This window comes from Ambystoma mexicanum, chromosome 7p (genome assembly GCF_040938575.1).
Source record: "Ambystoma mexicanum isolate Mex_15411 chromosome 7p, UKY_AmexF1_1, whole genome shotgun sequence".
Taxonomy (NCBI): domain Eukaryota; kingdom Metazoa; phylum Chordata; class Amphibia; order Caudata; family Ambystomatidae; genus Ambystoma; species Ambystoma mexicanum.
This window is the reverse complement of record NC_090939.1, coordinates 160,741,460-160,885,638: the sequence shown is the minus strand read 5'-3', so window position 1 is coordinate 160,885,638 and position 144,179 is coordinate 160,741,460.

Below are 144,179 nucleotides of genomic sequence, written 5' to 3'. Positions count from 1 at the left end.
GTTGGGTTTTGAATTATATCAGTTTGATACTGAATCTGATGCTTTGGAGTTTTTGAATTTTCAGATTCCAGTAACAGAGGACGGGACAAGCAAACCAGATAATGGTATTGACCAAGGCATGAATATTACGAATTTTCTGACTATGGCAGGATCTATTAAAGATTGGTCCTGGGTAGAGCCTCTGATAAAGACATTTACAGCTATGTGATCAGACTCCAAATCAACATAGCCGTATTTGAAAGGTAATTTATCTATATTTTCTTGTAATACGTGTGGTCACAAGAACCTGGTTTGCTCTTTTGGTCTCTGTTCTCCGGCAAAAAGACCAGAAATTGTCTTCTTTCAGGAGACCATGAAAATAATGGATTTTACTCTTGAGGGGTGTGATATTTATTGTGTGAATGCAAAACGAGGTCTTTTGGGTCGACCCTCCGGTGGGCTGGCAATTGGGATCGTGAATTCTTTGTCATGTAGCGCTAATCCGATTCTTTGCCTGGATCATGTGATGGTAATATTGGTGAGGTTTCACCAGATACCAGTATGGTCTGTTTTGTTGATAAACATATACTGGAATCCTGGTAAGGTTTCACAGGAAACTATCTTTGGTGATTCGGATGCAGTACTAGAAAAGGCCATTATTTTCCATCCTGAGTGTGAAATTGTAATAGGAGGGGATTTCAACTCTTGTTTCAATTCTAATTACACCGTTCGACCGGGGATGGCGTGTTCGACCTCTAACCATAATTCACGTGAGAGAGGTGATCGATGGGTCCGCTTTTTTAATAACTGGGATCTGGTATTGCAGCCATTTGTTAATGATGGTCTTTGACATACGTGGAAATGTGGTGACTTTACATCAAGGATTGATTTCTTTTGGGTATCAAAGTCCTGTCAGAACTTGGCATCAAATGTAAGAATCCATCCAATGGAAAATAGTGATCATGCTATTATTCAATTGAATATATCACATACTGTTTCCCAATTAGCAACAAATTATCAGCTAGGTCTGTTCAGGATGGACAGAGCGCATTTGTCTTTGCGTTGGAACAACACCATGTTTAGCAAAATTTCGAGAACCGTCTCAGAACGTTTTAATATGGATTGTGATTGCATTCAAGATTTACCTTCTCTGATTTATTATGAAGCTATGACCACATGTATGACATAACATACAATTAAGGGCTTCTATAAGAAACAGAAAAAAACTGAAGTTCTCCATCAGCTATTGTTTGACAGAAACATTAAAAGTCTAAAAAGTTGGAAAAACAGGGAGCTAAGACATTTGAAACAGGAGTTCAACATGCCATCTGTGTATTTGAAAAAAAAGAAAGGTATCCTCCGAGCCTATAAGAACTCCTTGAAATGGTATTGTATAGATGCTTATAATCAACAAAATATTAAAATGCTTAGGTTTATATGTGCCCAAAATTCCAGAGAAACGTGGAAGCTTCTAAAACAATCTGAAATCTAAAAGAACAGGGGTGACTCTTGTATATCTGCAACAGTCTGGGTGGAGTACTTTAAATCGAAATACAGTATGCCGACGAAGTTTAAAGATGTAATATACTATATTCCAGACTTTGCCTGCCTACCAGACCTACAATTTTCTATCACAGATATAATATGGGCTATAGGAAAACGTAACCCGTTCAGAGCTGCTGGTCGAGATGGTATTCCCCCTTGTGTTTTTAAAACTGATCCAGTCTTGTGGGCTAGGATATTGAAACTAAAATTTGATCTCATCCTAGCTACCAATTCTATTCTGGAATCTTGGGCTAACGCAATTATAGTACCTATTTTTAAAAAGGGTGATCCGATGCGACCAGAGAATTATCACCCTATTACATTAACTGATGCGGCAGCCAAAGTATTTTCAATTCTAATACTATTGTATTTGGAGAAATATATAATTGATAATGTCATACTTTCCAAATCACAGGTTGGATTCTGACGGGAAATGGGGACCTCCTTAAATGCAGCTATTATCTCACATTTATTTGCTAATACTAAAAATGCAGGCTCCTCTCTAATCTATATGGCCTCTATAGATTTAACAGCTGCTTTTGATACAGTGGTCAGAAATGTTCTTTGGTTGAAAATGGATAAATTGGGTTTTCCTAGAGAGCTAATAGGGTGGATCTTATAGCTCCACACTGGTACATCATATCAGGTAAGACTTACCAAAGAAGGGTCTATTACTGAGAATATTGCTATGTTTGTAGGTTTGAAACAAGGGTGAAGACACTTCGGGTATGCCCATTTGTATGTATCACTAATCATTAAATCATTAAATCATCACATACGATTCAAATATGTATCAAAAATATCAATTTATTATTTCTTTTATATAAAGCATGTCAATAAAAAGCATACACTTCTACTCTTGTATTGATTGTGTATACAAAATTCTAAAAAAACACATTACAATTTCAACGCATTCCTACTGCACATCAACAATATCATGTGGTACCTAAATTCATCGACTTATCTTAATTTCACTTAAATGAATTTTCAATAGGGATCTGTTGTAAAATACCCTCTCCAGTTGAGGGGGCACACCCCAGTCCATACAACTTTTTAGCTACCCGTGTTTACTTCACTCATTCCATCTTTCATATTACACTCATCACGCACCCTAAAATATTGGTCTGAGATTCTAAATGAAAAGGTGCGTTTGCTGCTGTCACAGATGGAGGTGATCTTTAAAAAATGTTGTAAATATTTTTTATTGCCTTTATTAGAATTTATGACAAAAAAAGTTGAACCTACTATCTTGTATGCCTCTGATATGTAACTGGGTGATATTCACACATGACTGAATACCATCCAAGGACGGGTGCTGAAAACGGCTTTATGTCTGACATTGTTGATACCGAATACAGTAATTCACCATGAATTTGGGCTAATTGGATTACCTACCTGGTTTAAATGGAGATCCCTATGCACTCATTCTAAAATTATTTCTCCAGTGAAAAACTCACTGTTTATGGATTTACAATCTGTGCTAGGTAATAATTCAAGCAAATCTCATAGGGCTTATTGCAACAGGATGACATGCATATTGACTGATTTATATGTCCTCCAAGAGGAACTATTGACTTGTCCTGCATATGTAAAAAAAAGACTATAAGAGAACGATTGGATTGCAACAATAGACTCATTGAAATAATATAAAACGTATGCGGAGTATGCTAAGTTTACAAGGAAACGCTCAGTTTATCAACCTTATATTATCTCCTTTCCGTGTAATGTTGTACGTGGTTTTTATTTAAGATTTAAATTGAACCATAGGCACACACGTGAACGGGTAAGGTATTGGACAAATGAACTGATAGGTACTTCTATGATGCATAGTCGATTCCCAGGGTGTGGTGAGGAAAAGGAATCATTGAAACATGTAGTACTGGAGTGCATCTATTTTAGAGGGTTACGTTCAGATATATTCTTAAAGTTTGTGAATCTACAATCTGAAGATCTCTGTTTTTGATCATTGTGTATATATGTTAGATGTGTAATTATTATGATATTTTATGTGAAATGAAAAGAAATTGATTGTAAAAGTTTTTATTAAGGTTTTAAACGTATTTCCCAAAACCAGGATGCAAGATCTACATCGGACACCTCTGTTTGCATTTAGGTTAGAGGCAAGGGCTGGATGGGTTAAATGTGTGGACACTGAATGGGGTGTTGGGGAGAGTTGAACATAAGTGACATCATGACATCTGTATTGTTTGTTGGGCTGATTCCGGGCCAGTGCCCTAATTGATCCAGTACTGGTAATCTGTGCGTGGTGTGGCCAATGCCACGGTCCTATGGGAAGAGGGGAAAAAAACACCTGCTGCAAGCCTTCTTCTGGGCTGGTTTAAGCAGAATAGCGACGGTCTAAGGTCACGGTGCATGTTTGAGTCTAATTATGTTTATTTTTCCCATTTCTTGTATACCACCTTTTTAGGCATAGCGCGTCCTTGCATTGTGCAACAGGTGCAGCAGCAAGGGCTCTTCATTTGCAATTGTCATGGGTGAGTACGAAGACAGGACCCTATATTATGATATGACCGCTCTGTGCGCATTTACGGTTGGATCACGTTATTTCCTGTGTGCAGTGGCACGGGTAGATTGTGGAAGTCGACCAGGTGGCTAGTGTTGAGACCGCAAGTCTATCTGAGTCCTTCCTGTAATGGGGTATTAAGGCCCTGGGATGGAAAGCGTGGGCAGTCATGCACAGAGAAGTGGAGGGCAGGTTGGTGACGACGGCAAGAAGAAGTGAGTTAGCGGGATAGTATGAAGGTGTGGAACTATGGAAGAGTGAGAGATGTCTAGAATAGGAAGGATATGGGGATTTCCTGAATCCTAGTCAGACATCAGTCGCAGGCTTTGGCATTTCACAGATGGGAAGCTAGCCAAGGGAATTGGCAACCATCCAATTGTTAAAGTTGGATTCAAAACAGAGACTGGGTCGGATGAGGCCTGTGAGAGGCAGTGGGGTCTTATCTCTCGTCTAAGTTTGATGGCGATTGGTGTGAATCCCACTTCAGATTTGATGAGGAGCCAGCCGGTGTTTGCAAGACCTGTTCCCTATTCCCACTGGTGTATCCGGCTACAAAAGGAGTTACTGTATTTGAGAGGGGATAAGTGCTGGCATGACAGCAGTGGCTGTTTCCTTGGGGAAGAGGGTGTAACACTATGCAGGAGCCTTTGTACCCCAAAGCTTAAGGGACAGTTCTGCTCTTTGATGTGTGGCTGGATGCATAGAACAGACGAATGTCAAAAGAGGTTAAGAGTCAAAGGCTACCCTTGTCATTTATGCAAGGGGAGGTCACCTTTGTGGTAACAGTGGAGCTAGACAGACATCTGCTAGCTCATAGAGATCACCAGGAGCAAAAATATTAATAATAATAGTTTTTGTCATCAAAGGGAAATTTTATTTTAATATAACAAAACACATATTTACACAGATTGACATGTGCCTAAGGTGGCATGTGGGGTATGCATAGTATGAAACACTGTAGTATGCATTAACGTGGGTTAGTAGATAAAACAAGTGACTGTTACTTCATGTATTACTAAATCAAGTAGCGAAACGCTAACATTGTCGACACACTGGGTGTTGTTGGTGTTTCTGGTTCGGTGAGTGGTGGAAGTAAGGCAGTGGCTGTGTAGCTGGAACAGCGCTGCTATGGACACCGAACTATCTTCAGGATATTGATTGTGGTAAAGATGATGTTGCCTGGGCGAGCACCTAGGTTACTGTAAAAGCGCCATGGCGGGATACTTAGTTGAAGTCCAGCTATATTGAGGTAGTTCAGGTGGGTGATGTTCGGTCTGCAACGTCAGACTCAACTTTCTGGAGGCTGATTCGTCATATCTGTGTAAATATGTTTTTTGTTATGTTAAAATGAAATCTCCCTAAACTATTATTATTAATATTGTTTGCTCCTGGTGATCTCTATGAGCTAGCAAATGTCTGTCTAGCTCCACTGCCACCATAAAGGTGACCTCCCCTTGCGTCAATGACACAATGACAAGGGTAGCCTTTGACTCTGATACTCTTTTGATATTCCTCTTCAACCCTCTAGAGCCAGCCCCCCTCACTAAAAAGAGGGTCTCGCCCCTATTTTTCTCATCGTGCATAGAACAGACTCAAAGAGGACTTTGGGATTTTACCTGAAGGATGATCGAGGGCACATGAGTGAAGAGTTTGCTTAGGCCAAATTTGGCTTAACTGACTCTCCTACTAATGAGTTCAGGTTCTGTATCCTTTCAGCATTGTCAAAAAAGGACTTGATTTTCAGGGACTGATTTGGCGTTGACTTAAAATGAATCTGGTTTCTTTCATTCCAGCAAAGCTTGTGTATCCAAAGGTGGCAGATCTCCAAGTAGCCTCCTGGATGACAGAAACCATGCATACGAATTAGCTCTGCAAGTGATGAACAGTAAATGTTTACTAATGTCAGTAAGAGGGCAGAGCCTTGGGGACCCCTCAGTTCCTCTGTCGGTTGTCTGAGTAAAGCCTCCCCTTATTACTCATTGGGTATAGTCTTGAAGGGAACAGGGGCATAAATGTGTTTGGGGCACCAATGAAAAAGTGTCCCACACTTGCAAATGGCAATTAATTTCTTTTGTGACATACTCTTTGAGTAGTACACAAGGGGGAGGTTTTTGTTAAAATGTGAGGCAAATTGGGCCACATGGGCCAAAACAGTGGGTCACTTTGACCAAAAAACAGGACCACACTAGCATTTTGTGTTTTTGGCTCGGGATTACCCTACAGGCCAGTCCGAGCCTGCCAGGAATAGCACTTTTCTGCAAACTCTAGTGCTTTAGTTTGCGAGTACTGAGACTACAGGCCCTGGTGTCTACACTCCCCTTGGCTGTTCTCTTGTGTAGCTGGGCTGGGCAGAGATGCAACAAGGATAACATTTCAGGTGGGGGGTTGGTAACGGTTCAAATGTTCAAGGAGGTGCTAACTTTAGAGACTTTAGGGGAGGTGCAAACCTACTTGTGTAGGGGCAGCTAACTTTTTTAACCACATAAGGGGTGCTGTGAGAATGAATGAGCTGTCTCATGAACCCTCTACCCTCCGCCAGACCCTTCAAATAACTCCCCTGACATGCAAGTACTAACACCCCATGGATGTGGTGGCATGGGTCACGTGATGTCAGCGACAGAGTGACGCAACTCTGTTGAGATGAATAAATGGGGTTTCCCGCGCATCCACACCAGAGTGCAGGCGGAGCCTGGATGGAACACACATGTGGCTGTTACTCTGTGGGGGCCCAGGGTCTACCATCCTGCAAGGCTGTGAGGTCTCACAACAATTGCGAAGACGAGGTCGCTTTCCTGGATCCGCTTGTTCAATCAGCTGTGCTGACGGAGGGGTTCGGAATGCTCGCTTCAATCACAGCTGTGCAGGCACACGAGGGGAAGGTGAGACAGGCCCCATAATGCCGTGTGGAAGGAGGTTGTGGCTTCCCAGCTAAGGAAGTGCACATACGCCTTCAGCACTATTTTTGGAGCACATGAGGGTGCATTTTTTTTTTTAAATAGATATTTTCTTTTCTCTTAGTGTAAGAGGAGTTTTGAGAGATTTTCTTCATCATCAATTTTCTTGACACTTTACCTGTGCACATCTTGTTTGACGTTCATGCTGTGTTGCGGCTCCTGATCAAAAGGGGGTGCATGTGTGCACAGCATAACATTACAGTGCTCAGTACTGCACCAGCATGGCAGATTACCTCGCAGATGAAGCTGTTTTGAGACCTTGAGACCGGCATATGGCTCCTATAACACTGGAAAGAACTCTCTGGGGGACCATTTCATCCCGTTGGTGAACTTGGATTATGAGAGGTTCGTGATGTGTGCGGCCAAGCAGAGGGACGACGAGTCACTAGACTCATTCCATGGCAGACTGAGACACCTAGCAAGCACATGTGCATGGACTAGTTAGGAAGAGATGGTGCGCAACCAGCTGATTCAAGGATGTGCCTCATGGAAACTGAGAAGACAAATCTTGAGGGCGCCAGGAGGCCTTGCATAAATGAGCATGTTTTCTCAGAGACGATACCCAAGGCTTGCCCAGGTGGACCAGGATGAGGATCAGCAGGTGTATGACCCAGACCCAAAGGATGAGGAGGAACACGTGTTTTTCATCTCAAGCCTCAGTGACTTGAGAAGTAAGAGGAAGAGACAGCCGAGATGTGCAGCATCAGTGGATGGGTGCGAGGTCCCACTTTTGATAGACACTGGCGCCTCTGTGAGCGTAATGGCTGTGGAACACTATGAAGGGCTACCAGGTCCATCGCCCCTAGCACAAGCGAGAGTAAGGATCTTCATGTTTGGCGGCAAACAACTGCTACCCCTCAAAGTGAGATTTTTTGTAACCGACATCAGCAAGAACACTCTGTTAAGTTGTGCTGCAGATGAGGACCTCAAGATTGTCCTCATCGCATATGGAGAGTACATGGAGGATACCCAAGAGTTGCTGCGAATATTTGAGGAAGTGTTTGTCAGTGTGGGTAAATTAAAAGGGGATCCCATCAAGCTGCACATTGATGAATCCATCTGCCCCATGGCGCTCAAACACAGGAGGGTCCCATTCAATCTCAGGGACCAAGTGGATAAGGAGATAGAACGTCTAGTGAATTGAACATCATTGGGATGGTAGAGGGGCCAACCACATGGGTGTCACCAATCGTAATGGCCGGAAGCCAAAACAACCGGATTCAGTCTGGATTTGCATGGACATCACATCATGTCCACCCTGGACGACATCATTGCGGAGTTAAAAGGGGCAATGTTCTTCTCTAAGTTGGACTTGAGAGCCCGCTATCATCAGGTGGTCCTGCACCCAAGTCAAAACCTTTATGACTCAAAGAGGCTTGTGTAGATACAAGAGACTTAGCTTTGGTGTATCATCGGCTGCAGAAGTATTCCAAAACATTGCGCAGGGGGTGCTGGCTGGCCTGCCTGCAGCGATTAACATCAGTGATGACATTTTGGTGTTTGCTGAATCAGAAACTGAGCACATGGAGAGACTAGAGAAAATGCTAGAGAGGATCCAGTTACTGGGACTGACTCCCCACAAGGAAAAATGTGAGTTTTTCAAGGAGACAATTGAGTTCTTTAGCTTTGTATTCCATCAAGGGAGAGTGTCACCGCACCCCAAGAAGATTAAGGACATCAAGGAAGCAATACCACCAGAATCAGTCACCAAGGTGAGAGGCTTCCTTGGTATGGTGACATACTGCGGGCGCTTCATCTGGAACCTAGCGACAGTATCAGAACCACTGCAAAACCTGACCAAGAAGGAATGCACATGGCAGTGCGGCCTGCTCGACAGAATGCATTCAAAGAGATCAAGGTGGCCCTGATGGCTGAGAGCACCATTGTCGAACGGGAAATCATATTATACCCTCTAGATCGTGTGTATATATTTATATATTGGCCTAGACAAAGTCGCTCTGCGAGGAAATCCACGTTGCAAGGTCCTGACCTTAGATCTGTGTTAGCCGCCATTTAAGGTTCATCTGCCGAAATTTAGATTCTCTCTCTAAAGTCACTGTGTGTTCTAATATGGTGGACAGTGTCGTTTTGAATGTAACATGGACGTCTTGACCTCTGTGCACAAGTTAATGTGTAAACTGCCTGCAGGCCAAATGTTAGGGTCATGTACTGAGAGCTTGTCCTTCGTTGACCTGTGTACAGAGGATTACCTGCACCAACGAGACTAATCTATGAACATATATCGTGCACAATACTGTTGGAGCATCTTATGTGAACACTTGTTTTGCTATATTGTATAAATATATGTGCAAAGGCTCAACGTGAAATCCGAAGACACACTGTTGCTATTGTAACTTGTTGGAGAACATGTTAAGGATAACCCCTAAATGTATAGCTGCATAAATTAGAAGTGAACTCGGCACGAACCCTAGATCCAAGATTCATTAACTCAGAAGTGGGTTGGACGTCATGTTTTGGAGTGTATAAAAGGTCCGACTGTTCTGATGTACAGCCCCACTCACTTCCCACACCAAACAGGCTGGTATTCACTGTGGTGAACTGAGGGCCTGGTAGCTATCCTATACTTTGTTTCTTTGAAAACTGTTCAGTTACTTCGAATAAAGATCTGTGTATCTTTATAACCCGCATTTGGTGTATTTCCTTTTGAAGGTACTCAGCCTCGATATCTTCGTTTGCTTTCACAGATGGCGCCCGAATAGGGACCCTCAAGATTGATGCCAGTTCATTTAAGGTTGACGCGGCTATCAGACCGGGATCGGACGGTGACAAAAGGGGCCCCTTTCTGAATGAGAAGCGACACCTCAGGAGCACTGCAGGGCCCGCACGCGGTCCGAGTCGGCATCTTGACGAGGGTCCACATATCGAGGCGGGCAGATTGGCCAAAATGACCAAACACAAGGTAATATTTGTTAGAAAAACTTTGAAATCCAATCGGACCTCCTTAGGCTTGATCAGGTGAGTCATGACCCGATTCTTAAGTATCCTGATCATTTGTTTTGGAGCATTGCACTCGCGAGTACAATTATTGGCCAGGTAACACCAGTATTCTGACATACCTGGGAAATTGTTTTTGCCACACTTTCTAATATGGATAATTTTCCTGAGAACATTTTTTTTCTGAGGGATTAGGGATCCATTTGTGTGTAATGTGGGACAGATTAAGCAATACAGATCTCCCACAAGGGTTGAGGGATCTGAATACCTTAGCTTTCTCTAGAGACACTGCGGAGAAGGTACAAGCACATGTTGAGAGGGTATTTGAGTATAGAAAGGAGTTGGAAAGGTTACAGAATGAGGATTAAGATGGAGATAGTATGTATGTGCAGAAACGGTTCCTTCCTTGTCGCAAATTGATATCTGAGGAAATGCGAATTTGCATGAAGGACGCGATTAGATGGATCTCAGACTCGTAAATAACTCCAGTTGAAGTATATGACATGCATAGTCAGTATACACCAGAAATGCAGAGGAAAGTGATACAGGTAATGGTAGAATACCTACAGGATGAGTGTGTAAAAAGGAAGATTAGTTGTCCCACAGAGTTTTTAAGTATTTACAAGAGAGCTTTTTCATTTGACACTACTTCGGCTGCTTTAGCGCTCGATTTGGCTCCGTTGCTTAGTAAGCGTTCGGTTTTGCCTGCTTCTCAGTTGCCTATGAGACAGGTTCCTCTGACATTTGTCCCAAAAGTTGAAATCCCTGCTAATGTTTCAGCGGGTACAACTGCTCAGGAAATACCTGCACATTATGTGTCTCAGTTTGTTCACGTCCCGTTCTCAACACAGGAAGTGAACACCATGAGGCAATCTATTCCCGACATTAGGAAAAATCCGACAGGGTTCTATAAAGAAATAGAGTTTGTTTTGCAATCCTCAGTATTCACTCTAAGTGATATTGATCTGTTATTTCCCGTACTCCTGCCCGTAGATTTGTGGAAACAGGTTAGGACTATAGATGACATACCAGGGCTAGGAGATACATGGGCTAACATAATTAGACTTGATGGAGAAAGGCCAGCTGGCGAAAGACTGCCTCAGGTGATATTAACTTTGCCTGACAGAATAGTTGCGAAATTGAAAACTATAATTCCTGAGAAGAGAATTATTTGGGACAAGCTTACTGCCTTTGTCCAAGGGAAGTCTGAAGGTGCTACCGAGTTCTTTAATCAGTTCGAACAGGTATTCTTGGATTTCAGTGGACAAGATTTAGGTACAGAGTCTGGGAAAAGATTATTTGTAGGCAAATTTGTGCGTGGATGCTGCCTAACATCAAGTAGCAAATTATGTCTTCCGAGAGCGCTTGGCAATCAGAAGTACTGCACATGGCTCAGTACTATGAGAATCATGTCAATAATGAAAAAGAAAGAGTCGAAAAGAGAAAAAGTGATTTAAAAACAAAGGTATTGTTACAGCAAATAGTTAGAGACCCTAGATGGGGAAATTCACAGTTTAGAGGTCAGTATGTTCCACAAGGAAGTGTGCCCTTGGGTCCTGTAAACATTAACCAGTGTGCCTATTGTAGACAAGAGGGTCGTTGGCGTGCACAATGCCCGATCCTCTGACAGAGGTCAAATAACACATTTGGGAATATGGGTAGACGCCCCAGAGCTGGCCTGGGTGTACGGGGCCCTAGTACAGGTCAGTTTTGACAAGATTCACAGCAACCTTTTTCACAGGATAATCAGGCACCAAGTGTGGATACTGGAAACATATTTGACCATCCTTCTGCTGCTTACCTCTCTGAAGAACTTCCTTTCAACGACATTCTGTTTCATTAGGATTGCCCGAAGCAGGGTTTGGAACCTACGCCTATTCCCGTTAATCAGAAAGGTCCCTACGTTAGTGGGAAATAGGAAACATCTATTCTTGATAAATACAGGGGCACAAAAGTGTTCCATTGATCATTCTGGGGTTCCAAACATTCCACTGTCAGGGCAAACCAATGTTTCTGTAGGGTTTTCTGGCACACCAGATGTCTGTCCGGTTTCTTCAGCAACACCTATTTCTTTGGGTCCATTTATGGACCATTGTCCATTCTTTTTGACTTCGAAATTTGGAGAGAATTTGCTGGGGGTGAATCTGTTGAAGGAATTAAATGCAGTAATTCATTGTTCCTCTGATGGAGTGCGTTTGACGATTTCACCACAGCAACTTTCTGTCTCTCAATTCTTGACTAGACCTTTGCCGCCGGAATTTAGTGATGTTCTGGAGTGTTTGTTGGCAGTTGACGACAATGATGTTGGTGTTTTGCAAATTGAGCCTCTTAAGATTGTTTTGAAATATGAAGTGAAGCTTCCACGCATTCCGCAGTATAAGATTTCAGTCGAAGGGGAGCAAGCTTTGAAATGCATCATCTCCGATTTTGTACATCGAGGGGTGATTGAGGAAATTGCAGGTAGTTTTTGCAATAGTCCGATTTTGCCCGTGTACAAAAAAAGGCGATAATGCAATTCCTTTCCGTTTCATAATTGATTTACTTGCCATCAGTAAGATCGTCGCTCCACAATTTCCAATTGTGCCGATGTGACGACAATATTAACTATGATCTTGGCTTCAGCTACTCACTTTAGTGTTGTGGATCTAAAGAATGCTTTCTTTAGTATTCCTATACACAAGGATAGTAGATACCTGTTTGTGTTCACCTTAGGGGGACGCTCCTTCACATTTACCCGTGCACCACAAGGTTACACGGAAAGTCCTAGCATCTATAGTAGGGCCCTGAAAGAACGACTTGATACCCTTGAACTGCCCTCTACTTGTACACTGCTTCAATATGTTGATGACTTGCTTTTAGATGCTGACTCAGAGAGCGCTTGTAAGAAGGGCACTGTTTTGTTGCTTATTCACTTGGCTAAACATGGACATAAAGCTTTGCTTAAAAAATTTCAATATTGTTGCCAGGAGGTCGCCTATTTAGGCTATCTCCTGTCAAAGGAGGGAAGAAGGTTGACGCCTGAACGAATAGAACTAATTTCTAGCATGTCTGTCCCAAATACACAGAAAGAAGTTAGAGCCTTGATAGGAATGGCTTCTTACTGTAGGCAGTGGATCCCCAACTTTTCGTTAACGATCAAGCTGATGTTGGCTCTGACGAAGAAGGGCATTTCTTCGCCATTGCCGTGGAACATGGAGCACCAGCGTGCATTTGATTTGCTCAAGACTGCATTGTGCTCGGCACCGGTTTTGGGCACACCAAATTATGAAAAGGCCTTTGTGTTGTTTGTGCATGAATGTGATGGATGTGCCTTGGCTGTATTAACGCAGGAACATGGAGGGAGGAATAGGCCGTGTGGCTACTTTTCTTCCGCCCTTGATCCTGTAGCATGCGCTTTGCCAAATGTTTGTGAGCTGTCGCTGCTGCTGCTGTGTCTGTAAAACAGAGTGAGGGAATGGCCCTAAGCCATGCTTTAACCCTGATGGTACCTCACTCTGTAGATGTTCTACTGAACAGAACTCAAATGCAACACCTCACTTCCGCAAGGTTGACAAGGTATGAATTGATCTTGTTTGCACCACACATTCAAATTAAGAGGTGTTGTGTTCTTAATCCGGCTGAACTCTTACCTTTTCCGCAAGGTACTGCTTGCAGTGACAAAGAGTCGCATGACTTTCTTTACACTACCGAACAAGAGACAAAGGGTAGAATTGATCTAAAAGATACTCCTATCAACAATCCAAAAAGGGGAACTGTTTTGCGATGGCTCCTGCTTCAAACTTCTGGATGGTGCATCCACAACTGCTTATGCAATCACTATATTGAGCACGGTCGTGGAAACCAAGAGAATTACGCATAACTCTGTGCAGGCTGCAGATATTATAGCATTGACCCGAGCTTGCAAACTTTCCGAAGGGCTTACCGTGAATATATACACTGACAGTCAGTATACCTTTGGGGTGTTTCACAACTTTGACGCAGTGCATCAAAAGATTGTAGATGATATAGGAAAAGGGAATGCTTTTGCTGACCAGATAGCTAAACAGACTGCCACTGATCTCTCTTCAGACATGTATACTTCAAGGGAAGCCACAAATGCATGTACTATGGATGAGGGTATTGATTCCGTGAGGGATATTCTGTAGTCAAGGATTTCATCCTTCAGTCCTACCGTCCGTTCTCCCACATCCTACCCCAGTTCCGGAGGTTGCTTCCTGGATTGAAACACTAATCAATGTGCTCAAAGAAACAAAGGAACACCTAGAAAAAGCACAAAGATATGTGAAACAATATGCAGATTCCAAAAGAAGGCCTGGGCCTTCCTATTCAATTGGCGATAAGGTCTAGTTATCCTCAAAACTACTTCCTCGGCACCTACCAACAAATAAATTCGCTCCCAGGTATTACAGACCCTTTTCTATAAAGCAAATTGTTAATCCAGTGGCTTTTCGACTCTGACTACCAGAGTCATGGAAAAGGATTCATCCAGTCTTCCACACTTCTTTGTTAAAACCTTATGTTCAGCCCTCTCGAACTACTCCAAGATCCACCCCAGTGATATTCAATGATGAACTTGAATATGAGGTCTCCAGAATTTGTGACTCGAGGTACCGACGAGGTCAACTACAGTATTTGGTTTAATGGAAAGGGTATCCTCCCAGTGAGCGCACCTGGGAACCCCTGTCAAATATGAATGCCCCCCGGCTGATACAAAGATACCATCTCATCCATCCAGGCAAACCCGGAGGAGCTGGGTTTTGGAGGAGGCATACTGTCATGAACCACCGTCTGCATCCATTCTGGACTTCGTGGTCCCTGACCCATAGAGGACTGAATTTCGTGATCCTTCTAACATGGCAGTTTGGTGTGGAACGCAGCTTGCCAGTCTTTACGTGCTACGTTCGACATTCTACAAAGCCGACATACCCCCGTGGCTCTGTGCATCTCAATGCTACCGCTCGGAGCAGTCTGACGTGTGATGCCGAAGTTCACGCGGAACTTCCATCCTAGTTCTGTTTCCCCAATTCCTTGAATCTACTTCCTTCTTTTCCTTTACTCGAAATTACCTTACACTTTTTCTGGGATCCTCGCCTGCGCTCGAGTCATGGCGTTTCGTGCCTGCGAGCTCAGACTTATTCTCCTTCCTGGTTCCTGGTACTGGACATCCGACCGCCTCCTGGAGTAGGACCGCTATCCCACGCTGGAACCAGACGACCAGCACACAAGTCTCTACAAATCCCAGACCGTGCGACAGAAATCTTCAAAGAAGGTCGCAAGCAAGGAAAGACAGGTGAGAAGGGGAGAGACTTGTGATACATACACCCTCCCTCCCTCCCTCTACCCCCACCTATCCTACCCCCACTCTCTCTACCCCCAACCACCCACCATACCCTCATTCTATCTACCCCCACCCATCCTGGCCCCACTCTCTACCCCCACCCATCATCTCCCACTCACTATCTCCACCCACTGTGAGAAACCTGAGGGCATCCTCACACCTACTGCCCTTGGATACTCTTTTCAGGTGGTCAGGGAAAGACCATCGCTTTTGGATCCTGACTCTAGGGGTAGAGATGCGAGGGAGGATCACCTGGATGAAGGGTCCTTGAGGATTGGGGAGAAGATGTCTGCAAGCGAGACATGGTACCCCCCTTTTCCCAGTCGGGCCTGGTAATTGCCCTTTCGCAGGTGCCATGCCCGGTACATCCCCTTTCCCATTGAGCCACAAGGCTCAATGGGAATGGGGACGTTGGATGCACCGACACCATTTACAATGGTGCCGGCGCATCTGACTTGCTGTGCTTGCGTGTGCCACACTGCCCGCCAGGTCAGACCTGGCGGGCTGACAGGCACCCGCGAGCACAGTTCGTAGTATGGCAGTACGGTAGCAATGGTGCCGGTAGCACTACCGGCACCGTCGTTGCCTTACCGCCATACTTATAATGAGGCCCTATGTCTCATCTTTAAATGTCTTTATAGTTATGAGCCTCCTAACATGTCTAGTCTTATTTCTTTCTTCTCTCCACCACGCGCTGTTTGCTCACAATCTCTCTTCCTTCTTGTCATTCCTCTTCCTCCCTGCGCTCCATCTCGTTTCCGCTCTTTCTCCCCTTTGGCGCCTATGCCCTGGAAGCTCTCCCTTTGCCCCTCGGATCTCTGTCTAATTTCTCTCTCTTTGAATCTAAACTGAAAGATCACATCCTTTCCTGGTGATTCTTTTAACTGAGCCACCCATTTCGTACCGATTATTGAATGTAAAGCGTTTCAGCGATAGGCATTATGTACATACAATAAATAAATAAATAAAATGCAAAGAACAGCCGTAAATGCCAAAAATATTGGCTTTGCCAATGCTTGTTCTTCACTGTTTTTGTTCTAAACTGTCTATTTTAACTTGTACTTTCTTCTCTTTTGCACTCTGTTCGTCAGTCATTATGTGTACTGCTGGTGTGCTATCCAAGGTGCACGTGTCTTCTGTCAGGCTGCCTGGTCCATGACTGGGCTGTTTTTCTTTTACCCTCCATGGTAACCTTTAACCTGTGTACACGCACCAGTGAAACTAAACATAATACAGACAGTACTTGAATTTCCAAGAGCACATGTTGCCTTTCTTCTGCAATTACCATATCCAAGTGCGATTGCCCCTGACAATTGGGGCTGCATTTGAAATAATATTTCCTGGTATCATCACACTTCGATTTACATGCATTCTGTAACTTGGGAGTCCTAATGAACTGACAAGACCAAACTGTGATACATGCAAAGGTTTAAATTATTAATTACCACTGCCAATTGCTCTCTGCAGCATTGCACTCCAACATTGAGCACTCAGTGCTAATGGAAGGTGGAAACCCCTATGAAGATCTGTTTGTGTCTAACTCTAAAAAGGCAGCCTGGATGGTGTTTAACCCACAACAGCAGACGGCAAGACTAAATTGTGATACATGGAAAGGTGTCAATTAATCATTACCACTGGCAATTGCTCTCCACGTCATTCAACTCCACTATTGAACCCACTATGCTATTGCAAGGTTAAGAATTATCTGCAGATCGTTTTTTAACCCGTGAGAGCAGATGGCAAGATGCATGGGAAGGTTGCAATTAATCGTTAACACTGGCAATTGCTCTTTGTGGCAATGTACTCCATTATTGAACCCATCGTGCTATTGGAAGGTGAAAAACAATATGCAAATCAGTTTTTTACTAACTTTACAAGGGCAGCACACATGTTTTTTTCAACCTAGCAGGGCAGATGCTAAAATAAACATGGAACAGGAGCTGACCTGAGTAATTGCCAGTGGTTATAAATAATTCACATCTTTCCATCCATTTGTTTTCTGTGATTCACAGTGAGTCCACTAAGTGAGAGCTGTCCATGTGTTTTCCCATTACTCTGTATGCTTAAGAATGAATCTGCTTTCCACTATTGATGGCAAACTAGGCATAAACGTGTTTGGGGCTGCTTGTGTTCCTATGCAGTGTAAACTTGGGTCTGGACTGCTCCATTCCAAGACTGATTTGCATGAGGTTGGCCTGCTCCTGAAAAAGCCCAGATGAGCATAAAAACGATTGAATGGATTCTACCTGAGAAACCGCCAATGGCTAATATTTCACACAAAAAACTTTTCTTTCCAGCAGGAAATTGTTTTTTTATTTAAACAAGGAGGAACAATGCTCTTTTGATCACAAAAGAATGTACAATAGATAAGAAACCAGATTTGATGGGAAACAGTGAGCTTCTTACAATGGGGTGAGTTTGAGTGACATTCTGACCAGGTTGTGTGGAAGGGGACTAAATAAAACATTCACCGGCGACGGAGTGAGCAGCGGGGGAGTGTTATGATGCTAATTCAATCTGCCCCACCCCCAGAGGGTCACAAAGTTGAATGGAGGTACACGCTGACAGGTGACCTGTAAACAGCCGGTGTAAACATTAGCAGTGATGCAACAGCCATGAAGAGTAGAATAGGTCATGTTATGCAAAGTAGGGTAAGGGTATAAAATAGAATGCACTCACGAGAGTCGACAAAGGCTCCAGAATAACACAGCTAAGGTTGCACAAGACTACATGAGCTGGGAACAGTGCATAATGGCATGCATATGCACCAGACAGAAAGAACATATACAACCAACACAAACTTCATTAACAGGGTGGCGGCATAACCAAAGTACCGCCATCTTTTACACAGAAATCTGCAAGACCATTATTCTAAAGTATTGAATACTAACACATGAACCCAGACACTAAAACTGCTCTGCACACAATTATGTGCTCCCACCATGTTCAGACAGTTCAGACACCAAGGTCAGAGCAATGGAAACTGCTCCAAATAACATTCGGCTGAAGCACACAGGATGCAACTATAAAATGAATTAGTTTCTATTGGTAACAGCAAAGAAGCAGATAGCTTTGATCTCCAGGTGCTAGTAGTTACCATGTCAAACAATCTCACAATGAATAAACATGTAGTTCTCAATAGGTTTTTAGCATACAGTACAATAAATAAGTGAAAATGAATTAGGAACATTGGTCCTCTACCACGAGATTGGGACAAGCGATCATTTACACCAAGCCCATTAGATAGTGCACCTGCAACTCCCTTAATGCATTCATACACAGGGGTGACATGTCAATGCCACAAACACGTTGGAAGGGAGTGTCTTCTTCAATATTGGATCAGGGCAGTCCGTCCATCTCTCCTTCCTCACCACACATCTTGGCATCACATTAAATTGCCACGTCTGAATGAGCAAAACACAGACCAATTAGATTGTGTCTGCAAGCTTGGCCACTGTATAGCAGTGCCAACCAATGGTATAACAGTATGAAATGTAACATTGTTTAGTAGAATAGAGTTAGGAGGAGCCATCAGTTATGGGGTATCCAATAGTAGTAGTTTCACCAATAGAATATATAGGGATTGTATCTTTTTTATCAATAGAAGAAGATAATAGAAGTGGTTGATTGTATCACTAGGTAAGACGTCATCTGTGACAAACAAGTACTTTAAAAACATGTGGTTTGTATTGTAATATCGAGAATGCTTGTTTGTATTCCCCCAGCCGTTCACATGTGATTAAAGATGGGTGTTTTCATGTTCTTGTATTTACTCCACTTTCTTGAGTTTTTCTTATTATTGATTATCGATTATCGATTGGGCCCACTTTAACAACTCAGACACAACTCCATCTTTCATTGCTTTGCTGTTTATTGAAGGCACTTGCCTTTCTTATTCTATAGCAAGCAGCCAAGATAGACTCCTCCACCACTCCTGATTCCACTGCGTGGCTTTTTGGCGAATGTGCTTGTCCTCCATACTCTTCAGCAAGCCACCCAGCTAGAGTCAGCCACTGCTTCATCTTCCAGTGCTTGGCTATTTGTGAATGCACTTGTCTACTTGACTCCGCACCAAGCCAACCAGCTAGACTCAAGCAACTCTCCATCTTCCACTGCTTGGCTGTTTGACGAATTCTCTTGTCTTCCCTATGCCTCAGCAATCCACCCAGACTCTGCCACCCCTCCCTCATCCACTGTGTGGCTGTTTGGGGAATATCCTTGTCTTCCTTACTCTTGAGGAAGTCAGCAAGGTAGACTCGGCCACTACTCCATCTTCCACTGCTTGGCTGTTTGGTGAATGTTGTTGTCTTCTTTATTCCTAAGGAAGCCACCAAGCTCGACTGAGCCACAAACCTCTCTTCTACTGCATGGCTCTTTGTGTGAATGCCCTTATCTTGCTTACTCTACAGATAGCCATACCTTGTCTCCCTTATTCCTCAGCAAGCTGCCAAGCTAGACTCTGCCACCCCTCCCTATTCCACTGCTTGGCTGCTTGGTGAATGCCTGTGTCTTCCTAACTCATCAGTAAGCCATCAAGCTAGACTTAGCCACCACTTTATCTTCCACTGCGTGGCTATTAAGGCTCTTGTTTTCCTTACTCCTCAGCAAACCATCCAGCTAAACTCGGCCACTGGTCCTTTTTCCAATGCTTGCCAATTTGTGAACACCATTGTCATCCTTACTCTTCAGCTAGCCACCTTGCTAGACTCAGCCTCCACTCCCTCTTCCAGTGCTTGACTGTTTGTTCAATGCCCTTGTCTTACTTACTCTTCACCAAGCCACCCAGCTAGACTCAGCAACCCCTCCATCTTCCACTGCTTGACTGTTTGTCGAATGCGCTTGTCCTCCTTATCTTCAGGAAGCCACACAGCTAGAGTCAGTCACTGCTCCATCTTCCAGTGCTTTGCTGTTTGTGAATGCTCTTGTCTTCCTTACTCTTCAGCTACCACCCTGGTAGACTGAGCCACTGCTCTCTCTTCCAGTGCTTGGTTGTTTGGTGAATGCCCTTACTTCCGTACTATTCAGCTGGCGTCCCAGTTTGACTCTGCCACTGATCCCTCTTCCGGTGCTTGGCTGTTTGATGATTGTCCTTCTCTACCTTACTCCTCAGCAAGCAGCCCAGCTAGACTTGTTCACACCCTTCATCTTTCACTGCTTGACTCTTTGGTGAATGTGCTTGGCTTCCTTACTCTTCAGCAAGCCAACTAACTGGAGTCGGCCACCACTCCCTCTTCCAGTACTGGCAATGCTCTTGGCTTTCTTATTTCTCAACAAACCACCCAGCTAGACTCAGCCACCCCTCCATCTGTCACTGCTTGGCTGTTTAGTGATATGATATGACATAATATGATATGATAAGTCATTTTTAATGCACCTGTACACAAGTGTTTCTAGGTGTGACAAGACAAGGGAGGAAAGACAGAGGGAGGACAAGACAAGCAATCTTACTCGGCCTTGTGTTATTCAGATCGTGCAAGTGCGAGAATGAGAAGTGGAAGGCGAAAGGGAGGGGGAAGGTCAAGGGGGAGGGTTTGGGAAAACAGGGCAGCAATGCTCTGAGTAAGTGCAGCCAGGGCAGCGTGGCTCTGGATAGTGCAAGGAGAACAAGGGACTGTAGGGTTACAGTTACACCCCCTAAGTGCGTGGTAGGCTGGGAGGCAGGGCAAGAGCGACTGATCAAGAAATAGCCTGGTACCCAGTAAGACTCTGAGGGTAGCCCAGAAACCAGCCTGTACAGCAGACAGGTAGGTCAGCAAGAGAGAGAGAGAGAAAGCGGAGGAGGAAAGGAAGGTCTTGAGCTGCTTCCAGAACTTCAGGTGATCCGGCTCAAGCTTGAGAGGGGCAGGGAGGCCATTCCGAGACGGAGGCACCTGCAGAGGAGAGAGATATACCCCCCACTCTCTGCCTGGGGAAGTGTCTAATCCTTAGAGAGTTGGAGGTAGCTGAGCGAAGGGCTCTAGAAGGAAGGCATTTTGGAAGAGAGCGTTGGATGTAGTATGGGCCTCAGCCCCAGAAAGCCTTGTGGACAATGCAAAGGGTCTTGAACTTGATCCTTGCAGCCACCGGGAGCCAGTGGAGAGATTTCAGGGCTGGAGAGATACAGTCCCTGGGCATGAGGCCAAGGATACATCTCGCAGTCCTATTCTGGGTCCTATTCTGGATTAGTTACAGAGGGCGGAGAGTAGAGGAAGGCAGATTGAGAAAGAGGCTTTTGCAGTAGTCCAGCCTAGATAGAACCAGGGCTCTGGAGACAGTGAGCTTCTGGGGCAAAGTGAGAAAGGAAGAGTCCCTTTGAGGAGGTGCAGCTGGTAGTGGGACTTCTTGCGACATCCGAGATGTAAGGAGAGAAAGAGAGAGTGGTGTCGAAGATGACACCAAGGTATCCTGCCTCGCAGGAAGGCGAAGGAAGAGGGCCCATGGTGGGTGGCCAGAGTGAGAGAGGGAAAACAGGGGCAGGGGTCCCAATGAGAAGTATCTCCCTCTAACTGGCATTAAGGAAGAGAAAGTTGGAGGTGCACCAATCCTGAATCGTGGATAGACATTCAGGAATGAGCAAGAGAGGAGAGGGGACAGCTGAGTGTCATTCGCATAACACTGAAAGTTAGAGGAGAAGGTAGAGATCAGGTGGGCCAAAGGGGCCAAGTAGAGGTTGAAAAAAGAGGGTGAGAGGATAGAGCCCTGGGGAATGCCACAGGTAGAGAGAGAGGTGGTGGAGAGAAAGGGACCAAGTTGGACCTGGGAGGGGCGGTCCAAGAGGAAGGAGGTCAGCCATTCCAGGGCCTGATCCTTGATCCCCAGGTTTTCACTGAGTCGATTGATCAGGATGCCGTGGTTGACCTTTTTGAAAGCAGAGGAAAGATCAAGGACGATTAGGACAGAAGGAATGCTGGAATCAAGGTTAGAGAGCAGATCTTCACGTGTGTTCAGGAGAGCAGTCTTCGTGCCTCTGGCAGCTCTGAAGCCAGTCTGATGGTCATGGAGATAACCAACAGATTCAGTGTGGAGAGTAAGCTGGGAGATGGCCAGCATTTCCATGCGATTTCCCATGAAAGGGGTGATGGAGATTGGGCGATAGCTTGCCATGCAGATACGATCGGCAGACGGCTTCTTGAGGAGTGGGTGCACAAAGGAGTGCTTGGAGAGGGGAAAGTTCCAATGGTGAAAAAGTGATTTTAGAAATGGGCCAAGGGTGAGCGAGGGTGTCAATATGGCCCTTGATGGTTCTGGAGGATCACAGGAGCACTTGTTTGGATGACACTTTCATAAATTGGACTAGACACCTCATTAGGTGTTTTCAGAGAGAAAGAGGACAAAGGAGGAGGAGAGGGAGAGATGTCAAAAGGTGGGCTGAGAGAGGAAAAGGGAGAGGAAGAGGAGATAGAGGAGAGGATGTCCTGAGTTTTAGAGAATTCCCTTTGTCTTCCTTGTTCCTCAGCAAGCTACACAGTGAGTTCTGTCATACCTCCCTCTTCCACTGATTGGCTGTCTGGTGAATACCGTTGTCTTCCTTCAGCAAACCACTAAGCTAGACTAGACCAACCCTCCATCTTCCAGTGCTTAGCTGTTTGTTGAATACCCTTGTCTTCCTTACTCTGCAGCACGCTGCCCAGCTGGACTCAGCTAACACTCCCTCTTTCACTGCTTGTCTGTTTGACAAATATGCTTGGCTTCCTTACTGTTCAGCAAGCCACCCGACTAGAGTCAGTCACCGCTCCGTTTTCCAGTACTTGGCTGTTTGGTGAATGCCCTTGTCTTCCTTACACTTCAGCAAATGACCCATCTAGACTTGGCCACCTCTCCGTCTTCCAGTACTTACCTTTTTGGTGAATGTTCTTCTCTTCTTATTCCTCAACAAGCCATCCAGCTTGGCTTGACCACCCCTCCATTTTCCAATGTGAGGGTGTTTAGTGAATGCCCTTGACTTCCTTACTCCTGAACAAGCCACCTATCTAGACTCTGCCAGCCCTCCCTCTTCCCGTGCTTAGCTGTTAGGTGAATGCCTGTGTCTTACTTTCTCTTCAGCAAGCTACCCAACGAAACTTGCCCACTGCTCTTTGATGAATGCTCTTGTCTTCTTTACTCCTCAGCAAGCCACCCAGTTTTACTGGGCCACCCATCCATCTTCCGCTGCTTGTCTGTTTAGTGAATGCCCTTGTGTTCCTTACTCCTCAATGAGCCGCTCACCTAGGCTCCGCCATGCCTACCACTTCCACTGCTCAGCTGTTTGTTGATTGCCCTTGTCTTCCTTACTCCTCAGTAAGCTACCCAACTCGACTCAGCCACTCCTCCATCTTCCAGTACTCGGGCTGTTTAGTGGATGTCCTTATCTTCCTTACTCCTCAGCAAGCCAACCAGCTAGACTCCAACACCCCACCCTCTTCCAGTGCTTAGCTGTTTGCTGAATTACCTTGTCTTCCTGACTCCTCGGCAAGCCACCCCGCTAGAATCCACCCCTTCTCCACCTTCCACTGATGGCTGTTTGATAAATGCCCTTGTCGTCCTTACTCCTCTGCAAGCCACCCAGCTAGACTGAGCCACCACCCACTCTTCCATTGCTGGCTGTTCTCTGAATGCCCTTGTATTCCTTACTCTGCAGCTAGCCAACCTGGCTCTGCCATTGCTCCCTCTTCAAGTGCTTGGCTGTTTGTGTAACGCTCACCTGATTCTCGCAGAGGCGCCGGTCTTGACTGGGCAACTACCGTATCTTCAAAGGTGATGTGTAGCACCCGGTTGGCTCTTTGGGCTGGACCTCTGTGCACTGTATGCCTGACTTCAAGAGTGAGATGTCTGCAGATAGAAAATATGGGATTAATGAACTGGGGTTATTGGGGTGTCCCTATCTCTTCCCTTTTTTGCTCTCCTGTAGACCCCAAAGGTTAACGCTCTCACCTTAGGTAAGTGAATGCCGAGCTCTCCATCTGCCTCGGGGCAGGGTGCTGTAACCAGTTTCTTCACTGGGTAGGTAGCGCAGGCCTCTTGACTTCAGAGGACTGCTGTCCGTCGTTTACTGCACGAACGGTAAGTTTCGAGTAATTCTATTGGCCCTCATTACGACCCTGGCGGAAAGCGAAAAACGATGGCGGAAATGCAATACCGCCATCGAATAGCGCTCGGTGCGACTATGACCCGTCACCGCAAAGTACGAAGCCATTAGCGACACCGTAGTGAACGCCAACGCTAACTGCACCAAGCACGCGCGCACGCGCCATGCCAAACCGCAAACACCACCATGGTGCAACGGTACGCCAATTCCGACCCTAGCGGACATGTACCTAACGCCATCAGGCATGGCGGAATGTACCATTCCGCCATGGCGAGAAGTACGGCATCGCGAATCAACCGTAAACGGCCCCACTGAGTGCCTGTACACCGCTCCCTGCCCACAAAGTACAACTCCCCGTAGGTGCAATGAAGCCACAATGCAACCATTGAAATGTACAAGTCACCCATGCATGCCAACGAACAAAAGAAACACAACAGGGGCCAATGGGAGCTGCAGGGCACAGATGGCACGAATACAGAAGCCATCCCAATGGACATGACCACAGTCCCCCACCAAGAAACGCACGCAAACACAGGCACCTGTGACCAGCAATATTCCGAAAACCACATCATTCAACCAGTCCACCTGGCTGACCGGCATCTGTTACACAAAACCCAATCCCCCGCCCCTGAGCATGACAACATTCAAACTGGCATATTGGCAGCCCCCATCCCTGACCTCACTGGGCTTCCTAGGCAAACGCGCACAGCACAGTACCACGCAACTAAACCCCGAAGCTGGAACCCAATGCAGATCTCCTCACAATACATCGCCCCCCAAATAGGCATATGCCACATCACTTGCAAAGAAAAACGCTACACGGGCCAAATCAGAATAGAAATTTATGCACATCAAAATCACCAAGCACATACAGCCATCAGGCCATGAAATCCAAAACACCAATCACCATTGTGGGCTGCTTCCGCAAGAAAAGACCAGCCACTACCTGTGTGTCGCCCTGTTCCCCCATGGTACACAGAGCCACATTCACGTACGAAAAGGCAACATGGAAGCGCACAGAACCGCAGGGCCGTCCCAATGGGGAGGCACTAGTCCAGCTGAAAGGCCGAAATGTTGCTCCGAGCCACCAGTACTGCGTAAGGGCATGTGGCCCATTGGCGATCGTCCCATAAGATCGTAATGCTGCTCCACTGATTAACACGAAGCAGCAGGTGTCGGGAGTAAAATCCATCTGCAGGAGTGGCATACAGATGGCAGTGGCAAAAGGGGAGGAGATACCTGTCAACCAAAAGAAAAGAAAAAGAACAGAATGGCCATCAGAACTACATACCAACAACTCACTTCAATGATCACACGAAATCCACAGCCATATGCATGCTAGCCCACTCCAAAGGAACATCACCACCCCAAAACCACTTGCGACTCATAACCATCTATATCGAGGTGCAAACACCATCACAAACGAGTGTCTGAGGGCGCCTCGAGACAGGGAGGGCTCAACAAGGCCAGATGGACGATGGTCCCACTATGGCAGCCCTGCATCACATAGCGTAGGGGAGGCGGATAGATCCCAAGAAGCCCTGTACATGGCAAACTCTGTATCAAATCACCTGCCCATGCATCCATCCATCATTCCCTCATCCCGGGATCAAAATGCCTGAATAATTACTCACATGACATTAGAAACATCCATTGAGTCTGTGCGTTATGCAGCCTGCTAAATCCACAGTGCCCCAGCCCGTAATTCCAGTGTTGTGAAGTAACATGTATTTGGGAACGGACGGCCTCATCGCCCACGTAGCTATTGCGCATCCCAAACTATTCATATCAATCATTGCTCCCTCGCCATGGGCCCTGTCTCAAGGACATAGAACAATAGAACGTTACATTTGCAGTCAGACCTGTGGGCATCTCCTCGCCGCTAGCTGGAAACCGAAAGCGCCGCCCTTCGAATTCCTCATTTGCAACATCACGCCGAAAAGGCATCTGTGGCCGTTTGAAATCACTAATTATCCCATCGAGTGCGGCTGTGTGTGAAAATGGCAACTGCCTTCACCCACGAATGGGACGCCCCGCCCGTCGTTGCAACTCGGTACAGTGATGCATGAGGGCCCACCGTTACTCGAGTACTACGTCCCACTGACCCCTCACAAGTCTGTTCGCGATTGCACAGATAGTATGTGAAACAATGGGACCACAGCAGAATGAACATATCAACCAATCTTACACGGCCATCGGGTACAAATACATGATTGCAATAGCAAGATACCATTCCCCGAATTGCAGCGTTGTGCGCGGGACGTGCTCGGCCAAAGGGGAGAGCAGTTTGCACAGGTGGAATCAATCACCACAGGTGGAGGCCATACAGCCTGAAAACACATAAATTGCACAGCCAGTCTCCTCCCACAACCACACCGAAATGCTCCCGGCAGGACTCGCGATGTTGGCCCTGGGGGACCTGATAGCACTGCAAGTGCTCCGACTCCAAGAAGTAGACGAACACCAACTACAACCAGCCGCACGGAGGAGACGCAGGAGGAGGAGGAGGCCAAGGCAGGGCCAGCAAGGCCCACCAGCACAGCCACTACCACCACGCAGGCAGCCCGCAATTCAACGCCTCCGAGCACATCCGTTCAACCTCACTGATGAGCAGATCCACACCCTCTACCGTCTGGACCGGGACACCATAGCCGCCATTGTGGACATGACACAGGCTGACCTTGTCAGCATGATAGATAGCCCAACCGCCATCCCACCCCTACTGAAGGTGGTGTCTGTACTCCACTTCCTGGCCACAGGCACCTACCAGCACACAGTCGGACAGTTGCATGGCATTTCTCAGCCACTGTTCTCACGGACACTATTGCAAGTGCTCGATGCCCTCCTGAAGCACGCAGACGACTACATCTCTCTACCACGCTCGGAGCAGGAAATTACCAACACAAAAGTGGGATTCCATGCACTTGCCGGCATACCGGGTTGCATTGGTGCCATCGACTGCACCCATGTTGAATTGGTCGTCCCACATGCCATGGAGGCCCAGTACCGCAACCGAAAACAATTTCATTCCCTGAATGTACAGATGGTGTGTGACTCCAACAGGATCATTACACATTGTTGTGCCCGATTCCCTGGATCAACCCATGATTCTATGGTCTTGAGGAACTCTACAATACCACGCTACATGGAACGACACGCAGGGAACAGATCCTGGCTACTCGGTGAGTCTCATTACATGCATGATGATGTGGGGTATGTGAATTGTCAATGACCTGCCAGGAAGGGGGGGGGGGTGTGCGTACGTATCAATGGCATTCCACATCATACGTTTCTCGTCCACATACAGGTGATGCTGGATATCCACTGAAGAGATGGCTCCTCACACCAGTCCGGAACCCACGGGACCAGCATGAGGAGGACTACAACCATGCCCACTCACGTACCCGTGTAGTCATAGAACAGGCATTCGGCCTACTGAAGACCCGTTTCCGCTGCCTCAGCAGGTCTGGCGGGGCACTCCTGTACCGCCATGAGAAGGTTGCAAAGATGGTCATGGCATGTGTCATGCTCCACAACATGTGCGTACGTAGAAATGTGCCCATGCCCCCTGACGCAGAACTGCAAGCACCTGATGATGGTCATGATGAGGGTGGGGATGTGGCAGCACCTCATGGAGTCTGCGAGGCACCGGAGGGCCGTGACATTCGTCAGCATCTCATTGATGTATGCTTCTAGCACTCACGCCTGGTGGCTGATACATGGACACGGGACTCGTGGCACTGCGTGTGTCTGGGACATGCACAATATGGACTGTACGCCTATGATGGCCTAGTACACAAAGATCAATGTCCACACTTCTCATTGGTTGATCGTGCACTTTTTATGGCATATGTGATATCATGTTGAACACCCTATCGACCCGCCACCCAAGTGAGCCCAACACACCCCCTCCACCCTCCTACCTCCCACCCGAACACCAGTGTCCAAAGATGCTCATTGTCAGTGGGCTGTCGCTATTGCATGCCCCCTCTGCGGGTATCAGGGGCACCCCTGCCTGTGGAGCGCAGGTTCCTTCCAGATCTACGTTGGGGGCTGCCCTGGACGGAACTTGCAACGGATGATGTGTCTGCCTGCTCACGTCCATGCATGTCCCTAAGGGTTTGCGAGAGCTCAGTGAGCACACGGCGCACTGCGGCAAGTTCGGCACATACGTCTTTGGACGTCGCATGCAGTTCCCCCCTCAGGCTCTCGGTGCTACTCTCAATTTGTGCCCTTAGCGTCTCTGTACCTCTCTCCATTTCTGCCCTAAGTGTCTCTGTTGATGTTTCTATGTCTGCCTTGGTGCCCCCACATTCATCGGCATGGCCCTTGAGGAGTGTGGCCATTTGCTGCTGTTGGACGATTAACTTGTCGAGGGACTGTTGCCTCTGCTGGGCCATGGCCATTTGCGGTGGTGTCACAGAGGGGCTGTTGTCCTCATGTTGCCTTGCCACAGGGCTTGTGGGGGATGGCCAGTCGTCGTCTTGTGGCTGCACCTGCGTGGTATCCTCATGTTGTACGGGATGGGACAGACAGGGGGATTGGGACAGGTCATGGATGGATCTGACCTCGACATCCCCGTCTTCTGTGTCCGAGCATGCTGCCATCAATGGGGTGTCACCTATGGTGCTGCTGCCACCAGAGGCAGTGCCTTCTGTGGCATCCATTGGGGGGACCTGTGGTGGTGGTGTTGTGGCCATGCTGGCTGCTGGGGTGCCTGTTGATGTTCCCTCCTCTGTGCTGCCACCTGATTTGTGCTGCTGCCGTGTCTTGATGCGTGCAGCTGAGGTGGAGGGTCTCTGGCCGTTGGTCTTGGCCCTCTTTGCAGGTGTGCTGGTAGGGGTGTCCTGTAGCTCGTCGTTTGGATCGGACCCTGTGGTGGAGTAAAGGAGGGCGAGGGTTATTGATGGGTCAGTGGGAATTGGAATGGCATTGTATCACATGCATTGGGGTGGTACCTGAGGGTGATTTGGGTCGGGGTCTTGGAGGTGCTTTGATTTGTGTGTGGAGTGAGGGTGCAGTTGTTTGGCAGCCTGCAGTTAGGGTGTGCCTGCTGCACGTGTAGTGCGTGTATTAGGGGTTTTTAATTATTTATGTATTTATTGTGGGTTTTGACGTGCGCTTTCAGGCCGATGTGTGTGGACGTTCTCCTGGACATGTGTTTCTGTTGCACTATGTGGACGCATGGTACTTCACATGGTTGGACTTTGTGGATTTGGCATTGTTTTATCTGGGCCACCTACCTGAATCTTCGGATGTCTGCACTCCTTTCTCCATCCCTCCGACTCCCTCTATGCTCTCCATTCCGATGGTGGAGGCACAGATTTCTTCCCAGGGGGTCAACTTGATGGGTGATTCAGGACCTCCCCCGGTGGCTGTGGCAATGTTGCGGTTGGCAGAGAGTATGCTGCGGACGCGTATCCGCAGGTCGTCCCATCGCTTGCGGCATTGCTGTGGGGTGCGGGGTGCGGTCCCCACCGCACTTACCCGCTGTGCCACCAGAGCCCATATGGCCTTCTTGTTTGCAAGTGCCGTCTTGGTCATTTGCGTGGAGAAGACGACGGCTGCATTCTCCTGGAGGGTCTCTGTTAGCACGGTGAGTTCCTCACGGGAGAAGTGGACCTGCCGCTTGCGGTCGCACGCTTTCTTCGCTACTTTTCCCATTTTTCGTGGTTTCGCTAGGGTGGTTGACGGGTTGGGGTGTGTTTCAGGGTAGTGATTTTAGTGGTTGTGTGGTTTTGGTGTTTTTATAGGTGTACGCCGGGATGTTTCCCGTTCCGGGCCCATGTTTTAACTTCCGTTTCCGTATATTTCCGGGCACCGTACTTTCCGGTAGGCGCACACTGCGGTGACCGCTAAGAGGGGTGGCGGTATTGCACCTAGGGCGCCGTACGGCGGCGGTGTGGGCCGTTTTGGGGTCATTTCCGCCATCGCGGACTTTGCACTTCCGCCGTGGCGTGGTGCTCGTGCCCGATGGGTCGGAATGGGCCGCACTTTGCTCCTTCGTACAATGGCGGAAACGCTATTTACGCTGTGGCGCTCCGGTCAGTCGCTTTCCGCAAGGGTCGTAATGAGGGCCATTGTCTTTAAAGTCTTTAGTAATGATGTCTCTTGTTTTGCAGGTTTCCGGCGATGGCGGATGACGGGCTGAAGTGAGTTGAAGATGGAGTCCGTGTGATGAATAAAAGCGCCTGGAAGCACGTAAGTAAGCGCTTGTTGCCTGCTTCACGATGCGCTCTAACTGTCTTTTTATTTTGCAGGTACGAGTTCGGAGCGGCTACAGGGTGCCGGAATACCCACTGGGTTAGATGTGGAAAGGAGTAATGGCACGTGAGTATTAAAGTTCCCCAATGTCTTTAAACGCACCTTGTTTTGTCTTTCAGATGCGGGATGCAGCGCCAAAGGCCTCCGGAGCGTGCGAAGAGTTGGTAAGCTTTTGTCTTTCAGATGCCGGAATGCAGTGTGAAGACCTCCGGAGCGCACGAAGAGTAGGTAAGCCTTTGTCTTTCAGATGCCGGAATGCTAACCTGTTCTTTCTTGTCTTTATAGGTGTTGCTGAAGACTGGATTCAGGATGGTAAGCCTTTTTCCCTTAGGCCCAGGATCCGATGCAGAAGACACGATGAGCGTTCTGCTGCAGAGGATGCAGAATAACGCAAAGCAAGATTCATCCACCGGGTGTGGTTTAAATAGCCTCCTGTAGTGCTTAGGTGTCTCCTTCCACAGCCACGCCTAGGTAAGAAAAGAGTTCCTGCTTTCCAGAAGAGTTCCAGTGTTCTGAATCTAGGGAGTGGCTCCTGCCCCACCCAACAGGAAAAGTAGTTCCAAACAGAAGAGGATCAGAGGCTCAACTGGCAGGCAAGTAAGCAGCATGGTCTGCTGCAGGTAAGTCCACCCAAGCATTATGAGCCTGGCGCTTCCAGCGCTGGGACTGGGGATATTTATGAGCCTGGTGCCACTGGCGCCAGGACTGGGTCCAAAAGGTCCCAATTGGGACTGGTTGGCACTCGGAACCTGGGTTATGGATCTGCTTCCAAGGGAGTTGGGAAAACCCTGACCTTTTGGAAGCAGAGATCATGACAGTACCCCCCCTCAAGGCCCCTCCCAAACCGGGCTTCTCCGGGGGTTTTGGCTTGTCAGGAAATGTTCGGTGAAATCTTTTGATTAGGCGAGGAGCGTGGACATATTCAGCAGGTTCCCAGGATCTCTCTTGGGGGCCGTAGCCTTTCCAGTCAATTAGGTAAAATAGTTTAGATTTGGAGATCTTGGAGTCCAGAATGCTTTTGACTTCAAACTCGAGTTCTCCATCAACTAGGATGGGTTTTGGAGATTTAGTTAGTCGGGTTTGAGGTTGCACGGGTTTTAATAGAGAGACGTGGAAGACCGGATGTATCTTCATGTGCGGGGGCAAGTCCAACTTGACCGCTACTGGGTTTACTATGGTAGTGATGGAATAGGGACCAAGGTATCTTGGGTTGAATGTGCGTGGCCCTTTTAGAGGTAGATATTTGGTGGATAACCAGACTTGGTCCCCTACTTGATATTGAGGGGCTTCCTTCCGATGTTGATCTGCTCCTTTCTTGTATTGTTCTTTAGCCCTTTGAAGGTGAGAAACAGCTTCCTTAAAGGCTTGGGTGATTGTAGAATGCAGGTAGTCTACTGCTGGTGTTTCAAGATCTTGGAAGGGATCCAACTCCGAGGTTCGAGGGTGACTTCCGTACAAAAGAAAAAACGGTGTTTTCCCAGTTCCCGAATGGACAGAGTTATTGTAGGCATATTCGGCTATCCAAAGGATGTCTTTCCAAGTTTTTTCAGTTTGTTGCAGCATGCAGCGTAAATACTGTTCCAGAGTTTGATTGGTCCTCTCGGTTTGTCCGTCGGTCTGAGGGTGGTGACTGGTCGATAGTCTCACATCAATTTGAGCCGACCGACAGCAACTTCGCCAAAAATGAGAAATAAATTGACTACCTCGATCCGAAATTAGAACCGAAGGAAAACCGTGTAGTCGGACGATGTTTTCGAGAAATTCTCGGGCCAGAGTTGCTGCTGTTGGCAAGCCTTTGAGCGGAATGAAATGCGCCATCTTGGAGAATAAGTCCACGATTACTAGAATCGTATTGTATCCGGAGCATGGAGGTAGATCGGTGATGAAGTCCATAGAAAGCGTATGCCAAGGGCGAGGTGGGATGTCAATAGGGCGTAAGAGGCCTGCTGGTCTTTCCTTTTGACTCTTGTTTTGGGCGCATACTCCACAGGACATTATAAAGTCTCTGATATCTTTTTTCCAAGACGGCCACCAGAAGTAGCGCTTGATCTTTTCTGAGGTCTTGGCCATACCGGGATGACCTTCCATTAAAGAATCGTGATAACAAGAGATTACTTTTTTCTGTAAATCTGTGCTGGGTAGGTATAATCGTTCTTGGAAATACAATAAGTTGTCCTTTACTGCAAAGTCCTTTCCCTGCAGATGCCAATTCTGTATGTCTGCTGGAGTTACAAGTTGCCTGGCTTTATCCTTAACTTCCTCTATGGATTCTGTGGCGATTACACCCAGAATTCTTTGTTCGGGAATGATTGGTACAGGTTTAGGGTTGATCAAGTGCTCTTCCACTCCCATCCGAGAAAGGGCATCAGCTTTACCGTTCTTTGTACCAGGTCGATAGGTAATTATGAAGTCAAACTCGGCAAAGAATAATGCCCAACGGAGTTGTCTAGAGGATTGGGCTTTTGCGGTTTTCAAATATTGCAGGTTTCGGTGATCCGTAATCACAGTAACGGTGTGTCGGGCCCCCAGCAGATAATGCCGCCAAGCCTTAAAGGCAGACTTGATAGCCAGAAGTTCCTTGTCAGTAATCGTGTAATTGAATTCAGGAGGCGAGAATTTGCGGGACCAAAATGCCACGGGATGCAACTGATTGGTTACCGGGTCCTTTTGTGATAGAACTGCCCCCATGGCAAGGCTTGAAGCATCAGTTTCCACGATGTAGGGGAGTTCGGGGCGAGGGTGTTTTAAGATTGGTGCAGAGATAAATTTAGTCTTCAAATCCTGGAAAGCTTGTTCCGCCTCGGTAGACCATTCAAAACGTTTGTTTTTCTTTAACAAGGCAGTGATGGGCTGGACTATTCGAGAGAATTCGGGGATAAACCTGCGGTAAAAGTTAGCGAAGCCTAACATGCTTTGCACACCTTTTACGGAGGATGGTGATGGCCATTTGAGAACTGCATCGACCTTCTTTGAATCCATACGTACTCCGCCAGGTGATAATATGAATCCCAAGAATTCAACTTCAGTCACGTTGAAAACACATTTTTCCAACTTAGCGAAAAGTTTGTGTTGACGCAATCTTTCGAGGACCATTTTCACGTGTTTCCGATGTTCAGATTCCGATGAAGAATAAACGAGGATGTCGTCAATGTAAACAACAACACACACATCTATGAGCTCTCTGAGGACATCGTTCATAAAATATTGAAAGGCGGCCGGGGCATTGCAAAGTCCGAAGGGCGTGACCTGATATTCAAATAGCCCATACTTGGTGCAGAAGGCCGTCTTCCATTCATCGCCCTCTTTTACTCGTACCAAGTGGTAAGCTCCTCTAAGATCCAGCTTTGTATATATGCATGCTTTTCTGACTTGGTCCAGGAGTTCAGGGATCAAAGGTAACGGATATCTATTCTTAACGGTGATCTGGTTCAGGGAGCGATAATCGATACAAGTTCTAAGGTCTCCTTCCTTTTTTGGAACGAAGAACAAAGCTGAAGAAGCAGGGGACTTGGAAGGACGAATAAACCCATTCGCCAGGTATTGATCCAGGTATTGTCGAAGGTGAAGGTTCTCAGGCTCGGTGAGGGCATAAATTCTACTACAAGGAGGAGTAGATCCAGGTATCAGGTCTATCTGGCAGTCATAAGACCTATGAGGAGGTAGAGAGTTAGCCTGATCCTTCCGGAAAACATCTTGGTATTCTAGGTATTCGGGAGGTAACTGGGGAGTCTCTGAAGAAATTGCTGCCAGTGCAACACCAGGTGGAGGGTGACAAGTAGAGACACATTCTGGAAACTGGACCGTTCTTGCTCGCCAATCGATCAGAGGATTGTGTTTCTCTAACCAAGGTATTCCTAGAATAATCTGAAACTGAGGGGCCTTGATCACATCGAACACGATCTTCTCATGGTGTCCATCTTGACTTACTAGCGTCACCTCTTGAGTGGTATGCGTTACTGGCCCGGAGGCTATCTCCGTACCATCCACTGTAGTAATGACGTCCTTTACAGCCTTGGGACAAAGAGTTAGATTCATCCTCAAAACCATTTCATGATCCACATAATTGCCGATGGCACCGCTGTCGACTTAAGCTTCAATTGCATGTAATCGATCCGGATTATCAGGGCTAATGAGGACCATAGGTATCACGAAATGCGAGGTCACGGAACTGGTTTTCACGCTCGGCAAGAGGACCTCTATTCTTGTCGGGCGAGGTCGTTTCCCTGCTCAGAGTTTGTAACTTTGGTAACTGCAGCTCCTACTGCCTTCTTGGCAGGTTTCACTGGACAGTCTCGAAGAAAGTGCCCTGAGTTTCCGCAATATAGGCATAATTGCAACTGTTTTCTCCTTTCCCGCTCCTTTTGTGTTAGAGGACCTTTCAGACCCCCTATTTGCATGGGTTCCCCGGAGTCTACTCCTTTGGAAGGAGTTGGCGACTTGGAAAATACTCGAGCATCAAACGTGGAACGGTCGGCCTTCCTGTTCTGCAGTCTATGATCTATTTGAACGACCAAGTCTATATAATCCGAACAGTCTTGTGGGGGATTCACTACTTGGGCTAAAACGTCTTTGAGCTCTCCACGTAGACCTCTATAAAACAGCGTAATCCTTTTGTCCTCAGGCCATTGAGTTTCCACTATTAGTCTATTGAAAGATGCAATATAAGCCAAAAGGTCTTGATTACCCTGTCGCAACGAAAGAAGCTCATTGTCCAAGGCCTGCCCCTGTGAATGTCTTGCGAACAGTTTTTCCATACTAAGCTGAAAGGCTTGAAAATCATGGAGAACCGGATCATCTTGATTAACTAGAGGGATCGACCAGTCTGCCGCATTGCCACTAAGGTACGAAAGTACAAAAGCTACTTTAGCTTGATCAGTTGGAAAGGCTGCTGGCCGGCATAAGAAGTGCAACCGGCACTGATTGATAAATACTGCAAACCTCTTTGGGTCACCAGAAAATCGTTCGGGCGGAGCCAGAGGTACATTCCCAGGTAGGTTGATCTGCACTGGATTCATAGAGGATGTTGAAGGAAGATTTGCCCCTGATGCGGGTAACGGGGTCTGTCCGGCTTGTGACTGTAGCAATTGTCTAGCAAGACCGTCTGTTCTCTCCTTGGAAATAATTAGTTCCCTTCTTAGAGCATTCGTTTCCTGACAAGCTGCATGCACTTCTGCCCTTAGTTCCCCAAGTAACCGGGCTAGGTGGTCAGTATCCGAGGTTTCCATAGCGCCTGGGCGAGAGTTTTGCGGTAGGCTTTGCGTTCTGTAACGCTCACCTGATTCTCGCAGAGGCGCCGGTCTTGACTGGGCAACTACCGTATCTTCAAAGGGGATGTGTAGCACCCGGTTGGCTCTTTGGGCTGGACCTCTGTGCACTGTATGCCTGACTTCAAGAGTGAGATGTCTGCAGATAGAAAATATGGGATTAATGAACTGGGGTTATTGGGGTGTCCCTATCTCTTCCCTTTTTTGCTCTCCTGTAGACCCCCAAAGGTTAACGCTCTCACCTTAGGTAAGTGAATGCCGAGCTCTCCATCTGCCTCGGGGCAGGGTGCTGTAACCAGTTTCTTCACTGGGTAGGTAGCGCAGGCCTCTTGACTTCAGAGGACTGCTGTCCGTCGTTTACTGCACGAACGGTAAGTTTCGAGTAATTCTATTGTCTTTAAAGTCTTTAGTAATGATGTCTCTTGTTTTGCAGGTTTCCGGCGATGGCGGATGACGGGCTGAAGTGAGTTGAAGATGGAGTCCGTGTGATGAATAAAAGCGCCTGGAAGCACGTAAGTAAGCGCTTGTTGCCTGCTTCACGATGCGCTCTAACTGTCTTTTTATTTTGCAGGTACGAGTTCGGAGCGGCTGCAGGGTGCCGGAATACCCACTGGGTTAGATGTGGAAAGGAGTAATGGCACGTGAGTATTAAAGTTCCCCAATGTCTTTAAACGCACCTTGTTTTGTCTTTCAGATGTGGGATGCAGCGCCAAAGGCCTCCGGAGCGTGCGAAGAGTTGGTAAGCTTTTGTCTTTCAGATGCCGGAATGCAGTGTGAAGACCTCCGGAGCGCACGAAGAGTAGGTAAGCCTTTGTCTTTCAGATGCCGGAATGCTAACCTGTTCTTTCTTGTCTTTATAGGTGTTGCTGAAGACTGGATTCAGTATGGTAAGCCTTTTTTCCTTAGGCCCAGGATCCGATGCAGAAGACACGATGAGCGTTCTGCTGCAGAGGATGCAGAATAACGCAAAGCAAGATTCATCCACCGGGTGTGGTTTAAATAGCCTCCTGTAGTGCTTAGGTGTCTCCTTCCACAGCCACGCCTAGGTAAGAAAAGAGTTCCTGCTTTCCAGAAGAGTTCCAGTGTTCTGAATCTAGGGAGTGGCTCCTGCCCCACCCAACAGGAAAAGTAGTTCCAAACAGAAGAGGATCAGAGGCTCAACTGGCAGGCAAGTAAGCAGCATGGTCTGCTGCAGGTAAGTCCACCCAAGCATTATGAGCCTGGCGCTTCCAGCGCTGGGACTGGGGATATTTATGAGCCTGGTGCCACTGGCGCCAGGACTGGGTCCAAAAGGTCCCAATTGGGACTGGTTGGCACTCGGAACCTGGGTTATGGATCTGCTTCCAAGGGAGTTGGGAAAACCCTGACCTTTTGGAAGCAGAGATCATGACAGTTTGGTGAATGTCCTTGTCTTCCCGATTCCTCAGCAAGTTACCCAATTAAACCTGAACACCCCTCCATCTTCAGTACCTGGCTTTTTAGTGAATGGCCTTGCCTTCCTTGCTCCTCAGCAAGCCACCCAGCTAAACCTGGCCACCCCTGCATCGTCCAATATTTGGCTGTTTGCTGAATGCCCATGTCTTACTTTCTCTTCAGCAAGCTACCCACCTAGACTTGCCCACTGCGTCTCTTCCAGTACTTGCCTGTTTGGTGAATGTTCTTGTCTGCTTTACTCCTCAGCAAGCCACAAGCTTTACTGGGCCACCCCTCCATCTTCCGCTGCTTGGTTGTTTAGTGAATGCCTTTGTCTTCCTTACCCCTCAGCAAGCTGCCCAGCTAGGCTCTGCCTCACACAGCTCTTCCACTGTTTAGTTATTTGGTGAATGCACTTGTCTTCCTTACTCCTCAGTAAGCCATCCAGCTAGACTCCGACACCCTACCCTCTTCCAGTGCTTAGCTGTTTGCTGTATGCCCTTGTCTTCCTTTCCCCTCGGCAAGCCTTCCGCTAGACTCGACCCCTCCTCCACCTTCCACTGATGGCTATTTGTGAATGCCCTTGTCTTCCTTACTCCTCAGCAAGCTGCCCAGCTACACTCCACCCTCTTCCGGTGCTTAGCTATTTGCTGAATGCGCTTGTCTTCCTTTCTCCACGGCAAGCTGTCCCGCTAGACTCGACCCCTCCTCCACCTTCCACTGATGGCTGTTTGTGAATGCCCTTGTCTTCCTTACTCCTCAGCAAGCTGCCCAGCTACACTCCGACACCCCACCCTCTTCCGGTGCTTGGCTGTTTGCTGAATACCTTTGTCTTCCTTTCTCCACGGCAAGCTGTCCCGCTAGACTCGACCCCTCCTCCACCTTCCACTGATGGCTGTTTGATGAATGCCCTTGTCGTCCTTATTCCTCAGCAAGCCACCCAGCTAGACTCTGACACCCCGCACTCTTTCAGTGTTTAGCTGTTTGCTGAATGCCCTTGTCTCCATTACTGCTTGCTCCCCAAATGAGCTTTGGAGCTGCTACAAATAGGTATGAGAGCTACTTTAAAGTACCTTATAAAAAGTGAAATTAAAATATGACCTTCAGTAGTAAATGTAATCATCAGGCAAATATTAACATCGTCGTCCACCCACTGATACGTGACATTAAAATGTCAAAACCGGAGTGGTCGCAGGTTTTCATCGATCAGATAACACTGCCTGTGCAGCAGTGAGCTGACACCAGGCCCAGTCCTGACTCATCCAAATGATGACGCCTGTGGCAAGGAATCCACTCCAGGCATCTCCTCTGATGCTCAGGTGTATGATGTCCTCGTTTCAGTTTCATTTCAGCATCTCCTGGAAAAGCCCCTTCTAAAAGCCGCATGGGATCCGGGTACAGCGCGCTGCCAAGCATTCACATCTTGCTTTCAGTTTAACGGTGGCCTGTCAAACATCATCAAAGCAGACAGGAAGCAAAAGCGCAGGCAGAGCTGGGATAGAAACATCCCTTTCTTTATCGAATAAAGAGAAACAGCAGCTTTGCAGAATTACATTTACGTGCATTTATGTTTGTATTTTGTTTAATATACTATACAGCGTGCAGCAGCCCAAGTCACTGAAGAGCGTATGATTACGAGGTCGTTATTGTACACAAAAAAAATGTATTTTTCTCTTGAGGTGTTCATTTAAACAAAGACGTTGGCATGCAATAGTGTTCAGAATGTAGTGCACAGCAATGAAGTTGGCAAACTGCTGAGAACCGCGCCTGCACTAACACACGTGCACTGTACAGGGATGTTGCTAGGTCTGGAAAAGATCCAGGGCTAAGCTAATGTCGGGACTGTCGGGACGCGGGGCTAGCTAGCCTTTTGGTTGTAGCTCCTGAGATTCTATCCGTGAGTACAACCAAAAGACCAGGGCCTATAGCCCCCACACCCCCCCAGCAACGCCTCTGCGTTCACATGACCAGACTTCTTATAGGTTGGTGGGCAGCACTGCACGAAGCGTGTGATATGCATTTTGGTCCATTTCTGTGGAATATTTCACAGGTGTTGCCTTGCAATAGGAATCACACTTAGATGTTGCGACTACTACATTAAATGGGCCGAATATGAGTATTAGGCTACCCTGTAGGAACTGCACAGTTTTTAGTGCCAGTTGTCACTCCAAAAGAATGGGCCTCATTACGAGGTTGACGGTAGCTATGCCGTTTATACCGGCATGGCTACCCCCAAACTCGGGTCTGGCTCTGTGTCTCTCGAAAGGGGAATTACCGGGCCAATCCGACCTTGACAGGCCCGGTAATTCCACTTGCGCGGCACCCGGAGCCGGTACGTCCCCATTCCCATTTGAGCCCCCAGAGGGCTCAATGGGAATGGGGAGGATGGTAGCAGCAGTGCCGTTCATAACGGTACCGTTGCTACCATCCAGTTCTGCTCGTGGGTGCCGCTCTGCACACCTGGTCTGACCAGGCGTGCAGAGCAACACCCGCGAGCAGACCTGGTAATGTGGTGGCATGGTAACAACGGCGCCGGTAGCACTACCGGTGCCGTCGTTGCCTTACCACCACTATTGTAATGAGGCCCATTCTCGTATTCAGTGTGCAGTTTGGCTTTTACAAACAAATGGGCCCCATTGCGAGTTCAGCGGTAAAGAAGATGCTAATTCTTCATTAGCACCAAATTACAAAGATGCGTGTGTGTGTCCCGACCATCAACCTGCGGCCCACAACACAAGCAGATACTGTGCTCTCTATCTCTCTGTATCCGCAGTGAAAAACTATGTCATCTCTCGCTCCTTTCCTGTTGGGGCACACTGGCCTTTACTGGCATTCAAGAGATTTCCCACTAAGCAAGTACTCCCAAGAGGTGAATATGGGTAGTGATATGTCTGCCACATTGACCGAAGAGACAGCTTGGGAGGCTTCCAATTTCCAAACACCCCTGACATACTTGCCAACCCTACCGATTTAGGTGGTAGGCTACTGCTTTTCATGCATTTCTACTGCCTACAGATTTTGTTGATAAAAACTACTGATTTATGGCTCTTACAGGCCTGTCTACTTGAGATCCAGCCAGCCCAGCGTGTGAGGGACGATCGGCATCCATTCATGTGCATTGGGAGGTGGGTGTGTTAAATGGCCCAATTATTTAATGGATGTGAATATGCTGCCTGGCCACAGACGACCTAGGTGAAACAGACAAACTCTCTGCCCTGGGCACGTGAGGATCAGGCAGGTATAAGGATCAGTGTGGTGCCACACACATCCCATGCCTCGATCAGAGCTGCCTGCCTGAGCTCATGTTGTGGCATAATTCACTGTTTTTTCAGAGCTCCAAGCAGGTGCCCTCAATGCAGAATATTTCTGAATTTCCCAGTGTCTCCTGTATGCACACAGCTCAGCTTCAACGTTTTCAATCAATTCTCTGAGGCAGGTATTTGAATTGTTGTGTGAAGGGTGGGCACGGCATCAGGACATTTCACCTGGAAGCCACAAACTTCAGGGGGCCCACATCAACTACCCCATGTTTCAATTCAGCAGTCATATAGCACAGCAACATATTTTGCTCTATATTACTTTCGTTCTGGAGCTTTAAATGTGCGCTTTGCTGTGCTCGCCGTACAAGCTGCATTTGCTGGAACCCTTGTGTCTGTCAGTTCCCTCGGGGTATCCAGAAGTGTTATCACCTTGTTGCCTTTTGACACTGGTTCCTCCACAGCAGGCACTTGCTGACAAAGAAGGATGCATAGCTTTTCAGTGGGTATTTTGTGTTTCAGCTGTCTGCTCGCTGTGTTTGCATCTATTGACCCCCAGCAGTACTTATTTATCTCCCTTATAATGTATGCCCACCACAGGTGCCTGTTTTCTTCTGTAATCCAAAGGGCACCCAACCATCATGCTGAGGTGGCACCCTGTACCTTTTCAGAGAAGCCTGGTCAAGGGCAGTGAGTCTCTGTGGCAAACTGAAAGTTGCCTGTGAGTTTGTCTTTTGTGAGAAATTGAAATTCTGCCCAGTTAATAGCCTGTTGTTCACTGCATACAAAAATAAATCCCTTTCAAACCTGAACAGTTAATATCTTGACATGGCTGCCATTGGTTGTATTTGAGTGCTTTAGTGGCACTTGGGCTCTTGGGAAACTGATAGAGTCTGTCAGAATACCTAAGGCGGAGGGATAAAGTCAACATATTTTAGACCAGAGAAATCTGAATAGGCCCTGAAGAGGCTGTAATGTCCATTGGCCTTGAGGGTCACACAGACCTGTCTCCTTACATAGCCCTGCACTCAGTTCACTTCTGCTTCTTATGTGAGAGCACTTACTACGTATAAGGGTACAATATCATTACCTCCATGTCACTCTTCCTCTTCACAGTACTTATTGAAGGCAATCCACCTGACTTCCAACATTACTCCTATTGCTAGTCTTCCTTGTAACAGTACTGGCACCAATTTTAAACACACTTTTTGCAACCTTTACAGGACTTAGTTCCCGGCGAATTACTGCTTGTTTGCTTATTTTTAGTATTGGGATTTATCAGATGTGGTATTGCATCTTAACCTAGGTTTCCAGAGGTAGAATTAAATCATTTCTCAAAATAAATACATCTCCACTTCCCATTGTACTTTAATTGTTATGGTAAGCGCCAAATAAATTTCCTTCACACCAGATTACTTTTTCAAAAGTTGAGTGTTTTTATTCCAAATTTAACTTCTTGTTATCGACTCTCAACCTCTTATTAATACTCTCTACACGTGTTTCACCCTTGTTTTTACAGGGGATCATCAGGAGAGATTTGACTTCTATTATAACAGAAAAAGAAAAAAGAAAACCATTCATACCTTTGTATTTGATTCAACAAAAGAATTATTTAAGCAGAAAACGCATTGCTCAGATGTTCTAACACATTTTTCAAGAATTAGTCATGTCAAAAAAATGTCAAAATGACGCTCACCAATAGTGTTATCTTTTGAGCTTGTTGTGCCACATTTAAATCCACTGACTTTTAAGTTTCCCTTGGGTGCTGTACCCTATTTTAACAAAAAAGAACATATATTTTAAATTGGAGGTTACAAAGTAGAACCTGGTTAGGATACATCCTAAATAAGCAAATAATTTGCTCAAAGTAGCTTTGGGGGAATCAAAGTTTCCTCAGTTTACCTTAATAGAATGATCCGCTTGTCACTCTCACGCTTATTTCCTAACGCGTTTAACAGTATCCCTTCGCGCATTTAAATACTCTTTTCGCGTGTGACGTCATCTCGCCCGCGCTCCCGCGTGCCCGATGACGTTATCACGTGATTACGTACGCCGCGGTGGCCATTTTGAGTGTCGCTATTACTTTTAAATATAAAGTTGGCATCGTGTCAGTTAAGTAATTTGACAGCATTATTTAGTGCTGCTCGAAATGGGTGAGCTTTCTATGATCTACATTCAGGTTTAACAACAATCTATTAATCTTTTGGTTATTATTGCAAACACGGAAAAATATATCTAATTAGACCAAAAGAAAAACTCTTTTTTGTGGGTAAAAGAAAAGTGTTCAGTGCTTGAGGATAACAAACAATTTCATGTAGCAACCAAATTAAAGTTTCTCAAAGCCAGTTGCAAAATTCATTTTCAGAGTTTAATCCAGTCTCACAAGTGTCCATAGTACAAATCCATCTGGATTCTCTTTGTTTTAGGATTCTTTCTTTATTCCCTCCTCGTGGCAAATCTTCAATTTTATCCAAGCCATAGATTTTTAAATGATCCACATTGAGTCCCTTGCGTTCCATAAGACAGTGCAATGCTATTGGATACTTTAAATCCTGGTTCCTTATGGCTCATAAATGTTCAAATATTCTTATTTTCAGGCTTCTTATTGTGCTTCCTATATATTTTTTAGTACAGATGCACTCAATTGCATAAACCACAAATTTACTGTATCAATTTATAAACTGTTTAATCTTGTATTCTTTTCCATTCGGTAACAAAATCTCTTTCTTTCCGTTATCCATTTGTGGACATAGTTTGCAGTTTCCACATTTGAATGAGCCATATATCGGTTTCTGATGGAGCATGCTTCTAATGTCTGGTTTTGCTGTAGATTTAAGATGACTGGGACTTAATATGTTTCTTCAGGTCGGAGCATTTCTGTAGCATATACCTGGATTTTCATCTATATGCTTAAGTAGAGTTTCATCAAATTTTAACATATTCCAATGTTTTGTTAAGGTTTGTCTTAAGATTGAAGCATCAGATCCATAGGTGGTAATACATTTTGTTTTAGATGGTTGCTCTTCTCTTCTTGGTTTATCTTGCAATAGGTACTCTCTTGAAATGTTTTCAGCTTTTTTGATTGATTCCTTTACTTTTTTAACTTTGTATCCTCTTTGTAAAAACTTGATGGTCATTTTCTCTGTATTTGATTCAAAGGCCTGTTTTGTACTGCAATTTCTCTTAATCCTTAATATTTCCCCATAAGGAATGTTCGATGTGATGTGTTTCGGATGATTACTTTGGGCATGTAACAAGCTGTTAGCTGCAGTTGGTTTGACATATAGATTGGTATGAATCTTGTCCTCTTCCACGTAAATTTGCATATCTAAGAACTGAATTCTATCTTGGCTGAAATTTGTTGTGAATTTTAGGTTAAACTCATTTTCATTTAGGTACTCCAAACATTCATCAAAGTATATTCGATCTCCTTCCCAGATCATGAGGATATCATCAATAAATCGATGCCAAAAAATGATGTTATTGGAGTCAGTAAAGGCTTTGTGCTTCCATGCATATTTCAGTTCAAAGTAGCCCATAAATAGATTTGCATACGACGGGGCTAATTTTGACCCCATCGAAGTGCCTTTTTTTCTGTCTGTAGATCTTATTATTAAAACAAAAGATGTTATTTTGTAGGGCAAAGTTCAACATTACCAAAAACATGTTATTCTCCTACTTAAATGAAATAGATCTTGTTTTTAAGAAATATTCAGATGCAATAATTCCTTGATTGTGGTTAATACTTGTATACAGTGATACAACGTCCAATGTTGCCAGATTATAATTACTTTGCCAGGGGATTGAGTCCAGCTGTTGAATGATATGTTTTGTATCTCTTATATAGGACGCCAATTGCATTGTTAGTGGTTGTAAGTGTATGTCAATAAATTGTGAGATTCTTTCTGTGATTGAACCAATTCCGTTGATTATGGGTCTGAAAGTTGGGTATCCTTTGTATTGTTTGTGTATTTTAGGGAGGAAGTAAATGGTAGACATTATTGGATGTTGGACATTCATATAACTACATTCCTCCTCAGTTAATAGATCAATTTCACGCCAATTTGCACTCATTTAATTCCAAGTTTGTGTTAATTGCTTCAATGGGCTGTGTTCCAATATTTCATAGTTTTCTTGCACATTTAGTTGTTTAGATACTTCCCTTATGTAGTCTTGTCTATTCATTAGAACCAATTTTCCTCCTTTATCAGCCATTTTTGTAATAACATCCTCATTTTTTGAGAGCCCTCTAATTGCGTTCCATTCTTTTTTTGTTAAATTGAAATTGGTTCTATTGTGCTGATTCTCTAAGTAGTTCTTCCTTAAATCAATTTTCACAGCTTTTTGAAACAGGTCAATCACATTTTCTGAGTTGAAATTTGGTGTAAATTTTGACGTTGGTTTTAATCGTGTTTTTTCTGATAGAAAGGTGTCTATTTCTTGTTCCTCTCTATATTTTTGTAGTTTATACTCTTCATCTCCGGCTAGATTTAGTACATCTACCGTCTGCTCTATGAGTTCTTCCGAGAGTACTGATGGAGTAGTTGTCATTTCTAACTGTGTTCTCTGTTTTGGATTCTCCTCAAAATATTTCTTCAGTTTCAACTTTCTACAAAATCTATACAGGTCTAATTGCATCTGAAAATAGTCCATTTTGTTGGAGGGGCTAAAGGAAAGGCCCTTATTCAACGCTGAGTTTAAATTAACATCTATCTTGTAGTTTGAAAGGTTAAGAACTAAGTCTACCTTTGATTCCCTCTCAGCTTCGATCTTGTTTGCATTCCTTGTTGATTTCTTTGTATGTTTTTGTCCTCCTCTTTTTCTTCTCTTCCGCTTGATACTATTGTCAAAGTATTTCGCTGGGACCTTAAATTGGTGTTTGTATTCATCACATTTATCCTTTGACTTTTTTTGTGTAAACGAAGCTCTTCCAAAAAAGGACACGCTTGGTCAATATCTGATGAAACTACTTCTTTCATATTTTCATAATCTGTTTAATTTCTAGACTCTCCTCTATGTTCAATATCACTGGCTGAGTCTAAGTCTGATGATAGCGATGAACTGTGTGGGCTCACATTTTTTATATCTCCCCGTTTTTGTCCTATTTTTGTTTTTGGTATTAATTTTTTATCATATTTCCTTTGGAAGGTATAGATTCTTTTTTGCAAATAATCATTTTCATCTCACATAAATTTCTTTTGTTTTTTCAATTTTAAGTCTTCCTCAAATTTTTGAAGATACTCGTCCATTATTTGATAGTTCTTATAGGTAACTTCCGGCAAATTTAATTTCTCTATTTTCTGTTTTATTTCTTCCATTTCTTTCGTAATTTTCTCATGGGTACCTGCTGCTTGATTTATTATCCAAATCATCATTTCCCTTGAAGTATTTTTTAGGAGATTTTCCCAGTCATTTAATGCTTGTTTATCGTCTTCCTCAAAGATGGGGAAAATGCATATTCGTAGACCCCTGGGTATTCTACCCACTTCCATATACATTTATAAAGTTTTTATTTCCCACCATTTAGATAGTTCTGTTTTACTTGCTCTCTCTAACTGTTCAAATACATTTCTTAAGGAGGTATTTGAAGGAGGACCTGTGTTCTGTGATTGTCTATGTCGAAGGAATAATTCCTCAGTTACTGCTTCCCGTTTCTCATATGCTTCATCCATTTTCCTTTTTGTTTTGATTATGTATATTTTTGAATGCTTCTTGAATTCAGCCAGAGATGTCCTTGGAACACACTTTAAATACACTTTTTTCAACCTTTACATGACTTAGTTCCCGGTGAATTACTGCTTGTTTGCTTATTTTTAGTATTGGGATTTATCAGCTGTGGTATTGCATCTTAACCTAGGTTGCCATAGGTAGAATTAAATCATTTCTCAAAATAAATACATCTCCACTTGCGATTTCCCATTGTACTTTAATTGTTATGGTAAGCGCCAAATACATTTCCTTCACACCAGATTACTTTTTCAAAAGTTGAGTTTTTTTATTCCAAATGTAACTTCTTGTTATCCACTCTCAACCTCTTATTAACACTCTCTACACGTGCTTCACCCTTGTTTTTACAGGGGATCATCAGGAGAGATTTGACTGCTATTATAACAGAAAAAGAAAAAAGAAAACCATTCATACCTTTGTATTTGATTAAACAAAAGAATAATTTAAGCAGAAAACGCATTGCTCACATGTTCTAACACATTTTTCAAGAATTAGTAATGTCAAAAAAAATTCAAAATGACGCTCACAAATAGTGTTATCTTTTGAGCTTGTTGTGCCACATTTAAATCCACTAACCTTTAAGTTTCCCTTGAGTGTTGTACGCTATTTTAACAAAAAAGAACATATATTTTAAATTGGAGGTTACAAAGTAGAACCTGGTTAGGATACATCCTAAATAAGCAAATAATTTGCTCAAAGTAGCTTGGGGGAATCAAAGTTTCCTCAGCTTACCTTAATAGAATTCTATATGCTTAAATAATTATTTTGTTGAATCAAATACAAAGGTATGAATGGTTTTCTTTTTTCTTTTTCTGTTATAATAGCAGTCAAATCTCCCCTGATGATCCCCTGTAAAAACAAGGGTGAAACACGTGTAGAGAGTGTTAATAAGAGGTTGAGAGTGGATAAAAAGAAGTTCAATTTGGAATAAAAACACTCAACTTTTGAAAAAGTAATTTGGTGTGAAGGAAATGTATTTGGCGCTTACCATAACAATTCAAGTACAATGGGAAATCGCAAGTGGAGATGTATTTATTTTGAGAAATGTACTGGCACCAATGTTTCCCGCCCCGGGGGCGTGATTGTTCCTTTTCCATTGGTATAGAGAAGCAGATTATTGGACATGTCAGGTACTTTACATCCCAGGCTGTGGCAATGAAAGAAAATATGGATAAGGATCTTGTAGGAAGTAATAAGGATAATAATAATAAAAATAATAATAATAATTACAAGGCAGTATAAAGTAGTAGTATAAGGTATAAGGACAAGAGGAGTTGGACTAGTAATTATGAAGATTAACAGCAAGTAATCAGAGCATTAAGGCAGGACTTGCAATAAAAGAGCAGGGTGCTAGAACTTAAAAAGGACTCCTGGGCAAACCACTGTATAATTTGGCATTTGAACTTTGCTAAAAGTGAAATATTCCCAATTCCTCCTATTCTAGATGCTCTTTTACCCCAGTTTACCCAGGCCTGCCACATGCCCCCAGCAGTGTATCTGTATCTTGTGCCGTCTGACTGACTGAGTGATATGTTATGTTAGCCTCGAATGCACCTTTAACAGGGCATTAGAGGTTAACATTGTGCACCTGTAGCTCTTCTCCATCACCTTTCTGAACATTGAACGCCCCAGAGACATCCACCACAGCCTCCGGCTCCTGCAAATACCTCTTGGTAAGCACTAGGCACTTTAAACAGTACAGCCCATCTCTTACCTCTAGTATCTAAAGGTGCACGCACCGTACCTCTGTATAGTGCTTTGTTTGTATAGTGAGTGATTGGGCCCCCTACCCCTCATGGCCACCTATGAAGCTATATGTGCCCCACATACATTGACTCTCTCTGACATGCTAACCTTTGTGCTCGGCCTCCTCACCGCAGGGGTAGGCACCCTGCACTTCCACAACGTTAGACATCTCTCTAACCTATAACTGTAAATGCATGTATGAGTAGCCACCCAGGAACATAAGAGCCTGCCCCCACCATTGCATATCTGTAGCCCTGCATTCATCGCTCCACCAATGTAATGAGTAAGTACTCTTAAAATGAATGAAGAAAGTATTCTTGCAATATAACTAAATACGCCTGTAACATAACCAAGTATTTGTGTAACACAACTATGTACTCCTGTAACCAAACTAAGTATTCTTGTAATGCAACTAAGTTCTCGTGTAATGTAACTAAGATCTTGCAATGTAACTAAGAAAGTATTCTTGTAACAGCGCCACTATGCCCGAGGGCTGCTGTGCGCTTTATAAATGCAAAAATAAAAATAAAATCAAATAAAATAAAGGGCGGCCCTGGTGCTAAATTGTCGGTGTGTGATGCTTCGACTTTATGTCCCTCCTCATATCCCCTCGCCTCATTCACACACTCTTCCCTCTGTTGATTCTGCCCAAGCTCACTGCATCTTCTTGCCCAGTCTGCAGTGACATCCTTTCCTGTGATGTCACCATTATGCTAATTGCTATTTTTGAAACTTTAATATTCCTACATATTTGTTGCAACAGAATGTAGGCATATATGCCCTGATGCCAATTTCACTAATGGAGTATACCTCTCAGACTATGTCCCATACTGAAAGAGTTCTCACACTTATCTCTTAGCCTTTTCCAGACTGGCCCACAAGCAAGTGGAGAGATTTCCCAACACGAAGTTCCTCTCAGAGGTCTCTTAATCAAGGGCATGTCAATCAGCCCGATGCATTAATCAAGCAATTACTTACTTAAAGAATCAAGACACTATGAGAAAAACAAGAAAGCAGGGGCCACATTCTCCATCCTCATAGCACAAATATGGAACTCAATCTGAAAGGAAATCGGGACAACAGAAGACCAACTAAATAGAAAAACAAAGAACATTCAATCTCAATCAAGGACACTGGTGGATCTACCAACACCTACTTAACATACGACACATCAAAACTAACAGAAAGACCAAAACACCCCTCTTAGGAACCAGCAAAACAAACCTACAGAATAAAGTAACATTGTTAAACAGAGCTAACCCTCTGAAACTATCCCACTCTTCATCCTTAACAACACACACCCATTATAAAATGCAAGTCTTAGCACGAAAAAGGAATATGCTAACAGAAACACCCTCAGATGGTACCTTATAATACATCAATGCCCAGCGGATCTGCCCGAATGATGGACCTGACTAACCAACTTAGACTTCAAATGCTTTAGTTATCACACACTCACCAACTTGCCGTCAAAAAAATATGGCATAACAAATACTTCAGCCCATCACAACTTATCAAAACTCTCCCCAGATTCCCCCGCATTCCCCAGATCGCCCATAGTGAAACATAGATCTGCAGGGAAAACATCACAAACCACCTAGAGAGCAAACCTGCACTGATGCCAGTTGCTCCTAGCTCTACTTGCACAAACAGTTGAGCACAATGGCCTCATTACGAGTATGATGCTAAGTTGTCAAATTGGCGGTAACTCTGCTAGGGACAATTTTACCACTGTGCCGAATTATAATGTTGGGCCTGGAGTGGAGGATTTACCTCCAGGGAAATCCTGGAGGTAAATTCTGCCACTCCCTGCCGAAATATCGGCAGAATCGGCAGAATGGGCTGAAATACCGCAGTGGAATTTCCACATTGGTAATTCTACCAATAAAGCCCCATTGAGTCTAATGTACTCAAAATTAATGGGCATTTACACTGCCACTTGTAAACTGGCGGTAATTCCGCTTAACCAAGTGGCAGTAACAGTGATTCAGTTGGGCGGTATTCCAGGGGATTTAGCACCAGTATACCGCCCAACTCGTAATGAGGCGCAAGCTTGTCTTTTCCTGCTAAATCCCTAACCAGCCCCCATCTCTTCTTTCTACAGATCCATGACAGCACCTGGAGACCACGAAAATGGCATCATTGCGTGGTACAAATCCAAATAACACAACATACATTACCTCCTCAGGCCTGCTGGTCTACAACTGTTGTGAATTCAAGTTTCATTCCATTCTCTTCTGTAACCTGTACTCCATATTTGCCTTTCATGAGCCAAATAGCACAAAAATATGTGGACGGAATAGAATCGCTTTTTTCAGCCAGAATTCGGGCAAATTTCCTCTAAGTCAAAGTTCTGTACACCCCTGGGTGAAATGCTTGTTTGATGAAAAGTAGGGTCTCAGGCACATAAACACGAAAATTGGCATCCACCAGCATTTGAAGGACAGTGCACAGGTCAACATTGGAGACTGGGTTTTCCAGAATCCTCACACTCGCTGCTTTCTGGAAGTTGTTATTCTCTAACAAAATTGCCACACTCGGTCGCTCACAGATATTCATAGGAACGGTTTACTCCGCTCCAATCAAAAATTCACAAGCTGTCACTGGTGGAAGGAGGAGCGTTGAAGCAAAGCCCACCATGGGAAAGGCCGTCAACAAAATTCACAAGCCGTCACTGGTGGAAGGAGGAGCGTTGAAGCAAAGCCCACCATGGGAAAGGCCGTCACCAAAATTCACAAGCCGTCACTGGTGGAAGGAGGAGCGTTGAAGCAAAGCCCACCATGGGAAAGGCCATCAACAAAATTCACAAGCCGTCACTGGTGGAAGGAGGAGCGTTGAAGGAAAGCCCATCATGGGAAAGGCCATAAACAAAATTCACAAGCCGTCACTGGTGGAAGGAGAAGAGTTGAAGCAAAGCCCACCGTGGGAAAGGCCATCAACAAAATTCACAAGCCGTCACTGGTGGAAGGAGGAGCGTTGAAGCAGAGCCCACCAGGGGAAAGAACATCACAGTCGTAGATATTGTAGTGCTGTTCTGTGTCTTCGTTGATCCCATCCACTTGCAAACCCAGTCAAAATTGGAAGGAAGAGCCCTTGTGACAAAGCCCAATGTGGCAAAAGACACTGCAGTTGTGGGGAAAATTAAGGACGTGCGGGTCCCTCCTACCGATCTTGATTTGGTGCCCCTGAGAAGCATATGAGGTGCGAGGAGCAGCTGCTCTACAATGAGGACAAAGTACCATTGGTCTTCGTATTGTGGTAATAGATCCAATATCTTTCCAGACAGGGACAATAGTTAAGGTTCTAGTCCCAAATCTTATTGAAATCACATTTGTGGATTGTTCTGCTCCCCGGCTTTATTGCATGGAATGATCTGGAAGATATGTGGCGGTGCCTGGAAGACCTTGCTTGGAAATGGCTGTAGCAGTTGCATGTATGCACTAATTTATTTATTTTATTTAATAACTTTTATGCCCCTGTCACATTTTGTCTTCTCCCTTTTCTAAATATCTATTACACAAGTCCCCTAAGGGGGCCTTTTAATTGTATCTGCTTATGTCTTTAATTATATCTGCTTATGTCTTGTAACGAGAGATCCAGACGCTTTCTTCCTCCTGGGCTTGGCATCATGTCAGGTTCGACTTGGTCACGTGAGGTGGGACCGTGTTTGAGGCATAATTCTGCACAATTAATATTGTTTTTTCCACTGTGTGCCTGGTTTAATTTGCAGGTGTGACTTTAACGTTGGTGTGCGGCGTGCGAGGTTGCAACATCGTGCCCTTGATGGTTTGCTCTCGGAATGTGGGTTTGCAACATTGCGACCTTGGCTTGTTGCTTCGCCGGGCTCATTCTGCAGGATCAGCAACCTGACTCTTGTTCTGTTAACGTCCATGGAAGCTCTTGCTTGCGGCCTACTTAGGCCTGGTGTATAAGTGGAGCCGTTTGGTGCACAGGCGCCTTAGGTTACAGTACCATATTGTCTTATGACCAGTATCGTGTCTTCATTATATTTCTCATTGTGGCAACTGGTTTTAGGAGAAGCGTAAGCAAGCTCTTTTAGATGAGTTCATGATGCGTCTTGCATTTCTGCATTTTGAAAGCCTATGTGGAAAATAATAAAGATGCCCGTCCGTGAGTATGTCTGTCGCCTACGTCATAGCACTGAGTATATTCTTCGTGTAGATTGGTGCGGGAGTGTCCAGTGTGTATATTTGTACAGGTGTGCTGACCGTTGGCTAGGTCGTCATGGCATCTCTAACGACGTGTAGGTTTTAGTCTAGTTGGTCCGTGCCACAGGTGTCGGCATGGCCAGTGCGGGCTGCTGGGCAGGCAGATGGACACATCCGTATGTTCCTGTACCAGGGTATTTGGTCGTCTGGTAGATGGGCAAACTCTTCTCGTGGCGGGTGTCTGGGTCGTGACCCTTTAGGCCAAGCGCGAGAGGTGAAGGACGGGAGCCTGGTCTTCCATTCTCCCACTTCAACACATGCTATTGTGACTCCTTTTGAGGTGCTTTTGGAGTATACCCCAGAGGTTCCCAGACATTTGGAAGCAGGGATATGATTATTGCAAGCTGTATGTGATAGCCAAGAATGACAGGAAGGCTGAATCAATATTAATTTGAGGGGGTTTTAAAGACTCCCACTGAGATTTAATCATATTCAATTATCTTTACATTGGAGGGTTGACAAGTCGACTATGGTGTCCTCGTAAGCCATCCAGGCTTTCCTCCAAGAGGGAGGTGGCCCAATAAAGGCAACAGATCATCAAGGTGGGAACATCGTATAACCACTGAATCTCTAATAGAATAAAATATTTGGCTGTGGTAGAGCTGAGGTTTAGTGGAGAAATGGGTACATTTTCTCCAAAACTGCTGAATAACAAAATGACTGAATTTACGGGCCTCAGCCATCTAGTTAATTAATTCAATTGAAGGATTATTTCAGTAACAACGGGGAACCTGGGCTGTACTGGTTGGTAATGGCCCAGGGCCCGAGTAAACAGACACAACCTAAGTGAAGGCCTTTAAAGAGGTCCTTGGGTCGTTACCTCCCAGTACAGCCCAGAGAACTGGTTCTTATGGCCATTAGTTCCCTGGGTTAGCATGCTTAGCATGCTGGGGTGTTAGTAGCAATGTAAATGGGTTATGTGCTTGCCACTGCTCATTGATGCAATCAAATACACATCTAATATTACCACCATGGAAATGGAAGGCGGGGCTCCCTGCAGAGGCCCCCTTCCATAGCCACTGGCCCAGGATGCAGAAGCGGTTTTCAGTGGTGCCCGCCGCAACCAAAAGCAGGTGAGTGGGAGTGTCGGGCGGGTGGATGTGAAGGTGGACAATGGCTAGAAGCCTGCGGTGGGGGGGAAGATGGCAGAGCAGGAGCGAGCAGCTGTTAGCTTGCTTGGAACGTGGGCTTGTTTCGTGAGATTCAGCCTGGGATCAGGCAACCTGGTTGGCTGCTGCGCCCACTCATGATGCTAACAAATGATATTAATCTTGTTATCAAGTCTGCTATAAGAGTGCCTGTTGTAGGTTTGAACCAGCCATTTTCAAATTTTCCTGGTGTAAAAGGCCATTTAATTCAGTCAAAATTCAATGTCAAGGGAACAATGCCAAATTCCCAAAGAGAAATCGAAAAGAATCAAATTAACATCAAGGGGGAAGAGTCCACTCTCCCTAGACTTGTTGGCACACCTCTAGCGACTCCTTCAAGCACACATGCCAAAGTTCATCCTCAACTTGATGTCTAGTGAACCCTCCTCTCCTTGCAATGCACACTGTATCAAATTCAAGATCTGCAAAGTGTCTTACGCGTCATCCCCTCTCTTCAACGCATCCTTCAAGATGGGCACTATCCCTATACCCGTTAAAGAGGCTTCCATTGTCCCACCTCAAAAAGCTCTATCCACCCTACTGTTAATATTCCACTCTTAGGCAAAACACTGGAAAAATACGTCTCTTTACATCTCTTGGAGTTCAGTGATTCGTCTGGCTTGCTGCATGATACCCAATCAGGACATCAGGATGCAAGACTTGCAGAAGTACAGAACCCACTCTCATTTGCATGAGAGAAGGGACCCTCCTTCTCTGCACTTATTCTACTGGAACTCTGAATAGCTTAGGATTTAAAACATCCTGCCCTTATGAACTGCCGTCGTGACTTAATATTCATCAAAGCAATGCCCTAAAAGGTATCTCAGCTTCTCTAGAAAATGGGTAAATAAAGATTGGATCCAGCCTTACTCAGACATGGTGTTCCGCAGTGTTTCTGTCTCCCTCTCTGGATGCATAGGGGGTACGTTGAGCCCTTGCAGTGGCATCTTTATGGGAGGTCAAACAGGACTTGTGCTCCAGACCCCCATCCTGGATGGAATCATTTGGAGGGAGACCCCACCACTTTAGAAGGGATTCGGGGCGGGCGGGAGAGGTAGTGTTAGTGTTTGTGTATTACCATCAATGAATGATCAATGCAGCCCGGGTGCCAGGGCAGATGTTCATGAGCAGAAGCCTAAGAGACCAGAGTGACACGTGCCTGTCTGCAGGCACAGACTCCACGACCAGCGATAAAAAAGAAGCTTCAATAATATAAGGTTGAGGCGGCGGCCAGTGCAAGAAGTGTGAAGATTCTGTCTGCTCCGTGCGCCGGGCTCCCCCTCCCCCTGTCATTTCAAGCCGAGCATATCAATCACAGTTTGTAATTAAAGGTCACATGATCACTCCGGTGCCAGTGTGTCTGAAGGAGCCTGGAAGTACAATTGACAAGAAAAAGGCTATTTTTATTGATGAGCCTCATTAGTATCAGTGCTTGGCTGCTATCACGTAATAATATCCCCTCAATTAAATTCGTTTTACAAAATATCGCAGTGAAAAATGCGCCTCACACAGTTGTACTCATCCTCTCAACGCATGTATTTAATACTTTCACACACGCGTGCATTCATTGATTATCGTAGTCTTTTTTCAATGCGTATTCAAAACGTTTGTTTATTTCCGGGCATTCAACAACTGTGACATGGGGACAAACCTCAATACCTAATCCCCCACACTATCGTGAGTGGGGGTTTAGATTCTATTAAAGACAAGGAGGCGAGTATTATGCCAACAATCTTTACTACTGACATAAATAGCAGCAAGAAATGTTTTTAGTTTAACAAGTAACTTTTTCATTAACAAAGAAAAAACACAAAGTTCATAGGAACACAGTGGAAAAACCCAGTCCAAGATGGGGCTAGCCCATACTCCAACATCCAATCAGGATGAACCCACACCCATAAATGTCCTTTACTCTAACAGCAACTCCTCTTCTGAAGCTGCAATGACGCTTGAACAGTAAAACCTAACACAACCAGGAACCAAAAGAAACAATCCAGATATCATCCAGGTGTGGACTCCGAAGACCCTCTGACGAAGAAATCTCCCCAGGTGATCAACCCGAGGCTGAAAAAGGAGACAGATATTAAAACTGGGTGGGTGGGAGGGATAATACTCACCTCCTTTTCTTTAATAGAATCTAAACCCCCACTCATGATAGTGCGGGGGATTAGGTATTCTATGGCTCGACAAGGAGGCTCATAATATGCAAGTTTAAAGCCCTTGCATCACATTGAAAACCACATGATCAATTTGTTTATGATAAAACGTCTTAAAAATAGATTCCCTGGACCAGTCAGCTGCTTTTAGGATTTGCTCCAACCCTCCCCCAAGGAGAGCGGCCTTAGAGGCCATGGCGCCCCTAACTGAATGAGCTCCAAAGGAAGAGATGTCAATACCAGACTCTTGCATCACCCATCTAACCCACCTAGCCAGGGTAGCCGAGGACAAAGCCTTATAAGGCCTACAATAAGAAATAAGCAGCTGAGAGGTACCTAGGGAACGCAAATCCACAGTTCTATCTTCAAAACATTTCAAACAATGGACCACACATAATTTATTATTTTTAGGGAATGCCGGTTATGAAACAGAAGAAATCATACATTTAGTTTTCCTAGTAATAAAAAAGGTTACTCCCTGTGGCGAGAAGATCTTATTGTCCACATCCAGCGCTCTAATATCAGATACTCTCTTAATGGAGACCAGGCATAAGAGCATTGTTAACTTTGAAAAAAGCTGTTGCAGAGATAATTCCTGATTATGAGGCCATGATACAAACAAATTCAAAACCTTACTAACATCCCACAAAACTGAATACCTACGTTGAGGGGGAACTTTAACCCTAATTGATTTAAGAGCCTTCCTGACCAGGAAATGTTTACCCACTGGTTCTCCTTTAACCAGAACATGGCCAGCCGATATCGCCGACCTAAACCCATTAATTGTTCCATAGGCTTTACCTTCCTTAAACAATTCCACCAGAAAGTTTACTATGCCTACTGGAGGAGCAAAATCGGTATTGAGGTGTCTAACCAAACACCAACTAACCCACCGGCTCCATGCTGATGAATATCCTGCCTTGGTGGAGGCTGCCCAGGAATCCTTGATGACACCAATAGAGTCCTGCGAAAGACCTCCGAAGCACCAGAAAGTGCTGAAATCTTCCAAACCATAAGGGAAAGATGTCCTAGAAGGACCAGGTTGTGAGGATGACCCAACGGGTCCATCAGGAGCTGGGGATGAGACGGCAAGAGGCAATGAAAGTCCACTGCCAGCTCTAGGAGATCGGGAAACCAAACCTGAGAAGGCCAGAACAGGGTCACTATTACCAAGGAAGTTTGCTGCCTGCGAAGCTGTACCAGAGCCCTGGCTATCATGGCAAAAGGAGGGAAAGCATAGGGAAGATGACCTGACCAATCTTGGAAAAAACGCATCGGTGGCCAGAGCCCGAGGGTCCGGTCTCCAACTGTAAAACCATGGAACTTGACAATTGAGACGGGAGGCAAAAAGGTCCATGTGAATGGGACCCCAAAGAGACTGAATCAATGCAAATACACTCCTGTCCAGCATCCAGTTGCTGCTGTCCTGAAGGTGACGGGAATTCCAATCTGCTACAGAATTGTTTATCCCCAGAAGGTACTCTGCTTGAAGCAAAAGGTTTCTGTCTAGACAATAATGCCAGAACTCCCTTGCCAAATCCGCTAGAGCCTTCGAGCGGGTCCCCCCCAGGTGGTTGATGTAATGAACCGCTGACACATTGTCCATCGAAGGAGGACACAGCAATTCCCTTGATCCTTGAGCAGGCTCTTGACTGCAAAGGATCCCTCTAGCAATTCTAGGCAGTTTATATGAAGCAGACTCTCCTGTTCTGACCATTTTCCCCTGTGGAAATCTGACCTATTCTGGCCCTCAATCGGATCTGCTGGCGTCTGACTCGAGAACCACGTCCGGAGAAGGCCCAAAAATCGCTCTGCAATTCCAGGCATTCATATGTTTGAGCCACCAAATTAGTTTCAATTTGGCCTCCGGATCCAGCCTCACCTTCTGAGCATAAGACAGGCTCCTGCGCAGGTGCCTTCCCTTGAGCCGTTGAAGAGCCCTGTAATGCAGGGGTGCTGGAAAAATAGCCTGAATAGAGGCTGACAACATCCCTACTACCCTTGCTATCTGTCAAAGGGAAACCACTCCCAGCCTGACGATGAGGCGGATTTCTTTCCAAATCTTCAAAAGCCTGGAGTCTGGGAGAAGAAGGATGCACCCTTTGGAATCGATATCGTAGCCCAGAAATTGGATACACTGAGTAGGACAAAATTTGGACTTTTTTGCATTTAGAACAAACCCTAGATCCTGCAACAGGGAAATTGTCAGATCCAAATGACTCTGTAGAACCCGGAGATCCTGAGCTAAGAGAAGAATGGCGTCCAGGTAAATTATACTCCTGACCCCCTTCGACCTGAGGAAAGCCATCACTGGTTTCATCAGTTTGGTGAAACACCACAGGGCTGATGACAGGCCAAATGGGAGAGAGGCGAATTGCCAAAGGCGACCCCCCCCCAATGGAACTGAAGGAACTCCTGGTGAGGGGGAAATGCAGCGACTACCAGATACGCATCTTTGAGATCAAACTTGACCATTAAATCCCCGGGAAGCAGTGTGTCTCTCAGAAGATGAACGCCCTCCATTTTGAAATGGTGATAAACCACAAATCCTTCCTCGGGCTTCGGGACCAGAAAAATCATGCTGAGGAACTGAGAAGCTCTGAAAGTGGCCGGGACCACCGCACCCTTGAAAACCAGATCTTGGATCTCCGCATCCACTAACTTCTGCTTCTCTTGACTGAACACCAGAGGTGGAGGGGGAAAGAGTTGACAGAGAGGGGAGTAAAACTCTATCTGAAAACCCCCGAACTGTCTGCAACACCCAAGGATCTGCTGTGAGATTTTCCCAATGATGAAGAAATCACACCAACCTGCCCCCCAAACCTCTGTGGGAAGAAACCCTTACGATACGAGACAATATCTGGAGCGGATCTCACTCTGCTTGAACCTCTGCCATTCCGACCTCTCCATTGATTTCCTCTCTGGGGATAAAAGGTCGTCTGTGCTCCTCGAACAGAGGAAGAATGATGGGCCCCTCTAGAGGCGTATTGCTGAGGTCTGGCAGAACCCCTGAAGGAGGAACGGCCAGAGGAGCAGGCTCTTCCTCGTCCAGCCTTATCAAAAATTCGGGGTGCAAAAATCTTTCTAATATTCATTTGGGCCTTGTCTAAGGCCGTAAATGTATGGACGTAAGCTGAAAGGTCCTTTATAAATTTATCTCCAAAAAGGTTCCCTTGAGCTTTGGGACCAGCCTCCCCCTCCGCCATATCCTGAAGTTTGGGATCAATGCGTCTTAGGAGTGCCTTGCACCTCTCCTTGGAAATACTGGAGTTAGCATTGCCGAGCAGGCAAATGGAGCGCTGCACCCAGCCTCTGAGTGCTTCCACATCAACTTGCGACTCATGCATAGCCGCCTCTTCTGCAATTTTGAGAATTTGGGTCAAAGGCCCCAATATGTCCAAAGGTTTATCCTGACAGATCTTAAGAGCCCCATTCACACCCTTCTTATGATACTTACCCCTTTGGGACAAAAAGGCCACCATGGACTGATCAATGCTGGGGGTCGCAGCCACCTTGTCTGGGATAACAGGACAGGAGCATTCTGAACGAAGCTTACTCCTATCCTCATTGGGGAGAGCCCTCCTAATCCAATGGTGAAGGAAAGCGGACACAGACTCAGAGGGATGCCACTCCGCAGACCTGGGGTGCTGAATGAGGGAAGGGTCAAAAAACGGGACCCCACCGTCATCTAACAATTGTTCTCCAACAGATTGTGCCATCCCCGTAGCAGATACCTTTCTTTTTCTCCTCTTAGGAGGGGAATCTGAATCCTTTGAGGACTCAGGGGAATATAACGGGGTAGAAGTCACCCTAATAGGGGCAGAAGCCTGGGACACCCCCTCAGAAAACTTACGTTTTAAGGTCCTAACCGGGGAATCCGGGGAATAGGGGGAACGTAACACTGGGCTGATTTGCCCTGCAAATGCTTCGTTTTTGACGTGCACTTTCTGGGGGCTATAGAAGGTCCCTGAATAGGACCCGGATGAAAATCCGAAATTTTATTAATTAGCCTGTCAACGGCTGAGGAAAGGGTAGAGTTCAAGTTCCCCAGAACCAAATCCATGGAATCCCTTATTGCCCTTGAGGCTGAAGGGGGTGGAATTACAGAAGCTTCCCCAAACCCCCTCATTACACCAACCTCGCTGGGCCTTTCTGTTTTCTGTGAAGCCACCCTAACCTGGGTACTGGCATCTACAGAAGGAAACACATCAGTCCCTTTATTAGATTGCATTATCAACTGAAAAACACACACACACCCCAAGTGCACTGTAACAAAAGGGAAGGCCAAGCAGGCCTGACAACAACAATTCCACCTAAATTATGTGGAAACCTTAGAATGTGTGCATACACATATAAACAACCAGCAGGTATGGGTGAAACCAGGTATAAGCAGGCAAAACACAGAGGGAATGAATATCCCTCACAATTCTGCGTGTGCAATGCGGGGCAGAGAATACATAAATATCAGAGGCAGAATATATATACAAGCGACGCCGAGCAGGCGAACGCTGCGCTCATAAACAGCCTCTCTCACACGAGGCGTAAGTGCGCCACTCCTTCAGAAAGCTTGGAAGCGAGCTGAAGTAGAGAAAACTTTAATATAAACACATGCGCCGAGCAGGCGCGAATAAATAATGCCGTGAGGAAAGCGTGAGCAGCGCAGTAGTGCCACACCCCTCGCCGAGTAGGCGAGGCTAAATAACAATTTCGGGAGGGGCAGGAGGCGGGCATGCTACAGAAAAGGGGGGCCGACTCAAGGCATGACTGAGGTGGAGTCGAACACCTCACGCCGAGCGGCCGCTACAAGAAACAGATAATGAACGTTCGAACAAGCGAACGCTAAAGTTAAAGTATTCTTAACAACAAAGTTAACCAAAGCAACAAAGTAACACTAAACACCCTTCACATGAGGAAAGGACAAGTGTGCAACAAAGGACTTATCTTGTGCGTCAGCAGCAAAGAAAGAGGAGTTGCTGTTAGAGTAAAGGACATTTATGGCTGTGGGTTCATCCTGATTAGATGTTGGACTATGGGCTAGCCCCATCTTGGACTGGGTTTTCCCACTGTGTTCCTATGAACTTTGTTTTTTCTTTGTTAATGAAAAAGTTACTTGTTAAACAAACATTTATTTCTTGCTGCTATTTATGTCAGTAGTAAAAAATGTTGGCATAATATGAGCCTCCTTGTCGTGCCATAGAATCGAATGTACGGCATTGCGATCACTGTACTTCTGAACTACGGTTTAAATGTATAGATGTATTTAGATATTTAGATTTATTGTAAAATAGAACTTTCAGAGGACTTTGAACGGGACTTTGAACTGCAAATCCCATTTTTCTTTTTTCCGTCTGACTTGCTGACTGAACTGCATTAGAAATTACATATGACAGGCTCACCTTTAATATGAAATAGCTTCTTGTTCTGAGCCAAGCTTGCTCCTTGTCAGTTTCTTCCCTTAAACACTTGCTGAGGTAATAAACTGAGACAGCAGCTATTTTCTTTCAGAGTCGGCAGCTCGCACTCTAATTATCAAGCTGCACCCTCACCAATTTACAATGACATATTATATACCTATTAACAATTAATTTTTACTGTGATTGATGTACAACGGTCATTTAAACATGTTCTTAGTTTATTTATACTGAACCACATTAGCACGGCCAAATCACGATGATATTTTATAATAGAGACATTTTCACAGGGATATTTTTACATGGAACCTGCTGGCTCTGCCCTTATAATACATCAACCAATCAGGAACCAAACACCTGTTGGCATGGCCCATGCAGCTTCTATCTGCTAATGGTATCAGCTTCTGACTCGTTCTGGGCTGGGTGTGTCTTTGAGCCTCTTCCTTCGAGACTGTGTGCAACCGAGTCAAGGTGCACGAGGTCCCACGTGCTCTCTAGGCCTTTCTCTCTCCTGACTCAAGTCAAGTTCAGCAGAACTATCTATTATCATACCCTCCCTGCTGCCTACCAATTACACTATCCAATATGAGTAACCACCTGCCACCACTCTGGGTCCTAGCAGCTAAAGTCCTGGAGTGGCTGTGGCATAGTTATTGGGCTCTGACTCTGTCTGGCCACGTGTCTCAGGCACTGTCTGCAACTGGCCGCTGGAGCTATCGGAACCGCTGCGTGTGCTGCCCAGCGAAGAGTCCCACAGCCATTTCTGAGGACAGGGGGCTTCAGGAGCCTTCGCATCCTGAGACCAACTGAACCAGCCCTTCTGGATGAGCTGCAGTGGTGCAGTCTCTGCGACCGTCACCCTGGCTAGTCTCTGACTTCCGACTGGAGGAGAGGTAAGTCAGTCCAGCCAGCAGTAGCAGTCCTGCAGAGTTGGCATAAGCAATATTTAAGGTGGGGGTAGCTGGTGGAGACGGGGGGCAAGGTCGGTGCTTTGTGGAGCCTGGGAAGTCGTTAGTCAGTGCTGAGAAGTATCACCCAGTATCCGCAAGACTTGAGCCCACATCCTGATTGATCTGTGCCTTTATGTGACCATGAATTATTTTTGAAAGAACAGAGAATGACTGGCAGGGGTCTGGTAAACGAGGTGAGCTTTTTTCACGGCTGCGAGCCTGCGTGGGCGTGATCTGGTTTATAATTGTAAAAGCAGTGTACCCTTGCCCTTGCCGGCATATTGCTGCTGTGTGAAAGCCTTGCACCGTGGTGGGCGGAGAGGCAAGTGGAATGCTCGGCAACTGACAGTGCCACGATCACGACGGGAAAAGAAAATGTGTGGTGTGGGGGTAAGGCTGTCTGGCGCTTGGTTTGATCAATCATAACCGAAATGTATAGGTATATTTTCAACTAATCTGTATTTAAAGTCCTGACACGAAATCCGACTGGCCTTGCAGCCAAAAAATCATGAAGTATAATTAATGCTAAAAAAAGACACGACCGCGGTGGGTGGTGAAGCAGGCGAGGACTGTATGAGAAGGTATTACGTGCTCATTATAGGGTTCGCTGCTGATAGTTTAGGAGGTTTTATTGATCAGTGAGTGACTATAAGCTTTGCTTCTTTTTGTACGCCTGGATAACACAGGTAAAGGGATACCAACAAAATGGTGGGAGGGGCCGTCTTGCGAAGTGGAAGATGCATGGTACGACCAGTAATTAATACCAGTGGTGGGGCTGTAACAGCTACTTATGATGGCATGTTATTAACTGAGCCTCCCTACCTTCCTCATGGTATGGAAAGGGAAGCTTCAATAATGGAACTATGTATGCATACCCATTGTTCTAGCAATTCTAAGTTCCTTAATAAAATCAGATGGTAATGCCAAGGGGTATGAGCCAGTGAATGGTTTGTGTATAACTGACCATGTTGCTGCAACCTGTGCACTCCCGCCAAATTCACAGGCATATACTTACTCACTCAAGGAAATACATTTTTTGGAACAATCCCTAGGGAATAAAATGGGTGGCAAAGATATGGTAACCGATACTACTTCTCCAAGACATAAAATGGATGTGCTCCACTCTAGTCATATTGATGACTGTTCCATTCTGGCAAAAGCAGTGGTGGAGGAACTAGATAAACGTGTCAGACTTTCGGTTGGTTTGTGTACCCCAAAGCAGGCCCCTCTTAAGGAGTTTGATGCAGTGGCTCTATTCTCTCGAGGAAACCCGTATGTAAAAAAACCTGGAACCTTAATGGCTCAAAAGATCTTTAGGAATTATGGTTATGACACACAGTCATCTCCTCCACCTACCACGGGGTTCATTTCGAATGAGATATTCCCTATGAATATTGGCAATAAGATGCTTTCCAATAATGATGACATACGTAATTCCTCCTTTTCCAATGCCGTAGGTAATGCCAACTTGGGGGTTGGTGATTTTGATAGAAATGAACTTCAAGGGGGCCTGTCGTCTTCCTCAATAGCGTTGATAGGTTCAGATTACTCATCTATACATGATCAGGAAGAGCATAATAACTTTCCAGTGATCATAGGAATACTGGATCGGCTTGACAAGGGACATGAGGTAACCCATTTGGAAATCAGGAACATCAAAAATTCGATCTCACTGATTTTAGCAAAGATGAGCCATCTAGAGGGTTTTCTGACGGCAAGGGAATCCTGCCGTCAGATGGATAATGAATTCCACGAGGATCTCAAAGGAAAAATCCTTGCGTGTGCTGCCACAAAATGTTCTAATATGAACCAACAAACTCAGACTGACTTAATGTGCACTCCTGAAGACATCTTACAGGTGGAATGTGATTGAGATACTATTAATATTCCTGTGGCAATTAATGATGGACGAAAAATCTGAAGAGATGCTATCCTTCATGGGCTTACTTACAGAGCTCTCACAGGAAATGAGAGAGAATATCCTGGACATGAAGGATATCAAAGCCCAGATACACTCTCACTTTGTGTAAGCTCAGTATAGTAAAGAGATTGATGGTGGTGCTTGCCAAGGTAATGGTAGCTCGGTCTTGGGCAATGTATCTCACCCTAATAGCCCTACAGCTCTCACTAATCTTATAGAAAGTGAAGAACTAGATAAGACACGATTAAAAGATGAAGGGAGGCCCCTATCACGCCGTCATAATCGTCTTCTGAGGAAGGCTGGGAAACAGAGGGCTATCAGAAAGAAATGTAAAGATACCCCAAAAACCCCAAAAACACATCTAGCTGATTTAACAAAGTTGGAACTGAATGATCAAAAGTTGAATGAGGAGGAAGTAATTGATTTAGCACAGTTAACTGAAGAAAGCAGACTGCATTTGGGACCAAAGGGACAAAAAGTACTATCTTTTGGAATAAAGGGCAGTCTAATGAGTTCTGATCCCATTACTAGTAATCTTGAAGTACCGACCAAAACAGGGTCAGGTTTGGTCAGTCAGAAGGTGATACGAGGGCCCGTTGCTCAACCACTTCTATCAAATTTCTATCTGAGCCATGATATTAAACATGTTGCCATGGGACATTTCAGTCCAGCGCTGCTCCCCCCACAAAGAGCCTCTTTTGACCTAGGTATACCAGCTCCGTCCAGTCAATCTGCTGCAAGATTGTATGCAGATGTGGCTGACGGTGCAAAGATGAGACCCGAGGTGAAAATCATTTAAGCTTTGGGGACTGTAACCTCTCGTCCTGAGGTTGGGGCCATGGTTGAAGTATTACAAAAATGTGCTGTTCCCACACTAAATAATGGTGTAATTACAGATAGGCAGGGTGTATATCCAAACAATAATTCTTCAAATGAAGACTTACGGGCTAATGCTTTAAGCCTGAGGCCACAACAATGTGATTCCCAACCTAATCCAAACTCAATGATATTGCCATCACTTAGGGAGGTGCTCCAAAATGGCTCCATTTCTGCTGAAGATATGATTTCAATTATCTCAATGCACGGTATAGGGGTGTTAAGAGGAACCTGTAAATTTCCAGTACAAATGACCAGAATGGGACAGCTGAAGAAATCAGTGGTACCGTGCCGTCATTATTACCCGTTATAAAAGATACTCCAAGATTGGAAAAAACATTGGAGGGAGTAGAACGCGCTTTGAAAGAAACTTGAGTCGCAAATAGCATCATTAGATGGAAAAGCTGTTGTGATGTACTTGGTGTGACTCGTATGAGTAGACAGGTAACTATGGAGACCATTAATCAGATTCCTGCCTTTGACTGAATATCATTGACACGGTCAAATAATTATCGTATGTTAAGTTATGTGGCTTCACCTATTGTGCAAAAACTGATATGGCTCCATAAAGCTGATCTCCTAGAGTTGGGTTTTGAATTATATCAGTTTGATACTGAATCTGATGCTTTGGAGTTTTTGAATTTTCAGATTCCAGCAACAGAGGACGGGACAAGCAAACCAGATAATGGTATTGACCAAGGCATGAATATTACGAATTTTCTGACTATGGCAGGATCTATTAAAGATTGGTCCTGGGTAGAGCCTCTGATAAAGACATTTACAGCTATGTGATCAGACTCCAAATCAACATAGCCGTATTTGAAAGGTAATTTATCGATATTTTCTTGTAATACGTGTGGTCGCAAGAACCTGGTTTGCTCTTTTGGTCTCCGGCAAAAAGCCCAGAAATTGTCTTCTTTCAGGAGACCATGAAAATAATGGATTTTACTCTTGAGGGGTGTGATATTTATTGTGTGAATGCAAAACGAGGTCTTTTGGGTCGACCCTCCTGTGGGCTGGCAATTGGGATCGTGAATTATTTGTCATGTAGCGCTAATCCGATTCTTTGTCTGGATCATGTGATGGTAATATTAGTGAGGTTTCACCAGATACCAGTATGGTCTGTTTCGTTGATAAACATACTGGAATCCTGGTAAGGTTTCACAGGAAACTATCTTTAGTGATTTGGATGCAGTACTAGAAAAGGCCATTATTTTCCATCCTGAGTGTGTAATTGTAATAAGAGGGGATTCCAACTCCAAGCATAATTCATGTGAGAGAGGTGAACGTTGGGTCAGCTTTTTTAATAACTGGGATCTGTTATTGCAGCCATTTGTTAATGATGGTCTTTGATATACGTGGAAACGTGGTGACTTTACATCAAGGATTGATTTCTTTTGGGTATCAAAGTCCTGTCAGCACTTCGCATCAAATGTAAGAATCCATCCAATGGAAAATAGTGATCATGCTATTATTCAATTGAATATAGCGCATACTGTTTCGCAATTAGCAACAAATTATCAGCTAGGTCTGTTGAGGATGGACAGAGCACATTTGTCTTTGTGTTGGAACAACACCATGTGTAGCAAAATTTCGAGAACGGCCTCAGATCGTTTAAAGATGGATTGTGATTGCATTCAAGATTTACCTTCTCTGATTTATTATGAAGCGATGACCACATGTATGATAGAACATACAAGTAAGGGCTTCTATAAGAAGCAGAAAAAACTGAAGTTCTCCATCGGCTATTGTTTGACAGAAAAATTAAGTCTAAAAAGTTGGAAAAACAGGGAGCTAAGACATTTGAGTTCAACATGCCATCTTTGTATTTGAACAAAAAAAGGGTATCCTCCAAACCTATAAGAACTCCTTGAAATGGTATTGTATAGATGCCTATAATCAACAAAATATTAAAATGCTAAGGTTTATATGTGCCCAAAATTCCAGAGAAACTTGGAAGCTTCTAAAACAATCTGAAATCTTAAAGAACACGGGTGACTCTTGTATATCGGCACAAGTCTGGGTGGAGTGCTTTAAATCGAAATACAGTATGCCGACAAAGTATAAATATGTAATAAACTATATTCCAGACTTTGCCTGCCTACCAGACCTACAAAATTCTTTCACAGATATAATATGGGCTATAGGAAAACTTAACCTGTCCAGAGCTGCTGGTCCAGATGGTATTCCCCCTTGTGTTTTTAAAACTGACCAGTCTTGTGGGCTAGGACATTGAAACTAAAATATGATCTCATCCTAGCTACCAATTCTATTCTGGAATCTTGGACTAACGCAATTACAGTACCTATTTTTAAAAAGGGCGATCCGATGCGACCAGAGAATTATCACCCTATTGCGTTAACTGATGCGGCAACCAAAGTATTTTCAACTCTAATACTATTGTATTTGGAGAAATATATAATTGATAATGAGATACTTTCCAAATCACAGGTTGGATTCAGACGGGGTATGTGGATCTCCTTAAATTCAGCTGTTATCTCACATTTATTTGCTAATACTAAAAACGCAGGCTCCTCTACAACCTATATGCTTCATAGATTTAACAGCTGCTTTTGATACAGTGGTCAGAAATGTTCTTTGGTTGAAAATGGATGAATTGGGTTTTCCTAGAGAGTTAATAGGGTGGATCTTAAAGCTCCACACTGGTACATCATATCAGGTAAGGCTTACCAAAGAAGGGTCCATTACTGAGAATATTCCTATGTTTGTAGGTTTGAAACAAGGGTGTACACTGGCAGCGACCCTATTCAATATTTATTTGAGTGCTATAGAGAGGCTATGGGCTGCATCGGATTTATATGCTGTCGGATTGGGATCTATGCAGCTCTACTGGCTCGCATTCGCTGATGATATTATACTATTCGATGCGAAGCCATATGGTCTGCAAAACAAATTGCATATATTTGCACATTTCGCAGAGGCGCATAACTTGAGTCCTAATGTAGGAAAAACTTTGATGTTTACATTTACTGCTGGCAGAAACCTCAAACCATTCAAATGGGTGATAAATGAGATCCAAGTTAATCAGCCTTCTAGTCTCATCTATCTAGGTTACAATGTGTGTAACTATACTTCGCTAAAATATTGGTCTGAGATTCTAAATGAAAAGATGTGTTTGCTGCTGTCACAGATGAAGGTAATCTATAAAAATGTTTGTAAATATTCTTTATTGCCTTTATTAGAATGTATGATGAAAAAAGTTGAACCTACTATCTTATATGCCACTTATATGTGCCTGTGTGATATTCACACATGTCTGAATACCATCGAAGGACGGGTGCTGAAAACGGCTTTATGCCTGGCATTGTCGATACCGAATACAGTAATTTGCCATGAATTTTGGCTAATTGCATTAGCTACCCGGTTTAAATGGAGATCCCTATGCACTTATTCTAAAATTCTTGCTCCAGTAAAAAACTCTTTGTATATGGATTTACAATCTGTGCTAGGTAATAATTGAAGCAAATCTCTTACGGGTTATTGCAATAGGATGAAAGGCATATTGACTGATTTGTATGTCTTCCGAGAGGATCTATTGACTCGTCCTGCACATGTAAAAAAGAGACTATATGAGAATGATTGGATTGCAACAATATAAAACGTATGTGGCGTATGCTAAGTTTACAACGAAACGCTCAGTTTATCAGCCTTATATTATCTCCTTTCCGTGTAATGTTGTACGTGGTTTTTATTTAAGATTTAAATTGAACCAAATGCACACATGTGAATGGGTAAGGTATTGGAGAAATAAACTGATAGGTACTTCTATGATGCATAGTCGATTCCCAGGGTGTGGTGAGGAAAAGGAATCATTGAAACATCTAGTACTGGAGTGCATCCATTTTAGAGAGTTACGTTCAGATATATTCTTAAAGTTTGTGAATTTACAATCTGAAGATAGACTGGAGAATTTATGGGTTAGACTGATGACTGGTGCTTATAAACCTATAATGTTTGCTTGAATTTGTTTCCTGAATCAACTGGAGGTCCAACTAGATCTTTATAAATAATGGTGGATGGTTGTATGCATTGATGAGTAATACATGAACATTGTCATATTTGTTGGAAAAAAATTCAATTTGTATTTCGGGGCAGTATATATGAATTCTGAAAATGATTGATGTGATATATACCTGTTTTTGTAGAATCAGAAATTATGAATTTTGTAAATGGTTGCTTTGAGATGTAATTGTTTTTGTTGAATCAAGATCTATTGAATCTCTGTTTTTAATCATTGTGTGTATACGGTAGGTGTGTAAATTATTATGATATTTTATGTGAAATGAAAGAAATGGATTGTAAAAGTTTTTATAAAGGTTTTAAAAGAAACATAAATAAAAAAATAAAAAAATAAAAAAGACACATTTCCACCTCCAGGTGTATTCAGAATTGGACGTATTCCCCAAAACCAGGATGCAAGATCTACATCGGACACCTCTGTTTGCATTTAGGTTAGAGGCAAGGGCTGGATGGGTTAAATGTGTGTGACACGAAATGGGGTGTTGGGGAGAGTTCGAACATCATGACATCTGTATTGTTTGTTGGGGATGATTCCGGGCCAGTGCCCTAATTGTTCCGGTACTGGTAAACTGTGCGTGGTGTGGCCAATGCCATGGTCCTATGGGAAGAGGGGAAAAAAACACCTGCTGCAAGCCTTCTTCTGGGCTGGTTTAATCAGAATAGCGACCGTCTAAAGTCACGGTGCATGTTTGAGTCTTATTATGTTTATTTTTCATATTTCCTGTATACCACCTTTTTAGGCATAGCGCGTCCTTGCGTTGTGCAACAGGTGCAGCAGCAAGGGCTCTTCATTTGCAATTGTCATGGGTGAGTACGAAGACTGGACCCTATATTATGATATGACCGCTCTGTGCGCATTTACGGTTGGATCACGTTAGTCTTCCTGTGTGCAGTGGCGCGGGTAGATTGGGGAAGTTGACCAGGTGGCTAGTGTTGAGACCGCAAGTCTATCTGAGTCCTTCCTGTAATGGGGTATTAAGGCCCTGGGATGGAAAGCGTGTGCAGTCATGCGCAGAGAAGTGGCGGGCAGGTTGGTGACGACGGCGAGAAGAAGTGAGTTAGCGGGATAGTATGAAGGCGTGGAACTGTGGAAGAGTGAGAGGTGTCTAGAATAAGAAGGACTTGGGGATTTCCTGAATCCTAGTCAGACATCAGGCGCAGGCTTTGGCATTTCACAGATGGGAAGCTAGCCAAGGGAATTGGCAACCATCCAAATGCTAAAGTTGGATTCAAAATAGAGACTGGGTCGGATGAGGCCTGTCAGAGGCAGTGGGGTCTTATCTCTCGTCTAACTGGTGTATCCGGCTACAAAAGGAGTTAGTGCATTTGAGAGGGGATAAGTGCTGGCATGACAGCAGTGGCTGTTTCATTGGGGAAGAGGGTGTAACACTATGGAGGAGCCTTTGTACCCCAAAGCTTAAGGGAAAGTTCTGCTCTTTGATGTCTGGCTGGATGCATAGAACAGACGAATATCAAAAGAGGATCAGAGTCAAAGGCTACCCTTGTCATTGACGCAAGGGGAGGTTAAAATAAAATCTCCCTTTGATGACAAAAACTATTATTATTAATATTTTTTGCTCCTGGTGATCTCTATGAGCTAGCAAATGTCTGTCTAGCTCCACTGCTACCATAAAGGTGACCTCCCCTTGCGTCAATGACAAGGGTAGCCTTTGACTCTGATACTCTTTTGATATTCCTCTTCAACCCTCTAGAGTCAGGCCCCCTCACAAAAAGAGGGTCTCGCCCCTATTTTTCTCATCATGCATAGAACAGACTCAAAGAGGACTTTGGGATTTTACCTGAAGGATGATCGTGGGCACATGAGTGAAGAGTTTGCTTAGACCAAATTTGGCTTAACTGACTCTCCTACTAATGAGTTCAGTTTCTGTATCCTTTCAGCATTGTCAAAAAAGGACTTGATTTGCAGGGACTGATTTGGCGTTGAGTTAAAATGAATATGGATTCTTTCATTCCAGCAAAGCTTGTGTATCCAAAGGTGGCAGATCTCCAAGTAGCCTCCTGGATGACAGAAACCATGCATAGGAATTAGCTCTGCAAGTGATGAACAGTAAATGTTTACTAGTGTCAGTAAGAGGGCAGAGCCTTCGGCGCCCCCTCAGTTCCTCTGTCGGTTGTCTGAGTAAAGCCTCCCCTTATTACTCATTGGGTACAGTCTTGAAGGGAACAGGGGCATAAATGTGTTTGGGGCACCGATGAAAAAGTGGCCCACACTTGCAAATGGCAATTCATTTCTTTTGTGACAGACTGTTTGAGTAGTACCCAAGGGGGAGGTTTTTGTTAGAATGTGAGGCAAATTGGGCCATATGGGCCAAAAAAGTGTGCCACTTTGACCAAAAAACAGGGCCACACTGGAATTTTATGTTTTTTGTTCGGGATTAATCTACAGGCCAGTCCGAGCCTGCTGGGAATAACACTTCTCTGCAAGCTCTAGTGCTTTAGTTTGTGAGCGCTGAGACTACAGGCCCTGGTGTCTACACTCCCCTCGGCTGTTCTCTTGTGTAGCTGGGCTGGGCAGAGATGCAACAAGGATAACATTTCAGGTGGGGGGTTGGTAACCGTTCAAATGTTCAAGGAGGTGCTAACTTCAGAAACTTTAGGGGAGGTGCAAACCTACTTGTGTAGGGGCATCTAACTTCTTTAACCGCTTAAGGGGTGCTGGAGAATGAATGAGCTGCCTCATGAACCCTCTACCCTCCGCCCGACCCTTCAAATAACTCCCCTGACATGCAAGTACTAACACCCCATGGATGTGGTGGCATGGGTCACGTGATGTCACCGACAGAGTGACGCAACTCTGTTGAGATGAATAAATGGGGTTTCCTGCGCATCTACACCAGAGTGCAGGCGGAACCTGGATGGAACACACATGTGGTTGTTACTCTGTGGGGGCCCAGGGGCTACCATCCTGCAAGGTTGTGAGGCCTCACAACAATGGTGACGAGGAGGTTGCGTTCCTGGATCCGCATGTTCAATCAGCTGTGCGGACGGAGGGGTTCGGAATGCTCCCTTCGATCACAGCTGGGCAGGCACACGAGGGGAACGTGAGACAGGCCCCATATTGCCGTGTGGAAGGAGGTTGTTGCTTCTCAGCTAAGGAAGTGCACATACGCCTTCAGCACAATTTTTGGAGCACCTGATGATGAATTTTGGTTTAAAAAAAAAAAGTAGATCATTTTTTCTTTTCTCTTTTCTCTTAGTGTAAGAGGAGTTTTGAGAGATTTTCTTCATCCTCAATTTTCTTGACACTTTCCCTGTGCACGTCTTGTTTGACGGTCGTGCTGTGTTGCGGCTCTTGATCAAAAGGGGGTGCATGTGTGCACAGCATGACATTACAGTGCTCAGTGCTGCGCCAGCATGGCAGATTACCTCGCAGATGAAGCTGTTTTGAGACCTTGAGGCCGGCAGATGGCTCCTATAACACTGCACAGAACTCTTTGGGGTACCATTTCATCCCGTTGGTGAACTTGGATTATGAGAGGTTCGTAATGTGTGCGGCCAAGCAGAGGGACGACGATTCGCTAGACTCATTCCATGGCAGACTGAGACACCTAGCAAGCACATGTGCATGGACTAGTGAGGAAGAGATGGTGCGCAACCAGCTGATTCAAGGATGTGCCTCATGGAATCTGAGGAGACAAATCCTGAGGGAGCTGGGACTCACCCAGGTGAGGATCCTTGAAATGGGACAATCCTATGAGCTGGCAGACACAAGAGCTTCCAAAATGGACAAGGCCATGAAGATGGTGAAGCTGGAAGATGTGTGCGGCATAGGAAGCTAGTAATGCGCTAAGGGTAGTCCGCGAGGCATGGGCCCCCGCAGGGGCAGGGGCCAGAAACACAGGCTCAATGCACGCTGTACGGGTCCAACCTCACGCATGCAAATGAGTGCCCATAAAAGGGCACAGCCCCGCGGCCAGTCGTCACACCACGAGGCCTTGCCAAAATGAGCATGTTTGCTCAGAGACGATACCCAAGGCTTGCCAAAGTGGACCAGGATGAGGATCAGCAGGTGCATGACCCAGACTCAAAGGATGAGGAGGAAGACGTATTTTTCATCTCAAGCCTCAGTGACTTGAGAAGTAAGAGGAAGAGACCGCCTAGATGTGCAGCATCAGTGGGTGGGTGCGAGATCCCAGTTTTGATAGACACTGGCGCCTCTGTGAGCTTAATGGCTGTGGAACACTATGAAGGGCTACCAGGTCCACTGCCCCTAGCACAAGCGAGAGTAAGGATCTTCTTGTTTGGCGGCAAACAACCGCACCCCCTAAAAGGTGCCTTTGTATCGAGAGTGGTGCATGGGCCAAACACCGTCAAAGTGAGATTCTTTGTAACCGACATCAGCAAGAACACTCTGTTAAGTTGTGCTGCAGCTGAGGCCCTCAAGATTGTCCTCATCGCATATGGAGTTTATGTGGAGGATACCTACGAGTTGCTGCGAATAGTTGAGGAAGTGTTTGGCAGCGTGGGTAAATTAAAAGGGGATCCCATCAAGCTGCTAATTGATGAATCCATCTGCCCCATGACGCTCAAACACAGGAGGGTCCCATTCAATCTCAGGGACCAAGTGGATAAGGAGATAGAACGTCTAGTGAATTGAACATCATCGGGACGTTAGAGGGGCCAACCACATGGGTGTCACCAATTGCGGTGGTCGGAAGCCAAAACAACCAGATTCAGTCTGGATTTGCATGGACATGTGCCTTCTCAGCATGGCCATCAAGCCAGAACGTCACATCATGTCCACCCTGGATGACATAATTGCAGAGTTAAAAGGGGCAAAGTTCTTCTCTAAGTTGGACTTGAGAGCCGGCTATCATCAGGTGGTGCTGCACCCGAGTCACGACATTTATGACTCACAGAGGCTTGTGTAGATACAAGAGGCTTAGCTTTGGTGTATCGTCGGCTGCAGAAGTATTCCAAAACATTGTGAAGGGGGTGCTGGCCGACCTGCCTGCAGTGATTAACAACAGTGATGACAATTTGGTGTTTGCTGAATCAGAAACTGAGCAAATGGAGAGACTAGGGAAAATGCTAGAGAGGATCCGATTACTGGGACTGACTCTCCACAAGGAAAAATGAGAGTTTTTCAAGGAGACAATTGAGTTCTTTGGCTTTGTATTCCAGCAAGGAGGAGTGTCACCGAATCCCAAGAAGATTAAGGACATCAAGGAAGCAATACCACCAGAATCAGTCACCAAGGTGAGAAGCTTCCTCGGTATGGTGACATACTGCGGGCGCTTCATCTGGAACCTAGCGACACTATCAGAACCACTGCCAAACCTGACCAAGAAGGAATAGACATGGCAGTGGGGCCCGCTCAAACAGAATGCATTCGAAGAAATCAAGGTGGCCCTTCTGGCTGAGAGCACCATGGCATACTTCAACCGGGAAATCGTAGTCGATGCAAGCCCATTTAGACTGTGAGTGGTACTGACCCAGCAGTACTCAAAAGGGATACCATCCTGCAAGGCTGTGAGGCCTCACAACAATGACAATGTCTTGACAGTAGCGTTTGCAAGCTGGGCCCTGATAGACACTGAGCAATGATACTCCCAAATAGAGCGGGATGCCCTGGCGGTGCTCTGGGGGGGCTCGTATTTCTGACTCTACATACTGGGAAGGCCAGTGATGGTGGTGACCGATCATACGCCACTGGTGCCCATCTTGGCTGGATCATCATCAAAGCCCCCAGCATGCATCGGCGGTGGATGCTAGCTCTCCTAGAGTATGATGTCTCTTTGGTATATCGACCAGGACAAACATCGCAGCAGACTATCTGTCCAGGCACCCTGGGAAGTCCGAAGCGGGGGACACGGACATGGATGTCGAGGAGTATGTCAAGATTGTGGTGAAGTCCAAGGTACCGAACTCCATGTCAGTCCAGGAGATGGCAGACCTCTCAGCTGACAACAAATGTTTCTGCTTGCCCCGGGAAGCTCTCAGCAGAGGAAACTGGAAATGGGCCCCAATGGGGTTGGACAAGCGCACGCAAGAGGAGAAGGTCATGCTAGAACAGCTATGCAAGGTGAGAAATGAGTTGTCCTTCACTGAGTCGGGGCTGCTGTTGAGGGGCCAGAAAATGGTGCTACCGTCAGCGCTGGTGGACAAGGTCATAGCTCTAGCACATCACAAGCATCAGGGGTCAGCCAAAGCCAAGTCCTGACTAAGGTTGAAGGTGTGGTTCCACAATCTGGAACTGCTCATTGACGAGTTTGTGATGAACTGCGGGTGGTGCTAGGCTGCCGCCCCTGTGCAGAGGAAGCCCCAGATCGAGTCAGTGCCGAGAGGGTCCGAGCCATGGGAAGTTGTGCACATTGATTTTGGCTCAGAAGGGAGAGAGTCACACTTTCTTGTGGCGATTTACGAATGGAGCAGATACCCAGAAGTGGAGTTTATTGAGTCAACATCGTTTGAGAACATTGTACCAGCGGTGAAGAAAATGTTTCCATCTCATGAGTTCCCGGAGGAGGTGTACACAGATAACGACCCGCCCTTCCAAGGGGAGAGTTTTGCATCCCTCCTGAGAGAGTGTGCAGTCAAACACCGGAAGAGCTCTCCACTATAGCCCAGAGCTGATGGGGAAGCCGAGCGCTTCATGCAGATCCTGAACAAAGTATTCCAGATAGCCTATGGGCAGGGACAATCTCTGCATCGAGTCCTATATCAGTTTCTGAGGGAATATAGCGCCACTCCACACAGGTCCACTGGTGTTGCCCCCGCAGAGGTCATGTTCCAAAGGTGCCCACGCTGTCTCATACCAGACAGCACAGACCGAGAGCCGGGGGTGATCGATGAGAAGCAAGTGGCCGATGACTGCCGGAGGCAGAATGAGAGGTAGAACATCCAGAGGAAATTGCGACCGCCCGACATATCGCTGGGGGATGAGGTGCTAGTCAGGAACCGGCACCCAGAAGGAAAGATATCGCTGCCCTATGCCCCACAGCCGCTGGATGTGGTAGGAGTTAAGGGGTCCGTGGTGACTACATCTGATGGGAACAAGGCAGTGACTTGCAACTCCAGCTTCTTCAAGAGGTTCGGCAGCCATCACCCTGTCGATCAAAGCACAGTGCGGAGTGAGACTGATCTGCATCCTGAATGCACCTGGAGCCCTGTCGGAGTGACAGATCTGGGCCCAGGTGGGGAGGACGAGGCTCGAGGATGTGCAGGTGGGAGATATCCACAGAGGGAATTCCGATGCCGTCCGTCACGCCTGAAGGACTATTTGCTTGATGAATAATGTGTTGTTAACATTGAACTGGAATAAGGCACAGACTGTTTCAAGTGTGACATTTGGAACTTTATTTAGACTCATGTTAAGTACTTGCGGTAATGTCATGTTTGATTGTGTGGTGATATTTTCATTGTTATGAAAAAGGAGGGATGTAGTGACGCAACTCTGTTGCAGTGAATACATGGTGTTTCCCGTGCATGCACATCAGAGTGCAGGCGGAGCCGAGACGGAACACATGTGTGGTTGTTACCCTGAGGAGGGCCCGGGGGCTACCATCCTGCAAGGCCGTGAGGCCTCACAACATTGATGATTTCAATTGCCTAAATACAAATGCAGGTGTTAACGATGAAACGCTTTACATTTGCCGTGAGTAGAATCCAACAACCGCAAAACTTGAGCCTGTGCACATGCAATCTGGTTAGCCTGAGTGCCCGTGCACATTCCCCCCGTTATGGCAGGGGAACTAAACAACTGGATTTCTGTTATTGCAAACACGGGGTGTGACACTCTAATTGCTTTACTTTTGTTGTTAAATGTTTGTGGGTGTAGAATGCGACTGCTCACCGTGGGGGGGTTGGGTCTTTGTCACTTTGTGGCAGTGATTACATCATGCAGGCAAGCCCCACACTGGCAGGGTACACCACACCCACTGCCGTTCTATCTTCTCCTGACTCCTGTGTGCAAGCTAGCTTGAAACTGAGTCTGTGAGGGGGTACCGTACCGTACCACATCCACTGCTGCTCTGTCTCCTCCTGATGCTATGAGCAGGGTAGATTGAGACTGTGATGTTGCACCACCACACCAGTCAACCACTGCTGCTCTGCTAGTTTGACACTTTCAAAGAGCACGCCGAAAACTGCCGCTCTGACTCCTCCAGATTCCCACCCTCAGGCTAACTTGATTCCCAAGCGTAGTCACAGCAATTCAAAATTTTCCACAGTGAAATACGAAATGCAAAGTTGGATTACAAAATCATATCTGTATTGAGGTTAAATATATTTTCACTTTCATACAAAACACACAAGTTGGTAATTAATTTTGTATACCCTAAAATAAAATGTCTAAAAGTAGGAACTGAAATACTTCCACTTCAAACCATACCTAGTAGGCACATATAAGTGGGCTGTGGTTTATTTTCCTTAACTTTGACATTGCATTATAAAGAAAAACATAAATGCATTTTAATCTACAGAGTTGACTGAATAATTGATTTCAGGTTTTTTGCATGTATGTGTTATGATTTTTATCTGTTATGTTCTTTTCACTTTCCAGAGTCTATCATACTTGTTGTTCTCAACATCTCTGCGTGTTCTTATATGTTCTTGGGGAGTAGAAAGCATATCCTCACTATCATCTCATTCTGTCTAGGATTACTTGAATTTGTTTGCTGTGTGGGTATGAACTGAAAAGCTAAGTGAATGCTAAGTGAATGTTTTTTTCAATTCTGTGCTGCCTTGTCTTGTTTTTCCAAGTGCTTGTACTTTGGACACATTCATACAGGAAACAATGTTCAGGTTGAACTGTTAGGTTTTCCTTTTGTTAAATAGATGTTTGCTTAAAATCCGTTTCCTTTATTTCCTTTCAAAATTAATATATAATTCGAAAAAGTCCAAAGTGAAATATCTTTAATATAGCATCCTCTTGGGGAAACACATCACAGAGATGTATAATGTTTATATTTTATTAACAACTTGATAATCCATTTAAAGCTTAGACGAGTATCTGTTGAATTTGACTCTAGGTTTGTAATCCCTTCATTTTTAACATTCGGAGGGGGCATTGGTTTTGGAGGGGGCAACATGTGTTTTGAGGCGGGTGGGAGTAAGACATGGGTTTCGGAGAGAGGCCCCAAGGCTGTCTGTGCCCCAGAAACTGTTAAAATGGCACTGAGCGAGTTCCAAGATGGCCACCAACACGACTGACACGCTGATGGCTGCTCCCGAGCCCTTGAAAGAAATATGTGGGTTTTCTCCACCCCCAACAGTCACTAAATAGGGCATCTGCAGCGCACAACCCCGCCAGGAGTAACAAACACCTCTGGGGAAGGAGAAAGAGCGCTGGGGACAACAAGACATAGCAGGCGGGAGGACACGAATAGATCACACTGAGGAGCCGCTGCAGTATCAGCCGGTGGGGCAATGTGGGGCCGAGGCCTGAGTAGTGGAGTGTCCTGTTAAATCGTATGACTTTACAGCCTATAAGACAACTAATGGTGAGCTTGTTCAAGAGTAATGTCAATTTTCTATTTGAAATGAGTTGGGTGCTGCTAAGAAATGACTAGATCGCTCAGCCTGCTGAGTGTATCAGAAACTGGAAATAGATCAAAGTTTCTAGTCACTAAATCTAGCACACCTTTTAATCTGTTTTCACAACATTGATTAATGAGAATCTTGAGAGTCGATATGATTGTCAAGAAGAAACAATTTTAATTAATTCAAAAATCAGATATTCCCTCATACAAAAATCAGATATTCCCTCACCTTGTTTCTGTCTGTACATTTGTTTGTTAAAGAGAAAAACATTGTTCTTAAGAGTGAAGTCTAGCATCTGACAAATCATTTCATGTTGATGATAATAGGATATTGATCTTGTCTGCAAAAAAGATCGGACTGTTTCAATTGGGCCTCATTACGACCCAGGCGGTAAGTTACCGCCTGGGCCGTGACTTTACCACCATGGCGTAAACTATGTTTACGCCATGGTGGTTGGCGGACTTACCGCCCCATTCCGACCTAGGCGGGGCGGTAAGTCCCCAATCCCCATTTACCCTTCCCCATTCCCATTTTTGCCCCATAGGGCATAATGGGAGTGGGGAAGGCGTTAATTACGCCACCGTAAATTACGGTGGCGTAATTAACTCCATGGTCCCTTAGCGCCATGGATTTTAACACCTGCTAAAAGCAGGTGTTAAAAGCACCATGGCGCTAGGGGACCTCGTAATTGGCGGTAAGGGGTCGGCGCAGCTAACGCTGGCGTTAACCCCTTACCGCCAGGGTCGTAATGAGGCCCAATGCCTTTGTTGTGGATGATGCTTGTATACAGAGCTGTTACATCAAATGTTACTAACCTAAAACCAGACTCCCAATTGATAAATGTGAGTTGTTGTATAACATCTTTTGTGTCTTTGATGAAGGAAGACAAATTTGTACCAACGGTTGTAGATGAGTTTCTATGTATGCTGAAATCGGCTCTGTTACAGACCCTATGCTGTTGATTATTGGTCTGCTGCTTGGTAATCCGTCATATTTTTTGTGACTGTTCAGTAGAAAATAAATGCTTCCAATGATTGGGTGTTGAGTGTTCATGAACTCGAGTTCTTCATCTGTTAGCAAACCTTCATTATTCCAGTGGAGTGTCCCGACCTGGGGCACGGTATCGGGGAGAAGTAGCACCCCCCACCGGCTGATGAGGGAAGGAGAAGGAAGCTTGCATCCAACAAGTGAGCATAGAGGCGACTGACCCACAAGGATGTGGAGGCAAAGGGAGACAACCGGCACCCAGTGTAGGAGGAGCGGGATAAGCAGACCTGCCCGTCCAAGGAGGCGACCCAGGGGAGGATCCAGTGACCCGGGACCGACCCCCCGAGGCAACAGAAGACTGCGGAGACATGGGAACGACAGGAGAGGAGGGCCCGGCGAGGAACATGCAGCACAAGTAAGGAGACGAGCAGGGGGTCAGGATCCACAGGTCATTCCCTGTGGTGGAGAAGGGGCGTGGGAAACACAGTGGTGCACCCAAGGAACTCATAGCAAACAGGGAAAAGGAGGCAGACAAGAGGTGTGGGGGAGCGGGCATCTCTGCAGGGGGGCCCGCATATCAGAGGCATACACCCCCCCTGGACCAATACCCCAGCAAGGACAGGGCGAATACTGTCCAGACCCCAGTGAAGGGATGAAAAGGCAGAAACAAGGGCATTTTAGCCCCAAGGAAACAAGCACCGCAACAGAGGGAAGCTGAGCGGGTCAAGGCCCCCAAGAGTAGAACCCAGAAAGGGGGTGGCGGGAAGAGGAGGGAGCATCCCGCAACAGACACGGGGAGGAACAACAAAGAAGGGGAGAAGACAAGAAGGTGCTGGGTCGCCTACAGAGACCGGCACCGAATAACACCCGGAACTGCAGGAAGGCAGAGCCCAGGCCCCAGGGGTGGAACACCAACCTTACAATTCCCGAAAGGGAGACATGACCCCCCAGGAGGCAAAAGCATAGAACTGCTCCACACAGAAGGTCAGGATCGGGGGTGGGGGGAGAGATGGACTGTGCGAAGAAAAAGCAAAGGAGACACACCCAGATTAAGCATCTCTAGAAGGGGAAACCTAAGGTTACACTAAGGAAGGCAAGAACGCCCACCATGACAAAAAGGAGGGCACAGTGAAGAGAGGGAAACAAGTCCCTCACTGAGCGGTGGGGAAGGGAAGCACAGATCACACAATGCATCTCTGGACTGCAAATCTGGTGGAACACCCAACTGGATAAGACACACCAAAGGAGACAATAACTGAGGGCCTCAATGTCCAGCAAAACAAAAGGCCGGCCTGTGAAAACAGGCCCAACTATAGGGGACACCCCAGGCACCCTCCCCACAATGTGGCTGGCCTTAGAACCCAGAGACCAGACCAAGGGGGTCCGCACTGTTCTAAAGACAGTAGGGACGTGGAGCCGGAGGAGAGCATGGCCCCATTGTCAAAGCAGGACTTCCGTGACAAAATGCTCTCCCTTCAAACTACCTTGGCTAAGACCTTCCAGGAGCATTTTCAACCCATGAAAACATATCTCAACGTGGTTCTGGGGGAGATGAGGCATGAAATAGGACAACTAGGGGAACTAACGGACTTGGTTGAAAGGGTCCTACAAGAAGTGTGGCAACCCAAAATATAGAATCACAGCTAGAGGACTTGGGGAACTGGTCACAGAGGGTCAACATAAGAATAAAAAGACTCCCGGATACAATAGCAGATAAAGACCTGAAGAGGGAAGCGCAGAAGATTTCAGTGGAACTATTGGGAGGAGGGGACCCGGAAACAGTGGAACTGGATCAGATACATAGAGTGGGAAGGCGGAACAAGGGCCCCAATGCCAGACCAAGGGATGTCCTAGTGGCTTTCACCAGATTTGGGCAAAAGGAAGCGGTCCTTAGGGCAGCAAGGCAGCAAGAACCGCAGTTGTTTAAGGAGCAGGAAATAGCACTATTTCAGGACCTCGCGAGCAGCATGTTGACCAAGATGAGCCCTTTGATGAGCCCTATACTGCAGGAACTAACCAAAAAGAATATTAAATGCAGATGGAAATTCCCTTTTGGATTATTGTTTGAGTGGGAGGGATTCCATAAGAGGGTAACCTCTCCGCAAGAAGCAGCAGACACAATCCACCTAGATACAGCCGAGTGCCTCGCAAGAGAGGATCCCCCAACAACAGAGAACAATTCCAGACCCTGACCGTAGGAATGGACACCAGCTGGGGAACGCCGCAAGAGAGGAGCGACATTGAGGGGCCCAACCCCAAGAGGGGGAGGTGGCAGGACAAGAAAAGAGTAATGAAGGATAGCAGAACTCCTACAACGCTGAAGAGAGGAATCAATAAGGGGGTGGTGGACACTAGGAATACGGAATGGGCAAAGGGAGTAGGGAGTGCAAAACATGTTGGAATTAGTAAAGGTTGAGGAACCTGAGGGAAGGGGGAGGGACCTAACGGAGGGGAGGGGCGACAAGCGCATTCCAAAGTTGGGGATGGGAATGAGAAGGGGACGGCAGCAAACAGCAGTGAGAAATAGAGGATAGGCACGGTTGGGGAAGTAAGGAGAAGGGGCAGTGAGGGATCGAAGAGACGGGAACAGCCAGGGAAATGGACCGGGAGATTGAGGAGAGACCCAAAACAGGGCAAAAGGCGATGGACACCTTAGAGGAAGAGGTTTTGGGAAGAATAACTACATTTAAATGGATGACCCATAATGTGAGAGGGTTTAACTCCCCCTTAAGAGGAAAAAGTTGGAGGGATTTACTAAAACAATGGGGCCCGAGGTCCTGGCCTCTCAGGAGACCCACCTATGGAAACAGGACCAGGGATGTCTGAAACTCAGGAGCTTCGCCCAGGTGTTCCAAGTGTCAGAACCCACCAAAGCAGGAGGGGTGGAACTGGCTTTTAGGAACATCATAGATTTTAGGGTGAGGGGTATCCACAGGGACCCAGGGGGGAGATACATACTTGTCACATGGGGAACACAGGGGATTGCAATATACAATAGGATCAGTGTACACGCCCAATACAGGCCAAGACTGCTTTCTGGCGGATCTTTTGAGGAAGGTTGACGAAATTGCAAAGGGGCACATAATCCTTATGGGGGATTTCAATTTGGCATGGAGTAAGAGGGAAGACCAAACATCGAGAGAGAGCCATAGGGGAGGAGCAGTAGCATCCCCACAACAGTCGGAGAAATTCAGTTCTATGGGGCTGAAAGACGTCTGGAGGGCACTGGAGGGACAAAGGGAGGGCTATACCTTGCTCTCAGGGGTACATGGCAGGCAATCCAGGATCGATTACATATGAGTGTCGGCGCGCATGGTGGGACTAGTAGAGGGGGTGGAGACCAGACCATTGGGAATAGCGGACCACAATGTGGTTTCCATGGCCCTGAAAACCCCAAATCCCAGACCAGGAGTATGGAAATGGTCACTCCCCGGGGAGTTGCTTAGAGACCCAGTGCGGAGGGAGGAAATAGGGGACAAGATTAAGATGTTCTTTGAGTTGAATAACTGCGTGGACACGAACGGCAGCACTAGGTGGGACGCCTTCAAAGCCACGATGAGGGGTGAGTTCATTGAACAAAAGACACAGAGAGATAGACAGATGAGGGCTCTAGAAGCCCAGCTAACAGGGAAAGTGGAGGAGGCACACCAGAAGGCGGCCGAGGGTCCCACGAGGAAAACATTGAAGGCATACAGGACCGCGGTAGGACAATTGGAAATGCTTAGAACAAAAAAAGCAGACAGAGCATTGTTATTGTGAGGCAGAAATTTTACGCCAAAGCAAACAAGGCAGATAAGCTATTGGCTCTGTAATTGAGGGAATCCCAGGGGCAAAACACAATTGTGGCAGTAAATGACGAAGGCGGTCAGAGACACATGCATACTGAAGAAATCCAGGAATGCCTGGCAAAGTACTATGACACCCTACACGCCTCCCAGAATCCACAAGGTCAGATGCAGAGAGACTTCCTAGAGAGGATTCACCTCCGTAAGATCTCTCAAGAGGAACAGGAATTCTTGGGACGGAAATAACTGAAGAGAAAGTGTGAAATATAATCACAAAGCTTCCCCTGAAAAAATACCCAGGCCCGGATGGCTTCACAGCCATCTTCTATAAAACATATTCACATATTTTGACCACCCAATTAGTACAATTATTTAACACATTCAAAACTACGGGTTGCATAACAACCTCTATGGAAGGGGACAAAATCACTCTTATTCCAAAGCCCAATAAAGACCCGGCTGAGTGTACTTCATACAGGCCCATCACCCTCATAAACATCGATGTTAAAATGTATACAAAAATATTGGCGAGAAGATTGGAGGTACACCTTCCAATGCTGATTCACCTAAACCAGGTGGGATTTGTACTTGGGCGCCAGACAGCAGATAACATTAGAAGAGTGGCTCATTTGGTGGAGAAAGCAGAGAAGATGACCACCCTGGTGGTCCCTTTTACACTAGATGCTGAGAAGGCGTTCGAGTAATGGAGAGAATGGGGCTGGGGGGCGATTTCCTTAGAAAGGTGCAAGCCAATTACAATAACCCAACAATCCACTTGGCAGTGAATGGCTCATGTCAAGACCAGTCAGATTGGGTATAGGAACGAAGCAGGGGTGCACACTCTCCCCCCTCCTTTACGCAATATACCTGGAGCTTCGGTTACAGGCAATAACGGAGGGGGAGCAAATACAGGGAATTGTCTTTGGTGGGGCACAACACAAGGTCACGGCCTTCGCAGATGACATGCTTCTCTCGCTCACCAACCCGATAGAGCTGATAAAAGCATGCAGGACCTTGTTGGCAAGCTTCAAGGAGGTGTCAGGCTTGAAGGTCAATCTGGGGAAATCAGAGCTGCTAAACTTAACACTGGGGAAGGAGAAGGCAAGAGAGCAGCAACTAACATCACCATTTCTGTGGAGACCCGAGCGGATCAAATATTTGGGGGTTAAAATCATTCCTGTCAGGGTGGTATGAAGCCAACTATGTACTCACATTAAGTGCAATTAGGAAGGACTATCTGAAATGGAAGAACTATAAAGTCTCGTGGATGGGCAGGATGGCAGCAGTGAAAATTGTCACACTTCCATGTCTGATGTACCTGTTCCAGGTGATTCTAATGACAATACCCCAGGACTTCTTCAAGGAACTCGGGAGGGTTATGAAGGACTTCGTATGGGAGGGCAAGAAGCCACAAATTAATGGCTGCCTGCTTACGGCCCCAAGGAGGAGGGGGATTGCTCTCCCTAATTTCCAGTAATACTTTGAAGCAGCCAAATGCGTGTAAATGGTTCTTGCCAAAGGGAGGGAAACAATGAAATCAGACGGATAGGGCGGTGGCTTAACATGACCTGGCAGAGGTCTTGTGGCTTAAGAAACACCAAAGACCAAAACATATATATAGGAGTGCCATCACAAAAGCACTAGCGGACACATGGGACAAGGTGGTGAAGAGACATGGGATCACAAGCTTCCTGCCACCATTCACCTCATTTTTGAACAACAAGAATTTTTCCCCAGGGTTGGAGTGGGGGGCCTTAGACAGGTAGAGGAAGGGGGCCTATAAAAAGATTATGGATATGTTCATGGGCAATAAAGTCACATCTTTCCAGGAGTGCAAACTAGAATGTGGAGTGGGGGAGGGGGCAGAGTCTGAGGTACTTTCAAACAAGACATTGGGTTATGAAAGGGGACATTAGGCAGGCGGCCACGTGGCAGTTCACACCATTCGAGAAATTCTTGATGTCAAATGATGGCTCAAAAGGTCTTATCTCCGGTCTTTACAGAATACTTGACGAGGCTCCCGCACAACAAAACTGGCCGTACATGGATTGAAAGGAGCGGATGGGGGGCAATGTGATCATGAGAGAGGAATGGGAAGAGCTTTGGAGGAAAATACCGAAGTTGGCAAGGGCAGTACAGCTCCAGGAAGCATGGTACAAAATCCTATTTGGGTGGCACTATACCCCGGCACGGTTGCATGGCATATACCCAGAGACATTCAAGGACTGCTGGTGGGGATGTGGGGAGGAGGGGACCGCAGGGCATATTTGAAGGGAATGCCCCAAAATAAGACCATTCTGGAAGGGGATTCTCCAGGTACAGGCATTCAGGGAGTGAGAAGGGATGGATCCGAAACTCGTCCTGCTAAGAAAGAAGGGAACCAGGACAGAAGTGGGTAGTGGTGGCAGGACAAAGACTGATATGTTTGGGATATTTCTTCTTTGTGAAAGACAGTGAGCTAAAGACTCTGGGTAAGTCTCTCGTAACCAGGACTAATGTCTGGCAGAGTGACTCCCAGGACCCCCCTTGTTAATCTGCATATTTAAGTAACTTTGCGTCTCACCCTAAGTTACTAGGGGAATCCAGACGTGGACCCCTTGCTCACTATTCTTAGAGAGGCACAGATCCACCCTACTGATGAGGTCCAACCAGACCGAAACACGTGTCTGGGGTTTCTGTTGGTACTCTTGTTCAGAGGAGAATTGCCTAGCATTTCGGTGCTGGACTGCTCCAGGGCAGGACAAAGACTGTTATGTTTGGGATATTTCTTCTTTGTGAAAGATAGTGAGCTAAAGACTCTGGCTAAGTCTCTTGTAACCAGGACTAATGTCTGGCAGAGCGACTCCCAGGACCCCCTTGTTAATCTGCATATTTAAGTAACTTTGGGTCTCACCCTAAGTTACTAGGGAATCCAGACGTGGACCCCTTGCTCACTATTCTTAGAGAGTCACAGATCCACCCTACTGATGAGGTCCAACCAGACCGAAACACATGTCTGGGGTTTCTGTTGGTACTCTTGTTCAGAGGAGAATTGCCTAGCATTTCGGTGCTGGACTGCTCCAGGGCAGGACAAAGACTGATATGTTTGGGATATTTCTTCTTTGTGAAAGATAGTGAGCTAAAGACTCTGGGTAAGTCTCTCGTAACCAGGACTAATGTCTGGCAGAGCGACTCCCAGGGCCCCCCTTGTTAATCTGCATCTTCAGCAGGATGCATGACTTCACCCTGTCTCTCGTGAATGCTTTGATTGCGAAAGATCCTGCTAGGACCTCTAAGCAGTTTATGTGAAGGCAAAGCTCCTCTTCGCTCCACTTGCCACCTGTCTGCAGATTCCTGCATCTTGCTCCCCAGCCTAGACGGCTGGCATCTGATTCTATGATCAGGTCTGGTTGGTCTCCGAAAATGGCATGCCCATTCCAAGCGTTCATATTCTGCAACCACCATTCCAGTTCCGTGATAGACTCTGGGTCCAATGGTATCAGCTCATGATACCTCAAGCTTTGCTGCAAGTGTCTTATCTTCAATCTTTGTAACGCTCGATAATGTAAAGGACCTGGAAATATGGCTTCAATGGATGCTGCCAGCAGTCCTACTATCCTTGCTAGGCCTCTGAGGGAAATCACTTGCTTTCTCAGGCATGATTTGATTTCCTTCTTGATATCCCGGATCTTCTGGGCTGGAAGCTCCCGAGTAGCCCACCTGGTGTCCAGGACGAACCCCAGAAAATCTAGCCTCTGTGCTGGCGTGGTGTCTGACTTTTCCACGTTCACAAGGAATACTAAATACAAGAGCAGGTCTTGTACCCATTTCGTCTGGTACGCTAACGCTTCTCTGTCCTCTGATAGGAGCAATAAATTGTCTACATATATGATCAATCTTATACCTTTCTCTCGTATTGCTGCTGCCACTGGTTTCATCAATTTGCTGAAAGCCCAGGGCGCTGACGCAAGCACAAAGGGCATTGTCGTGAATTGCCAGAACTGCGTGTTCCAGCGAAAAGCTAGAAACATCCTGTAACGCTTCTGCACTCGGATCGCCAGGTAGGCATCCTTCAGATCCAGTCTCATCAGCCAGTCCCCTTCTATCAGCAAATCTCTGAGCTGATGAATGCCTTCCATCTTGAAATGATGGTACACGATCCATCCGTTCAATTCCTTTAGATTTATCACTGGCCGGACTTTCGCCTTTCTGTGTACCAGAGACATGTTGCTTATAAAGCTGGGGTTTTCTGAACACTTCTCTATGGCTTCCTTCTGAGCTAGCTGAGATAGCTCCTGTTCTAGGCACCTCTGTTCTGCGTGTGCTAGGCGCTGCTGGAGGGGCCTGCATGACTGCACTGGTGACTGCATAAACTCTAGCTGCAGACCTCTTACAGTTTGCAAAATCCAGGCATCGCTTGCAAGCGCGAAGCAATTTGCCCTGAACATACTGGTCCTTCCCCCCCACCGGAGGGTAAGCTATTGCTCTCATCTGGTGTAAAACCTTGTCCTCTGCCGAAACCTCTTCCTCTGCGTCCTCTGGGGGCATGGACCCTCGCTGGGAAGAATGCATCCTGCTGTCTGTTTTCCCAGTACTGTGGTCTGGGATTGGGGGGTCTTCTCCCTCCTTGCTGGCGACCAGCCGCACAACCCCTGAAACGGCCGGTCCCGGCAAGAATCCTGTTGGGGAATATCTTCCGAATGGAGGCTTGCACCTTCATCAATGACGTATAAGTGCCAACGAACCGGCCCATCTCCATCCCAAACGTTTCTCCAAAGAGGAGGCCTTGGCCTACTTCTCCTGCTTCGTATAAAGCGAGGTTGCTCAGCTTAGGGTTGATCTTGAGCAAGAGACCCCTCCTTCTCTCTGAGGCAATAGCGCAGTTAGCGTTCCCCAGAAGGCAGACGGCTCTTTGTACCCAGCCTGCTAAGACGTCGGGGTCCACTTCTTCTTCTGTATCTGTAGCCCTTTCCGCTAGATCCATAATTTTCGCGAGAGGGCCTACCAAATCTAGCACCTTCTCCTGGCAGCTCTTCCATGATCTGTCAATACCCTTACGGGGATCCTTACTGGTCTTGGACACAAATGTTAGCATTTTAGGATCCAGCTCGGGGGTCTCTGCCACCTTCCCAGGAAGGTCTAGCCGAGGGCATTCTGCTCGTAGGCGTCGCCTAACTTCCTTGTCTAGGGCCTTCCTCAACCTCATTGTCATGTAAGAGCAACCCTGGGAGACGTTGCCAGTCTGAGGACCTTGTGTTTCAAATGCTATCCGGGTCGACCATGTCCTGATCCTCTTCGAGGTGTTTCTCCTTGCAGGCTCTCTTTCCCCAGCTGGGCTTAGCCCAATCTTCCTCTATCGTCCCCTCCCCTTCCTGCGAGGAGAGGTCTCCCTCTGCCGGCTCCTCTTCCGAGCCTGGGTCATCTCCTCCACAATCGTCTTCCCCTGGAGTGGGGATCGTGAGGCTTTGTCCTGCCGGGCACTGCAAATAAGCTTCCTTGAGCTTTGCGAAGGCATCGGCAACCTCTGGGGTCTTTTCTTTCGCCCCATCCATTGGGCCCTTGGGGTCGTCAGAGCATTTCCTCTTTCGTGCCTTAATACTCCCCTTATACCCTACCTCTGAGGGTTCAGTGGGCGTGTGTACAGTCTCTTTGGTGCTATCTTTGGGCTGATTCAACATTGCTTCCAGCGTCTCCAGCCTTTCTTGTAGGGGTCTCACCCCTTGGGCCACTGCATCGACTAGCAAATTCCTCAGCACCTCCTTAAAGCTGGCAGCGAGGTCGAGAGACTGCTTTTCCTTGCTCCATTCAAACGCTGACATTCTCGGGAGCATGCTGTGTGCCTGGTACCTGTGAAGATGTCTTGGCATGCCCACTCTGCTGGTCTGATGCTTGTATACTCTTACTGGTCTAAATTACTGTCATTATTATTATTTTATTTTTTTCTTTCTTTTAGTGACTGCACTGGACTGTTCTTTCTTCACTGCCTGATTTAGGCTGAATGATCTCAATCTGCCTCTCAGCTGAGGCTTTGTGTGCCTGAGAATGTCCCAGTTCGCCTTGGTCGTGAGAGGGGTGTTTTGTTGATACTTGCGGGAACCTCTGCTTTCCAGCTGATTGTTAATATATATCACGCTGTGTCGCGGCGTATGGAACAATGAAAATTACTCCCTTCAAAAGCTCCAGATATGAGCAGAGCATTCACCACCGGACCCGGCTTCCTCTTACTCCGTGTCACAGGTCGCAAGTGCGAACACGGACATGAAGAGGACGCGGCTGTGCCTCCCCAATGGTGGGGGCTGGAGTCCTCTTCTCGTTCACGCTGCGTCGCAGACTGCAATGCGAACGCAGCTGAGAAGAGGCTCTGGCTCCGCCTCCCAAGGGAGGGGGCCAGAGCGCTCTCCTCGCTCACCTGCGCTTCTCAGCAATACGCTGAGACTACGATCGCTGAGTTCCGCGGCGGTGCCTAACCCCAAACGTGCCAAGTTCCAATTATTCCATCAAGTGAAATGGCTTGCTTGCATGAAACCCGCCGCATCCTTATGATTGTTAACAAAGACGCGTCATTTTCCTACACTGATATATGTACCATACATGAATATATACACTTCACAATTCGATCTGTGCTACGTTAGCAATTCTGCTTATGCCCTACATAGCATTTAGATCATAAATACCCCTCCAAAATGACATTCTCAATCATATCATGAAGAGATGACAAAATAGTACTTATCTGCTTGAAGATCAGTAAAAGAAGAGTAGGGGCTCAGGAACAGAATGTGGTCATAGCTGACCTGGTGTGGAGATGGACTACAGAGACTATGGGAGTTGTAGCCCAAGAAGGAAAACTGACCTTTTGGAGATTTTAAGAAGTTTGTTAGTTGGTTATAGTTTGTTGAAACTGCTGAGGAGTAGTAATAAAAGAAGTTGAAGCATAATGCTCGCCCCCAGTCTTGTCATAGAATGTGCGATGTGACCAAGATACCCTTCACAGCATATCTGCATGTTATTGCCATATCTTGATGTTAAATAGGAATGTACTCTGCCAGGATTTTCAATTGCATTGTTATGCTGTTATCCCCTCCCGCTCTGCTCCTCTACCCGTGATGCTTTGAAACAAAACTGTTGTTCTGTTGCCTAGCATTGCATTATTATATATCAGTAAAATAAAATGAATTAAGTATGGCCAAACCTTAAATAGATTTTTTTTATTGTTATGGTGCTGTAACAACACCACCATACAAAACCAATTGCATACGGTTAGGTCTAAACAAGGGAATGCATGTTTGAGCATGGCAGTACCGAGGAACACCACAAACTGCATGACCTTTGCTCTCATGATCTTTGACATCACTGGGATCCTGGCTCTGGAAAATATCCAGCGCCACGAAGCGACTCTTCTTGCACCTGACGCCTAACACATCACCAATCAATACATAAATGCATGGACTATTGGCACCTGCCTGTCCGCCATTTTACATGCATAATTGTTGCAGCCCCTGATTTCTCACCAGAAGAAAACCAGCCGGATCTTCGAATTGCAAAGGATTTCAAATGTAAAAAATAAATGTCCGTTGACTAATAACATGAAAGAATGTGAGGCCCCAGAGAAAGCTGTTTCCTCCAGCCTGCAACAATGAGATCACATAATGGCAATCTCAGGGTGATGTCAGTGCAGATAAGCTCTGGTACAACGTGATAACAGTAATCTATATACGGCTTCATGAGCAACAATACCGAATGAGAAGCATAAACATTTAGACTGGCACTTGCACATGAACTGCTTTGCTCCCCGTAAGATTGTTTTGTAATGTCTGGGAAGGGAATGACATTGCGTTAACCAAGCTTCAATCAACAGACAGGCATCCGGTTACAAAGTCATTGCTGGCATTGAAAAATAATGCAATGTGACCCTTCTGAGTACAGGAATCTGAAACTGCAAGCACGTCTAATTCCAGTAAAGGCAGATTAATTCATGAGCACATTTTTTATTTTGACCGTGTTCTTGTATGACCTTAAAGACATTATTGATTATGATTTACATTTTAGTTCTCACCCACTCTACTGGAAACCCAAGAATCTCTGTTCTCCATTTGCTATTCGTTTCGCCAAAAACCGTGGCACTTTAACATTGCCTGGTGCCAAAGCAATGCAATAGAGAGGAGAGAGAAGAGAAAGGCTTTAAGAAGCAGATCATTTGCTGACCTAGAAACTGGCAATGCTATTAGCAGGCATTTGCTGCAATATATGTATTTTTTGTCGTTGATGACTTTTGCTCTCCACTCCTTTTTCTAGTCCTTCTTTACAGTCCTTCTCATTTGTTGTAAACTATTAGCATAATCCTTCATCATAGTCATTCGCCATTCTCTTCCTCTATCATAGTCATTTTCCATATGCCCCCACCTTCTTCAAATTGCTTCATAATAGTCATTTGCTTTTGTTCTGTTCCTTTTTCATCACAGTCCTTCATACACCTTCTCCCAAATCATAGTCCTATGCTATAGTCTTTTGCCTTTTCATAGTGCTTTATCATAGTCCTTTTCCTTTGTCATAGTCCTTCATCATTGTCCTTCTTCCTCCAAGTCGGACTAATTTGCTATAGTTCTTCTGCTTTGTCAGCACTTCATCATAGTCCTTAGTCATTGACCTTCATCATAACCTTCACTTTCATCATTGTTCTTTGTCTTATTCTCCTTCACCATAGTCCTCCTTTGTCAAAGTCCTTCATTGTAGTCATGTTCCATCATATTCCTTCATCATAGCCCTCCTCCTTTATTATAGTCCTTCTCATTCATCATAGTACACATAGTCATTTGTCATAGTCCTTCTCCTCCTTCATAGTGCTTTGTCATAGTCCTTCTCCTTCTTCAAAGTCCTTCCTCCTGGTCCTTCTCCTTTGTCACAGTACTTCACTTTCGGCATACTCCTTCCTCATAGTTCTTCCCCACAGTCCTTCTCCTTATAATCATGTGTACTAGTCTTTCTCATTCATTACAGTACTTCATCAGAGTACATAGTTGTTTGTCATAGTTGTTCTCCTTCATCATAGTGCTTTGTCATAATCCTCCATCATCATAGTACTTCCTCATGTTCCTTCTCCTTTGGCATACTCATTCCTCCAAATCTTTCCTCACAGTCCTACATCATTAGATTATTTTTCCCTAGTCTGTCTCATTCATCCTAGTCTGCCTCCTTCCTACTCCTTCACCTTCATTGCAGTCCACCTAGTTCATTTTAGGCCTCCTCCTCTGAACTAGTCAATTTGTACTTTTATTTTGTTATAGTCCTTCATCATAGCCCTTCTTCTATGTCATAGACATTTTGCTTCATCATAGTTAATTTCCTCTGGCATAGTTCTTCCTCATAGTCTGCACTTGCACGTTCTGAATAGCCAAAAAGCATAGTAGGTTTGTCATGTTTTCCTCTTCCCCCACTGCTCTTATATATTGTGTTTTTAATGTACTTTAATGTATTTCCCACTCCTGCTCCGTCCCTTGGCCTGTGGGTGCTTTGAAACAGAATTTTCTTATTGTATTGTGTAAGTGCCTAACAAGCAAACAATAAAATAAAATAAATAAATACAATAGTCCTTGGTCAGCCCCACCATATTGCCTTAATCCTTCATACTAGTATTTCTATTTCATCATAGTCCTTCACCATAGTCCTTCTCCTTAATCAGCAATCATCCATCCCAGTCTTTCTCCTTCATCATAGTCCTTTTTCCTAGCCCTTCACTTTCATCCCAGTCCAGCTCCTTCATCCTATTCCTCCTCCTTCATATTAGTTATTTTGCTCTTCTCTTTTGTTATAGTCTTTTATCATAGTCCTTGCCCTGTGTCATAGTTATTTTCCTCTATCAAAGTCCTTCTCCTCTGACTTAGTTCTTCCTTGTAGTCCATCACAATAGACTTTCTCCTTTGTCCTGATAATTCATCATAGTCTTTCTTCTTTGTCATAGTTCTTCATCCTAGTATATCTCCCTTGTCAACTTCCTTTGGCATTGCCCTTCTTTATTGTCTGTTTCCTTCATAATGATCCTTTTTCTTCATCATAGTCCATTGTCATAGTCTTACTCCATCATAGAGCTTTTCTTTCATCATAGTCCTTTGTTATCATCCTTGTCTTTTATCACAGTCCTTCATTTTAGTCCTTGTCCTCCATCCTTCATCTTCCCTTTCATCCTATCCCCTTTGTCCTTCTTCCATGTCAATTATCCTTCCCCCTCCATCCTAGTCATTCACCTTTCATTCTAGTCCCTCATCCTTCATCCTAGACTTGCTCTGTCTTCCAAGTCCATCATGCTAGTCTTTTGTGATAGTCTTCCTCCGTAGTCCACTGTCATTCTTGTGCTCCATCAGTCTTGCCCTTTTGCTACATTTTAATCATTTGTTCTAAACCTTTCTGAAGTCTGTCATCATAGTCCATGATCCCAGTCCTAGTCCTTTCTACTACATCCTAGTTCGTGTGCTTCATCCTAGTCCTTCCATCTTTGTCCACCATGCTAGTCCTTAGCTTTCATACAAGTTTGTCATCCTAATCACATGCCTTCATCCTAGCCCATTGTCTCAGTCCTTCTCCTTCATAGTCCTTATTCAAAATCTTTCTCCTTCATCCTAGTCATAGTCCTACACCTTCTACTTTGTCCTAGTACTTCTCTTTTGTCCTAGCCCATCTCCTTCATCTGAGACCAAGTCTGTTGTCCCAGTCAGACTGCCTTGCAGGCACTGTCCAGTCAGTCACAGACTTCTGTTCTCTACCCCTTTGTGTCCCCTCATCTTTCCTGTGCCCCCTCTTTCATTGCCTGTCTCTCTCTCTCTTTCTCTCTCTCTTTTCCTTTTTCTCTCAGCCTCTCTCTCGTGCACTCTCCTTTCTTCCTCTCATTAGTGAGTCTGGTGACCTTTAGGATGTAAATGGCACTGTAGAAGGTGAATAGTAACTGTAGGCTACCTAGATGGTTTGTAATGGAGCTGGATGCTACACGTATAACATGTGATGCCATCTAGAAGAATTTCACTCCGAAACAAACAGCTCTAAACCTTCTTCATGTGGGTCTGTGGGTTGTATTTTGACTTGCTTGTTTGAAGTATACATAGGGCTTTTTTTACAAAAAGGTTTATTTTAATTGTATAACAGGTCTGTAAATCTGTTCATTTACATCTATTTCAATCATCTGTTATTATGCATGAAACCTACAGTCAAATGTTGAGTAGAGCAGCTTCTTCAGATGCCCCAGAGGTAAAAGGTAAGGCATGAATGCTCTTCAAATGTTTTTCACACAGAAATTGAGATATGTCTTTGGGTCATCCTTGCATTGGTAATAACTTGCATGTTCTTGTGAATGCAGATGGCCTTTGCATGGACATAGCTGATAAACCTGTTTTGGGTCTTGGTAAAGCACAATATGCTCATTGTGCTGAAAGCAATAGTATGACACAGTACATGCCTCCCTAAACATGGTTTCATATATCATATATGTCTGTTATTCAATTACCTAGTGGTACAGTCGTACGTTTTGACCTTGTACTAAACAGATTGGTAATGTTACACTGTTCTGAAGGACATCATTTACAACACTGGGTAATGATCGTGCCTTAGCTATGTGACCAGCCCACCACATTGCATGCTTTTCAATTGAACCCATTCTTTAAGGAGCCAAAGGAAATGTATGCCTTATTGATATGTAATGCAATGAACAACTACTTTCCCAGACACCCTCAAAACTGGTCTCATTCGACCTCTTGTGAAAAACCAACTCCATCCCCAAATGACCTAATCAACTACCAGCCTATTAATAACCTCCCGTTATTGACAACAGTTTAGAAAATGTATTCGCTACACAACTACTCACTAGAATCGAACAACTTCACCTACTAAATGACTGTTAATCAGGGTTCCACCTCAAGTGTAGCATTGAGACGGCCATCATATAGGTGGTGGATGAAGCCATCCAAATCAAGGTTAAGGGCAACTCATGACTCCTCGTCCTCCTTGACATCGTGGCTGCACTTGTCACCGTAAACCACACCATCTTCCTCTCACTCCTTGCTGGCAGGAGGGAATTCTCTGCAACTATCCTGAATTGGTTTACCTCCAACCTCTCAGGGAGCCACCAGGCCATTCAGATGAACCTTTTGCGTTCTAACTGACTTGAAGTTTCCTGCAGTGTACCCTCAGGATCCATCCTCTCACCAATCCTTTTCAACCTTTACATGGAGCTTTTGGGCACTCTCCTCAAAGATCCCAATATAGTCATCCACCAAAATGTGAATGATAGTCAGCTGTACATGTGAGTAAAAAGCCCACAGGACATCAGTCATCTCTGTGATTACCTAGCCATCAACCAGTCCTGAATGTCGACTTCCTTCCTCAAACTTAACCCATCCAAGACTGAATTCATGCTCATGGGTCCGCCAGCTAAACAACAACTTGTCCAACAATGGCTCAACTATATGCGCCTTTAAGGTTATGATCCACAACTCTTGGATTCAGCTAAATCCTTAGGCTTCACCATTGACAGCAGCTGTCCTTCCAGAAACACAGAGCCAAGAAGGCCCAAATATCCTGGCTCCAAATCTCCACCCTTAGCAAAATAAAACCCTTCATCCCACATTGCCTTCCTCTCAAGATAAGGACAATGTTAAAGACTGCATGTATCATCTTTAAAGCAGTCATGAGTAGAAGACTAGCATACCTGGCAGCTATACTCCACATATCTGGTTGAACACGCTCCTTGTGCAGTAAAACGACCAACCAGCTTGTACCACAACTCGTCCACAAAGGGAAGACCCACAAACAATCCTTCTCTTGTTATGCACCCACCCTGTGGAACTCGATCCTGGTATTGGCTCGGAATGCCCCAAAAATTCTCCACTTTAAAAAATATCTCAAAATGTGGCCTTTTTCAACAACACCTGAGCAAGGTCTAAGCCCATTGGATGCACACGCTGATGCAACTGTTAAAAGATGCCAGCCCAAATGCTAGCTACCCACACTCTGTTCAGTGCTGCACTGCTCTCAAGCTATGTTCATGTTTTAAACAATACAATAAAAAATAAAACTACAAAACAATTGTCTTTCTCAATATTTGTTTTTTATGTTGTTGGAAATTGTATCTCCTCCAGTCATTCCCTTAATCCAACCTCTCCTTGCTGAACTGCTCAGAGTTTCTGCAAAGTTTTAGCTCACCATGCAATGTACACATCCCTCCAGCATGTACCCTTGTTACTAACTTACCGCGCTAACTTGACCCGGGGACAAGGTCCACAATAGTCTCCAAATATAAATCAAATAAAATAACCCTGCTAATCTCCTTGCACCGCCTCTTGATAACCACTTATTTTGTCTCTTCCACATTACATCTCTCATATAATGTGGAAATTCGACTTACTGAGACATACACCCTCTTTTAGAACACCTGTTTTTTGTGTCTTGTGAGATAGAATCATTCATTCTCTTACAAGTCAAGAAGGGACTCTTTGATGCCTGCTTACTCAGTGGGAAGGATGAGCTGGTTGAGGGTGTGTGATAGAGAAGTTGCCTGCACGCAGTACTATAAGTAGATGAGAAATTGATGGGCGTCTCTAAGAAGGTATGATCCAAGTACTGGGAATGGGCTAAAAAGCTTTGAGCATGGTTTAAAGGGGGAAAAGGACTGCAGGTACCAATTCAGAACCCCAGGGCAAGACAACTTATTTCGGTTAATGCGCGCGTGCGCGCGCGCACACACACACACACACACACGCTTTATCTCTTTCTCTTTTTCATACTCTCTTTTGTTTACATACACATCTCACTATTCTCCCATGCATATATGAAATTTCTGAACCTATCGGTGCATTTTAGATGGTGCCTCATGCAAATGAAGTGCTTGTAATATCGGACACCAAGCTACTGAGCATTTATCAGGGTCTTCGAATAACAATTGCCAGTGACTTTTCCCACTCCCATCACCAAGGCTCTATCCCCTAAAACAACCATTATTTTCCCCTATCAGGGGAGATCAATGCATACCTGATCAGCAACAGAGGGTTTGTTAAAATAAAGGCGTATGTGGCGGCGAGAGCTCTACTGCTTGCTAACAGTAATGTCACTGCCCAGGCAAGTGAAACCACTTGCGTTGACAGAAATGGGTAGGGCGGTGGTGGGAATTTGATTTATTTAGCAATTCCCTGTGGAGCAGGCCCAGCTCCAGGGATTTTCATTTGGGTGGGTCAAGTTGTGATCGGAGGGACCTAATTTCCATAAGGTGTCAGGTAGGCATACCCTAAGCAAAGTGTTGGCGTGGAGCCAGATTTCTCAGATCCATGATCCGTTCCAGAAAAAAAAAACTGGATATGGAAAAATACATTTGCACCCCTCTATAAAAAACAGTACAGTGCAAAAAAGAAGCAAGGAAAATAGGGCTGCAACATCAGTCTACTTATCTTCCCTTCCCGTATGCTCTCCCCCTTCTATTATATCCATTCCTCCTTTACCTTTCCTTTACCTTTCACCCCAGTCACCTTCCAAAACCTACCCATGGACACCATTCCCATTTACTTCCACTCCCACCTATCCCCACCAACCTCCACCATGTCCTTCTTGACCTCGCTGGGGAGAATCGAGGGTGCTGCCTCCTCCTTCTCTGCGCGGGAGCAGCACGAGGCCCCCAGTCTTCGTTCTATCTCAGATGGTGTGCACGAAAGAATGCCTCCCTGAACAATGTGGCGACTCCCCGCAGGCCCCCAAAGGGGTTGCTTGTGCTCCCCCATCGTGTTGAGAAAGACAGACTGACCCCCCACCTCCAGAATCCTGAAGCAAGGAATAGGGTATTTTGTTTCTTACAAAATGACATTTTGAAGCACAACATTTTGTTTTGTTGCATTTTTGCAGAACATTTTTAATTGAGTTGCGGATGCAAGGGAGTGCAAGCATGCTGGAGAGAGAGCCAGGGTGGCAGGTGGGATCAGGAGGCAGACGATGCAGGTTGAGGGGTTTCCAGCCTCCTGGTATCGCTACAGATAGGACGCGGCATGCAGATGGGGCCTTTGCTTCCCTGTCAGGTCCCAGTACATCATCGTACAACATCATCTGGTACGTACTCTTTAGATACTGGTTATAATATCCAGTTATCCATGATGACTTATTGTTTGATGTGTTTACTTTGATGTGCTATTGAATTTAACAACTGTGCTCAATAAATGCGACCTGATAGTTTCAAAGAAAGACATGTGTGCTTGTCTCCTTAGGGGGCCCTGACCCCTGTGCTAACCATCAATTAAACAATGGGTGAGACTTTTTTGGAATAGCTTACACTAAGAACTGATTCACTTCCCGGGGCACCTAACTTTAGCAGTTAAGGCACAGTGAGATTAAATGATTTGGCCAGGATCACACACTTTGGTCCTCATTACAAGATTGCCAGTCTGGTAACAACAGTGCTGGTAAGCTACCGGCACCGTTGTTATGGGACCGGCAAACTACGAGTTCTGCTCGCCTGTGCCTTTCCGCCCGCCAGGTGTGACGTAGGGGGATGGACCGGCACCCGCGAGCAGACCTTGACGGATGCACCGGCACCATTCATGAATGGTGCCGGTGCATCCGGCCTCCCCATTCCCATTGAGTCAAATGGGACTCAATGGGAATGGGGAGAAATATTTACTGGGTCCGCCGGGGCTATAATGCCCCGGTACGTCCCCATTGCCGGGTGTCGGTAAATTCATGACTTCGGTAGCAGCCGTGCTGGTATTTATAGGCACGGCTACCGCAAGGGTCTTAATTACCCCCTTTGTGATGTAAAGTGGTCTTATATGGTGCCCTTCTACCAGTAATATTGGCCTCACTGCACAAGAAAGGAGGGTAGGGTGTGTTAGTCAGATAGCAGGAAGGCAGATGAAGAAACCTTTGGTGTTGATGGATGCAGGTTGGAAGTTCCTGTTGCCTGTCTGTCAATGTGAGTTTTTGCCATCTGGCAAGGGTGCACAGCACTGGCTTTTTTGATTCGTATTAAAAAATAGAATGATGAGGGTAATTCCATCTTAAAAATGGTAATCTGCCAAACAGATCCCCCCTTCCATCAACTCCATGTCAAAAGAATTGTGCACTCGTGCCTTGCCACAGCAGTAGACTGATCCACAGTGCCTGTGCAACTCGTGGCACTGAGCAGGTTTAAAGGTCACAAGATGCCCACTTGACAGCTGCTGAGGCAGACAAGTCCCTGCAGTGCAGGGGCAGCATTTAAGATATGCCCCCCTTTACACAAAGACTGTAATGATCATAGTTACCCGTGCTAGTGGCAGGGTAAACTCTAAATAAAAGCTATGCCTGAGTTCAGGCATAGTGCATGGTATTACTTATAATCACGACTGCCACATTCCAATTCATATTGCACATGTCAGCTCCTGTGAGTCAACTCTGCTGTGGAAGGTGATGTGTACTCCTGTCAGTCGGGTGTAGCCAACCAAACGGCGCTTCAGGAACCTGGAGGGGCGGGCCTCCTTTTTAATCTCTTTGTGAGGGCCGGTAAACACCATCCGCCCGAGACAGCTGCACAGCAGGCAGCTGTCCTGGTCCCAGGCCTCAAAGGAGCACACCCATTGAAAAGGAGTAGCCTCACATCAGGTGCTGCATCTCTAAAGTCCTTTGCTCTCAGGGAGAAGAGAAGGGTTGGATTTTGATAGGCAGGAGAGATCTGGTCAATGGAAGGAGGATTCCACCATCTTTATTCGCACTATCCCTTTCTCTCTCTTTCCTGTCCTCTCCACTTCCTCTGGATTAAAGCATTTTGGGTGTGACATCAGGAGGGCAAGGACCACTCCATTCAAGAGCAGGGATTGGGACCACTAAGGCAGGCTAGTCCAATCAGCTGAGGGCTTGTACCTTTAAAAGAAGGAGTCTTACAACCTTTCTAGAGATCCTCTCAAGACTCAGAAGATTTGCTCTAAATTAACAGCGAAGAACTCCCTGGACTTCCTTTTGGAAAGTTGTGCTTTCCAAAGCCCTCGGCCTATGTGAAGAAGTAGCCATCCAAAACAAAAAGAAGATCTGCTCCCTATCCACTCCCAGGACACATTGCGTGTGAACTTTTGCTATGGACCAGGACCTGCCACGCTACACCGGAATCTCCTAAAGCTGGGTAACGAGACTCTGAATCGAACCATCCTATCCTCAAGTCCCCTTGAGTGGGCTTCACAGCAACCAGAAGGCTAGACCACTTGAAGGACACTGTTCTAACACATCGATCCAGTCGCTCTGAGCTCACTGCATCTGGAACAATAGGGACGTCAGCTGTGCTGGTTGTTGCACTACTCCACCACATCAAACTTTGCCTGCACTTTCAACCAGCTTGACGCTGCATTGTGTCCCAGCTAAAGCTTGTCACCTGCTAGGCCCAAAGCATCTGCTCAACGCTAGGATCCAAACCGAATCACTGGAGAGTCACAAGCCAACTCTAACCAGGGGTTAAAGCTATGGCTTGGCCCAAGCCATGAAATGCTAACGGATCGCACATTAACACACCCAAGATCATCACTACAACAACCGTCGCCTCCTGATTGGAACCACCGGAGCATCACTCATTGAATCCGCCCAGCCACTAGATCCTGATTCGGCCTGGCTAACTGCAAAACATTCCTTGGACTGACTCGACCTGCATCTTGAAGAGCTGCCGTTCTGCCGCACAGAGTACCTGCCTTTGCCCCTATTAGGCACCGCTTGCTGCTTGGACTCACATGATCTAACGTGCCCAAAATTAGCTTGATCAACTTGCATCTAAGTTCGACGCCGGATCTGATGTCGTCAGTCCACCAAGAACTGAATCCAGGTACTGTTGACTTCGAACTGCCTCCTCGGTCCACTTGTTCCCTAGAGACTGGTTAGGTCACGATTGTTCCTGTTTTCACTAAGATATCCTTTTGTGGTTAGTACTTTATCGACCACACCTGGAACTACGCTCAGAGTGCTACATTCTCAAGTCTGTCACATCTTCCCTGTTCTTCCTTCAGGGTGGGTTTTTGTACAGTGTATTTATTTATTCTATGTGCAGATGGTGTGGTTGATTGAAGTGTTCATATTTGTATAGAACCTTGATTGGACATTCCCTTTATTTTGGACTTTGATACTGTGTTGTTTGGGTCACTACTGGTTCACCACCACACCCCTCTTAGGCTAACGTCAGCCGACGTTACTACAAGAGACGAAGGAGGTATATCTTTTACCTGTGCCTGTTTTACCTTTATGATTGCATTGGTTCTTGGTTAGCAGAAGTGTGAGGGCTGAGTGGGCATTTTTATCCCTACTTAAACGTGTACTCCTGCAGAGCAGAATCCAATCTGTCACAGTCGATATGAACATTTCTGTGTTTGTTACCGACTGTGCAGGTTACCCATATGATCAGCCCCCGGATTGTGGAGTGCAAAAATTAACAGCCTGGTTGTTGATAGAAGATGGATAGGGTCTGAAACTGTTAACTACACTAGACCTTGGAGGATGTCTGTAGGAGTGTCAGAGGTGTAAGGATGCAAGATTTTAGTATTGAGGAGCTAGTTGAGGGATGAGAGGGGGTGGAGAATAAAGGTGCAGACCAGCATCACGCAGGAAAGTTTTCATGAGTACTCTTTGATTCCAACAGGAAGGAGTGTAGTGTGTAAATTTACTTCTGAAGGAGGAAGGGCCCCATCTGTGGTATGAACAATGGGCAATGCACAATGTTTTCAAATTAATCCTTTTTTTAATGGGTAGCCAGTGGTGAATACGTAATGCTGGTGTGATATGTTCAAATTGCTTCATTCTCAGAAGTAGTCTTGCCACTGCATTTTGAACTTCGGTTAAGTGGTAAGGCTAGATTTTGAGCCTAGTCTGAAATGTAGATACTTGACTACGCATCTTCCCAGCTCAAGTTGGTACAAATATGTGTTGAAGCTAAGTTTTGAATGCCTAAAATCTCAGTTTTATTCAGATTACTTTACAAATGTACAAGTCACATGATAAACCAAGCTAACAAGGTATACAACATTGTAGAAACTTGTTAATGAAAAAGAGTAAGCAGGTAATTTTGTTTTCAATCCTAAATTGGACAGAGGGGTCTACTCCTCTTTCTACTTTTTTGCAAAACAGTCCCTCCATGCAATTTTAATTTTTTCCACCGAGTACTGGAAAAGTTAAGAGTACAACACAGGCAGAAATTTCCATTGCTCTTCACATTTTTACTGTGTGTCTGGTTAAACTGTAAATCCCTCCCAAAATCAACAAATGTGGAGCCACCTACAAAGGATTCTTTTGGAATCTGCCTGATTTTACCATGTGTAAAAGTCAGGCACACTCCATAGGAAACCATTGGTTTTCTGCCAGCATAAAAATACTTGCTGGTGGAAAACCAATCAGATTTGGCTGGAGGACCCTGTGATGGTTAGGCATGCGAGACATGCTGGCAGTACATTTGGAACTGTCCCTGCCCTAAATAAACCGCCTCTACACCCACGTTATAAAAGATTATCCAAGTATGTGCGGCCTGCCTTTAAACGAGGCCAGCCGATTCGGAGAGTTTGGCGGTTGTGTTTCCTGGCAACTGGAAGTTGCCATGGAAACTTGGAACTCTGTTGTCAGGAGGAAGAAGCAGGCCTCCAGAACGTTGACGTTTGGCTCATGTGACTAACCCTTTTAAGTCCTGCCTCTTGTGAGTTTTTGTTGCTTCTGAATATGCTGATTTTCTCGTACCTGAAGTTACATGTTTATCTTGTTTCCTGGCTTTGTAACCTTGTCCTTTTGGAGTGTTCCAGCGCCTTTCTTGTCTTGTTCCTTTACTCCTATTGACCCAGATTGCTCTACCGACCTTGCCTCTGCCTTTCCTTTTGTTTGTGTGACTTGACTCATTGGCTTCCAAGACTCGGACTTCCTGCCTGGACCGCCTTCGCCTTTTCCCTGGTTTTGTCTGCTGCTCGTCAAGATATCGACTCGGATTACTCACCAGACCTTGCTTCTGTCTTGCTCCTTGGATTCATCATTGCTACTTACCTTCAATTGTGTTGCGGTCACACACATGGACTAAAGACTTCCTATTGCGTGTGCTTCATGGCGTCCTTGTTTCATCGGGACATGTTGTGGGACTCTTAGACATTGCGTTCCTACAGGAATAGCCTGTATTTTTTGTAACTTGTTTCTACGAACTTTGTCTCACGTTTTGGATACATTAAGACTCGAAGAACTCTGGTGGTAATATTCCTTTGCTTCCTCTTGCCTCTTTCTTACCATACCATCGTACTGAACTATTGTATATTTCATTTCAGAGCCAGTTACCCATTGCTGTGCTTGTATTGACCTTTAGACCACATTGAAGTTTCTGCATACTTAGTACAGGTTAGTGGGTGTATTGTTTTGTAATTACTGGAATACGTACTGGTATTGTTCACATTAACATTACGTGTTTCCTTTGCAGCCACAGCATCTCGCGGGAATCCAGTCTTTCAATTAATTGTTCCTTCTGCATGTTTATTTTTACATTCAGAGGGTTACATTAGTGGGAACAATTCTTCTTCTTCACGACAGGGTCAAGTTTTGGAAGGAGTATTCCGACAGACCCGAAGAGCCGGCGGGTATGATGAGCTCTCCATTTTTACATGCCAAATCATACAAAATTCTGCAGCGCATAATAAGAATGATGAATGCTTTTAGCACCAATTTTCCACTTCGCTTTGAACTGGAAAATTAATAACGTACAAAAAAAACTCTTATAGAGACAAAGTGAAATGAAATGTATCACAAAGTCATTGTTTTACAGAGATTTTTCTGTATCCCCTTAATTTCTAATCACCCAAAAATCACACTTAAATAGCTTATTAAAACCTTATATAGTTTTAAGGAAAAAGTGCCACAGCAATGATTGTCTCTGCCAGTTACCTTTTCTCATCTCTAATGACTTCCTGTTGTAAATAATCTGCCTCTGAGACACATAAACAAGATAAGACCTCACTGGCAGGGCCTGTACAGCCCTGGCTGTTTCTCTTTGAGAGAAGAGAGGCAGAGCAGGGGGGCCTTTATACTTGTATACTTGGCCTGCAAAATTATAGGAAACACTCCTCTTGTGTGTTATTTTCCAGGTGCACAGGATTAATCTTCTGACAGGCACATGTTTATCTCTGGGTGGTGGTGGGAATAATCCTCCCATCATGCTCTGCTCCACCCCACCCTCACTGGTGGGGTCCCACAGCAAATAATGTCAATTTCCAGCACTGCCTAAACACTCAGCACCCAGAATTTACATCATACTTTCCTAACAACAAGAATCACAATACACATGGTGTATTCTGCTTGCAAACAAACTCTGTATTGTTATTCAGACAGTATGAGGTTATCAAGTCAGTTTTTATCAGTTTGAATCATGAAAAGTTCTGTTTGGGCAGCCTAGGCTTCCACACAAAGATGCATTCTGTGTAGGTCAGAACCCCACTGGTAAGTACGCTTGAGAAGAAGAGATGAAAGTGGTCTGTACTCGCCTTCCTAGCCTTGACATTTTCAGGTAGGGCAATGGCATTCAAACTCCAGGGCATAGCAAGAAAAGCACCCACATCACGGCATATACACTTCACTTAAGGAGACAAACTGAAACCAACACACATTGGCAAAGCCAACAGCTTGGGCTTTTGAGTAGGCATGGATGGGCATTTGCCAGACACTGCTATTAGCGTACCACCTGGCCATAAAATGTGAACAGCGGAAAATGAGTGCAGGTATCTGGGCATATATTTTGTCACTGCCTGAGAAATGTCTGTCTAATACCTATATGCAAGCCAAAATTGTTTGCTTTGTGATTGCTTGTTTTAAACAGAACTCCAATGCAAGGAACAGAGGCGATGACAAAAATATTGCTTATAAAAACCAACTGGCTGAAGACACACATTGTTAAGAGATTTTTATTAAGCGAGGGGCTCATTTACAGAGGTAGATACGTCATTAAACACTCAAAAGAATGCTTAGATAGAATGTTGATAGGCCATATTACTTTGCCATGTTATTTTGTTTACATAACATTTACCATGTTACTTTGTGATAGAGCTTGCTGAAAGAGTTCCCAAAAGGGTACTTTTTGGTGGCGAGGGGCGGGTAGTTGGTGGTAATTCCATAGGCATTCACATTGCTAGTCATTGTGATGGTGAATGACCAAACACGCTCATAAGATGTGTGTTTCTCCTCACATCCCATCTCTATCCTATCTGTGTTCCATTGCAAGAGTTCTGGCTTACACCTAAGAGGGAAACCTAAAGAATGATTAATGTAAGTATCTACATCGATCATAACCACCAGCATTGCTCTGGTTAGCCTTCCATACCATGGTTTGCAAATTAGCCTAGGTCGTGACATTAATGTGAGCAGCCTTTCCCAAACTGCAGGACACAAGGCCTAAACATGCCTGGGGTTGCTTGTGTTCAGTGCAGCGGGGACATGGCCTATTAATTAACATTGAACTGCACCTTTTGGTGGCAGAAACAAGAGTCATTTGCCTTCTGTAATATCACAGACATGCTAAAGAATTATGGCATGCAATGCTGCCCAGAGCAATGACAGTGGCAATGTTTAATTCAAAGCCTTGCAACTTGAAACACTTGTGTATAGGTGCGTTATAAATGCCATATCATATAATATAACTTTTTGAATTGACCACACTCTGCCCTCCAGAATTACACATACACTTATACTCACGTAGTTAATGCACTAGAATATATACTTTGAATATAATGTGTGCAAGCAACACACCCTGGAAATCGGAAAGGTGGGCACCACCCTAAATGTAAAATGCAAGGTTTATGGCACTTTAATCAATATATCAAGAGCACTGCAGTCAAACCATAGGCACTTAGGGTAATGAATTATATATAAAAAATTCTAGAAACCCTATTCCAGAAAGCTCACAATCCTAGCTCCAACGCACTTTGAAAACAGAACTATGTAAATCCATATAAGCGGGTATCGACAGCGGCGGGATATGAGAAAATTTCGTTCAGATGCAGATTGCCCACATTAAGGACTAGTGCCCGCAATGCCCTGGCAGATCTACTATTCTGTCTGTTCTCCTTGAATGAGATCTACACATTAAATAACTGACTGCTTAAAATTCTGGAGTGATGTTCACTAATAATTTCTTCAAATGCATGTACCATGACTTATAGTTATGTTTTCAAAGCTCGTTTGAGCTCTGAGTGTGAGCAGGCAGCTTTCTGGAATTGGGTCGGTAGAATTTCTTACACAGCACACACCCTGTCATTTATTATTTGATACAGTTGACCATCTTACAAAGCATGATGGGAATAACTGTTCTAGCCCCACAAAAATAAATATACTTTAAATCACAGATATCAACTTGTGATGCCAGGCTTAAGACGATAGTTGTAGACAGCCTGCTTGAGCAAGCTTGTGCTACGTCACTTAGAGATGTAAATTGGCCTCTGTCTGCCAGGTGACTTGTGATTTTATGGCTGTGAGGCACAAATGACTGCACACGTCAAGCAAACAGATCCCGTCCAGGCCTCCTGCAGTGCAGACCCTCAGAATGTTAATCTCTCTGAGGTTGCTGCTGCACCTTTAGAGTGACACGCCCCCTACACCACCACTCTCTCTGGTCCCAGTAGTGCTTAACACCACTGGCAAGGCCTCCTTTCTAAGGGGGACCAGGAGATGGCTCTGGGGGGATGGCCCCCTTACTCCACTTGCTGGAGCCGGGCCTGTTGCGAAGTTAGGAGCTCAGTATATGGTGATCGATGAACCTCATCAACGGACACAATAATTAAATATGTGCTGACAACCTTCTGAAAATACCAGTGGTGTAACTTTGCTGACGATGTTGGGGGGGGCATGACATCTGAAGAAAAGGTACCCCAGCCAAATGAATGGGGACAAAATGGTGTGCTATGAAGTTGGGGCGGGGACAAACACCCATGTCCCCACTGAAATTATGCCCATTGAAAATAGTATCACAAAAGTAACTCTGGTAGAGGTAGAACCATTCGGTGATAGTGTGGCTCTTTTGGTCAGTAATGTATGCTAAAGAATGTAAGACATCGTAAATGAGTCTCAGACTCAAAACTCAGACTTCATTACAAGTGTGCCGGTCTGGTAAAAATGCTGGTAATTCCGCCTCTGGCAGGACTGGCACACTTCAAGTTTTCCAGTGAGGGCCATGGATCTCCCGGTAGGCCTGACTTGCCGGGAGTTCCTACTGACAAACAAATGCCTGAATCACCGGCTCCGTTACTAACGGTGGAAGTGATTCAGTAAATCCCATGACATGGAGTCTTAGGACTCAATCGGAATGGGAAATTACTGGCACCGCGCTGCCCATATTATCCTGGTAAGGCAGGCTTGCTGGTATCCTTTTAATGACCACCTTAAAGACTTATGAACTGTGCAAGCCCAACTTCAAAACATCACAAGCATCAAAACAGCCAGCCTCTCCTCCAAATTAATCTTTGATCTAAAAACGAGCAGTTGAGATATTTTTTAAAGCAAAAAACACCACATGATCTTCACGGTTAATAATGTTTGTTTGTTTGTTTGTTTGTTTATTCACTTATTACGCGCACCAGACCCGGGGGTAATAGGGCGCGACAGTATGAGAGTGCAAGGCTTACATAGTTATACAGTAAACAGGTATGTACAAATATAATGCAAGGGCTTCAATATATACAAAGCACAAATAGAAGTAAGAATATAACAGCTATATAGCTACAGTAATATATCAAGTACAAGTATACAAATTGCAGAATACTACACTCCGTGGAGCAGTTAGACTCGCAGGTAGAGTGTATTATATAAATTTACAGCAATATAAAATGGTGAAATATATAAATTATAGAATGTTGCGCTCCTTAGAGTACTTAGATTTGAGGGTGAAAAAGATTCCACTTGGGTTTCAAGTGGTGACAGGACGTTAAGTAGGTCTAGTGAGTGAGAGGGAATAAGTAATTCTGCACGGACAGAAGCGGTAGGAGACTATGGGTCAGACAAGATGATGTGCTTTATAACATTTTTCCTAAAGAGTAGGTAGGGTTGGTCTGTTCGCAAGTCTTGTGGAAGTGAGTTCCAGGTTTTCGTCGCCTTTACAAGGAAGCTATTACCACCAATAGTGGTGAGCCTATATCTAGGTATAGCCAGGCAGTTAGTGTTGTCAGCTCTGGTTAGTCTGGGAGAGATTCTTCTTTGAAATGTATCTGTCAGGTAGCTAGGGGCAGCATTGTTGAGAGCTTTAGGAGTCAGAGACAGTGTCTTAAACTGTGTTTTATTGCCCGTAGACAGCCATTTATGTTGGCGTCTAAGGGAGGAAATATGAGTTATTTTATTTATGCCTAGGGCTGCTCTTAAGGCGTTATTTTGTAATATCTGGATCTTTCGGATGGTAGTTTTATTAGCACCACTATATAAGGCATTACAATAGTCAATTCTAGAAAGTATTAAGGCTCTGGCCAGGATCAGACAGCTATCATCAGAGAGGAATGGTTTGCCTGCTCTTAACAACTTGCAAGTGTAAACTGTGGATGAAGTTAAGGATTGTATCTCTTTGTTGAAGGATAATGTAGAATCCAAGTAGAAACTAAGGGTTTTTACTTCCTTGGAGACTTTAATGGTATTACCATCGATGTTAAATGAGGAAAACTCCTTACCTCATTTTCTGATATTGGCCTGTGATCCTAAGATTAACAACGCAGTCTTATCATTGTTTAAGCAAAGGCCATGAGTGGCCATCCATGCTTGGATGATAAGGTATATTTTATTCACCAACTCTGTGTCCTTGCTATGATCCCCAGAAAGCGCGAGGAGAATCTGGGTGTCATCTGCATAATTCGTGTAGGTGACACCCAGATGGTCCAAATCATCAAACAAGGGTTTGGTAAAGATATTATGAAGAGTTGGCGAGACACATGAGCCCTGAGGAACACCTCACAAGATGGGGGTCGGGTCAGCCGCTGCCGAGGGGGCGAAAACTCTCATAGTTCTTCATCCATCTGATAGACTCAGGGGAGAAATGGGCGGCAGAGTCAAGGTGTCTGCAGACGACCTTGTGGTCAACCAAGTCGAATGCGGCTGAGAGATCGAGTAAGAGCAGAAGTACTGTCCTCCCTTTGTCTCTCAGCTCGTCTATTTGGGATTTTAAGTCAATTAAAGCTGTTTCCATTCCATGTAATGGGTGGAAGCCAGATTGTCTATTACCTAGAAGTTTATGCAATTCAAGGTGTTTTTGAATTTGAATGTATGCTGCTTTGTCCAGAATTTTAAGTAAAAATGGAACCATGGTAATGGTGCGGTAATTAGTAGGGATGAGAGGATCTAGTGTTTGCTTCTTGAGGAGAGGGAGTACCCAAGATTGTTTGAGGTTAGCGGGGATAGAGCCTGTAGCAAAGGAGGCGTTAATCAGTTTAGTAATGAATGGAGATAATTCCCTAGCAGCATCTTTTATTAGTTGTGCTGGGCAGGTGTCACCTTTGCAATTAGAAGGTTTCAGTGACAGGATTATTTCTTCAATGTGCAATGTAGACATTTTGGAAAAGTGGGTTAGATTATTGTGTGCCGTTAGTGATTCACTAGGCAGAAGTTTTTTAGGCGAGTACTGTAGATTCAGTGCTTCTTTTTTTCCTGTATTTTATTTTGGAGAATGTTGATTTTGTTAGCTAGCACCTGTTGGATGTCTGTACACCAAGATTTGTCTTTGGCACAGATATCAGGTATAGCTATTGGGCACTCTAGTTATTTTAGAATGGAGAAAAGTTCTTTCATACTAGAATTAGATTTGGCAATGCGCTCATCATAGGTGTCGCGTTTGGCCCGGCAGATTTCCTTTTTATAATGCGAGGAGAGTGAGGTTAATTTGGCTTTGTTCTCATTGGAAGGGCAAAGTCTCCAATTAGTTTCACTCTTTCTCTTCAAGATGCGGAGGTCTTTAAGTTGTGGCGTAAACCATTTGTTTAAATGGCCTATTGGTTTGCTAGACCTTAATTTGAGAACAGCGATTTTGTCCACTGTAGTGAGCATAATCTTATTATATTCGTGAACTAGGATGCTGGGATCAAGATTTTCAGACAGTGCATTCAGAGTAGGGAGTATAGCAGGGATTACTTTCTCAGCTGTAATACTTTTTTTTATTTCTGGTGAGGCAGGGTGGCGCTAATGGAGGAGCTAGTGGAGTAGGTCTTATGGTGGATAGGTGGAAGGACACCAGTGAATGGTCTGTCCATGAAAGCGACATGATAGATGAGATAGTGACTGAGCAGTTGTAGTCCGCTATCCAACCCAGTATTCTGCCTTTTAGATGGGTCGGTTTATTTACTTTTTGAGTGAGTCCTAGTAAACTGATTATGTTAACTATGTCAGAGGCATTTTTGTCCATTTGGTCATTGAAACCTATGTTAAAGTCCCCTAATAGGAGTAATTGTGAGGACGGTTTGAAGTTGTTCATGAGTAAGTTGTGCAGATCCTCCTCGAAGGTGCCAAGAGGACCAGGCAGTATATATATTAACTGAATAGTGAGAGTTTGTGAGTTATTTATTTGGAATTTAGCGAGAGAGAATTTCACATGATTGTGAAATGTGGGTAGGGGCTAGTCTTAGGGAGAGACATGTTTTAGAAATAATGGCCATGCCACCATCACGGGCACCATCACGGTCTTGTCTAACTATTGTGTACCCATCCGGGATAGCTAGCGTAAGTGAGGGTCCTGCTGCATTGTGAAGCCATGTTTCCGTGATTGCAAGGAAATCCAGGTTACCTTCTGTAATAAGGTCAGCTATATCAGTGGCATGGGCGACAAGCGATCTTACATTGAGAAGCGCTCCTTTGAGGGGGAGGGTCTCACTAGCTTCTTTGACTAAGATAGGTTTGGCTGTGTTAATGTTATCACATAACTTGAACTTATGATTGTTAGTCTGGGGGACAATTATGTTGGAAATATCCAGAGGCCAATGTTTAGAGTGGCTAGGTTTCAGACTAAGCTTGTAATTCGTTTTCAGATTGGTGGGTGGAAGGGATCTTCTCAATGGTTCATATAGTTTGGTTAATCGGCACGTAGTCTCATGTTTCTATTAGCCGTGGCACAAGGTAGAGAAGCGTAAGTTACTGTCTCTAAGGTGCTAGGGGCATTATTAGTTACTGTCTTTGTCAATGAGGGCAGGCTGTGGTCAGAGAATGGTGCAAGTGGGAACTGCACGACATGTGCTTGGCTTCTGGTTCTGAGGTGTGTAGTGGCAGCCATGGTGCAGAACAGTATTGCTAAAATTAACATCTTACCCAGTTAGTGGTATCAAAGATATAATGTTGCTCACAGATGTACCTAGGCAGGGTTGCATAGGCTATCACAAAAACGACTCTACTAAACAGCATAAGAGTAGGGATACCCATCAGTCAACTGGTCACTAGGCATAGTTAAGCAGCGAGGGGTAAGGCATCTAGACAATAGTATAGCTATCAGTGATCACTTAAACAGCATTACTCCAATAGAGCAAGTGAAACAGCTAGGCACATGAGCAATAACATTGCAATGACATGAATAACAGTAGTAACAGAGTGAGTCAGCATAATAGGGCATCTATGCTGGAGCATCATGTAGGAGGCAATGGTAGGCAAGAGAGGGAAAAGATAGTACAGGGTACTATAGGTAGTACACAGTCTGTTGTATCAAGGTAAATGGGGCCTCTGTGTCTGAATATGGTTAGCAAATTATCAGTTAGCTATGGGGCAGCCGTATAGCAGGCAATTATACGTTTTGGCTAGATCACAGTTTAAGCAGCCGTGATGAACATTTTAAATCAGTCAAAACTGGAAAAGGTGGCCTGGCTAACACAATATAGGCAGAAGTGATCCAGTAATTCAAAAATACTTTGAACAACTATACGCAGGTTGCCACCATACGAACAGAATATAACATTACTGAATATAGGTGTAGGCAAGGTTGAGGTTAGCAGTATGAAGAGCAGCACCAATATGAGGATACACATAAAGCGCGTGGGTAAGAGCATAATTTCTTGACTATATATAATGCATGCATAATACTACGCGATAGACCAGCAGGATCAGACAACCATGAAGCAAGGCAGCAATGCACAAGTTTAAAAGTCCAAAACAAGGGCAACAGAAAAGTGTCTTTTAGACTATTCCGGGCAGCAGTGTGCATCCTGATGGAGCAAACAACACAGCAGAGGTTGCAATGTAAGTTTGGCCATTAACACTGATGAGGGCTGCTTACCCTAGTAGATGAGCAAGACATGAACAGAGTCTTTCAGGTGGGTCAACGGAGGAGCAGGGGTCCTGGCACTCGGCACTTCCGGCTCCTGACAGGCTCACGACAGTAGGAAGCCTTGGGAAGTGTGCCGGCTTAAACGCCTGTCGGCTTGCTATTGGCCAGTAAGTAGTAGCTTCAGGCCAATCAGGGTTAGGAACTGGGCATGGTGTGTTTCCTCATGTGGAAACTGCAAGCAAAATTGCGGACGGCCATTTTTAAATGGCTGAGGTCCTCGTGGTCTCCAATGGCGGCGATTGCACTCCAGAGTACTGGAGGCAAGCGCTATATGAAATGAGTGGCAATAACCACAAGCTGGTTATGGTGGCGAATTATGGATGGGCTCCAGGAAATAAAAATTGATTTTTCGGACGGTGCAGCGGGCTTCAGGGAGCGGCAGCGTGAGGCAGATTGCCTACCTTCAGATGGGGGCAAGCCTCCTGGCAGGACACTGCTCCTGCAGTGGGAGAGGGGAGCTCCAGCTCCGGCTGTGGTAAGGCAGTAGATAATTATTTTTTATTTAATTTTTATATTCAAAAACAGTCTGCATTGTTTGTCTTGATATTACAATACACCAACTTCTTTAAACACAGAGTTAAAAAGAAAAACAATTTTCTAAAACTGAAGACCAAATTCATTGTTACCTACAGTTTACAAAGCAGGGTCCTCAGGTGGTGTGACCGATGGGCAATAACTTATCAGAGTGAAAAACCCGTCTGCTGTGATATGTTGTTAATGTACAGATGGCACTCTGATAACTTAATGTGCCCCATCACACCAGTGTGGCGTTGCCCCGTGAGGGGATACGCACGCGGCGGCGTGACGTTGCACGTCGCCGCGTGCGCCTTAAATAAACGGGGCGTTCCCGGCCGCGGGAGAGCGACCGGGGAGCCCGAAGCGTGCAGACGTGTTGGTGTCCCATCTGTGCATGCTGGGGCTCGCGGGCACGCAGCGGGGGCGCCCAGAGACCCCCAACAGTGGCGACGAGTGTCGGATGCCCGGGCCCGGCGGTGAGCGCAATCCCGGAGTAATTTTTCGTGTCGAGTGAAACATCCGTGGATGTTTCGCATCACGCCGAGGCCGCGGACCACACGCGGCTGGCGGCCATCTTGCCCACGAGGTGGAGAGTCTTCTAACGGCTCCGGTTTGGAGCAGGAAGACCATCCAAACCTAATTTTTGGATCAACTGACTGCAGGCAGTACAACCTGCAGGCCCATGCCAAGATTTTGTCATTTTGGTGAATTTTCAGGCGGTGACGTCGTGTTGTAGCTGGAAGATGGACTGAGGTGGCTGGGCCTTCTCAGCCCATTCCTTTTATAGCTCAATTTTTGGAGACTTTTGTTCACGGATCCTCTTCAGGACCCTCTTCAACCCCTTCATCATCATCACGTGGGGGATGACGCTCCAGCTTCTGCGGCCCACGTGGACACCAGGCGCCTTGAGGTACTCTCCTTCAACCCTTTCATCATCACGTGGGTGGTGGCAGTGTGGGGAGTGGTGCAAGTTGCGGCCCTTAGAATTGGAACAAGGGTGCCTGTGCGCTTGCGCCTATGAGTGATCCTGGTGCCCTGGAGGGTGCGACTGCCACGGCTTCGGAGGAGTCGCAGGATGAAGATCTAACAGACCTGTTCCAGCAGAACCCCCCACAGCACATCCCACGCTCGACGACGTCTGGACTGCCTGTACAACCGGTGGGTGCAGCCCCCCCTCCAGTCCAACCACCACCCCTGGCCATGGCCCAAGCCAGGGCGCAAGCGGCCTTGCAGCCAATTCCGGAGTTTGATGCTACGGGCCCTCCATCCAGTCTAGGGCCACGATGGAGGAGATGGATCGCAAGGCTAGACATGTACTTTCGGGCCGCCCAAGTCACGGACGACGACAGCATGGTGGCCACAATGCTATACTCCGCAGGGGTGACTGTGCAGGAGATCTTTGAATCTTTGACTCCAGCGGGTAACACATATGATCAGGCCAAAGCAGCCCTCCTGGCGCATTTCATCCCCCTTGCCAACGTGGACTTTGAAAGGTTCGTCATGCTGTCGGCCAAACAGAAGGAAGAGGAGACGCTTGACACTTTCTATGGCCGCCTGCGCCGCCTGTCACAAGGGTGTGCGTGGGGGGATGCGGAGGACATGATAAGGACCATGCTGATCCAGGCGTGCTCGTCAGGCAAGCTGAGGCGACAAGTCCTAAGAGAGCCCGGACTCACTCTGGCCAGGATTCTGGAGCTCGGGAGGTGCCATGAGGTGGCGGAGGCTCGAGCCAACAAAATGGAGGCCGGTTCCCGCCCGGCGAAACCGGAGGAGGTGTGCGCCATCTGGCGGGGTGGCAGAGGGGTGCGAAAACCCGGTATACCTCCCAGAGACAGAGCGGGGAAGCCGGTAGAATCGTGCCAGAAATGCGGATATGATCTTCCCCACTCATCGGAGTGCATGGCCAAAGGAAAAGTTTGTGGACGCTGTGGGGTGCCTGACCATTTCTCGAGGGTGTGCAGGGCGACTCTGCCTGTACTTATCCCGAGAGGGCAGCCCCGTCTATGGGCCCCGCGGCAGTACCGCCCGCCGAGGGTAGCTCAGGTGGAACAGGTGGAACCAGAGGAGGCCCCGGCGGAAGAAGAAGTGGAGGAGGAGGAGGATGAGGAGAACATCTTCTTCGTCTCCAGCATGGAGGTCCTCAAGGGAAGGAGCAGAAGACAGCCGAGGTGTGTCGTGGAGGTTAACTGCTCGCCAGTCCCTGTGCTAGTCGACACGGGAGCCTCTGTAAATGTCATGGCGAGAGGACATTATGCTGCGCTCGACCCAGCCCCGAGACTGGCGACACCAAGGGCCCGTATCTTCGCATTTGGTGGGCGGGAGCCCTTGCCACTCGATGGGGTGTTCGTTGCCAAGGTGGAACACGACGGGTCGAAGATCAGGGCCCGCTTCTATGTGACTCCGGTGAGCAGCAACACCCTGCTCAGCTGTGCGGCAGCGGAGGCCCTTGGTATAGTCAGCTTCGCCTATTCAGTATACTTGGAGGACATCAACGACCTGCTCGACAAGTATGCTGACATCTTCAAAGGGATCGGGAGGATGAACGGCGACCCCGTGAGGCTCCACATCGACGAGTCGGTACAGCCCATAGCCCTGAAGCACAGGCGGATCCCATTCCATCTAAGGGACCAGGTGGACAAGGAACTCGATAACCTGGTGAACCTGGACGTAATTGAAAAGGTGGAGGGCCCCACACCCTGGGTATCCCCCATTGTCGTGGCGAGGAAACCTAAACAACCGGACTCTGTCCGAATCTGTGTGGACATGCGGTTGCCCAACAAGGCTATCAGGAGAGAACGACACCTGACCCCGACGATTGATGACATCATTGCGGAAGTGCAAGGGGCCCGTTTCTTCTCGAAGTTAGACTTACGGGCTGGGTATCACCAGGTTGTTCTCCACCCAGAGTCCCGTTATATAACGACTTTCACCACCCACAGGGGACTCTACAGGTACAAGCGTCTGAGCTTTGGAGTGTCGTCTGCAGCTGAGGTGTTTCAGAACTTAATCCGAGGCGCTCTCGCAGACCTGGAGGGCGTCCTGAACATTAGCGACGACATTCTGGTCTTTGCGAGGACTGAATCAGACCACCTGAAACGCCTAGCCAGGACTCTCGAGAGGCTGCAATCGCTGGGGCTCACCCTCCACAAGGACAAGTGTGAGTTCCTCCGCCCGACCATTGAGTTTTTTGGTTTCATCTTCAAGGAGGGCGGGGTGTCTCCTGACCCCAAGAAGGTTCAAGACATCAAGGCAGCACGACCCCCTGAGTCCGCATCAGAGGTGCGGAGCTTCCTCGGAATGGTGACGTACTGCGGGCGATTCATCAAGAATCTCGCCTCGAGGTCGGAACCTCTGAGGGCTCTGACGAAAAAGGACACTATCTGGCAGTGGGGCCCGCTAGAACAGGCGGCATTCGAGGATATCAAAGGTGCACTAACAGCGGAGGACACCGTGGCTTTCTTTGACCCTGCCTTGGAGTCGGAGATTGTTGTGGACGCCAGCCCGTTTGGCCTTGGGGCGGTCCTCACCCAGGTGGGCAGAGACGGAGGAATGAAGCCCGTGGCCTATGCGAGCAAGGCCCTCTCCGAAACCGAGCAGAGGTACTCTCAGATTGAGCGAGAGGCCCTGGCGGTTCTGTGGGGCTGCCGGCATTTTCGGCTATATGTGCTGGGGAGACCTGTGACAGTGGTAACAGACCATAAACCACTGATCCCAATCATGGCCGGATCCTCCTCCAAACCACCAGCCAGGATCGAGCGATGGATGCTGGCCCTCCTAGAATATGGCGTTAACCTTATCTACAGGCCAGGGGCCAACAATGCGGCGGACTACCTGTCCAGGCATCCGGTGGGCAGGGACGGGCCCGCCCAAGAGTCGTGTGCTGAGGAGGCCGATGATCACGTGAGCATGGTGGTCGAGAGTGCTACCCCCAATGCGATGCCGCTCCCCGAACTGGAGACCGCAGCAGCCAATGACGAATGCTTCCGCATCCTGCGAAGCTCGATGCAATCGGGGTCCTGGAAGACCGTGCTGGAGTTGGTGGCCGGGCGCACGCAGGAGGCCAAGGTGACCCTCGAGCAACTCTGGAAGGTGAGGGATGAACTGTCCTTCACGGAGTCGGGTCTGTTGCTGCGGGGTGATCGCCTGGTGGTGCCGGGCTCCAAGGTCCACGAAGTCATCAACCTGGCGCACCAGGGACACCAAGGGGCCGCCAAAACGAAGGCGAGGTTGAGGCTGAAGGTGTGGTTCCCCGAGCTGGAGAAGAAGGTGGACAACTTCGTAGCGGCCTGTGTATGGTGCCAGGCGGCTTCCCCACTACAACGGGAGCCTGAGATCGAGGTAATGCCACGGGGGACCCGCCCATGGGAAGTTGTGCATGCGGACTTCGGATCCACGGCCGTGGGTACTCATTTCCTAGCCATCGTCGATGAGTACTCGCGATACCCGGAGGTGGAATTCGTTGAGTCGGTGGCATTCGAGCACGTGGTGGGCGCTGTGGAGAAGATCTTTGCCACCCATGGGTTCCCTGTGACCCTGTGCTCGGACAATGGGTCCCCATTCCAGAGCGCGAGGTTCTCGGAATTCCTCGAGAGCTGCGGAGTGGCCCACCGGAAGGTGTCCCCGTTGTGGCCCCGCGCGAACGGGGACGCAGAGAGGCTGATGAGGACATTAAACAAGACGTTCCGGATAGCTCAGGGACAAGGTCAGCCTCTCCAGCGGGCGCTATACCAGTTCCTAAGAGTGTACCGCACTACCCCACATGCTTCAACTGGGGTGGCCCCGGCTGAGGCTCTGTTCCGCAGGTGCCCCCGAGGTCTCCTCCCGGAGGTGCAGGAGAAGGTACCCGGGGTAATAGACGACCAACGGGTGGAAGCGGAGCGGCTGGCAAGGACCAGTCAGGAAAATCTACGGAGGGGCCTTCGTCCGCAGCGGCTGGAACCGGGCGACGAAGTGTTGATTAGGAACCGGCATCCCCATGGGAAACTCTCGCTTCCATATGAGCCCGAGCCGCTGGACGTAGTGGCGGTGAAGGGGTCGATGGTGACGGCCTCGGATGGGAAGTCGGCCGTCACCCGGAACGTGAGCTTCTTCAAGAAACTGGGGGACTCTCGGACTGAACTCCCGCCTGACCCGGATGAGACGGTCCTCCCGGATGAAGACACCCCCCGGGGGGAATTCGTGGGGTCACCAGCACGAGACACCGGGGCGGCCGGGAGTCCGGCGACTGAGGTAGGTGGGAGGTACCCCCAGAGGGCTGGGCGAGGGAGACCTGCCTACCTCGGAGACTATGTGCTGGGGCCGATTGACTGGGCTCCGGAGTGAAGGGGATCCGGGAGGCTGTTAATAAATGGGGGCCTGGGGCTTGTGAGTTATACATGCCAGTGTGGGTAGTAATATGTTTGATGTGTTTTGTTGTTATTGTTCCTCCCCGAAAAAGGAGGAGTGTGGCGTTGCCCCGTGAGGGGATACGCACGCGGCGGCGTGACGTTGCACGTCGCCGCGTGCGCCTTAAATAAACGGGGCGTTCCCGGCCGCGGGAGAGCGACCGGGGAGCCCGAAGCGTGCAGACGTGTTGGTGTCCCATCTGTGCATGCTGGGGCTCGCGGGCACGCAGCGGGGGCGCCCAGAGACCCCCAACAACCACTGAGCACCCTGCTTTGTCTACGACAGGCTGCAATTAATCACTGCAGCATGAGAAACTAAGAAAAGGAAGCTGTTTGGCCCCTGAAATCCACACTGTACGATGCTGTTGCCACACGTTGTCAAGAGGAGGGGGGAGTTTGTGGGCTTCATCCAAACTAGCTCTGGGCCACTTGAAGCCCTGTCTGAAGATCCGACCCTCTGTCTGCAAAATGGCTTCTTTGCTCGCTGTGCAGGAGTGAACGAGCTTCCACATTTGCTGGGATAAAATGCGGTTGGAGCAAAGCTGAATTGTTGTGGCTGGCATCAGAATGTCTTAAGGTTGTAGGTATGGTCTTTCAGTGTTCTGGTTGATTTGAAGTTGGGTGTGTGCTGTCTTTACCACTTAGGGCCTGATTCGTAGAATTAATAGTGTGGTGCAAAGTGACTTTGCACTGCCAACAAAGACCCTGATTCACAGAGTGGTGCAAAGTTTAGTTTTGCAGTGCAAAGCGACTTTGCACCAGTGCAAAGTCACTGCAAAGCCACTTTGCACTGCAAAGAATACAGTTTACACCGATCCATGATTCAGAATGTTTGTTGGCCGTGCAAAGTCACTTTGCACCACGCTAATAATTCCATGAATCAGGCCCTGAATCTGTTTTTCTATTTCTGTGCTATCATTTCGGTACATTGATGAAGCATCAACATGTCCATTTTAGCTGAGGAGGATAACTGCCACAAATACAGAATACATTAAGGGGGAAGTGGGTTGTCAAGAAGAGCAACATGCAGTACTAGAGTCTATTTTATGAGGTGCAGTATCAGTGCAGCAGGTTACTGTAAATCCAGGCATAGCAGTATCTGACAAAAGAAGACAGAGGCTCCTCCACAGGGCCCTGCAGTGTTATCAGCACATGCCTCAGCCAAAACAGTGGATAAGAGTTGAGAATGCCTGGAAGGCAATCAAGGCTGCATCCAATGTAAGGCATTTACACAGCCTGCTCCTCTTAGTGCTTGCAGTCGCATGTCTTTGCTCCATTGGTGACTGTGGCAAAAGGGTGCTGCTGCTCTGGATGTGATGTAAAAGCAGTTTCAATTGCTAGTGCATCTGTCTTATGAAACTATTAAGATGTTACCTATCACAACAGACTCAGTGATGGACGCTATGAAGCACTACTGACTCCATCATGAAAACCAAGGTGCTTTTCAGAAAATACTAGGACCAAAACATACTTTTTTGGGGCATTAATTGTTTGGGACGCAAAACGAAGGACATTATCAAGAAAGCCGCAAAACATGGGAAGCTTGCTCTTTATCTTGGAGCATACTTGTACAGCTAGTGCTATGCTGGTTTCTGGGTTTTAGGCACTATGGGCCTCATTCAAAGTTTGGCGGTAAAGTAAAAGGTAGTGTTAATTCCTTTGCCGCCACTATTTTGGGCAGCAACGGAATTGCTGCCATGTTTAATGCTCCAGCAGATTTTTGACCTGGAAGTGGAGGATTTATTTAACTCCAGTGTCCTGCTGAAGGTAAATCCTCCACTTTGAGGTCGAAACATCTACAGAATTACTGCAGCTGATTTACCACTCACAGAAATTCCACCAAAATCCCCACGGAGAGCTATGGACTTCAAAAATGGGAATTAACATCACCCTTCCACCACTTGTAATCCTGTGGTAAACCCATGGGACCCAGTGGGCAAACGGTGACTGGGTTTAGCGGGAATTCAGAGTATTTTTTGCCAAGCTACCACCAAACTCGTAATGTGGCAGAATGCATGAGACCAGTAGCATGGGTAACACCATTCAGAGTTGCAGTAAATGCCCATTGCCCCCATGGTACTTGCCCATGTGATCTTTGCTCTTTCTGTATCTTGCAGGTGGGCAGGGACCAGTTGGTTCATACTGGGTGGTGTGCAGCACATTCATATATAGGTTTAATACTATTTGCATTTTCCTTCCTTACAGGTACAAACTACTACATTAATAAATAACAGAGCTACAACTCTTCTATACCTCGTTTTATTTCATTGATGTGTTTGTCATTATTCACTGTTACATCCAGCAGAACTTTAATCAAAAACCTGTCTTTAACATTGCAGCCTGGCTGGCCCAGTCACCTGGCCTTGTTTTGAGTTGACCGTAGTGGTAAAACTTGCAGCATTGGACAATACATTCTTGTTTTACCGCTCTGGCTCACTGTTCCTGAAAACTGAATCTGTCAAATGAGAAATTATATTGTGCCTCCTATCGCAATAAATATATGTATATTGGCCTACGCCAAGCTGCTTATAAGTCACTTGCGAAGAAATCCGGGTTGCAAGGTCCTGACCTTAAAATCAATGTAAGCCGCCATTTTAGGTCAATCCGCCATTTTAAGGTTCGCTTTGTAAAGTCACCCTGTGAGTTAAAATGGTGGACAATGTCATCCCGAAATACAACATGGCTGTCTTGACCTCTGTATGTAGCTAATATGTAACTTGCCTGCAGGCCACTTGTTGAGGTTGTGAACTGAGACCTTGTCCTTCGTTGACCTGTGTATAAAGGATTACTCATGCAAAGAAACTAATCTGCGAGCATATGTTAAGGACAATGTATTCAAATACTGAACGTAGACCACTTGTTTAACTACATTGTATTAATGTTTGAGAAGACCTGCATAGGAAATCCCAGAATACACAGTTGCTGTATAGGCTTGTTCATATATGTATTAAAAGCAAACCAGTTACATGTGGATATGCGAACCAGGCATGAACCCTAGATCGGTGATGTATTAGCGGAATATTAACCCGAAGTAGGGCTGGACATCGTTCTCACGAAGAGTATAAAAGACCAATGCATTCTAATGTACAGCGTCTCTCACTGAACACACTGAACAACGCTGGAGTTCGTTGTGTTGCACTGAGGGCCGATAGCTATCTGATTTTGCTTTGTTCTTCGTAACTGGATTCAGTATAAAATAAAGTACTTTGTATGTTCCTTTGTAACCCGTGTTCGGTGTATTTCCTTTTGGGGTACTCAGCCTCGATATTTTGATTTTGTTTTCACACCTCAAACCCCCTGCATTTCTGTCGAAGTAATTACATGCACAAATGAGGTACCAGAGGCAGCATTACCCATGTGGTAATACCGCCAGTCCCCAGTATAGGGGTTATAGGTCAAAGGTTTGAATCAAAAGGTTCGAAATACAATACGTTTGAATCAAAAGGACCAAAAACAAAAGGTTTAGCCTTTGCTTGCACAGAACCAAAGATCATCAGTTCCGTCTTTGCCTGGTTAAGACACATCCAATTCCTGCACGTCTACTCTTTTATTGAATCATAGATGGAGTTGAGCCGATCTGAGTCGCTCTCGTGATCCCCACATAACTCAATCACTAGCTGGGTGTCTTCTAAATACACACCCAAGCTAGATAACACGTCACAGAATGTTTTCATGTATAAATTGAAGAGAGCAGTTGAAAGACAAGCTCCCTGTGGGACACCATATAATATTTTCTCTGAGTCGGAGCATGCTCCACCCCAACTTACACAAGACTCCCTATTGCTAAAAAAGGAGTGGATACAATCTCTGGCCATTTTCAGGCATTCCCCCCGTTGTGATCAAGACGTCTAGTAATCGGTCGTGATCAAGAAAACTGAATGCAGCTGATAAATCTAAGAGTACTGGGAGACCCACTTTACCTTTTTCCAGAAAATTGAGAATGTGAGAGTGCAGGTCTAATAGAGCGCTTTCCGAATTGTGTTGAGGACATAAAAAAACCTGATTGCATGTGGTGTAGGATACTCATTTCCAGATGTTGTTGGAATTGGGCAGAAGCCACTTTGTCAACCACCTTAAGGAGGAAGAATGAGTTAGTAATGGGACGAAGATTGTTAGGGTCCTTTGGGTTAAGGTTGTTTTTTTTCAACAGGGGTGTAATTGCTACCTGTTTAATTGAGTCGGGAACTACACCATGAAGAAAGGAGGAGTTTACAAACTGAACCAAAAAAGCAGCAAAGATGTCAGGGTGGCTTAAGATGAATTTAGTGGGCAGAATTTCACCAAGATAGTGGGTAGGGCGCATAGAGCCAAGAAAAGTGCACATATCAGACATTGTTACTGGTTGGAAATGGAAGGAGCCCATAGATTCCTCTCTAATTTCCGGCTTGGGGTTGTTATTTATTTAATTATGTGTCATTTCTGAAATGATAGCCCTAGCTGTGGTTATTATTTTGGCAAACGCTGGTTGTACTTCGAGACACTCTTCCCTAGATGATGTATAGGCTTTTCGTTGAAGTAGAGCTTTTTCTATCTTCCGATAAATTTCAAACTGTTTTTTGGATCTGCTTCTTCGATTTATTTATTGTAAAATTATTGTTTTGCCTCAAGAATTTTCTTTTTATAGCTTGATTTTAGTGTTTTCCAAGACATTCTATTTTCTTCCATTCGATTATTTTTCCCAGAGAAGTTCAGCATGCCTTGTTTTTCTCTTCAGAGATGTCAAATCATTTGAAAACCAAAAGTACTTGCAGTTTTTGTCCCTGACGATCTTGTTTTTCATAGGGCAACTCTGTCTAGAAGGTTGGTTAGTTGTTTGATGTATGTATTAAGTAGATCTTCTGTGGGATCTTGGTCCGAGGTGGTTTCCATTACCCAGATTAAGCATTGAAATAGATCATTAGAGACAATCTTTTCAGATTCTGATTGGTAACTGTTTTAGGTAGATCTTACTGACGCTGATTGGATATTGCATAAGACCTTGTGCGAACAAATGATCAGACCATGCGCATGGTCTGGTCTTGGTAATGTTCAGAGAAATATTCCTGCTGGCAATCCAATTCAAGGTGTTACCCCCTACATGTGTGGGTTCTGTGTTCAGAACGTGATGGTTTTGATTTTTTAGATGTCTTGCCAACTCTTTAGCATCCTTGTCTTTAGAGTTGGCCAGCCATCTGTTCAAATCGCCGAGCAGGATGGTAGTACTGTTGGGTTTATTCAGAGGAGCCGAGTATGTAGTAGTTCTTCATTAAACTCTATCACCTTTACTGGAGGACGATATATCAGGATGAAGTTAATGCAGAAGTTGGCATTTGGTAGGAATTTAAGGTGGATGATCTCACATCCTGCACAAGCAATGGGTCCCTCAAAGAGGTGAAGATCTGATTTGGCTAGAAGAGCCACCCCTCCCCCTATTCCTTGCTCGCGGTTTTTACCATAAAAGTTGTAGCCAGATGGAATAGCTAGACTGACATTAGGACCACTAGAGTCCTAGAGCAATATTTCTGTTATACACATGATCTTTTTCCAGTATATAGTCATGTACATTAATCACATGTTTATTCAGCAAGCGCGTGTTCAATAGTGACAGTTCAATAGCGGCCCTGCCCTGTATAAATAGTTCTTTTGGATGAGGAGGTAAAGGATTATCCGCCTCGCCGTTGTCAATGTTAGTTTGAAATGGTGTGTTATGTGGGTGCTGTGGGTCTAAAGATACCTTCATTTTGCAGCACCTGTTTTTATTATGTAAGTCTGAAGTTACATCAAGTAGAGGCTGTACTTGAGTCTGACATAGGTCCGTATTATGGACAGGGTTGTCTAATATGTCGATTTTTAATAGTGGCCGATCACCTGTGTGCATACGCTATTGGAATTCACCATGTCGGCAGAAGACAATGACTCCTGAGCATCCACCGTAGGTGGGGGCATGTTTTCAATACTGTCCATCCCCGGATGTAATCTGTCTGGGCCTTGTTCTTAGCTCAAAGTTGGACATAGTGTGTCATAAAGCCTATATCTATGGTCAGTCTTTTAAGTTAAGCATCTTTATGTACTTGAAATACGTTGGGCCTCATTAAGAGTGTGCCGATCACGGTAAAAATGGTGCGGACAATCTACCGGCACTGTTGTTAACGGACCGGCACACTCCGAGTTCTGTGGGCGGGTGCCGTCCCACATGCCAGGTCTGACCTGGTGAGTGGAACGGCACACGCCCGCAGACTTTGACGGATGTACCGGCACTTTTGCACACAGTGCCGGTGCATCCGTCCTCCCCATTCCCATTGAGTGGTGTCCAGTTAAAGTATCAAATACAAAACGTTCAAATGCAAAAGGTGAGAGTGCATTTTCTCGAAATTCAATAGGTTGAATAGTCAATTGTTAGAAATATTTTCGAAACTTTTTCGAATTTTGTATTACATTAAAATAATGAGATAAAACACTTCATTGTTTGTGTTATGTATTTATTTTGATACATGTATAGTTTTAATATTTCTCAACTGTAATATAATATAGTTTGATTAATGCAAAACTTTTTATATATATATATATATATATATATATATATATATATATAGTCATTATACCATTTTTGATTTACTTTTAAATATATATATTTGATGCATTTGAACATTTTTTAAATAATTAAATATATTTAACATTTTGTAACATTCAAAGAAACGTATTATTTTTCACCAGTAGGTGGTGCTGTTGGTTTACTTTTTGTACATTAAAGTTATGTATCTGTTTTCATTTGTGTTCAACGTGTGACGTCTTACGTTGCGTAAGGTAACATAGTCGCCATTTTTAAAGTTCTTCATTATCGGTCCGGTTGCTTTTTGTACACGCTCCGTGTTTTTAAAGGATTTGTTTTTTTTTCCAACGGAATGCTTTTTTTGGGTTATTTGTTCTGCTTGGATGATTTTTTCCTGTGGATTGAAGGTTTTTTGCATGGATTTTATGGTCGTTTGTTTTTTTTTCATCTGGATTCATGGATTTGTTTACTACGGAGTTCCAAACTGGATTTATTTTTTTTTAATGTTTTTTTTACATGGATTTCTGGTTTTATCTGAACTTTTTTTATGGATTCTTCACTTGGATTATGTTTTGTGCCTTCTTTTGATGTGTTTTTTCACTGTTCCTGCATTTGGTGACTTCATCCGGTGTCCAGAACTGACGGTTTTCGGTGAGTTCATTTTAATTTTTACTAGCATTTTAAGTTATATGCAATTGCTTCTAGGTATTGCATTGGTTCAATCGTGTCAAAACTGTTCACAATGCTGTTTATGCGTTCTTCGTAGTCTCTTTATTTTTTTTGCTTTTAGGGTTGATTTCCATTGATATTGTTTGCGCCAGTTTTATTTCCTGTGTAGTTTGTTCTGATTTTAGGTTGTTGATAAAGTGCCACAAGTTTGGATTGTTGGTGTTGAATTCTTTATTGATTTTACTATGCCATCCCTCTTGTATGTTATTGGTTCTTGGCCATCCTTCTTTAACGGATTTGTGGCAATTCCATATTTTTATTTCGTATTTCGCCTTTCTCCTAGTGCCTTGTCGCGTCAGTTGGCCAACCCATGTACATTCTAAATAGTCCATTAAATTACATAATTCCTCTTCATGATCGGTAAAGTATTGTGATGAAATCAATGTGTCATAATATGTTACTACCATGTCCTCTCTCCAAAAGCCAATGCGTATAATTTCTTGATTTGGTGTTGGAATTCACTGTCCTCTACGTATTTTGTTCTCAGTCCTATTTTCTGTATTTCTTTCCACAATGATTGTTCGAAATGAAAAAACAGCCTTGAATGTGAGTGCGCGGGTATATTTTTGAAAAAGCTCTCATTTGTCCTTGTTCGAAATCCATGATTATTGTCTTTGGTGTTTTTTGTGGCAATGATTCTCTGATTAATGTAATATATCTATGTACAGTTATGTAATATATCTATTATTATGTAATATATCTATGTACAGTTCCTCTGATTTTCCCAGCATTAAAACATAAATTAACGGTATAACTGTCCCATTGATTGCTCCGCGAATACTGTAAAATTGATGGAATGGTGCAGGACATGATTTAAAAGTTGCATCCCCGTGCCATGTAGTTGAATCCCCCAGGTGCGATAAATTAGATAAAGTAGCAAAAATTAAAAAAAATTCACTTAAAACATCCAATGTTTTCCACAAAAACTGTTCACCCTTGTCCGTTTTCTGTAAAATGTCTGGTACATTTATATTTAAATATGTATGAGGTGCCATCGGTAAATTTTTCTTGTGCTGTTTCTGCCTGTTTGCACTTCTTTTCATTAATTTGGTGCTTGGCATCTGTGCGGCAATATGTAGTGACAATTTTTCGTAGGCTCTGTTTACTTGCGAGCTGGTCGCTTCATTTTTATTTTCATCCACATTTTTGTTAAGCTCACTTATCGATTTTTTTATTAAGATAATTGTATTGTCTGGCATATGATTATGCTCCTCTGTTAATCATATATTTTCATTTTCGGTTATAGCTTTTCCCATACATTTCAATTTTTTGTACTCTGTGCATTTCCAGTAACTTATTTCTTACCGTGTACATTTCCTATGGTAGATATAGCCTTCATATACCAACTGCGAAGTTCCCATTTGTGATTTAATGTATTCCATATCCGTATAAAATGGTATCTGAAACAGTCAATTTTATAGATTAATATTAGTGTTTGAATGTAACGTGCTAACGATTTAATAATTTCGCATGTTCTATTTGTTTTACTTACCACTTTATTTTAGTCAGAAATACGCTATTCTCTCTGTCGTTTGAGTCAGCTGCTCTCTCCTTTTCACCTTCCCTCACGCACTGACAGTTTGTTTTCAACCGTCACCTGTGTATATGCTTTCTATACAAGGTTCTTTACTCTTCGTTTAGATGTCGTCTTTTAACACTTTCTCGAGTTCATTTTCATTCATTATAGTATTCAATGTTCAATCCTTTTGTTTCAAGCAAATGACCTTTTTATTTGTACGTGATGTCGATCCTTTTACTTTCGAGACTTTTGATTCAAACATTTTGTTTTTCGATCCTTTGTTTTCAGTACTTTAACCTATAACCCCATTGAGTCCCATAGGACTCAAATGGGAATGGAGAATGACTTTTTCCGACGCTTGGCTCCAGCGACTGCCATGGCTGTAATGCCCCAGTGATTCCCCATTGCCAGGCGCCAGAAAAAACACAACTCCGGTGGCAGCCATGCCATTTTTAACGGCACGGCTACCGCCGGGGTCGTAATGACCCCCCATGTCCGTCTGTGAAATTACAGAAATCACTTTTTAAAACTTTCACTGATGGATCCTGCAATGTGGCCCGATCCTGTCTGAAGTGTTGACCCACTGTTTCTGTTTTGTGGTTTCAGATGGTGTATCAATGTAGGTTCATCCTTTCATGGAGCTCCTTGCAGGATGCACCAGCATACATTCCTTGCATGCTTGTTTTGCATTGGAGAAGCTATACAACATTGAATGATGTGTATTGTATATCCCTTTTATATGTATTGTTTGGTTTTGCAGCAAGGTTATGGCAGGTCTGGTGCAGATCCGTTGGCATGAATTGCATTTCCTGATGTTGCATGGGTATGCTCCATGTAATCTTTTTTCTTGACCTACTGGAAATATACTCCTGGTCAGAGACTGTTCAAGATTCCTCAGTTGCTTGTACGCATTTAGGGGAGCTTCTTTGAAGATGTCTTTCATCAATCCTGCTAAATATTATTTTCAGGGGTAATGTCCTACCTGGCCTTGCAACTCCCAGGAGCTTTGTGGACACGGTTCCCTGATGAGTTGCGACCACTGGCCCTCCCCACATGTAGTCTCTCTGGATGCCTTAGTTTACCAAGCTGGTTGAGTGCTCAAGTGGGGAGGTGGACTTTCGTGGCAAGTTGTTTTCTCGCATGGGATATGTGGTTGCTCCCTGTGTTTCTGCCTGTGTTTGCCCTCCTGTAGTGGAACAAAGGAACTGGAGTTGTTAAATCAATGGGAGCTATTTAGTGAGTCATGGAGTCGTTTAAGAGAGTCTTTGCCTTCTGCCAAATCAAGAAGATGTTGTCAATGTAAGACAGGAATGTTCGTGACTTCAGGGCTTGTAGTAAGTACTCTTGTTCAAGGTCTACCATGTAGAGGTTAGCAGAGTGGGTTAGCATAGTGGGTGCATATGTCATGCCCATGGTCATTACTGTCTTTTGTAGCAAGTTTCTCCCTTTGAAGCAGAACTATTTGTGTGTGAGTATGAATCTCATGAGACTTGTGATAACTTTGTTTGGTGTGTCCATTTTGGTGATCACTTGTTGCAGTAATTTCTGGCGTACAGCAATTCCATCAACACGTGAAATGATAGAATAAAGTGCGCTCACATCCAAAGTGGCCAATAGTGCATCTGTTGGAAAATAGTTTATCTTTTGACTCTTTCTTGAGAAGTGTGTAGTGTCCTGTACCAATCTTTCAGAGTCCATTACCAGAGGATATGGGGATTGAATATATCCAGATATGGCTTCGATTAAAGTATTTAATTCATTCTTCAATTTTTATGTGACATGAATGAAAGAACAATATAAATACATACACATGATGATATGCATCAGTCCTTAATGCATTTACACAAATCACAAAATCAAGAGAATTTACAGATAGGTATGTATAAAACATCATATTAAGAACATCAAGCTGAGTCAATCAACTTCCAAAAATAGCAATTTATGTCAACGTCAATTCCATCAGCCAATATTTTCCTGCCTAGCCATGCTCTGTTAATAACTTTTGAAATCCCGCAGGTAATCACATCACTAGTAATGGATTTACATAGATTCATGGCTTCACTAATGATTCTTGTGCCATGTTGAATAAATAAAGGCTTCAAACATGTAAGTCTCAATTCCGTGTAAGCTGGACATAATAGCATAAAATGCCGTGGTGTTGCATTTCCATTTCATACATGACATACACAAGTCCGTCTCAGCAGCATTCCTGCTCTTTTTAAAAAAATGTGCTGCTGGTAAAATACCTAACCTGACCTGAATGTAGAGGGATTCACAAACTGCGGTCAAATAACATCTAGGTATCCCTCAAAGCCAACGTTTTTTTACTTAACCAATATTCACAGATCAGTATTGTTTATTATTTGTCAATTAAATGACAACATACCTTATTAGCATATGCCCTTTTCACCAATGCCTTAGATTCACTATTTATATAAGTGGGATTCACCCAAAATTTGCAAAGGCCCAGGTCCTTAATAAAGTCCTTACATATCTATGCTAAATTATTTTAGTACTACCTTCTTGTGTTATAACATCAAGCATTGCCTCAGTAACCATAGATAAAAGTGGGATTCACAACATTCTTAACCAATATTAGACCAGTGTTATTAGGAGGTCATGCTTGACGTTTCTTAAATCAAGTTCCAGTCTGAAGGGTGTATTTGGGGCTCAAGAGCCATTTCAATCATTTATAGTCTACAATTGTCAATTTAGATAGTTACTGCTATTTTTTTATTTTTTGAATTATACACATAAGATACATTTAAATCCATTCAACACCAAATATAAAAAAAAAAAAGAAAAAGAAAAAGATAAGGAGAGATATGGAAACTACCCATCTCCTCCAATATACTTCTCTCATTCTTCACTATATTCCCTTTAAAATGGACCACATTTGTAACCCAAGTGCCCCAAATCTTAATCGGAATGTATATCAGATGGCCCAAAAAGGAACAAAAACACAGTACATTCAGCTCGCTTTAGATATTTCAATCTCCTTTAAGAATCTGAGTACCTCCAGGGTGAGAAAAGTCCCCTTCCCCTCCCACAGACGTAACCAAACTCCTCTGTGTTCAACCAGTTCTTATTATGAACAAAGCGAGAGAAGTACTTGTTTCTCAGGACAGTTGTACCCGGGCATACCATTAGCAGATATTTAACAGTTTGTGTAGACCTGAGGTCACATAGGTTACAGATTACATCAGCTGCTGGCCTTTTATTTATTTTATTTTTATTTTAACAGATCTTTGGTAACAACTAAATTCATTCTGAATCTTAAGAACTTTGCACACCAAAGTTGGTTTGGAAATCTACCAAGGTACCTTGGCAGTTGGCCTAGAGATCTGTCAAGTGGTAGTATTGATGCAAAGCATTTTTTTATTTACAAGCGACGCCCTTATTGCCATCCAGTCTGACTGGGCTAACTTATTTTTAACCTTTAATAGGTTCTCAATCAATTCTCTTACCGACTAGGCACAAGATTCTAGCTGACTCAAGACCTCTTGCTTTAATTTGTTCAGGAAAGGATTGGTTGTTAATTCCATCAGAATCTTGACATCTACATATAGTAACTTTTTCTGCGGCACCAGGATTAACCAATACAATTACATTATTTTCCGTGTGACTTGTGCACCCAAGGATTGAAGACCTAGTTCATAACGCAATTCGAACATCGGCAGAGAGGGTGGCAGGTTGAGAACATTTTTCCACAATACAACCTCTATCCGAGTCCAGTTGATTTTGACAGACATGGTTTCTAATTCAATCCCATACATTAGAATTGGGATAATCTTTCCACTGTAAAACTTGAGCAGTGGAACAAGGGCAGTATCTGTGTAGACTGAATTTCATTTCACCACGCATTTGACAAATGTTTCTACTAAGGTAGTTCTCAATTGCAGACAATGATGGGTAAGCTCTAATTTGAAAGCCCAGATATTGATATTTTAATTCTTTCACTTGGGGTAATTTGATATTGTTGAGGCACCACCTAAAGTTTCTTGGAGGTACTTTATTCGGTGATCTTAGTGCCATTATAGCAGTTTTGAGAGGATTGATCAGTAGTAGATCATTCTCCTTAGCGTATTTCGCAAATGCATTAAGCGTATTTCGCAAATGCATTAAGCAGTCTCTGCAGGCGAATTGGCGTGCAATCTACCAAAACGACATCGTCTGCATATCCCAATCCGCAGATTTTTTGATCTCCCATCATTGGTACTACAAATGAGCATCTCATTAGGTAATTCCACAGATCTGCCATGAACATACTGAAAAGACAGGGAGCAACAATGCATCCTTGTCTTACACCCTTATTGCATGTTGCTGCTATTTTGAGCCTGTATTTAAAAAATATTGATGAAAGGGCTCACTGACCCATTAGCATGAGTGTGTCCCAATCTAAGAAGCATGTTACATCATCTTTCGACAGTCAAGTATGACTTTTGTTTTAATTCATGTGCTCGTGGTTTAACAAGAAACCTAACACATTCTTTTATATAGCAAAAGACATCAAATAATTCAACAATAACATCATATACAATTAATACCCCACTTAATCCAAACACCCTATTATGCAAAAGCTCACTAACTCTTAAAATTATGCATTCAAAGGATTACAATTTAAAAGTTCATCTGTACATCTCAAGGTTGCCAGACTCAAGGGAACCTGTCTACCAATTACAATTTCCCTCCAGAATTAATCTTGGCTATTCAACCTAAAAGTTCATACAAATATGTTAAAATATTTGAATCTAATTGGTGAAGTGGAAGGACATTCAATTAGAAGGTGTTCCAAAGTTTCAATGGTGGCCTTATAATTACAGTACCTACACACACCGTTCACTCGTTCCACCCCTGTTCTTGCCCCTTCCACTTCCTTAGTGGCTAAAAGATTTAAGTGGAATCTTAACCTTTATTTCCTCCATTTGGGACACAGTAACCTCTTAATATAAAGTTCACACTCAGAAAAGGGCTTCTCACTACGCAGCATGTTTTGATATAAGGCATAGTTCATATGTATCTCTCTCATCCTATGCCAGTCTGACTCCCAGATAGCTTTTTTTTTATTTTCAGAGGGGACAGTTCTAAGGTCTCCATTGATCGCTCCACACTCTTCATTCATAAATTACATTCCCTAACCCAACAAGATACATAGTAGGAAGAATAGTAAACCATTTATCTTATCAAATAATGAGTTCTGTGGGATCATGATTTTCCTAAAGAAGGCCAGTGCTTTACGCTTTAACTGAGCTCCCATAGATAACAAACTCTTGCTGAATCACAGATACTGGAACACAGTTAGAAAGACCCAAGACCTTTTGCCAGATTAAACCCCCAAAAACGTGTTAATCTTGATCAAAATCAAAGCAGGCAATATCAGTCTCATAGAGAAGAGCAGGAGTTAACTTGGCTCTAAAGTATGTGATTATGGGCAACAAGGAGAATTCACCAAACATGTTAATAGCTCTTTTCATTGCGGCTGTATACCAATCACATTTCCTTTTCATACAATCAAAATGTTCCTATTTGCTCAAGTGATTATGAATTGTAAAGCCCAAATATCTATACTGATTGACCAACTCCAAAGTCTCCCCCTTGATTTTCCATATCCAATTGTGTTTCTTCTTCAGATTCTCACAGTACATAATCTTAGAATTTTGAACATCAATTGATAAGTCATACTCTTCCATATTTTGACACAGGGCATCTAAACAGCACTGGAACCCTATCAACCTTTGGTAAAAAATGACCAAGTCGTCTGCATAGGCCAAATAATGTAAGGACAGCGAGCCCAGGCGAGGTGGATAAGCATTGGCCACCCGCAGTCCATCACCCAGATCAGAGAGGTAAAGACTAGAAAGTGTGAGAGCCAACACACACCCTTGCCAGACCATTTGCCTGTTGATATTGGCTTAGACATGGATCCCATTCAACCACACTTGCACTTAAACGCTTGAGTGTGTGGCTTCCAGGAGCTTCAAGAGGCTTTTAGGAATCTTCCCTTGTCTAGGTTTTTCCACAGAGTGGCCCTGGTTACCCTGTCGAAGGCTGAGGAGGGATATGATATGATATGATAAGTCACTTATACACATATAGCAAATGGCCCATTTAGTGATCTTTTCACTCGTCTCATAGATTTAATTATCAAGGAAAGTAGGAATCCTTTTACCTGCATCCTTATTCCCCACCTAAATCCCGCTTTATTTACATTGTGTCTGCCAGCCGATTTTGTCCAGTCATTTAAGGCTTGTAAAACAATTGAGGAGAAAATGTGACTACTGGCATTGAGTAAGGCGATTGGGGCGATAATTTTTTGAAGATAGCAACTAGAAAAGTAGTTTTCCATGACTCCGGAATAAGCCTGAGATCCACTCAAATTCCAAAAGAGGGTTTCCATAATTTCTGCCCAGAGTGGGGGGTTAGTCCTCAATACAGAGTTGGGCAGGCCGTCCAGGGTCATCACTTTTGATGGCGTCTCTGCCCTGATAAGCAGTTCTAAGTCCTCCCTGTTGAATTTCAGGGTCCAGGAATGACTCGCCGGCACCACCAGCCACCCCCGTTTGATTACCAGAGCATACATAGCTTGCAGGTGTTCTACCCACGCCGACTCCAGTATAGGGTTTATCTGCCTATAATTCTGGGCCTCAGGGTCCTCCTTCATTATTTTCCAGAAGTTACTAGAATCTTGCCCACATAGAGTTTTTAACAACTTTTCTCCATCTAACCCTTGCATCAGTGTTTTAACTTTTCTCCCATAACCCGGGCAACTAACATCTCTTTTAAGGGTTTGCAGTTGTTTTCTCAGACCTCTGTTTCTTTCCTGGATAACAAAATCAAACACTTGTTTCCTCCCATCCTGTCCCGTAAAGCAAAATGTTTTCATCCCCCTTTCTAGCTCCTCAGTTTTCAAGATATAAGCAAATTTTTGAACCGATACAAACTCCATAATATCACACTGGCTCAGAGAGTCCAAACTATCTTTCATTTTCCTATTAAATGTATTGATAACTGCAGGCCACCAGATCAAATGTGTACATGAGTTGTGAACACACAGATTAGTTACGGGCGCAATTACTCTCACTGGGTAATTCAAGAGAAAGAGAAAAGCACTGCCTACGACAGAATTATCACTGTGTCAAGTTTCAAAAATATGAAAATCTTTACCCACATCTAGCATAGCTTGAGAAGTAAAAACACAATTAATAGTGGACACGCCTTCCCCACAGCATAATAATCATTTTGACAAAGCAATCACCACAATTTCATCAGATTCCTCCATCTGGTAGCATTCAATTTAGCCTGTCTATTGCTGGAATGAATTTTTTGTAACCTTCTCCCAAAGTTTCCATCACAATAAAAGTTAAGACCCCCTACAATAACCATAGAGTGACCCCTCGCCGCACTAAACCAATCTTGCAAAAGGTCAGCCACACATTCCATTAAATCCTGGTCACATAGTACAAGGTGATTCCAGTAGATGTTCTTTAGTAACCGGTCCCTAATCGAAGAACCATCCTCCCCCGGTATAGTTATCGCGACAGTCAATAACTCAGAGTGAGTTGACAATAGCTACCTGCTTGAATAGCCTATACTGTTCTTGATGGTGGTTATTATGCCACCAGAGGGTCTCCCTCTAGCACCCTGAACAGTGGGTTGGAGAAAAGTTCTATAGCCATCTAACAGGGCGAGAGGGGGGTGATCTGTGAGCCACACATCCTGAAGTTCTAATATGCGATACTACCTCAATAGATCCAAATCTTCCTCAGCCCTCAGGAGGTGGCTGAAACCACTGGTGTTCCAGGATGCAAGTGTGACTTTTCCAATTGGTTATTGCATTTGCATTTTTTTTCGAATCTGGAACCCAGAATGTCATAACTGAATACTTGTTCGATAACCATTGCCACTTAACACCCTGAATTTAGTTTTGGCCTGGTTAATTTCCAGGCCATTAGCTACTCAATATTGACGGAGTATTTTAAGTTGCTCTCTAAGGCCCTTCAGGAATTATGGAATATTATCTTGTTCAAGGCATCACTTTGAGCACTTATAAGTCGGTCAATCACAGCATTGATAAATTAGCATAAGAGTGCCCGTGCAAAAACGGATCCTTGCTGTACACCCTTTTGCACTGGAAATGGATCTGTAGTCTCACCTGAGAGGCTCCAGCACCCAACTGCCTCATTGTTGCTGTATAGGATAACAATTGCTCTTAGATAAGGTAGCGGACCTACATTCTCGAGCCTTTCACAAAGAAGTACTCTGGGAACACCGTTGAAGGCTGTTTTAAGATCCTCAAAAAGCACATGCATGTTGACCTTTTTTTAGTATGACATATTTTGTTTAAATTAAAAATACCCTAAAATACTGCTGAATAGTGCCGAGTTCTCGCTGGAACCGAGCATGTAGGTGATGTATGGATTTCCGGTCCCATTCCCAATCAGGACTCAGGCATATAGATTGCCTGATACGTCGAGCAGAGGGATAGGCCTATAGTTGCTAGTGTTAAAATATTTACTCTGGAGATAATCAGGCAGCCTGGATTACATGGTTTGTGGATTTTTAGGAGCAAATAAAAAAAGTCCCAGGATTTGGAATGTTTGGAATCAGATGTTGGAGGTGTTGCTTGACATTAATTTGTTGATTTGTCCAGAATTACTTTGCATTCCATGTAGGGGTTGTCACTATGTTCCTGGTAATAATGTGCATCAAGAAGGTGGCTATATGATCCCATTCTGAATTTCTGTGTATCCCTGACAATGGCCACAAAAGCACTACCTTAGTCAGTTGGTTTCATTATAATTTCTATGTTTTTGCTAGTGTTTTTATTGTCCTTCTCCCATGTGGGGGGCTGGGATGTCTAGGCACTTACTCTTCGTTGAGTTTCTTAGATTGTATACATTTTTTGAGATGGTCAATATAGTTTCATGTTTTAAGCTATGGCTACATGGCGGTGCCCAGGCCAAGCATTATTTTGAGCCATCATAATCCAGGGCTGTACTTTGTTCATTGTTTTGCCAATGGAAGTATTTGTTGAGGCGCAAGTGTCATATGTGGTCTTCAATTTCCCAACAGAATCACATTTTGCCTAATTGCTGGATAAGCCAGATAGCCAGTTACTTGGAGATTACAGAGTGTTCAGTATGTTTAAGTGAATACCTGTAGAGCTTGATGACTGATAGTTGATTGGTGGCAAGATCTCCCATCAGATCCTCAGTGTTGGTCATGTTTGTTGATAGTTGATCGTTGGTGTGACCTCACATCACGTCCTCAGTGTTGGTGTGAGGATTATTGTTTCAGGGGGCATCTTAACTCGTAACCCTCCCCGTCCCCAAACAGTAGGGTATTTCCTAGTATGGACTTTCTTGTTCTTCTGAATTAATAAATAACTCAGTGTCTTTTGATAGTTCCTTTTGAGCTCATGTTAGAACTGTGGTGCTGAGCCATTTATTGGCTCTCTTAGCCTTGTTTTCAGGTTGTCAGGGTCTCTTGGAGTAGAGATGATGTATGAAAGGATTCCTTAATTTCTCTGATCCTTTCTTACAAATCAGCGTTCACCATTTTATGGGTAGTCATCAGGGGTTTACGATAAAGAGTTCTTTGGGTATTAGATTTTACTTTAGAGACAAATATCTGATACCTCGGGATTTCACTGCTTGGTCACAGTGGCTTGAAGAACAGCAGATTGACCTGTTAAATAAAGAGCTCTTGACAATGGTTTGAGATCATGTCTGAATATTTTTCATACCCAGGGTAGCCTTTAACCTCCAAATATTCGCTGATGAGAACACTCAGAGGATGATGGCTCAGTCCAAATTCTATTGGAGACACCTATCTTGAACAGCGGAAGTAGACTTTCCATCCAGCGTATTTGTTGCATACCAATAATGCAGTGAGCCTGTCCATCTCAGTCTCCCGAATGTGTGTAACCCAAGGTAAGCCCTCCTTGCCTAAAACATCAATAAGGGCTTTGCTATAGACTGAAGACTCAAGAAGAGCTTCATCCAATGAAGTGCGGGTTTAATATGGCTGCAATCGTTCTCCAATCAAGCTCTAAATGAACAACCAGGTTAGAGGTCAAGATCGGAAAGCAAATTACTTAACAATCTTGTCTTGCTTTTGTCTTCTCATTCAACTATTGCATTCTATTTTTTTTCAATAGGGAGTCCTTTACTCACAGAACCTTTAGCATGGAAGTATTTTGTCTTGTAAAATAATGAATTGACTTCCACAGTCTTAAGCATGGAACTGCATGATTTCATTGTAGCTTTGATACCATCCGCATCCAAAGAGGTTGGCTTCAGTAGTCAAATAGCACAAGTGTTACTTTGAAATGCACACACCTTTGTCCCTCCAATCAGCACTACAAGCAGCAGCATTAGAACATTGGGTGCCTAGTTCAGCCACTTGTTATGGAAGGAACGTGGGTGTTATTTGCTAATGTAAGGCCCACACCTGGACATGTGACCGAGGGCTGCCCTACCACAAGCCTCTCCCGTCCTGCATGATCCCACTGCCTACACCACCCCGATTTTACCCACAACAGTTCCAACCCACCATACACCCACACTCACCTCTTTGTCTGCCTTCCTCCTCATGCAAATGGTCACCATGGAAAGAGAAAAAGGCTGCATTCTTGGGTGCCTTTTGCCTCTTTACTTTGTGGCCATCTTTGATTGTCCAATATTTCCATTCACATGGATTTCACACAGATGCTCACACGAGAATTCTTACATGAAAGCTGGCCATGATGGACAGAGGTGTTAGGTGATCCTCAAGAAATATGTATTTGTTTCAAAGGATAGATTACCATCAAAAGCAGCATTGAAGGAAACCGTGTTGTTTGAATGCCCTCTGGATGGATTTGTGTGCAGAATGCTCTAGAGAGCCTGAAGATGATACATTGAATTATTGGAGATAGTGACCCAGGGGGTACTCCGGTTAGCAATAATAATACAGCAGGAATTGGCTGGACATCTGGTCCCCTTTATGATCCACTCCTAAAAAAGGAATGCCTTTTTTGTCTGGTCTGTTTGCAAATAAGGAGCATAGAGAAGTAGAGAGAATGTATATGTTGTTAGCCTTTTAACCAATGTTTAATGATAAAGAAAACCCGGTGTATGCCAAAGGGCTCTCTGGATGTGTGCAATTCTTTCTTAGTTCGAGGAAACCTCACTTTAGAGAATGAGCAATGGGTGGCATTGCACATCCTTCTATAATGCCATCTGTGTGTACATGGATGCAGCGGTGAACTAGACAATGTTTTGCTTTTTTCTTTCTTCAAAATAGTCCTTTATTACTTTTTCAGAGTGGTAACATTTAAAATCATGACGTATGAAACGTTAACATGAACAGGACTGCCCATACCTTTCCTCCATAAGAACCTTCCCACCCCAAAGAGCTTCCCTCTTCCAGCAGCCCCAAAGTTTTTGGGCAAAAGGAAGGATAGATCAGACCGACAGAGCAGCACCTAGACACCCGCAACCAAAACGCTCTTACGTTTGACTGCAAAAATTTTCCAAGAAGTGGAGCCAAATCTCCTCGATATTTTGCCTCGATTCGTCCAGCAGATAGATGAGGTGCGCTATACTGTAAATTTCACACACCCTATGGAGCCAGTTCCGTTTCGAAGGAGCTGAAGCCCTGTTCCACTCTTGACCAACACAACTCCTGGCTGCCACCAACAGGGTGTATGAGTCATGTGGTTTAGGTCTTGTCCTCCTCCTCGCTACAAATTCCCAGAAGTAACACCTGAGGCATTAGGGTCCTCTGGATCCCATCCAGATCCTTAATCTAGGACAACACATCCTTCCAAATCCTCTGCAACTCCCCACACTCCCACCATTTATGCCCAAAATCCCCTTCCCTCTGCCCACATTTCCAGCAATCAGAGCTCACTCATGTGTACGCTTTCAGCAGTTTGCTATGGGGGCAGTGCCACATATGCAATATTTTAATTGCCTGCCAACTGTACTGCAATGAAACAGTGGAATACGAGAACCGATGGGCACTTTCTGCACCACAGTCTGTCAGTGATATATATGCCTATGTTCTTCCCTGATGTATTCTCGCCTTGATGTCCTCAATGGGTACAGCCAGCAGCACCTCGCTGTAAAGACCAGCTATCAGGCCGCGAAAACCCCTTTTCCTCATCAAGAGTGTCTCAAACGAAGGTTTCCCCCCATTTTGAGTCAGAAAGTGCCACCTTAAGGGGGTAAACATTGGCAGAGTCCCAATTGGCAGCTTTTCTCGCTAGCAATCCACATCAGTACAATATCAGTGAGAATCCTATGCTACCAAGCTAAATCCCTTTTTTAAAGAAATTTAATTTAAGACAGTTATCAAAATGGGCGCAGTACCGGTGTTCGCCACCGACCGGCGCTGGCGATCTAAATTCTGACAGGAGACCTGTATTTCAGAAGCCAAACAGTAACCTGAGTCAGCTGAGACTTCAAAAGGCTTGCTTTTCTATGAGAACGCTTCACACCTAGTCTTCTCAGCAACAAGGCAGGAAATTGCATGGTCCTGTTAATCAGATGGAGAGTGGCACCCTGGTATGCTAGCAGGAACACAAGACAATGGATTCTTTCAGCTGAATAGGATATGCTGATTTGGGTGTAACTGTCCACACTGCTCTATGAAAAACAAGACATGTGACCTCTGAGTCAAGCCAAGTTTCTAGGGGCGGGGACAAACCAATGGGTGTACTGAAGTGAAAGCAAATATATGTTTTATAAGAATACTGATAACTAATTGTAACCAGCTGATAGAAATGTACAACTTTGGGATTCTTAATATGACAAATGCACTCACAATTTGAGACTCAGCTGGAATCTGTATGAGGTTCTGACACCAAACCCGGGATTTATCAATATTGTAGACACTGTGTTTATGCTAGGAAAATGCAAACTTACAGTAATATGCGCACAGAGGGTGTGTACCTCCGTGTAAGATTTGGTGCAAAACCAATATTACAAAACCCACTAAAATCGCAAATAAGTTGTCATTTCTGAACCCAAGCTCTTAGAAAGAACAGGGTTGAACAGAGACCTGTTTTAATTAATTTGTGATGTACACATGTATTCTCAACAACTTGCATATCTGGGAAGCATGTTTGATTATGAAAAATTGATTTTCTTGAGAATCCAAAGGGGAGTGTTCTTTCCTTCACCCATAAAGATGATACCTGATGACTCATTCTGACTCACTACTCCCTTCTCCAGTCAGAGGACAGTAAATCCTTTAACCTATCAGGATCCTCAGAGGGTTGGGCATAGAAAGTCAGCCTCCACACCCCCTTTGAGAACACATAAAAAGAACCACTGAGACCCAGATAGGAACACTCATTTTTCCACTACTGATCGATTCTTGCGCAGCACACTGCCCAACCATATGCAGACAAAAACTCCAGACTACTGAGGCTCCAGACTCCAGATAGATCCAGAGACCAGACTCTAGAACCAGGACTCCAGACCCAGAAAGCAGAGCTGTATCCAGAATCTGTCAGACCCAGACCAGACCGATGTGCAGTGCCGATAGCAGACCATAGGCCACACTGTGAGCAGAACTAGAACTGTACAGAACAAATCTCTTAGTTAAAATAATCTTATTTAAACCATTTCAACCTGAACAGAACTGCATATAAATCGTGTGTCCATTCTGTGATTTCAAATCTGTCAAAGCGTCATCTGTCATTCTGAAATCTTGGCTTTTCTTGAGAAACCAAAGGGGAGTGTTCTTTCCTTCACCCATAAAGATGATGCCTGATGACTCATTCTGACTCACTACTCCCTTCTCCAGTCAGAGGACAGTAAATCCTTTAACCTATCAGGATCCTCAGAAGGTTGGGCATAGAAAGTCAGCCTCCACACCCCCTTTGAGAACACATAAAAAGAACCACTGAGACCCAGATAGGAACACTCATTTTTCCACTACTGATCGATTCTTGCGCAGCACACTGCCCAACCATATGCAGACAAAAACTCCAGACTCCTGAGGCTCCAGACTCCAGATAGATCCAGAGACCAGACTCTAGAACCAGGACTCCAGACCCAGAAAGCAGAGCTGTATCCAGAATCCGTCAGACCCAGACCAGACCGATGTGCAGTGCCGATAGCAGACCATAGGCCACACTGTGAGCAGAACTAGAACTGTACAGAACAAATCTCTTAGTTAAAATAATCGTATTTAAACCATTTCAACCTGAAAAGAACTGCATAGAAATCGTGTGTTCATTCTGTGATTTCAAATCTGTCAAAGCGTCATCTGTCATTCTGAAATCTTGGCTTTATTTTTGAAAATCTACCTCCACAAAAACGTCCGTATCTTTTGAATCGCACGTCCTAGAAGCGAGATTTAACTCCTTATAGTTTTTCCGTAATCGCGCTTTAAGCACTTGGAAAAAGTGCTGCGAATTGACAAATTAGCTCCTGTAAAAATTGCTGTCTTTTGCTTGCAATTGCTCAATTTCATCTTCAACCTGTTAATCACTCATGAATCATTGCTAGTGTTGACCTGTCCCAATTAAAAGTCACCATCACCTACCCTGAATCTCCCTTAGTGAATTAACGTCATTTTTTAGCATATTTTTCACTTCATTGCAATCACATTTAAAAGTATTTTTGCCTGTTTAAAATCATACCGGTTTTCTCTAAGCTTTCTGGGGGGAACTGGAATTTGAACTGCATTTTGATTGTATTCCTGAAAACTGCGTGCTCCTCTTTCCATCTCTTTATATTGCATAAGGGGGGGAGTGAGTTGTCACAAGGGAAAAAGTGATCATATTATCTCTTGTTGAAACCATATCAAGTTTATTTCTGTGCTGCATTCTTTCCCATCTTGCTTTCCTTGAACCATAAAAGTATTCTCTGCTACCTTATCCTTTCTATACCAACTCCTCATTGATTAAAGAGAGTGTGCGCTTGTAATATTACCCATTGTGATCACTATTATATTCAGAAGTGTGTTATCAAATATTAATTTATTCATAAAAGTGTGATATATAGATAGTGTTTACTTTTTCCAATAAACCTTTTAATTTTCAAAACAAACCTACTTCTTGGCTCAGTGAGGTCAGGGAGATTCGAAGAGAGGGGCGTTATATAAGGGTTCATCATTCAGATTTAAGAACTTGACATAAAAATATAAAAATAAGGGCTTCCATTGGGCATCCCAGACTGGGCATTGACTTAGTTGGATTGCTGGATGGAAGTCTCTTACAGCACGGACATGCTGGTTTCTCTATGTTGCTACTGAATGTACTTAGCATGTGTACATGAACATCAAATGAACATTTAAACAAACGAAATGCACTTAGCTTTGGTTTCTCCCCAACGTTTCCCAAGGGTCGGTCTGAGAAGTCCTGAATGTTCTATGCTCTTGACTAGAAAAACACCAAAACAATAGTGAGAGGGAGCAGCAGAGTTTTAGACCGTTTACACAGTTCGTTTGTCAATGCGCGCTCCTCCGATAATCTCGGCAACCATTCGACTTAGGGTTGCTTTCACCCAGAGCTCATAGAGTAGCATCATCAGCGCTATATTAAACTATGCAGATTAGTCTCTTCCTCTCTGTTCGTTCACTGACACACCGCGGTCTCAGCCGCGTACCCAACATGCATCCCGGACTTCAGTTAGTGCTGTCAATTATGTTATCCGAGTAGCTCTATAGATATATGCCCACTTACCTGTTAGCATAGGCGTGCCTTACCGGAGCTCTGCAATGTGCGGCCGATCCCTCTGAAAGCGAGAATAGCAAGCGGGATCTCGCGGGCACGGCTCGTGCATGTTGTTGGGTGTGGTTCTATTCTTGCCGGCTGGCCCGTTGAGCGCACTGCCTGCTGGGAGATGTAGTTCCAGTGTGCTTCTCTGTCATTGGCGTTTCTGTCTGCAGTAGGGATGGAGAAGCCTTCTGGAGTAACATGTTGTGGGCTTGCGCATTAGTTTAACAGCACAGGGCTGCTTACACATGGAATTTACAGCAATTACAGGACACATAACACTGGCAGTATGCCCAGCCCTGACACCGTCCCAGACTGCAAATGTCCAATGGCCATTTTTACTTCCTTCTCCATAATATCGGTCTCAAGCCCATCCCTCTCTTTCATGGTGAGGGCCGGCATGTGCAGGATTTCAAGATATGCCTCGGATGCCATAACTACATCTGTGTTTCCATATACATTTGCATAAAAGTCTGTGAACTGTTGAGCAATCTCTTCCAGTCACTTTATGAAGTTATAAGGCAGTCCTTATTTTCCTCATGGCACATAATCTGCTCGCCAAGATGCCTCCCACTCTTTCACCTTTTTACATCATATTTTTGCTTGGTGGATTTCATTTTTCTATGTACCTTTCCTCTTTTATGTTATTGCTAACAGGGCTGCCTTAGCAAAGGTTGGGTTTCCCATTAATCCCGACTGGATTTTTCGTCTCTCCTCCTTCAGCCTATTCTGCAGGAGCAGTCTCTTTTTTTTTTCTTTCTGGTGCCTTCTGGGTGACAACGTTATCTGTGCAGAAGCAGGCGTTATGGCAGTGGAGGTGTCAGAGAAGACACAGGATGACATCTCAATCACAGACATGTCAAGTCATTAGAGCATGCCCACAAGACAAGGTACCAGATTCCGCTGTCATTCATTTTTGTTATGGCAGGTCACACGCATCAAAAAGAGGAGTGAAAGCAGGTGTAGGTGTGGATGTCAAGGTACCGGATTCAGCTGCCGTTCATTTTTGCTATGGCAGGTCACACGCGTCAAAAAGGTGGAGTGAAAGCAGGTGTAGGTGTGGATGTCAAGGTACCGGATTCAGCTGCCGTTTATTTTTGCTATGGCAGGTCACACGCATCAAAAAGAGGAGTGAAAGCAGGTGTAGGTGTGGATGTCAAGGTACCGGATTCAGCTGCCGTTCATTTTTGCTATGGCAGGTCACACGCGTCAAAAAGGTGGAGTGAAAGCAGGTGTAGGTGTGGATGTCAAGGTACCGGATTCAGCTGCCGTTCATGTTTGCTATGGCAGGTCACACGCATCAAAAAGAGGAGTGAAAGCAGGTGTAGGTGTGGTTGTCAAGGTACCAGATTCCCCTGAGTACTGGCCTACCTTTGGAAAGAAAATTGGGAAAAGAATATGCACAATTTGCAGAAGTGCGTGCAGTGTACATCGCACTCGCGCATCCATATGATCACGTGCCATTATAGATCATAATTGATTTGACTGTTGATTTCGATTTTGTGTTCATATCATTGGCAATGTATTTCCAGTGGTGGAAAAACCA